The following is a 144,179-nucleotide window of genomic DNA, read 5'->3' as shown; positions in this document are numbered from 1 at the left end:
TTTGGCAGGAATGTCTTCTCGAACATGTGAACTTTCATGTGCCTTAATATCAAACATTTATGCCATCTGTAAATAATAATAAAATTGTTCAATTACAAGCCTAGTTGGTTTGACCACTGAAAAACAGAGCAACCTTCCCGCTAGCCATGATTGGATGAGATAATGAGTCGGCTGGACTTCCCGAGAGATGAATTTGGATTGGTCTACCATATACCACGCGTCTGTCCATTGGAGCTGGTTAGTATGTTTAGGTAATCGTGTCGAACGTGGCTTTAAAAAAAATGTATTGCATATTAAAACTGCATGAACCGAATGTCAAGTTAAAGTGTACTGTTAGCTAGCTAACATTGGCTGGCTCGCTGGCTAACGTTATGTGTATGGTCTCCAATTTCTGGAGGACCAAGTTTTAAAATCAGTGGAATTCGAGTATGATAGCTAAGTAGATGAAGAAAATACAAGTCTGGAGTACATTGTCGAATTAAGGCAACCATGCATGGCATCAGACAAGCGACACGTCCAACCATGATGTATACTGGTAAGATCTGGCTGGGTTGCTAGCTAATGTAATGTGTATGATCTTATTCTTCGTATCTCAGACACATTTGCTTGACTAGTTTTAGCCATAGAAACTGGTTGGTTAGCTACCTGCAGATTCATGCAGGGTTGTAACGTCATTAGTTGTGATTATGGTCCATTGTTTAGCTAGCTTTGTGTCTAAACAAAAGTATGACAAAGTATTTTCATTTCAAGTTGAAGTGTACTTTTAGATGGCTGGCTCACAAACTAACGTTACGTCATGCGTTGGGATTCATTGTTTACTTAGCTAGCTATCTAGCTACATTTCTTAACAAACTACAGTTTCGGCAAGTCGGTTAGGACATCTACCTTGTGCAATTACACAAATTACACAAGTAATTTTTCCAACAATTGTTTACAGACAGATTATTGCACTTATAATTTACTGTATCACAATTCCAGTGAGTCAGAAGTAAATTGGCTGTGCCTTTAAACAGCTTGGAAAATTCCAGAAAAATGCCATGGCTTTAGAAGCTTCTGATAGGCTTATTGACATCATTTGAGTCAATTGGAGGTGTACCTGTGGATGTATTTCAAGGCCTACCTTCAAACCCAGTGCCTCTTTGCTTGACATCATGGGGAGAAAAAAAAAAATCAGCCAAGACCCCAGAAAAAAATGTAGTCCTCCACAAGTCTGGTTCATCCTTGGGAGCAATTTCCAAACGCCTGAAGGTACCACGTTCATCTGTAAAAACAATAGTATGCAAGTTTAAACACCATGGGACCACGCTGCCGTCAAACCGTCAAAGAGATGAATCAATCCAAGAACAACAGCAAAGGACCTTGTGAAGATGACGGAGGAAACTTTTGTATATATATCCACAGTTAAACGAGTCCTATATCGACATAATCTGAAAGGCCGCTCAGCAAGTAAGAAGCCACTCCTCCAAAACCGCAATAAAAAAGATTGTACTCTTTGGGGAAATGTCCTCTGGTCTGATGAAACAAAAATAGAACTGTTTGGCCATACTACCATCGTTATGTTTGGAGGATAAAGGTAGAGGTTTGCAAGCCGAAGAACACCATCCTAACCCATAAGCGTGGGGGTGTAACGGTTTTCATGCGGTGAAAGAGAGTCGGACCAAAATGCAGCGTGTAGATTGCGATCCATGTTTAATGAACAAAACGTAACACGAATCTAAATACAAACACTACAAAACAAAGAACGTAACGAAAACCGAAACAGCCTATACTAGTGTAAACTAACACAGATACAGGAACAAGGACACTAAGGACAATCACCCACGAAACACACAAAGAATATGGCTGCCTAAATATGGTTCCCAATCAGAGACAACGATAATCACCTGACTCTGATTGAGAACCGCCTCAGGCAGCCATAGACTAACGCTAGACATCCCACAAAACCCCAAGACAAAAACACACCACAATAACCCATATCACACCCTGGCCTGACCGAATAAATTAAGAATAAACATAATATATTTCGACCAGGGCGTGACAGGGGGTGGCAGCATCATGTTGTGGGTGTGCTTTGCAAAAGGAGGGACTGGTGCACTTCACAAAATAGATGGCGTCATTATGTGTATATTTTGAAGTAACATCTCAAGACATCAGTCAGGAAGTTAAAGCTTGGTCGCAAATGGTCTTCCAAATGGACAATGACCACAATCAAACTTCCAAAGTTGTGTCAAAATGGCTTCAGGACAACAAAGTCAAGCTATTGAAGTGGCCATCACAAAGTCCTGATCTCAATCCTACAGAAAATGTGTGGGCAGAACTGAAAAACCATGTGCGAGCAAGGAGTCCTACAAACCTGACTCAGTTACACCAGCCCTGTCAGGTGGAACGGGCCAAAATTCACCCAAGTTGTTATGGGAAGCTTGTGGAAGGCTACCCAGAACGTTTGACCCAAGTTAAACAATTTAAAGTCAATGCTACCAAATATGAATTAAGTGTATGTAAACTTCTTACCCACTGGGAATGTGCTGAAAGAAACAAAAACTGAAATAAATCATTCTCTCTGCCATTATTCTGCCATTTGATCCTAACTGACCTAAGACATGGAATTTTTTACGAGGATTACATGTAAGGAATTGTGAAAAACTGAGTTTAACCTCTTGAAACTCCCCATCCCGGATCCGGGATTGTGACTAAGCCTCAGGCTCATTAGCATAACGCAACGTTAACGATTTCTGAAAATCGCAAATAAAATTAAAATAATGCGTTTGCTCTCAAGCTTAGCCTTTTCTTAACAACACTGTCATCTCAGATTTTCAAAATATGCTTTTGAACCATAGAAATTGACTAATTTGTGTAAGAGTATGCAAAGCTAGCATAGCATTTTGTGTAGCATGTAGCACGCAACATTTTCACAAAAGCCAGATAACCAAATAAATAAAATCATTTACCTTTGAAGAGCTTCTGATGTTTTCAATGAGGAGACTCCCAGCCACATACCAAATGCGCAGTGTTTCCTGAAAGCGTCTGTGTGTAGGAGAAATCGTTCCGTTTTCTACATTGCGCCTGGCTACCGAAACGAACCGAAAATGCAGTCACCTACAACGTGAAACTTTTTCCGGATTAACTACATAATATCGACCGAAACATGGCAAACGTTGTTTGGAATCAATCCTCAAGGTGTTTTTTCACATATCTCTTCATTGACATGCAGTTCATGGAAGCTTGCTTCTCTCTCTGTGCCCCATGGAAAAATACTGGCAGGTGACTTTTGCGCACCAATTTCGGCGCAGGACACCGGGCGGACACGTGGTAAATGTGGTCTCTTATGGTCAATCTTCCAACGATCTGCCTACAAATACGTCACAATGCTGCAGACACCTTGGGGAAACGACAGAAAGGGCAGACTCATTCCTCTTGCGTTCACAGCCATATAAGGAGATCATGAAAGACAGAGCCTCAAAAATCCTTGTCATTTCCTGGATGCCAAGTCATCTTGGTTTTGCCTGAAGCTCACGTTAAAGGGCACGCACAGAGAAGATATTTGTATTTCTGGACACGTCAGAGTGTTTTCTTTCGAACAGTAGCAATTATATGCATAGTCGAGCATCTTTTTGTGACAAAATATCTTGTTTAAAACGGGAACGTTTTTCTTCCAAAAATGAAATAGCGCCACCATAAGTGTAAGAGGTTAAATGTATTCGGCTAAGGTGTATGTAAACTTCCGACTTCAACTGTACAAAGAATATAGACAAAATTTATCTCGGTAGGTAATGTGGTCTGCAGCTTATCATGAGAAACTCTACCAAGTCTAACAAGTAAGCTGTATGTTAATATTGTCGTCGTTCAGCCACGAATCCGTGAAGCATAAGATGTTACAGTTTTTAATGTCCCTTTGGTAGTTTAATCTTCCCAATAACTCATCCATTTTATTGTCCGAAGATTGCATGTTTGAGAGCAGAATTGAAGGGAGTGCGTGTTTATTTGATCGCCTCCTACTCCTCAGAAGGCAGCCGCCTTCTCTTTCGCCGATCCTCCTCATACAGATCCCTGGGGTCGGGGCCTGTTCCCGAGGGAGCCACATATCCTCTGCCTCGTGCTCATCAAAGTCATGAAAGAAGAAAAAGGATTCTGCTAGTCCGTGGTGAGTATGGCCATAGAGAGGCTTTTATTCTCTATTTTGGTTAGGCCAGGGTGTGACTAGGGTGGGCATTCTAGTTTCTTTATTTCTATGTTTTCTGTTTCTATGTTTTGGCTGGGTTTGGTTCTCAATCAGGGACAGCTGTCTATCATTGTCTCTGATTGGGAGTCATACTTAGGCAGCCTGTTTTTCCACCTTAGTTGTGGGTAGTTGACTTTGTTAGTGGCTTGTATAGCCCTAGTAAGTTTCACGTTCGTTTTGTTGTTTCTTGTTTTTGTTGGCGACATTCATAATAAAAAGACATGTACGCTCACAACGCTGCACCTTGTTCTGGTCATTTCCTTGACAACGTTCGTGACAGAGTAATAGCTGTCCTGATGTCTAGAAGTTATTTTCGTAGAGACGGTAGCGGCAACATTATGTACAAAAATAGTAAAAAAATACGTTACAAACAACGCAGATAAAACTAACAAAAAAACACAATCTTTGGGGGCACGTAAAACATCTGCCTTCTGCTCCGGCACCATTTTATGCCTAAAAGGCACTAATCAAATTTTCTGATAAAGAGAAACAAACCAACACTACATCCCACTTATATTTAATTGGCAAAGGCAACAACACAATCTTTAAAGCTTGCACCTGTGCATCCTCACATTTTTTTATTTAACCTTTATTAAACTATACATTGACATCCTACCAAAAGGCAAAAGGACTCCTGCGGGGACAGGGGGCCTGGGATAAAATAAATAAATTAATACAATATAAATATAGGACAAAACACACATCACAACAAGAGCGACAACACAACACTACATAAAGGGAGACCTAAGACAACAACATAGCAAGGCAGCAACACAGACAACACAGCATGGTAACAGCACAAAACATGTTACAAACGTAATTGGGCACAGTCAACAGTCAAGAAGGTAGAAACAACAATGTATCACACAAAGCAGCCACAACTGTCAGTAAGAGTGTCCATGATTGAGTCTTTGAATGAAGAGATTGAGATAAAAGTCCAGTTTGAGTGTTAATTAGCATAAGTTATTCCATTTGAGTATTACACTGTAGATTGACCTGTGCTATTCTTCCTTTATGACCTTGGTCCAGTTTCCCGATAGTGATAGTGATGGAAGTTAGGCTTACCATTGTTTTCACAATGCATCGTTCCTAAAACGTCTGAAGATGTAACATTTGTTTCCCAAAAGAACATGCAGAGAGAACATTTGCTAAATGTGTTTTTGAGGCATGTGCAGATACTGATAGGATTGAAAGAAAAGCAGTGATGCTCTCAGATCAGCTTTCTACATTAAAATCTTACAATAATTAAGATTATAGTTACTCAACAATACTGACTGTGGAACAGCTTCTAGAGAAATATTGTCACCTATGGCTGCAAATATTGAGGCGACTTATTCTAATGCTTATAAGCATTAGCCTGCCCTGTAATTACCCTATACAAATGCACTAAATTAAGATTTGGCAGATCATTGTGCACATGTTGTTAAACATGAAATATATTGAGGCAAAAAAATGACAGTAGCCTACATTTAGCAAAATAGAACTCAATTTAATTAACCACCAAATATCTGTATGTCCAGCCCTTATATTTTGCATCACAATTACAGTAAGTGTTTTACATGTTTTATTTTCAGGACAACCAGGGCTACAAGTACAATACAAAACAATTTCACATAAACCGTTGCATTCCTGAGTTTTATTTACAAATGTCAACAACAACAAAAAGGTCCGCCAAGCAATAACCTGATAGGAATGCATTTATAAGAATGCTGTAAGTATTTCATTTGTTTGCTCAGTGGGAAATGAATATCCACCTAGTCAGTGACAGCTGTGTGGAGGTTGGAGTTTGTGACAGCAACTATGTGAGCTTATTACAGTATTATAAACACTATCCTTGGCTCTTCTATGTATGTACCTTATAGCTGCATTTGTGTGGTTTGTGAGTGCCATAGAGCAAAATAGATTAGATGTACTGTACCAGTCAAGTTTGGAAACAAATACTCATTCAGGAGTTTTTCTTTATTTTACTATTTTCTACATTGTACAATAATAGAGAAGACATCAAAACTATGAAATAAAACCCATGGAATCATGTAGTAACCAGAAAAGTGTTAAACAAATCAAATATATTTTACATTTGAGATTCTTCAAAGTAGCCACACTTTGCCTTGGTGACAGCTTTGCACACTCTTGGCGTTCTCTCAACCAGCTTCATGAGGTAGTCACTTGGAATGCATTTCAATTAACAGCTGTGCCTTGTTAAAAGTACATTTATGGAATTTCTTTCCTTAATGCATTTGATCCAATCAGTTGTGTTGTGACAAGGTATGGTGGTATACAGACGATAGCCCTATTTGGTAAAAGACCAAGCCCATATTATGGCAATAACAGTTCAAATAAGCAAAGAGAAATGACAGTCCATCATTACTTTAAGACATGAAGGTCAGTTAATACAGAACATTTCAAGAACTTTGAAACATCTTTCTATCATCGGTTTCTTACAAGTGCAAAGACATTGGCAACTTTGTATGTGTTGTCAACTTCGTTCCGAAGTTATCAGTGGTCACAGAATGATGAATAGTCTAAACTTCTTGATTCGGTGTGTAGCGAAGATCGTTTGGTTATAAAGTGATGTGGAAGGGCAAAAATGCATCTAACGACACACTTTTAATCATTTAATGTACTGAATACACATGGTATACGCCGTCCATCAAATTGCTTACTTGTAGGTTCCTTTTCAACAATGCAACAGCAATAAGAAATAAGAAAATACTAACTTAGCTGTTCAACGAGTGGTCTGACTCAGTCAGTAAATAACGAGTGTTTTCAACTGCAACTTTAGTAACAATGGTTTTTGGAAACAGCTCTGAGATTTAACGATTCTCCTGCGAAGGTTCTAACGGTTCTTAAGATGCTTTTGGGAAACTGAGCCCAGATCAGGGTTGCTGACAGCTCATTGTTTCCCTAAAATACTAGACATGGGATTTGAGAGTTTGAGCTCCTGGGCTGGTCCACTTTTTTCAAAATTCCACCTAATCAGGTCTTCAAAAATATCCAGGAGAATGTACAACAAAGAATCTACAACAACATTTCAAAAACTATAAACCCTAACTTTAATACAGAGTATTTCTGTCATCTCTCTCTAGTTTGTTCGAATTTTCAATTTAATGCCTGTCTGCATTTACAAAAAAAGATTAGATCAGACCTCCTTCTGCTACAGTGCATGTCTGGGTTTTGTAAAACACTGGTGCTTCTGAACTGAACCACCCTCAACTGACACCACTTCAAAAGCAAACCCTGGTAACGTGCTCGTCTGTAACGGTTTTCTTCTGGAGAAAGAGATGTAACCACGCTGCGTTTTGGTCCGCTTGTAAATATCTTTAATAAAGATCAACAATGAACAATCTACAAAACAAGAAATGTGAAAAAACCGAAACAGCCCTATCTGGTGCAACAAACACAGAGACAGTAACAGTCACCCACAAAACCCAACACAAAACAGGCTACCTAAATATGGTTCCCAATCAGAGACAATGACTAACACCTGCCTCTGATTGAGAACCATATCAGGCCAAACATAGAAATAGACAAACCAGACACACAACATAGAATGCCCACCCAGCTCACGTCCTGACCAACACTAAAACAAGGAAAACACACACAAACGATGGTCAGAACGTGACATAGTCCCATAGGAGGTCTTAAGCATCCCCATCCCAACAACCTCTCCCTCAATGTCAGCAAGACAAAGGTGATCGTGGACTACAGGAAACGGAGGGCCAAGCATGCCCCAATCCACATCGACCGTGGAGCGGGTCGAGAGCGTCAAATTGGTAGGTGTCCAAACCACAAAGGAATTAACATGGTTCAAACACACCCACACAGTCGTGAAAAAAGGCATGACAATGCCTCTTCCCCTTCAGAAGGCTGAAAAGAGTGTTAAATGTTATACAGCTGCACCATTGAGAGCATCTTGACTGGCTGCATCACCGCTTGGTATGGCTTGACATTCGACCGCAAGGCACTACAGAGGGTAGTGCGTATGGCCCAATACTTAACTGGGGCCGAGCTCCCTGCCATCCAGTACCTCCATACCAGACAGCATCAGAGGAAGACCCTTGAAATGGTTAAAGACTCCAGCCACCTGTCATAGACTGTTCTCTGGAACCAACAGCACCCTGAACAGCTTTTACCCAAAGACATTAGACTGCTAAATAGTTAACCAAATAGCTACCTGGACTATCTGCATTGCCTCCATTTTGTGCTAACTCTTTTGACTCATCACATACGCTGCTGCTACTGCTTATTATCTATCCTGTTGCCTAGTATCACTTTACTCCTTCCTATGTGTACATATCTACCTCAATTACCTTGTACCCCTGCACATCAACTCGGTATTGGTACCACATGTATATACAGTAGCCAAGTTATCGTTACTCATCATTCCTCATATTACTATTTTTCTATTTTCTTCTTCCTGCATTTTTGGGAACGGCCTAAAAATGTGCATTTCACTGATAGTTTACACCTGTTGTTTACGAATCATGTGACAAATAACATTTGATTTGATAAGCTAGCTACAATAGTACACCATCCCACTTGAAGAGGAGATGCTCTATTACACTACACTACTATCAAAAGCCACGGAGAATGTTAAGTGTTAGTTCTCTCCTTCTAGATGTATTCAGTTATGCCCAAATATACTTTTTTAAAGTTGTATCCTGGGTGAATACTGGTATTGTCAGATTACAACAGATCAGACTTCTCAGTTCAGCCTAAAACAACTGCCAAAGCGTCAAACCTGAACCTTCCTCCACATGCACAAATCCCCAGGTTTCTGTAAACAATGATAACCTTTGGATTTGCAAACTTATGTTTGTGGATATTGTGGCTTGAAAGCTATTGTGGTGCAAGTTTAATTAGACAACACTTTTATTGAATTTCAATCAGTCTGCTAGCATTTAATAGTTTAAATGTAACACAACATGCTACTGTGGTAGGTTGCTATTTAAAGATAAAATGCAATGCACAGCAAAGTGATATTTGAAAGATATGTTTTAACACACAAGGGAAATTAGCTATTTACAGACATCAGCGAAAGCTTGTATTTATTTTCTCATTACAAGTTTCCATGTATTCTGCCCTCTCAATAACCCTTTGATTCTGAAAGATAGAAGAATACTAGATTGGATGTCTTTAGCCGCTCCTGCAATATGCGTAACACTTTGATACGCATAAACACAATTAACCCTCTGCCATCTACACCCCACATAAACACTGTTTTCCTTCGTCTCTCTTCATTAGGCCTTAATTGACGTTGAGAACAAAAGAGCTTGGTTTTATTAGAGGTTCCGACGAAAAGCTCTCTTCTTCTCAGCTTCAATTACGGCCTAACGAAGAGAGCACAGGGAAAACAGTGAGGAAAACAGTGTTTATGTGGGGTGTGGATGGCAGATGGTTAGTTGTGTACGGCTTTTAAAGTCTAATCAACAATAGTGTCTGCGCAACGTAGTGGGAAATGGCATCAATAACATGAAGCATAAGTGCAAAAGAAGATGTTCCAAGTTTTGCCTGAGCATTAATTAACACGCACGTGACCATTACAGATTGGTGATGTACATACTTTAGCTAGAAACACTGAGCTTGAGTGATGTACTATATAATAATATACATTTATTATGAGTTTGATGTGAACTATTTAATGTTTAATGTAAGTTCAAATTTTCATCGTTGTCATAAACTGCTATGAAACATCATGTTAAGCGTTATGTTAAATTCATTATAGCCATTACCCATTAGGACAGGATGGAAGCATTGCTTTATTGGTTTACGTTATTATATCTGAATTCAAGTGTATCTGAATGTATTTACACTTCAACAGTTATAATTACTTAATTAATATTCAGCGCCTCCCGTTTTGCACACAGTTTAGTCATTGTCCTTCATGTGCAGTCATTTTGCTGTAGTCCCTAAAGACGCGTTGTTCTTGCCAGGACACAAAGATAAACAAGTTGGCAATGAGGCAGCTGTCATTACCAAACCATTTTGTATTTCAACTGATAGACTTGATTAGTTAGACTTGATATCGAAATGGAGCAACAAAGGCCCATGCATCCTGGCCAATTGAGTATGAGACAATTGACTCAAAGGTTGCAGTATCCATATCAACAATCTAGTATATGGCAGTATAGACAGCATGATGTTGATGTGATTTTAAAGAGAAAATAAAGCAGAAATAAAAGAGCTACAGATGTAGGATCTTAATTTGAGACAGTTTGCTATGGCAGGAAAATAATTTTGCAGCAAGAGGAAACGTGCATTATTGTGTGGATTAGAAGTAATGGACATTTTGTAGAGGTTGATACAATTTCCGTTAGAGCAAATCAAGTCTGCAATTTCAAAGTGGAAATTACAAACTTTAGAAAACTTTTTAAAACTTAAATACACTATAAGTTTGTATTTCCTGCTTCGCAGGAAAATTCTCAGCAACAAAAGAATGATCACTGTAAGATCCCACATCTGTATCACGAGCGCTAATCATAACATTATGAAATCTGAAGGACTCATCCACACCAGTGAGTAAGCCTCAATCCCATTCTCTCCTGCTCTTCGCTCATGTGGAAAGATATTCCGAAGAGGTGGACATCATGGGCTAGCATTGTAATAGAATACTGAGCACATAAAACATTGATTTAAACCAGTCCTAATGTAAGTATATGATAATGGCTTGGGGAATAGGCTGTTGGGTACAGGGCTGCACAACTCTGTATTTATTTTATATGTTTAACCTTTATTTAACTTGGCAAGTCAGTTAACAACAAATTCTTATTTACAATGACGGCCTACCAAAAAATTACCTCCTGCGGGGACAGGGCTGGGATAAAAACAAAAAAAAGAAAAACATAAATATAGGACAAAACACACATCACGACAAGAGAGACAACACAAAATTACATAAAAACAGACTTAAGACAACAACATAGCAAGGCAGCATCACATGACAACACAGCATGGTAGCAATACAACATAACAACAACATGGTAGCAACACAAAAAGGTAGCAGCACAAAGCATGGTGCAAACATGATTGGGCACAGACAACAGCACAAAGGGCAAGAAGGTAGAGACAACATTACATCATGCAAAGCAGCCACAACTGTCAGTAAGAGTGTCCATGATTGAGTCTTTGAATTACGAGATTGAGATAAAACTGTCCAGTTTGAGTGTTTGTTGCAGCTCATTCCGGTCGTTAGCTGCAGTGAACTGAACAGACGAGCGACCCAGGGATGTGTGTGCTTTCAGGACCTTTAACAGAATGTCACTGAGACTGGCGTGAGGCCTATGAGGATTTAATAAATAAGCATCAACCAGTGGATCTTGCGACAGGTATACAGAGATGACCAGTTTACAGAGGTGTATAGAGTGAAGTGATGTGTCCGTTAAGGAGCATTGTTGGCAAATCTGCCAGAAACGCTATGGGGCACACCCTTCTCTGTCCTTGAAAAGAAAAAGCCAATAACTTGTTTGAAAGACTGTGACAAACTTTTTGTTTTGTGGAGTGGCAGGTCTTTTGATGGGATCTGGTTGAAAATATAACAACAATATGACTACATCGAGTCAATGGGGATTTTATGACCACAAGTTTTAGTCCCAGACAAGGCCAAATATCAACCCTTGAATCAACCAATCAATTATGTACTGCAAATGCAAACATTAGAAGTTTATAACGCCAAGAATACAACTACTGGAGTAAACAATGTTGTCATGGGATTGTGCATTGACGAACAGTTTTGTATCACTCTATTTGGATAGTCAATCCGGGTTGAAATGCTCCGCGTCCGAGCCAACAGCATTGCCTCTCTTTAAAACCCCCTAGAGTCTAAATTTGGAGTGCTAATCTAAAATATGGAAATGTTTTAATGATCCATGGTATTACTATCTGATTTTGAATTGTAGGACACCTGTAGATATATATATATATATATGTGTGTATGTGTCACGACTTCTGCTGAAGTTGGTGCCTCTCCTTGTTCGGGCGATGTTCGGCGCTCATCGTCACCGGCTTTCGAGCTGCCACCGATCCATGTTTCTGTTTTCCATTTGTTATGTCTTGAGTGTACACACCTGGTTCTCATTAAGTTATTATTATTTCTCTATTTAACCCTCTGGTTCCCAGTATGTGTTGTGCGAGATTGTTCCTGTTATGTGTTAGTCTTGCGTGTTAGGGTTTGTTATCCCTACGTGGATTTATTGGATTGTTTATTTTCCCAGAGTAAAGTACGTTATTTTTTGGATGGAAACTTGACAGCTAGAGGTGATGTCCTTCCTAAGTTACAGTATTTGGTTCATACAGTTTCACAAAATGAAAAGCACCATTATTATTCTTTAGGTCCCCACTGACCATTTACCACATTATCTATGTTAGATATATTGTTCCAGTGTTCACTTTTTGGATGCTAGAGTTCTGGGCTGGCAAAACTCTCTCTAGACAAAGACATTACCATCCCAATACTAGAGAGCCAGGGAGTCCTCTGCTGCATACAATGTACGACCAGTGTGTGGAGGTGTCAAAAAACTCCACCATTCCCTCCTCCCCCCTTTGCAGGTGGGAGAGGGTTTGGTGATTGTCAGCCCTTTCCAAGCTGATCTGACCCATTGTGATCCTCATGTGTAGTCATGACAACACAATCCTGTCTCAGAGCTCTACTCCTTTGACCTCATTGCTTGGTTTTTGCTCTGACATTATATAGCCTTATATAGATAGGTGTGTGCCTTTCCAAATCATGTCCAATCAATTGAATATCCACAGGTGGACTCCATTTCAGATGTAGAAACATCTCACGGATGATTAATGGAAACAGGATGCACCTGAGCAAAACATATCGTCTCATAGAAAAGGGTCTGAATTCTTGTTTAAATAAGGAATTTCTGTTTTTAATTTTTAATACATTTACAAAAATGTCTAAATCCTGTTTTTGCTTCGTCATTATGGGGTATTGTGTGTTGTTTGCTGAGGAAAATGTTTTATTAAATCAATTTTAGAATCAGGCTGTAACTTATCAAAATGTGGACAAAGTGAAGGGGTCTGAATACTTTCTGAAGGATCTGTATTATTATCTGGTCGTACTTATGGTACCACTCGTGATTTGACTGAAGAGCAGTTGGTAATAATATCTAGTGAGGCCATTTCTTTCTTGCTGGCAAAATAAGTGAGCTATATTTTGTTTGTGTACTGCCATATGTCAATAACATACCTACGTTTGTCACTGGTATGGGCTAGTAAATATCATAAACCTAGCCAGCTAGACACTGATAGCCGCAAACTATAACCAGGGAGAGAGGGAGGAGATAATTCATTTTGTTTCATCTGCTGCTGGCTTGCTAATGTTCACTCAAATAAGTTTTCCACATGTAATTGATTAAATTAAATTGTTATTCTATAAAGGTTTACCTGTGTCAATATGTTGTGAATATTGTCGAAAAATCGCCACAGCCAGTTTCCATACTAAAAAGGAAGTGCCACCTGGTTACTAGAAGACTACAGGCAATCAGTTCCTCCACCTTGTGAGTCATAGAAATTATGATCTTGCGTTCAGGACCTTCCGACAGTCTTTGTGATTTTCAAGTTAGAAAAAATGTACTGCATATTATTTACTATACAGCACCAACTACATAAATGTCTGATAGGGTCCATCATCTGCTACCTGGACATTAATTGTCTGTTTTCTGACTAAGCCATACCATGGAATGCCTGTGTAGCTCGTCTCTCTCGCTCCCAGAAACAGATCTCCCAATCAGCCTGAAGCCCAGATAAAATTGACTAGATTTAATGATTGGAACAATGCAAAGTCAAGCAGGAGGAAAGGAGGAATATCCCTCTCTTCAACTCATTGATCTGCCAAGGGCGGGCTAGTGAGTGTATGTTTTATTCAAATGAGTTATCCTTGGAGATGACTGTCAGTTTTTAACTGTTCATGGTCAGATTCCCACGGGGACTGTTTGTGACTTGGAGGCCACTGCACATACTGAATGTACAGGGATCTCATTTAGCTGGTTACAGGGAACATGGAAAATGTATTTGCACATTATAAGGGGAAGTTAGGGAGCGAGAGGACTCTGTTGAGGTTCAGTAGCCAACGTTATTGTGTTTCTTCTACTTGTTTTGGCAGCTAATTTTCCGCTCTTCAAAGGCTCAGAGTATGCAGAGTATGCTGTCAAGTGCATCTCTCAGATGTACATCCCTAGGTGAAATAATTATAATTGAATCTAAATTATTCATTTTTCCTATGTTTTTAAAAAGATGGGGACCAGAGCAAATAAAAAGTGTATTTTTAATGAATACATTTTTTAATTCATGGTAACAGACTAGAGGCCAGTAACCGAAAGGTCGCTGGTTCGAATCCCCAATCCAACTAGGTAAACAATCTGTCTGTTCCCTTGAGCAAGGCACTTAACACTCCTGTAAAGAGTGTCTGGTAAATTATTAAAAAGGGGATGTGTATAATTTCAGGCTGTGTTTGTCGGAAACATGGAATGAAATGCAATTTTCATGAAATTGTGTTTTTAATTTAAAGGAGTTGTTCATTATTTTACAACATGATATTAGATGTTTCCTCAGCCTGAAAATAGCCTATAAGCCAGGATAAATATGAATCCATTGAGCCATTACAAAACGTAGCTAAATGTAGCCACCACTAGCTAAAAACCAATGGTAGTTATAGGGGCATGTGAACATGTTTTGTATTTGTTATGGCCAAATCACCTTTAAGTAACATCAAACCAAATAAGGAGTTGATTTGTGTTGATTCTACATTTTTTGGGGTCACAGGGGATCACATGCCCCATAATTTCCCTAGATGTTTTGCTAGCGGTGGCTAAAGTTAGCTGAAGATTGTAATGGCTGTGTAGCTTTGTAGCAAGTCAGAATGACCTTGCGGCTTCATGGGTGGAATGTTATTAATATTTGTTCATTATTTCAGAATTAATACACTTTTCTTTTTTTTGAAAATGTACTGTTTCTGTGTCAACCAGTTATTTTTATTTTTCAGTCTTCTGTGATCTGTATAAAGTGTAATATTGAGATGCAAACTCAAAATTGAATACATTTCAACTCTCTATCTGACATGGTACAGTTGCCTTCCTTTTTAAGGCCATGACTATCTGTGTGAAGTGTACTGTATACTTTTGTTTCAAAGTAGATTTGTTTGAGACTACCAAGAAACATTCTGTGTGACCCTGATTTTGCCCACTGCAGTGTTAATAAAGAACACTTTATCCTGGGCCATAGCCTACTTTCAGGGTGAGGTACCATCTAACATCATGTTGTAAAATAGTGAACAACTCCTTTAAGTTATCTCCTACACCAACCTATTCACTACATGGCTAACACTTTATTATTATTTTTTTTTAAACATATTTTATAATGTTTATTATTACATTTTGTTTAAATGTCATTTATAATGTTTAGTAAATAGTTATTCATCATTTATAAATAATTACTCCCACTTTGTTAACGTTAGTAGGCTAGTTATTCACACATTCATAAACAGCTTTTAAAGTATTTAATAATGATTCATAAGATATTTCATAATATGTGACTTGTTTCAGGAAACAAGGTGTATGTCACGCGTCACTACTTCACAGACGAGGCATTTGAACTTAGTAAACATGTTTTTTTGGAATAAATGCCTTCTGGAACATTTCATGTGCCTTAATAATAAACTTGTATCCCATCTTGAAATAAAAAATATAATTGTTAAATTATGAGCCCAGTTAGTTTAGCCATGGAAACTGCAAAAAGTATGAATTATAATACAGGTTACCGAAATTCTATGAAGAGTGAAATTGTAGGAAAGAGTAAGTGAGAGAATGTTAAAGTGAGGGAGAGAGGCAGTAGACAGACTGAGAGACTTACAAATGGTAAGTGGAGAAATATGATCATTTTACAGATACAAACATTTTGATTAAATATACAAATACACAAATGACAATTTGTGTGGTGTTGTTTTTTCCAGGTTTAACCTGAAATAGTCATCATGCAATCTGATTCTTTGCAATTCCCAGACATTTTATACATAATGAATCTTTCATTTCCCTGCCTGTCTGTGAACAGTTAACGATGCCAGGCACTGCCAACATTTATAAGTGCTTATAAGTGCTTCAAAATAGATTGCAATGGAGTTGAAATGCTCTCATTTGTTTCTCCGTGGCTATCAAAGCTCTTACCTGCTCAATCCCACAATGATTGGGATGGACCTTAAAGTCATTCACTTGGCATGGACATTAGAGTTAAAAAAGTAAGTGCTAGTCCCGACTTTGACAAAGACAATATAAAACGGGAAGTTTAATGAGAAGACTGGCAGATAGGGTAATCCATCCTGGTCTTCCAGAGGGAAAGGTTAATAGCTTAAGTGTTCGGAGCTCTTAACAGAAGAAAAAGCGACCTGCCACTTACTGTCTGGGACAGCCTAATGGCTAACTTAATTTTCCATCTGCGGATCAGGACAGGTTTGGTTCACCTCCCAGTGATGTGGGCCATGAGGACAGCAACAGACTAGAGTCAGTGGGAGGCCAGACCATGATTAGACCCGTATATAGAGGGCAGCATTTCATATCCCTCGTCTTCATACTTCTGTCATCCAATTATAATTTTTGTATGCAGAAGCAGAACATGCATTGTAAAATTTGTCCTCTGGTTTTCCATCCACACCCAAAGGGATTTCCAGGAGGGTAACCTTTTAAACCTTAGTGGTGGAAACAGACACTGAAAATGCTGATTTAAGGTCTCTGTGCACCAAGATGAATGCCCAACTGACCTCATAACCTTTAAATATGTTTACTGTCAATAGTAGTATCACTTTGGAAAATAGATTGTGTTACATAACAATTATTTGTTTGTTGGTGAGGCCAACAACCAACAATAATTGGCAGTTTTGCTCCCAATGTCTAACATGTCATTCCTGCAACTTTGAGGGAATTTTGTGTTTGTATGTTTGCATCTGTGTGTGTGTGTGTGGTGTGTGTGTGTGTGTGTGTGTGTGTGTGTGTGTGTGTGTGTGTGTGTGTGTGTGTGTGTGTGTGTGTGTGTGTGTGTGTGTGTGTGTGTGTGTGTGTGTGTGTGTGTGTGTGTGTGTGTGTGTGTGTGTGTGTGTGTGTGTGTGATAAGGGTTATCAGGCATCAGCATTCCTCTGTGTCAGAGGTTAGTCTTAGCATCCATGATGACGCAGCAAATGTCTTGTCCTGTCATGGCAGCCAGCGGCCATTTGACTCAAACCTGACAGATGTGTCGCTCTGTAAGCACAGCAAAGACACTAACAAATAGCTCTCTGTTGAATTTAGATACAGTAGATACACTCTCAGAAAAAAAAGTTGTGAATTGTACTTTAAAAGGTGCAAATAAATGTCACTGTAGTGGAACCCTGTAAGTTACCCCAGTTCGTACCTTAAAAGAGACAATAGTGTACCTTAGGGGACAAGATATTACATTTCTTACATATAGTCCACAGGTACAAATGTGTAACTTTAGAAAAAGTATACATTTGCATTTATAGGGTACCACTACAGTGAAAAAGTCATTTGTTCCTTTTAAGTGGCAAAAATGGACCTCTTCTCCATACCAACCAAGTCCCTCATGTTTACACTCCTCTCCACCATTGCACTCCTGACACCAGTGTAGCGAATTCGGGGGTAGCCCGACTGGGACTCGAGCATGGGTCCAGTGACTGTCAAGCCAACACCTTAACCACTATACCAAGAGAATTGTATCTCTTGACAGGGATCCTCAGTGTTGAGTTATAGACTCTATAATTTTAGTTATAGGTATTTATTGGCACATGCTTTTATTTAATCATTTATAAAGACTTCAGAACTGTCAGAGGACATGCTCAAACTAATTCCTATTCAATTCCAGCAGGAGTATCCAACAGTTTTTTATCACCCGCAACCTGAATGACTGTCAGGGTTAAGAACATTGATAAATGTCACGCCCTGACCTTAGAGATCCCTGTTTATTCTCTATATTTTGGTTAGGCCAGGGTGTGACTAGGGTGGGTACTCTAGTTTTTGTATATCTATGTTCTCTTTTTCTTTGTTGGCCTAGTATGGCTCCCAATCAGAGGCAGCTGTCTATCGTTGTCTCTGATTGGGGATCATACTTTGGCAACCATTTCAGTAACAGATGCCATAAATCTAACTAAATTATTGAATTAGTTTATGTTATTTATCTTTGTGTAGCATAATCAATCAATGAACATGCTAAACTAAGATATTAAAAACAATAATTTAAAAATATTGACCTGCAGTAGAGCATGCTGGGAAATATGAAATACTCCTGGATCAATATTAGAAATGTTACACTGAAAAACCAATACTAGTTAACACTGGCCCATTTGCAGTGTACAGCCTACCTTATGGTACACATTTGCCTTTTCTGGGTACCACTACAATGAGAACGCCCCTTAGTTCCCTTTAAGTGGCAAAAATGCATTGTTGTAACTATACATATGTACTGGAGCTTTCTTCATACATTTTGTAGATTTTCTGATAAGCAAAGGTACTGATCAGTAACATCAAGAATCATTAGTGCACACATGAAGGTACACAAAATACGTTTGTACCCTGGGAAACAAATATACCTTCACCATACCCTTTTGTTGAAAGTGAGAGTGTGATGTTTGTATCTTTTTTATATTCAAACTATTAGATAAAGAAAATGTACACTGGAAAAAGAAAACTGTTGTTTTCACGGAAACTGACTAGCTGTAACCCTTGTCATCTGGAGAAAGAGAGGAGGACCAATGCGCAGCGTGGTAAGTGTCCATTATTTTAATAAAACAACTGAACACTGAACAAAACAACAAAAACGACAAACGAACAGTCCTGTAAAGTGACAAAAAACACTAAACAGAAAATAATCACCCACAACTAAAATGGGGAAAACAGGCTACCTAAGTATGATTCTCAATCAGAGACAATGATCGACAGCTGCCTCTGATTGAGAACCATACCCGGCCAAACACAGAAATATAACATAGACAAAATAACATAGACTACCCACCCCAACTCACGCCCTGACCGAACTAACACAAAGACAAAATAAAGGAACTAAGGTCAGAACGTGACACTAGCTGTAAAAAAAGATACAGTATGTTACCGTTAATTCCAAATAAACTTTGGTTTAACAGAACATTACTGTAAAGTTTACCAAAAAAACTAACAATATTTTTTATACAGTGTACCATTATACTGGATTATCCACACATCAGAGGGAGTCTTGCCTTTTAAGCATATTCTATAACTGTCATTCATATTCCATTCACCCAGCTCAATGTAGCATGGACAGGTTTAGGAAATTAACTACATGATAATCACATTTTCAGTATACCCATCATGAGGTTGCTACAACCTAGCCTATGAATGAGAGTTTACAACGTATGTGCACAGGTCGAGAGAAATTAGAGTAATCAAGGTGACAGACATTGACACGTGGTTAACAGATGTTATAACGAGTGTAGCAAAATGCTTGTGCTTCTAGTTCCGACAGTGCAGTAATATCTAACAAGTAATCTAAAATTCCAAAACAGCTACCTAATACACACAAATCTAAGTACAAGGATGGAATAATAGTATAAACTGTTGAAGTCGGAAGTTTACTTACACCTTAGCCAAATACATTTAAAAACTCATTTTTTCACAATTCCTGACATTTAATCCTAGTAAAAATTGCATCTTTTAGGTCAGTTAGGATCACCACTTTATTTTAAGAATGTGAAATGTCAGAATAATACTAGAGAGAGTGATTTATTTGAGCTTTTATTTATTTCATCACATTCCCATTGGGTCAGAAGTTTACATACATTCAATTAGTATTTGGTAGCATTGCCTTTAACTTTTCTAACATGGGTCAAACATTTCGGGTAGCCTTCCAAGCTTCCAACAATAAATTGGTTGAATTTTGGCCCAATCCATCTGGCAGAGCTGGTGTAACTGAGTTAGGTTTGTAAACCACCTTGCTCACACACACTTTTTCAGTTCAGCTCACAAATTTTCTATAGGATTGTGGTCAGGACTTTGTAATGGCCAATCCAAAACCTTGACTTTGTTGTCCTTCAGCCATTTTGCCACAACTTTGGAAGTATGCTTGGGGTCATTGTCCATTTGGAAGACCCATTTGCGACCAAGCTTTAACTTCTTCGATATAGGGGGCGCTCTTTTAATTTTTGGATAAAAATATTCCAGTTTTAAACAAGATATTTTGTCACGAAAAGATGCTCGACTATGCATATAATTGACAGCTTTGAAAAGAAAACACTCTGACGTTTCCAAAACTGCAAAGATATTGTCTGTGAGTGCCACAGAACTAATGCTACATGTGAAACCAAGATGAAATTTCATACAGGAAATGCCCCAGATTTTGAATGCGCTGTGTTCCAATGTCTCCTTATATGGCTGTGAATGCGCCAGGAATGAGCATACACTTTCTGTCGTTTCCCCAAGGTGTCTGCAGCATTGTGACATATTTGTAGGCATATCATTGGAAGATTGATCATAAAAGACTACATTTACCAGGTGTCCGCTTGGTGTCCTCCGTCAAAATTATTAAACTCCAGGTGCGTGCACTTTTCCATTTGGTTCAGAGGAGAAAGGCAACTGCCACGAATGATTTATAATCGAATAGATATGTGAAAAACATCTTGAGGATTTGGTAAAAAGTTTGGCGTTGTAATGACTGAATTTTCGGGGTTTTTCTTAGCCAAACGTGATGAACAAAACGGAGCGATTTCTCCTACACAAATAATATTTTTGGAAAAACTGAACATTTGCTATCTAACTGAGAGTCTCCTTATTGAAAACATCCGAAGTTCTTCAAAGGTAAATTATTTTATTTGAATGCTTTTCTTGTTTTTGTGAAAATGTTGCCTGCTGAATGCTCGGCTTAATGCTATGCTAGCTATCAATACTCTTACACAAATGCTTGTGAAGCTATGGTTGAAAAGCATATTTTGAAAATCTGAGATGACAGTGTTGTTAACAAAAGGCTATGCTTGTGAGCCAATATGTTTATTTCATTTCATTTGCGATTTTCATGAATAGTTAACGTTGCGTTATGCTAATCAGCTTGAGGCTATGATTACGCTCCCGGATACGAGATTGCTCGACGCTAGAGGTTAACTTCCTGACTGATGTCTTGAGATGTTGCTTCAATATATCCACGTAATTTTCCTACCTCATGACACCATCTATTTTGTGAAGTGCACCAGTCCCTCCTGCAGCAAAGCACCCCCACAACATGATGCTGCCACCACCGTGCTTCCGTTCAGGATTGTGTTCTTCGGGTTCTTACCCCTTTTTCCTCCGAAGACAACGATGGTCATTATGGCCAAACAGTTCTATTTTTGTTTCATCAGACCAGAGAAGTACGATCTTTGTCCCCATGTGCATTTGCAAACCGTAGTCTGGATTTTTTTATGGCGGTTTTGGAGCAGTAGCTTCTTCCTTGCTGAGCGGCCTGTCAGGTTATGTCGATATAGGACTCGTTTTTACTGTGGATATAAATACTTTTGTACCTGTTTCCTCCAGCATCTTCCCAAGGTCCTTTGCTGTTGTTCTGTGATTGATTTGCACTTTTCGCACCGAAGTACGTTCATCTCTAGAAGACAGAATGCGTCTCCTTCCTGAGCAGTTTGACGGCTGCGTGGTCCTATGGTGTTTATACTTGCGTACTATTGTTTGCACAGATGGATGTGGTACCTTCTGGCATTTGGAATCCCAGTCTTTTGTAGGTCAACAATTTTTCTCAGTCTTGGCTGATTTCTATTGATTTCCCCATGGTGTCAAGCAAAGAGGCACTGAGTTTGAAGGTAGGCCTTGAAATACATCCACAGGTACACCACCAATTAACTCAAATTATGTAAATTAGCCTACCAGAAGCTTCTAAAGCCATGACATCATTTTCAGGAGTTTTCCAAGCTGTTTAAAAGCACAGTCAACTTAGTGTCTGTAAACTTCTTACCCAATGGAATTGTGATATAGTGAATTATAAGTGAAATAATCTGTCTGTAAACAATTGTTGGAAAAATTACTTGTGTCATGCACAAAGTAGACGTCCTAGCCGACTTGCCAAAACTATAGTTTGTTAAAAATAAATTTGTGGAGTGTATGAAAAATTTGTTTTAATGATTTCAACCTAGGTGTATGTAAACTTCCGACTTCAACTGTACACATAAATATAATGTGGCGTACAACAGGTCAGCCACCAGGGGGAGACTCGTCAATATGATGGCTCCATCTGCTTGACATGCCAGGTCTAACTACGACAGACTCAAACGGGAGATACTCAGCTGCTACGGGTATTGCCTGGCCCATCACGCTCAACTAATTCACGACTGGAGGTACGTAGCCGACGCATCACCCCAAGCCCAGATTAGCAACCTTCTGCGCATCACCAGGGGATGGCTCCTAACTGACGTATCCACCCTCTCCATCCTAGATAAAGTGGTCCTGGATCGCTTCCTACGGGCACTAACCCACGACATGAAGAGGGCAGCGAGTCTATGTGCGCCCCAGACCTTGGAGGGCCTCCTGGGAGCAGTGGAGACGCATCAGAACACTCAGGCCCTGCTTAGTGGGAGCCGGGCTGAGTCGCCGACCTGTTCGAGGAGTCGGAAGGACAGCCCCACTGCTGTGTACCCCGAACCGATAGTCGGCAAGGCCAAGGGACCGCAAACCCGTGGAGAGACGGCTGGGGTATGGCCCACCTGCCACCGAAGACCCCAGGTAGATGGAGACCAAAGAGGTGTTTTAGTGTTTCGCCCGGGGGCACACTGCCTGGAATTGCCCGGCTCGAGAGGAGTCAATGCCGTCAGCAAGCACCGGAGGCGAGGTGGGTCACGCAGTGAACTACGTTACCTCCTGTTGGGCACACCAGGAATCAACTGCACCAATGGTCCCGGTGAAGGTTGACAGACACGACACTGAAGCTCTATTAGACACCGGAAGTATGGTTACCCTCGTAACCACAAGCCTGCTGAACCAGGATACCGAATGTAGTAGGGAGATTAGAATTTCCTGTGTTCACGGGGACACAAAGCGGTATCCAACCGTATGGGCCAATGGGACAATTCGGGACTGCCCAGTGGGAGGATCCTAACTTTAAAGCCGCCGCAGCCCAAGTGATAGCGGTGGATGGACAGCTACTTCCAGGGGTGAGTGACTGGCGATACCCGCATTTCCAAATCAAGAATAACCTTTTTTATCAGGTGTCGCGCCAACAGGGGGAACTTCGAGAGGTATTGTTGCTGCGCCGACGGTGCGTGGGAACCGTTCTTCAGCCATCCCACACCCACCTGTTGGGGGCACACCGGGGAATGGAGAAGACCCGGGAATGGATCGCCGCCCGGTTCCACTGACCCAGGATGAGGTGGGCCGTGGAAAATTACTGTCACAGCTGCCCGGAGTGTCAAATGACTGCCCCAAAGGCACACTTCCAACACCCACTGGTCCCCCTACCGATCATCGGAGTGCCCTTTGAACGCATTGCAATGGACATAGTGGGACCCCTGGTAAAAACAGTATGAGGACACAAGTACATCCTGGTAATAGTGGACTATGCTACCCAATATCCCGAGGCCATTCCCCTATGGGTGGCGGTATCCAAGGGAATCGCCCGTGAGCTGTTCCACCTCTTTAGCCGGGTGGGCAACCTGAACGAGATACAGACAGACCAAGGTACAGAGTTTATGTCCCACCTAATGAAAGATTTGTGTGCTCTCCTGCAGATCAAGCAGATCCGGACCTCTGTCTACCACCCGCAGACAGATGGGCTCGTCGAGCGGTTCAATAAAATGCTCAAACAAATGCTGCGGAAAGTCATCAAGCAGGACGGGAAGAATTGGGACCAGCTACTACCCCACCTAATGTTCTCAAACCAAGAACTACCCCAGTCCTCCACTGGGTTTTCTCCTTTCAAACTCCTCTACGGGATGACAGGCATATGGCCAGTCGTGAGGGAACATATGGAGAAGGCCCAACGTGCCATAGCCCAGGTCTACAATCTGGGAGCCCAGCCACAAGAATTCCAGGTGGGAGACAGGGTGTTGATCTTGATCCCCATGGCCGAAAGTAACTTCCTGGCAACATGGCATGGGCCATACGAGGTGATCGAGAAGCTGGGACATGTCAATTACTGTGTACAACAGCCGGGGAGATGGAAACCCCAACAGATTTACCACGTGAACCTGTTGAAGAAGTGGCATGAGAGGACAGCCTTGGCCGTGTTATGGTCGGGAACCAGGACGTCAACGGTACCAATGGTGGTCCCAAGAAATGAGGACCTCGCCCCAGCCCGGAAGCAAGAGCTCAGGGAGCTCGTCATTCGAACATGGCATTGTTCTCCGAGAAGCCGGGCCGCACAACCCTCATTGAACACCACATCTGTACCCGGCCTGAGGAAACGGTACGAAAGAGGCCATATTCCGGAGAAACGAAGGAAGGCCGTGAAACAGGAAGTGAAGGCTATGCTGAGCATGGGGGTCGTTGAAGAGTCTCACAGTGCATAGTGCAGCCCCATTGTGTTGGTGCCCAAACCGGAAGGTAGCCTGCGCTTCTGTAATGATTTCCAGGGTGTGAATGACATACGCTTGTTCGACGCCTACCTCATGCCAAGGGTGGACGAGCTCATCGACCGATTGGGGAAGGCCCGGTACATCAGCACCCTTGACCTAACCAAATGATATTGGCAGGTACCATTGGCAGCCTTCTCCCAGGAGAAGATAGCGTTTTCAACGCCAGACAGATTGTATCAGTACCGGATGCTCCCGTTCTGTCTCCATGGAGCCCCGCCCATATTCCAGCGACTGATGAACAAAGTGCTTCAACCCCTCCAGCAGTACGCAGCGGCCAGTTCGCAGCGGCCAGAACGCAGCGGTTGGGAAGAGCACCTGACGCGCCTCCAGGCGGTGCTCGCTCAGGCAAGCCAGGTTGACCGTGAACCCCAAGAAATGCAAACTAGTGCTCGAGGAGGAGTACCTGGGGTATTTGATTGGACGGGGGAACGTCAAGCCACAGGAGAGGAAGGTTCACGTGGTACGTGACTGGCCCGTTCCACGCACCAAGACACAGATCAAGTCCTTCCTGGGACTGGCAGGATTCTATAGCTGGTTTATCCCCAACTTTGCGGCTATAGCTTTCCCCCTCACAGATCTAACCAGTACCCGCCTCCCGAAAACAGTGAAATGGATGGACGAGCCAGAAGCGGCGTTCAGCTGCCTGAAGGAAGCGCTGCGCTCTCATCTGATTCTCGTAACGCCCGATTTCCAGGTTCCGATGGTGGTCCAGATGGATGCATGTGATACGGGACTAGGGGCTATTCTGTCCCAGATACACAATGGGGGGAGCACCCAATCATGTACATCAGCTGAAAGCTGATACCTAGAGAAAAAAAGTACTCTATTGTTGAGAAAGAGGGTCTAGCGGGTGAAGTGGTCGCTAGACACTCTCAAGTGTTACCTGTTGGGTATCCACTTCACCCTGGTCACGGACCATGCTCCCCTGGTCTGGATGGCCAGGGGAAAGGACACAAACAATCGGGTCACCAGGTGGTTCTTGTCCCTTCAACGCTTCTCTTTTTATGTTGTGCACAGGTCAGGGGCGAAGCATGGAAACTCGCATGCCCTATCGAGAAGGGAGACATACGTCGCACTGATGACAGTCCCCTCCCCGCCAGAGCTAGGGGGGGGGGTTACAGTATATCGGCCACCAGATGGGAAATCGTTGAGACCTGGTGACAGACGGAGTATACATCTGCTGGATGTGCCAGGTCTAACTGGGGCTGATTGGGGGAGAGACTGGGGGAGGAAAGGACTCCCGTATAGTTGGGGACTGTACAAGAGGTAACAGGAGGGAGTTCAGTTTTTGATCCCCACAGGATACAGCAAGACCCGGAGTACAGAAGACGGTATCCTGGAGAGGGTCCCTTGGGGGAGACCTATCTTTTCTTTTGGACTTTTATTTTAATCAACACCTTTGAAACTGAGCTGTCCGGGTTTGATCGGTGTAAACATTTTGACCCAACCCCCTGGTTGTCACTATATGGATGAGCGATGACTGAGCAGCATAGGCAAGATGCAATAGATGGTATAAAAATACAGTATAAACATATGGGATGAGTAATGCAAGATATGTTAACCTGTTGAAACTCTAGGGGCGCAATTTCATTTTTGGATGAAAAACGTTCCCGTTTTAAACAAGATATTTTGTCACAAAAAGATGCTCGACTATGCATATAATTGCTACGATTCGAAAGAAAACACTCTGACGTGTCCAGAAATACAAAGATATTTTCTATGCGTGCCCTAGAACGTGAGCTTCAGGCAAAACCAAGATGAGACGGCATCCAGGAAATGAACAGGATTTTTGAGGCTCTGTTTTCCCTTGTCTCCTTATATGGCTGTGAATGCGAGAGGAATGAGAATGCCCTTTCTGTCGTTTCCCCAAGGTGTCTGCAGCATTGTGACGTATTTGTAGGCAGATCATTGGAAGATTGACCATAAGAGACCACATTTACCACGTGTCCGCCCGGTGTCCTGCGCCGAAATTGGTGCGCAAAAGTCACCTGCCACTATTTTTCCAAGGGATACAGAGAGTAAAGCAAGCTTCCACGAACTGCATGTCAATGAAGAGATATGTGAAAAAACACCTTGAGGACTGATTCCAAACAACGTTTGCCATGTTTCGGTCGATATTATGTAGTTAATCCGGAAAAAGTTTTACGTTGTAGGTGACTGAATTTTCGGTTCGTTTCGGTAGCCAGACGCAATGTGGAAAACGGAACGATTTCTCCTACACACAGACGCTTTCAGGAAACACTGCACATTTGCTATGTAACTGAGAGTCTCCTCATTGAAAACATCCGAAGCTCTTCAAAGTTAAATGATTTTATTTATTTGGTTATCTGGTTTTTGTGAAAATGTTGCGTGCTAAATGCTACTCAAAATGCTAAGCTAGCTTAGCATACTCTTACACAAATTAGTGAATTGCTATGGTTCAAAAGCATATTTTGAAAATCTGAGATGACAGTGTTGTTAAGAAAAGGCTAAGCTTGAGAGTAGGCGCATTATTTTCATTTTATTTGCGATTTTCAGAAATCGTTAACGTTGCGTTATGCTAATGAGCCTGAGGCTTTAGTCACGATCCCGGATCCGGGATGGGGAGTTTCAAGAAGTTAACATTATTAAAGTGGCATTATTAAAGTGACTTGTGATCAATTTATTAAAGTGGCCAATGATTTTAAGTCTGTATATAATCAGCAGCCTCTCTGTATTAGTGATGGCTGTTTACCAGTCTAATTGCCTTGAGATAGAAGCTATTTTTCAGTCCATCGGTCCCAGCTCGGTCCCATGTTTTTGACTCCAACCTAAGTGTATGTAAACCTCCTACTTCAGCTGTATATAAATAATACCTTTTTTGTTTCACTATTTTTATTTGAATGAAATTCACTGATAAGAATGGTACTCCCCTTCCTGCTCTGAGGAGCCTCCACTGCCACACATGTACCCTAAAATTAACCAAACAGTACCATGTGAGACCACTATGTGTACCTCTGAAGGTACTTTATGTGTATTTAAATCATTTTGTAACCCAGGCAGCAGGGTAGCCTATTGGTTAAAGCATTGGTCTAGTAAACGAAAGGTTGAAAGATCTAATCTCTGAGCTGACAAGGTCAGAATCTGATGTTCTTCCCATGAACAAGGCAGTTAACACACTGTTCCTAGGCTGTCATTGAAAATAAGAATTTGTTCTTATATGACTTCCCTAGTTAAATAAAGGAAAGCATACTGTACTCTAACCATAGCTCTATTTAGTGTGTACGGCACAGTCAGACCACTGCTCCCAGCACCATGAAAGTGTTATTTTCACAACAAAGTGAATTATTTAAAGTGATGTTTAACATACAGTCCTTCACAAATATATTTGTGGATGAAAGCTCATTAGCATTATCTACTGAAAAACCAAATCACAGAATATGATATGGCACATGGTAAAAGGAAAAGCTATCTATAGACCTCGGGTGTTACTCAATATACATACTACCATGCTTCACATTCTCATGCTCTGAATTCCTTCTCCGATTATGCTCTTGTGAGGACGAAAGTGTGGAGAAGGCATGAAACATTACATTTGAGAAGTACTCGCACTCCCCTTACTGTATTACCTCACATTGCAATTCACTTAACCTTCTTCCAGCCTGGACAATGGCAACAATAAACAAAACCAAGATATACAGAAAGCAAAACTTTACTTTATAATTATCAGATAGATATGTGAATTGTAATAATCTAGCTAGCCAGCTAGATGAACAGGTCAAATGACCTAAAGCTAAGAATATGCAAGGTAGATGTACATTTATGTGTGTAACTACCAATTCATCTTGACTAGTTAGCTAGCCAGTTAGCCCGATTGACTTACTATGGACTTAGCTACACATTCACTGAACCGTCTTTCTGCCAGGACAATGTCAATGGAGACTAAACAAAATATGTACAAAGCAAACATTTTACTTTATACTTAGTAGCTAGATATTTATGAATTGTAATAATGTAGCTAACCAGATAGTTTAACAAGAATTTATTTTTTTATCTAAAACTAGTATTATGAATGGTAGAAGTCACTTATTCATGGGTAGCTATCTGACAATTATTCTTGGCTATCTGACTAGCTAACTGTGGTAGCTCGCCAGATAGCCCTATTGACATACTTTGGGCTTGCAATCTATGGTATGTAGGCAGGTAAAAATGGCAAAATTAATACAGCATGTATTGATTAACGTATAAGTTGTGAACAGGCAACATTCTGAAATGTATTTTCTCTCACTTCAGCTCAAATTAGGGCCTCCATTGATTTCAAGAAGTGTTGCAAATTTTTTTACGTGGTTCCGTCATATTTCTTTGTATACTTTACATTGACGCTTGCATCGATGCATGCTTCAAAATATGTACAAATGGAGTACGCATTCGAGAAGTGCCCTCCATGCTCCCTTTCGCATACTTTGACTTGGACTCATACTGCGACCCCCCATGCTCCAATTTACATACTCGGAGCACAACAGTATGCATTTTGAAAAACATCCCTAGGTGTGGTTTAAACCACCCTGGTGATGTTCGTTTGAAAGACCTCTGTGATAACTTTTCAATTAGGATAATTGGTGGGAATTCGCTGACACATCTGACAGTGGGGGGGGGGGATTTGCCAATACACCTTGCAAGTACTCTGTGCTGTGTTCCAATGCTTCTCTCTCTAGAAGGTGCTGTTGTGTCTGATAAGATTATGCAAGATGAGAGAGCGAGATAGTGAGCAGAGAGACTAGATACAAGCCTGACAGGATCAATTAGGACTGTGCTCAGCCGGCAATTACTCAACACAGCCAACATGAAGCAGCAGAGTTGAATTTACACCAAACTAACCAACAAAGGAGAGGAGCAAGCCAGGTCTGTACTGTATGTCTGAAGGGGGGTTCTCTCAGTGGGTCTGGCACAGTGGTACTGCAGTAGTCTGATTAGGATAGTTTCAAGGTCATGTCTGTAGAAAGCTGTCATTGAGACCATGGTCTTCAAGTTGTAGGTATACCTGCATGGTGGATAGTAAAGATAGATATTAACAACTGATTCTACAACATTGATGCTGATAGCCTTTCAGTATTTTTTATATAATGATGAAGTTGGACATGGAATCTGTGGTCTAATGCAAGACCATTTAGATGGAATGATACTGCATCAGCAGCATTCTCAAATCAACGTTTGTTGGTTGTGTATACTGTTTAGCAATGTTATAGCAGGTGCAGTGAAATTCGTATGTTACCAGCTCCCAACTGTCCAGTAAAATGTCAAACAAGTACACAAATGATAAACTAGAAACAAGAAATCAAGATTGTCAGAACGTATCCTATTAACAACCCAAATAGCACTGTATTAGTAATCCAAATGCTACCTGTGTGTATATATACCAAAAATATATAGCAAGAATGATAAGTACAGAAGTCGATATGTATCTACAGTACATGGAGAAGTGTGAGAGCTAATACAGTTGGTGAACAGTGCATTGCCATCTGTTGCATGCCACTGAAATACTCTATAGGGCCATAATACATCTGGTGTCAGCCACTGATTTCCTATTCAGACTAGACAAATACCATCATAACATGGATGAATGACTGACAACATTATTGTCTATTAAATACCACAGGCTAACACTGCATAATGTCTCCTGACAGAGACATGTCTTAACTGCTTGCCTGGCTTCAGGTGCTACTTAAATTGTTGCTCACAATCTGCTTACACCTTTAAGGTCATTTGTCTTACTTTAAAGTAAAGCTTACAATATCAAACAACACTGCACACATTGTAAAAGGCCAGCAGAGCAGAACAGAAACATTGTCCCCCAAGCATCAATGAGCTACAACACAGGCTAATCATATTTACACGGTTTAGGCTTCTTAATAACAGATCTATCAACATTTATTGGTTTGCTTGAACGTTACATGGGAATATTATACGTGCAGTATGGCAAGACTTTGACATGGTTTGTGAGTGTGGGTACAAAGAGAAAAAATGTAAAGCTTTGATGGGATATTAAAATGTAGCAAATTTTTGTGCTAATCCAGTATTTCTGATACCAAGCCTCAGCACCCTGATCCTACTTGAAGGGCCAAAAGAGCCCATTCTCAACACAAATGTTTCACATCAAATATTTACCAGTGAGCCTCTATGATCAGCTCACGCAATACATCCAACAGTCTGGCCTCATTTAATTGCAGACTGTCAGCTCAAGTAAGGATCATTCCACAGATGGAGACTTCAGAAATTCATGAGGCAAACTTACTAATGTTTTTCAGTATCAGTAGATGTTGTGAACCCCCCACCCCCAAAAAATAAAATAATCTTTGCCTTATTTTCACATTAAATAGCCGGGAAAAGATTATGAACTTGATCAGCTTAATGAACTTTTTTATGACATATTTTCAATTTTAAAAAATGGGTTCACACAGCATACAGTTGAGGTCGGAAGTTTACGTACACCTTAGCCAAATACATTTAAAAACTCAGTTTTTCACAATTCCTGACATTTAATCCTAGTAAAAATTCCCTGTTTTAGGTCAGTTAGGATCACCACTTTATTTTAAGAATATGAAATGTCATAATAATTGTAGAGAGAATGATTTATTTCAGCTTTTATTTCTTTCTTCACATTGCCAGTGGGTCAGAAGTTTGCATACACACAATTAGTATTTGGTAGTATTGCCTTGAAATTGGTTTAACTTGGGTCAAACATTGAGGGTAGCCTTCCACAGGCATCCCACAATAAGTTGGGTGAATTTCGGCCCATTTCTCCTGACAGAGCTGGTGTAACCGAGTCAGGTTTGTAGGCTTCCTTGATTGCACACAATTTTTCAGTTCTGCCCACAAATCATCAATAGGATTGAGGTCAGAGCTTTGTGATGGCCACTCATATAGCTTGACTTTGTTGTCCTTAAGCCATTTTGCCACAACTTTGGAAGTATGCTTGGGGTCATTGTCCATTTGGAAGACACATTTGCGACCAAACATTAACTTCCTGACTGATGTCTTGAGATGTTGCTTCAATATATCCACATAATTTCCCTTCCTGAGATGCCATCTAGTTTGTGAAGTGCACCAGTCCCTCCTGGAACAAAGCACCCCCACAACATGATGATGCCACACCCGTACTTCACGGTTTGGATGGTGTTCTTCAGCTTGCAAGCCTCCCCTCTTTTTCCTCCGAACATATGGCGAAACAGTTCTATTTTTGTTTCATCAGACCAGAGTACATTTCTCCAAAAAGTCCGATATTTGTCCCCATGTGCAGTTGCAAACCGTTGTCTGGCTTTTTTATGGTGGTTTTGTAGCAGTGGCTTCTTCCTTACTGAGCGGCCTTTCAGGTTATGTCGATATAGAACTAATTTTACTGTGGATACAGATACTTTTGTACCTGTTTCCTCCAGCATCATCACAATGTCCTTTGCTGTTGTTCTGGGATTGATTTGCACTTTTCGCACCAAAGTGCATTCATCTCTAGGAGACATAGGGAGTCTTCTTCCTGAGCAGTATGATGGCTGCGTGGTCTCATGGTGTTTATACTTGCAATCTATTGTTTGTACAGATGAATGTGGTACCTTCAGGCATTTGGAAATTGCTCTCAAGGATGAACCAGATTTGTGTAGGTCTACAATTTATTTTCTGAGGTCTTGGCTGATTCATTTGATTTTCCTATGATGTCAAGCAAAGAGGCACTGAGTTTGAAGGTAGGCTTTGAAATACATCCACAGGTACACCTCCAATTTACTCAAATTATGTAAATTAGCCTATCAGAAGCTTCTAAAGCCATGACATCATGTTCTGGAATTTTCCAAGCTGTTTAAAGGCACAGTCAACTTAGTGTATGTAAACTTCTGACCCACTGGAATTGTGATACAGTGAATTATAAAGGAAATAATCTGTCTGTAAACAATTGTTGGAAAAGTTACTTGTGTCATGAACAAAGTAGATGTCCTAACCGACTTGCCAAAACTATAGTTTGTTAACAAGAAAGTTGTGGAGTGGTTACATTTTTTTTAATAACTCCAACTTAAGTGTATGTAAACTTCCGACTTCAACTGAATATCCTAAATGTAGCCCATTTCTATTTGGGTAACCCTGCTTGAGGTTCCATTTCCAGGAAAAGACCACAGGTTCAAGATCCAATTAGAGCCCCAGCTGCCTGGTTTCTACTGTGCAGTAATGGATCTTGTGACAAATGTGAGATCAGGGAGTGCATGCGACACATTTCTACATCAGGCACAAGTTCCCACAACTCCCAATGAATAAATTAAGCGATCTCTGTTCTGTGAGTACACAAATTATTAGTTCAGAGTAGGTGGAGGAGATGGGGGGGTGAAGAGAAGGCTTTGCCGGGGGAGAGTTGCATACTGAGAAGCAGCAGGTACCCTCTGTGGGCATTTCGCTGGATTAATTTACTCTGCATTATTAACAGATTTCCCACAGGGAAGCATGTTGTCTTAGATCAGATTAATAAAGTCATTAGAGGTAGACATATGCCTTCAATTACTTTATTTTCTCCAATTAAATAAGTAAAATGGGAGTTGTAGATGTTGTTACAGTATGGAGAGAACTGTGGGAATACAATGCAGTGCTGTCTTATTGGAGGAGTGCTTTCTCATGCACATCATGAATAAAACATAAGAATAAATCTGCACAATCAACATGGCATGCTCACGACCACCTGGGACCATACTTGGGAGAGCATGCCATGTTGATTGTGCAGATTTATTCTTATGTTTTATGCTACGGTGGAATTTACTCACCCAAGACCACACCGTAAACATGTGAAGTCATAGTTGTCTGAGCATAACTAGCAGATTATCCCACTCCACAAAGAGCTGAATTTTCAGTATAGTGAGATATGTAGAGACGCAGACGAAGACACAACCACACAGGAAAATATGAACAGAGAATGTAAAAAGCAGCAACATCATAACCACCACTTAACAACCGACAGGCCATTTATCTCAATCGAACAACTCCTTTTCATTGGTAGACCATGCTACTCTTACCAGCACTATCTATTCCAAACAAACAGTCCTTAAGATTGGAGTTATATTTCATCCAAAGAAAATGAAAGGCAGGCATTAAAGGTCAAACTTAAACTAATCAATATCCACCCTAAACAATTATCCAAAATAAAATATCATCATGGCTGCCTCTTTCCTGAATGAAGTTAGCACATGCAATATACACTCTCTAGATTTAAGATGCTATCATTTCATCAGAGATCATATATGATAATTCAGATTGATTCACACTCTAGCCCTGTTTATAGCTGCCGTTAACATGCGTCCTTTGCCCTGATCTTGACCTAATCTTGTTTGTTTACACTTGTAAGATCTGATCACAATCAGATCGATTTTTCTCTCAATCAGACACTGCCGCACTGCTTGTAACAGAAAAGCAGTCAGTGGGGGCGAGGAGATATGTCCATCATGTGAAGTGAGGGGATATGTCCATCATGTGAAGGGACATGCCCATCAGCCTAAAATCGCTCTCTCATCTTTGTAATGCAAGAGAAATATCATTAAATCACATAGCAGTTTAGGCGTGATTTAGATTTCGGCCACCAGATGGCAGCAGTGTATGTACAAAGTTTCAGACTGATCCAATGAAGCATTGCATTACTGCATCAAATTTTGAATCAAGTCTGCCCAAATGTGCCAAATTGGTCAATTGATACATTTTCGAGCACATAACTATAGAGAACATGAAAAAATGATATGGTCATAAAAAATGTAAGTTTAATTACCTCTTAAGGATCAGATCCCTTTTTTTCAAAATGTTTTCACTGTTTTTAACTGTATATGTTGTTGGGTATCTTGTTGCTATTATCAGTTGAAAATGTTACGTTAAGTTTCAAACCATAAAGTATGTAGAGTAGCAATAGTAACAACCTGACATTTTGGAAGTGAGAAATATGCTAGAAAATGAATCATACAGTAGCAGAGAAATAGTACAAAATGGTTGTTTAATTGAATATATCCACATGTTACACTGCTATTCAGTAAAGTATCAGTAAAGTAAGTTTCCCTCAACAAGGCCCCCCTTAAATTTGCCCATTTGTAAGTTAAGATTTGTTTGTATCCTTTTCTCAAAAGTCCTTAGAAATTAACAATTAAAACGTGTTTGCCCCAATGTCAGTCACGCCTACGCCCCTGGCTGTATGTGTTTTTCTTAGAAACCATTAATGGTCTATGTATATTTGTAAACAACAGCTGGTGCGCAAAATATAATGAACTCTCAAGGTTTTGCTCGCCTGAGGTAGAGTATCTCATGATAAACTGTAGACCACACTTTTTACCAAGAGAGTTTTCATCTATATTCTTCATAGCTGTCTATTTACCTCCACAAACCGATGCTGGCACTAAGACCGAACTCAGTGAACTGTGTACGGCCATAAGAAAACAGGAAAACGCTAATCCAGAGGCGGCGCTCCTAGTGGCCGGGGACTTTAATGCAGGGAAACGTAAATCCATTTTACCTCATTTCTACCTGCATGTTAAATGTGCAAACAGACAGAAAAAAACTCAGACCACCTTTACTCCACACACAGAGATGCGTACAAAGCTCTCCCTCGCCTTCCATTTGGCAAATCTGACCATAATTCTATCCTCCTGATTCCTGCTTACAAACAAAAGCAGGAAGCACCAGTGACTCGGTCTATAAAAAAGTGGTCAGATGAAGCAGATGCTAAGCTACAGGACTGTTTTGCAAGCACAGACTGGAATATGTTCTGGGATTCTTCCTATGACATTGAGGAGTACTCCACATCAGTCCCTGGCTTCATCAATAAGTGCATTAATGACGTTGTCCCCACGTTGACTGTATATACAGTGGGGCAAAAAAATATTTAGTCAGCCACCAATTGTGCAAGTTCTCCCACTTAAAAAGATGAGAGAGGCCTGTAATTTTCATCATAGGTACACTTCAACTATGACAGACAAAATGAGAAGAAAAAAATCCAGAAAATCACATTGTAGGAATTTTAATGAATTTATTTGCAAATTATGGTGGAAAATAAGTATTTGGTCACCTACAAACAAGATTTCTGGCTTTCACAAGACCTGTAACGTCTTCTTTAATAGGCTCCTCTGTCCTCCACTCGTTACCTGTATTAATGGCACCTGTTTGAACTTGTTATCAGTATAAAAGACACCTGTTCACAACCTCAAACAGTCACAAATCAACTGTGGGAGCAATTATAAGGAAATGGGAGACATACAAGACCACTGATAATCTCCCTCGATCTGGGGCTCCACGCAAGATCTCACCCCATGGGGTCAAAATGATCACAAGAACGGTGAGCAAAAATCCCAGAACCACACAGGGGGACCTAGTGAATGACCTGCAGAGAGCGGGGACCAAAGTAACAAAGCCTACCATCAGTAACACACTACGCCGCCAGGGACTCAAATCCTGCAGTGCCAGACGTGTCCCCCTGCTTAAGCCAGTACATGTCCAGGCCCGTCTGAAGTTTGTTAGAGAGCATTTGGATGATCCAGAAGAAGATTGGGAGAATGTCATATGGTCAGATGAAACGAAAATATAACTTTTTGGTAAAAACTGTGGCAGTGCTTGCAAACTATTACAGACTACAAAGGGAAGCACAGCCGCGAGCCCCCAAGCCATAAGACTCCTGAACAGCTTATCAAAGGGCTACCCAGACCCCTCTTTTACTCTGCTGCTACTCTCTGTTTATTATGTACTCTCTGATTATTATCTATGCATGGTCACTTTAACTCTACCAACATGTACATATTACCTCAATTAACTTGATTAACCGGTGCCCCCGCGCATTGATTCTGTACCCCCTGTATATAGCCTCATTATTGTTATTTTACTGCTGCTGTTTAATTGTTTGTTACTTTTATTTTATATTTTTTACCTATATATTTTTTACTTAACACGTTTTTCTTCTTAACTTCTTAAAGCATTGGTAGTTAAGGGCTTGTAAGTAAGCATTTCACTGTAAGGTCTACAGCTGTTGTATTCAGCGCATGTGACAAATCAAATTTGATTTGATTTGGTGCACAGAAATCTCAGTCTTCTCGATCTTCCAAACAAATTACTCCAGGCAAAAGCAACGGGTCTTTACACTGGAGTCAAAGTAGTCTGCATTGCAATGGAGTTCATCGAGAAGCTGAGGTGTGACAGCGAGTTCAAAGCCTTTTGGACACAGTTCAGTGCCAGTGGCACTGACGCAAACAATGATGTTATTTGAGTACAAATCTCCAGCAATACGTGATGGACACCACAGTAGGCCAGCAGGACTGAGGAGAAAAGACTGAGTGTAAAAAACTGTTATTGGATGCTGTCATCTGTGAAATATCAGAATGATTAGGCAAATGCAAAAGTAAGCCCAGAGAGCCACTAATTTGTATATGTGAAAAAGGTGAAACCACTGCTGGATCTAAGCAAAACAGATTTGGCGAAAGCTGAGTTTAGTGTCGCTTGCCAGTTTTTGCAGACTGAAATCGCCCACTCTGGTTCCAATGTGATCAAATGGACCCTACTTGATATTCTACAATGATTCTCTGGGCCTCTCTCAGCTAGGCCGACCGTGCTTACTGCACTGAGAAATGGATTGACTTTTGGGGCGTCCAGAGCTACATATGAGAACTCATTTTCCACAAAAGAAGCATGCTGCACCCGAAGAAAGCTCAACTAATCCAATTGTCATTTGAGGGGGATATTAAAATAAGATTTTGTGGAGAATGGAATGATCGATTAGTCAGGAAGTTCCACAAAGTGTCAAGCAACAATCTAGCTAGTTGGTTTTGACAAGTATCTTGGTGGTATAGCCAGTAGCATAATTTCAGCAAAAACCTAGGGTATGGACCCATACCGAAGCTTATTGGAAAGCTTATTTTATTAACAAATATTTTAAATACATATATGTATATATGCACTAACATTTGAAATCCATATCTAAATACATGTATTACTTATATATGACAATATACAGTGCCTTCAGAGGTTATTCAGACCCCTTGACTTTTTCTACATTTTGTATGTGTAAGAAAATGTAATTTATTGCATGTCAAATGCAATTTAAAAAAGGCAATCAGCAAAAGCAATTAAAACTCAAAAATGTATTGTTTCCCTTTGTGAGCTCAAAGTCACTGGAAGGTTGCATCTGTACCATCTGAATTTGAGAATAGGGTGTGTAAACAACTTACCCTGAGGATAATGTGACAGAGAGTCAGTGAAAGAAAATCCACACAAGATGAAGAATTAAGGGTTAATTGGTGACTACCCAATGAGGTTGGGCCACCTGTTTTGGTCGGGTTCCACTGTTCGAGCTGGTTATGTCTGGCTCCAGTGGCAGGTTAGGTGAATTACAGGTTAGGATAACTCAATTTACAGGTTAGGATAATTAATGTGCCAGGTTAGGTAAATTCACATGAGAGGCTAGGAGAATTAGGTAAAGGTTAGGAAAAGGGTTAGGGTAGGGTAAACTGCACAGTTTATTCGTTCCACTAAGAACATTTCCTCAAGGGGTGTCTTTCTGTTAGCTAACATTAGAGGTGAGGTATGAGGGTCTTGTTTAGTGCCAGTGCTATTTGAGCTTTACATGACGGATGGTGACAGCAAATGCAATTAGGAAGCAGAGGGCGCTTTCCTTCTCAAAGCAGAAAGCACTGCTGCAATTTCTGCAAATATGCTTGACAAGAGGTATAGGATACCAAAAAGAACAAACGGTTAGGTTCTGAACAAACAGAGTAAAAACTCAAACGAACAACTAGAAAAGCTCAGACCAAGTTTATTCACCCACTGGATCATACAACTACAAAGACAAAGCATGATTCAACAAGCACATATATTTGTGACCTCCTACTAGGAGAGGTCAACTCCTTACACACCCAATACATCTCTGTTGCTAGGCAATAACTTAATTGGTTCCTCTCACTTGTGTAGTCATGGCCTTGCCTGATGCTAAAACCTTTTTGAGGGTGTGGAAATGTATGTGTGTGAGATAGGACACTGTAGTAGGAGGGTCGTTGTGGTGGCCCCTCTGGCCCCCCTCTCAGAGGTTTCTTTTCACTTCATCTGATGACTTGACCTCAAGCCAAATTCCTTGTGCCTCCCTAATTCCTTCCTTTTCAGGAACTGAAACAATACTTTTACCCTTTGCCCCTGTCCTTAGGAACAGAATATGAACTTCTTGCACTTCCTCTTGTCTCAGTCGGTAACTTTTTATACACCACATTCCTATCCACCCTTGATTGACCCCCAATAAATACATTCCTTAAAAGTGTAAAGTAATCAATAAGTTATAGCATGGTAACATGAATTAGTATATTTCAAGTAAAATCCAACAAAAAAAGGAGAAACATGGTAAAAGTGGCCAATAATAGAAAACACTATAGTTCCTTAACCCTAAAAGTGCTTATATACAGTACAGTCTTTATTAACTTAAATGCGCAAACTGTGGAAATTTTTCTCTTAATGTCTCTTGTATCACAACTTAATCGTTTAAATTACTCAAAATAAACATTACGTTTGAGCGTTTCCACACATTCTGTGATACTCAGATGCTGAGAAATTGTCTATTGAGCTATTCTGCAGCCTGGTCTCATAGACTAGGCGTAATAGGGAAACGAAAATAAGATACACTCAAATTAGTATGATATGCTACAGTTGGTAGAGCTGCCCACTCTCACGCACTGGCCATGATGCATTCATTTGACCCTCTTCTAACGCTCTCATGGCACACCTTTTATACACTATATATACAAAGTATATGGACACCCCTTCAAATTAGCTACAATATACCCGGACCAAATCAGGAAACCCAACCTCAATTTGATACTTACGTTGCAGATTCCTTAACCTCCTAATGTCTATTTTCAGAAACAAATTGACCACTACCCTGTGGATTATGCAGAGTCAGTGCAACAGTTCAACACAATATGAAGATTAAGGGTTCATGTTCAGGAACTAGCTAGCTAAATGATACAAAAGACTAACTTACATTGTTTGGGTTCTGTTAGGCAGTTGAGGCTCCAAACCAGAAGGATCCACTGAAGGGAAAAATATGATTGTTTATCTAGACATAATATAGCTAGCTAGCCAGTTCTAGCTATATTGCTGTTAGAGAAACCAAGCCCTCACTACAAAGCTAGCTAGCTAGCAAGCAAGCAAGACATTTAACATGAACTAGCTAGTTTTGACAATCAAATTGTATGTAACACATAGATGACATATTAACTCAGAGCTTTAATATCCAAAACAATTCTTACCTTGGTCGGTCACAATGCATGCTGTGGTGATAGCTAGCTAATGAGCCATTTTCTTTTTTTTGTTGTCTTATTTTAATTATTTTTTTTACATTTATTTAAAATTTATTTTTTGCTAGCTACTAGCTGTGATAGCTAACTTGTTGAAAACACTTGCTTGCAGGAATTTGAAGAAAATATCTTCTTCCTTTGTTTTTCTCCATGTGAAAAATACATTTTAAAACCAGTTGTGACGAGCAAACCCGTATCCGGGAGCGTAATCATAGCCTCAAGCGCATTAGCATAACGCAACTTTCCCTATTCATGAGAATCGCAAATGAAATTAAATAAATATATTCAAACACAAGCTTAGCCTTTTGTTAACAACACTGTCATCTCAGATTTTCTAACAAGCGTTTGTGTAAGTTTATCATGGCATAATGCTATGCTAGGCTCTGCTGGCTGCAGGCAACATTTTCACGAAAATAAGAAAATCAACCAAATTAAATCATTTACCTTTGAAGAACTTGGATGGTTTCACTCAGGAGACTCCCAGTTAGATCGCAAATATTCCTTTTTTCCAAAAATATTATTTTTGCAGGCGAAAAAGCTCCCGTTTCTTCACCATGCTTGGCTGAGAAATCGACCGAAAAATGTTACAACTATAACGCCAAACTTTTTTCAAAATTAGCTACATAATATTGACAGAAACATGGCAAACTTTGTTTAGTATCCATCCTCAAGGTGTTTTTAACAAATATATTCGATAATATATCTGTCGAGGCAGTTGGTTTCTCATAAGAAACGATTGAAAAAATGGCTACCTCAGTATTTTACGCAAGGTTTTCTGCTGGTCCCTTACAGCCATTCTTCAAGGGAAATGCCTAAAAAGACGTCACAATGCTGTAGACACCTTGGGGAAAATGTGGAAAACGTAAGCTCATTCGTAGCTCATTCACAGCCATATAAGGAGTCATTGGCATGAGGCGGTTTCAAAAAATGCGGCACTTCCCGGTTGGATTTTTATCTGTGTTTCCCCTGTAACATCAGTTCTGTGGCACTCACAGACAATATCTTTGTAGTTTTGGAAACATCAGAGTGTCTTCCTTCCAAAGCTGTCAATTATATGCATAGTCGAGCATCTTTTCGTGACAAAATATCTTGTTTAAAACGGGAACGTTTTTCATCCAAAAATTAAAATAGCGCCCCCTAAATCCAACTGGTTTAATCAATGTTACGATTATATAAATTAAATTAAATTCCATTATCCATGAGAAATATTCTTTTGCAAAATTACAACGGCTGCTCTCTCAATTGGAGGCGGGGCTGGGGGTGAGGCTCGGGAACGTTTCAAATTGTGATTGACAGCTCAGGAGAAATATGTTCTAGGTCCACGTGTCTCTTTCTTCGAATTTAACATAGCTAATCTTAATATGTTTCATAAGTTGCAGGTAGCTTCAATAGCTGCATGATGTATTTTCAACTTTTGCATGAACACCCGACTTTGGGAACCTATTGCCAAGGTACCAAAGGTCAATAGACTCAACATGACTCAGGCTTTCTTTTGGCACAAAAATATATTTAATTAACAGAGATTTTCAATAATATGTAAATACATATTCTATGATGTGCTCAAGTAATTCATGAATAAATTATGGCCATATATGTAAATACATTTTTAATTATCCCGCATATATGTACATATATTATAACACATAATATTGACTTCCTTAGCCACCAGCCTAGGTTTTCAACTGCCTTGCTTTTGTGTGTAGGGAGCTGTCCCTGGTGATGATATAGCGCAGCGTAGACTTAGAGCCAACCTGTCACTTCTTGGTTAAAACATTCAATGGTCTTGGCATTTGAACTTTTATGTTTGTTGTGGTATAGCGTGATACAAGCAAAATTCAATATAATTCCAATGCACGAATCCAAATATAGCTATATATTGGTATGTTTCAACATAGAAATAGATACATTCTATTATGGTTTTCTGGGTAGCCTATTTGTTTTCGTTTTTGTAAATGGAACTGTATTTATTGGAAATGTGTTTATGGTAGGCTGGCATTGCTTAATTGATTACATGTGTTGAATTTGATCCACAGAAGTATATTGTGCTATATCACATGAGCAGCATGATTTCCATGTTTGAAGCAGGCCTATAGGCCTTTATATTTGGCAAGGCAGCTGTGCATAACTGCATCTCACTGTAGTAGGCTGTAGGCTTTCTTTTGGTTGTTTGAATCTCCATTTGTCTTTGTTTACTGCGTTTGTTTACTGTTAATGTAACTAGCCTAAAAATGTCATTCCTTTATTTTGTTTACTAGGCCTACTTGGTTTTGTTCTGGTTGCATTCATTCGTTCACATTCACAGTTGTGTCGGTATTCTAAACCAAACTACTTTTCAGTATTTTTTTTGCATGCATGAATAACCAGGCTACTACTTTCAGCATTTAGTTTGCATTATTTTAGTAAGACAGCTGTGTGTATGGCTGCATTCACATAGGCTGTTCGTAATGGGTGAATTACCCTATCTTGTAGTCTGTATTCATTACCCTAACAACCTTGCTTTAGTATGTAGGGTGCGGTACATTGTGCTGACAATGCAGCGCAGATATACTACAGATTATGCACGATCGCGGCATTTGAACTTGATTCTTATTGTGTTACAGCCTGATTAAAAGCAGAATTCAATATAATTCAAATACAAGAGCCCCTCAAAATTGTGCCCCTCACCTTTTTCAACTACCACCTTAGTATTTTTATCCTGGTGCCGGGATTTTATTAACTTATTATGCTTCTCTGCATATCTGCTAAAATCTGGGTAAAAGATTGAAAGGAATGTGCCTTCACAAATGGTTCCTGAGTTAATTAACTTCTTATGGCTGGGGGCAGTTTTGAGTAGCTTGGATGAATAAGGTGCCCAGAGTAAACTGCCTGCTCCTCAGTCCCAGTTGCTAATATCTGCATATTATTAGTACATTTGGATAGAAAACACTCTGGAGTTTCTAAAACTGTTTGAATGATGTCTGTGAGTATAACATAACTCATATGGCAGGCAAAAACCCGAGAAAAAATCCAAACAGGAAGTGGGAAATCTGAGGTTGGTCAATTATCAACTCAGCCCCTATCGAATACACAGTGGAATATTGGTCAAATTGCGCTTCCTAAGGCTTCTACTAGATGTCAACCGTCTTTAAAAACTTGTTTGAGGCTTCTACTGTGAAGTGGACCCATATGATAGCTGAATGAGTCAGGTGTCTGGCAGAGTGCCACAGGATGGTCACACACATTTCACATGAGAGGTAGCTGCGTTCCTTTGCTTTTCTGAAGACAAAGGAATTCTCCGGTTGGAACCTTATTGATGATTTATGTTAAAAACATCCTTAAGATTGATTCCATACATCGTTTGACATGTTTCTAAAGGATTGTAATGGAACTTTTTGACATTTCGTCTGCAACTAGTGAATGCGCTTCGTGAGTTTTGATTTGTTTACCAAATGCGATAACAAAATTAGCTATTTGGAAATAAATGATGGACATTATCTAACTAATCAAACATTTATTGTGGAACTGGGAGCCCTGGGAGTGCATTCTGATGAAGATCATCTAAGGTAAGTGAATATTTATAATGTTATTTCTGTTGACTCCAACATGGCGGATATATGTAAATGTTTTCTTAGCGCCGTTCTCAGATTGCATGGTTTGCTTTTTCCGTAAAGCTTTTTTGAAATCTGACACAGCGGTTGCATTAAGGAGCAGTATATCTATAATTCCACGTATGACACTTGTTTTTTCATTAACATTTATGATGAGTATTTCTGTAAATTTATGTGGCTATGCAAAATCACTGGATGTTTTTGGAACTCCTGAACATAACACGCCAATGTATACTCAGATTTTTTTTATATAAATATGAACTTCATCAAACAAAACATCCATGTATTGTGTAACATGAAGTCATATGAGTGTCATGTGATGAAGATCATCAAATATTAGTGATTCATTTCATCTCTATTTGTGCTTTTTGTGACTCCTCTCTTTTGCTGGAAAAATGGCTGGGTTTTTCTGTGGCTTGGTGGTGACCTAACATAATTGTTTGTGGTGCTTTTGCTCTAAAGCCTTTTTGAAATCAGACACGGTGGCTGGATTAATGAGAATTTTATCTTTTAAATTGTGTAAAATACTTATATGCTTGAGGAATTTTAATTATGAGATTTTGTTGTTTTGTATTTGGCGCCATGCACTTTCACTTGCCGTTAATCCCGTTAACGGGATTTCAGCCCTAAATTTTTAAGCAAGCAACATCCCATCGTGCTCAGGGTCATGTATTAAAATTCTGGGCAGGCCATTATTTTGTCTACCATAGCTATGCCCCATAGGATGAACATGCACCAATTCACAGGGCATGAGTGGTCACTGAATGGTTTGATGAGCATGAACATGATGTAAGCCATATGCAATGGTGGTCTCAGTCACCAGATCTCAACCCAATTGAACACTTATGGAAAATTTTGGAGCGATGCCCGAGACAGCATTTTCCACCACTATCAACAGAACACCAAATTATGGAATTTCTTGTGGAAGAATGGTGTTGCACCCCTCCCTCCGCACCTCTCTGATTCAGAGGGGTTGGGTTAAATGTGGAAGAAGGCATTCAGTTATACAATTAGCTAGGTATCCCCCTTTCCCAAACTACTTTTTGGTAGATAGTTATGCGGTTGAGGGATTGGGAAGTGCTTGGTGGTTAGTAGTATTACAGAGAAACAACAATGTTCTTTTAAAAACAATGTACAGGACAAATCACGTGCCCCTGTGACCCCTATGGGTATCACGCCTCTGTTTTGTCTGAGTACCATTTAACATAGCAATGCTCTTTCAAGAGGATTCCCCAAAGAGCTACATTTGAATGAATGTGGTTTATAACTCATAGAATTTCACTATAGGAAAAGGTATTCTGGTATTTGCATTGAAAGGCAATTTTCAAAACATCTGAGTGTTCCTAGGCAACTAGGACACCAAGATCAAAGGATGATTTTTCTGATAGAGATTAGTTGGCTAAATATGATAGCTTTGCTTGGTGTGCATAATATTCATTAAAACTCATTAGAAGCATATTTCTCAAAATAAACTGCAATTTTTTTAAAGAAATGGCCTGAAGGGCCTCTGTGGTTCAAAATGAATTTTCCAGATTATTATTCTTTATTCATTGTATTATCCTCATTCTTTTTAATGATGGACCATTTGAGAATGTGTGCCCTGAACAAGTTATTGCCAATGGACACACATTGCAATTTGGTGCTATGCAAATCTCTGACATCATCGTACATACCAACGTGTCTTTGATTGCAGATTTCTATGATGCAACATCATCTGGTCCACTGAATGCAACTTTAACAATCGGTTTTAAATCAAATACACTGTGATTGCACAACTTCAAGCTGGCCACTGAATATAACATAATTTTAGAGTTTTTCATATACATGCATCACTGCTGGACAGAAAAGTGACAAAATCACATAGAACCATGCAGTCGCCATCACTTTGGTTACCATTTTGTTGCACACTGAATAATGACAATGATGTCTGAAGCCCTGAAAACATATCCCACTAGCTTGTAACATATTAAGAAAGTGCTCCCTGCCAGTGAGTGTTTGGAGAAAAATTCTGGATACTGATGTAAAAGATTGTTGGAGCTGTCCATGGTGCTAATTTGGTCAACTGATATGTGTGTATGCTGCTTGCAGAGTTATACTTTGTGTGCATGGTGCTTGTATAGAATGTGAGGTGCTGTTTATGGTGCTGATTTTCTTAGACGAGCTAAAGAGGAATTTAGTAAAGGCAAAAGGCAAAACAATGGTCTTATGGATTGTTTGTCTCAACACGGATATATGTCTTATGGTTCAGGTATAAATATAGATAAGAGTCAGGAAAAGCCAAATAATGATAATGATAATTGCATATGAATCAATCCTATTTGTGGACTGCTCAGCTGTATGCATAATTCTCCTCCGATGGCACATAAAATGTGTTCTTTTTATTTTTAAAACCTACCGATTTCAGCACCTAAAGAATAGCCAGCAATTTCCCACAATATTGTTCATTGTAATTGCGGGCTATTCTTTGGGTGCTGACATCAGTAGTTTTTAACAAAATGTAATTTTACGTGACTTCCCAGGCTGCACACATTCGTCGCCACTCTACTCCATCATAAATCATGGAGTTGAGTTGAATCGGCTAGGTGCAAGATTGGCTATTCGCCAATGATGATACATAATATTCTCTTGCAACTCTACCCCTTGTGTGTGATGAACTCCGTCTAATTGCTGAGCTAGGAGAACAAAGAAGCATCATCCAGCACTAATTAACTTTCATACGCAGAGTACCAGAGGAAATTACTACCAGGAAAACAGTCAGACTGCCATAACACTACTCCACTACTTTGTTGTTTCTTCTTCTGCACGGTATACATTGAGACAGATATTTGGAGAATGAGTGGAAACTCTCATCAAGGATTCTTTAGTACAATCTGTTGTTCTCAGCTGAGCTGCGCTAAGCAGATCCTCAGTGACAGGTCTTAGAACCCGTTCTACTGGATTTTGCACACATATTCCTCACAGCAGTTGTATCTTTGAGCAGATAATCAATGTTCCACAATCATTCATCTTCTACAGGAGAAGAGAGAGAGAGAGTGAGTGCAAGAGAGGGACCGAGACTGGCAGAATGACGCAAAATCTTACTCTTCAAACAGAACCGTGATGTTTATGTGCAGTTAAGTTCATAAAGTATCTTGTGTAATGACCATTTATATTATACTACTCCAGACACAACAGTACTGTCTAATATGCATGTCTAAGACGTATCTCATTCTCGCATCATGCTCTGATGATGAAGCTGCGAGGGTCAGCTCACAACAATCATCACAAATATAACATTTGGCCCAACCAGCTGTATAGTGTAAACAGGAGTATGTTATACTGTAGATGACGATACATGCATTACAAAAAACAATGATCTGCACTCTACTTCTGCTCTTGTTTTGTTGAGATCTCTAAGCTGTAACATAAATCTTCAGACTTTAGACAGAGAGTAAATTGGTTTGTTGGAGCTCCGCCATTATATCAACTTCACTGTGGATCACTCCAGAAGGCCAAAAGGTTGTCAGCGAGGTGGTATAGTGAGCTCACATGGATGTGCCAGATTAAGTAACAATAACTTCATTTGGATTATAGATAACATCTCTACACATGAGAAAACTACAATTCAATGATGGAGCATTGTGTGTTTGTGTGTGTCTGCCTGCCTGTGTGTGTGAGATGTGCACTAGTTTGTAAAATGTCTTAAAATACAAAGATATTGTGTGTGAAGATGATACAGCATCTTCTCTTGCAACACTACCCCTGGTGTGTGATGAACTTTGTCTAATTGCTGAGCTAGGAGAACAAAGAGGTGTCATCCAGCACTAATTAACTTTCATATGCAGAGTACCAGAGGAAATGATTACCAGGAAAACAGTCAGACTTCCATACCACCACTCTAGCACACAAACTTTTCTGACAACTTTAGTTTAATTAGTTATATTTTTATGCTGAACTACATGGATTCCCTTATAATTGGAATAGTCTGAAGTGTGATCATGATCATAAATAATGGTTTGAAGGAGATTTAAAGTAGGAGCAACAGAGCAGCATCAAGTCGTGATAAATAAAAAGTGCCTTGTTGTATACAAATAACCACATACACCTTTCCTTTCTGATCTAATGTAGTCTGCAATGAGGAGAGTGGACAGATCTAATTTAGTCTGCAATGAGGAGAGGGGACTGGTCTAATGTGGTCTGCAATGAGGAGAGTGGGCTGATCTAATGTAGTCTGCTATGAGAAGAGTGGACTGGTCTAATGTGGTCTGCAATGAGGAGAGGACTGATCTAATGTGGTCTACAATGAGGAGAGTGGACTGATCTAATGTGGTCTGCAATGAAGAGAGTGGACTGACCGAATGTAGTCCTCAATGAGGAGAGTGGACTGATTTAATCTAGTCTGCAATGAGGAGAGTGGCCTGATCTAATGTAGTCCGCAATGAGGAGAGCGGACTGATCTAATGTAGTCCTCAATGAGGAGAGTGGACTGATCTAATGTAGTCCTCAATGAGGAGAGTGGACTGATCTAATCTAGTCTGCAATGAGGAGAGTGGACTGATCTAATCTAGTCTGCAATGCGGAGAGTGGACTTGTATCTGACATAGAGTACCACCGTCTCACCAGTCTCCATCAATCCAATGATGCATTCATATTCTGAGAAGCAGTGGGGATGAAAGCTATTCTCCTCAACCTGTGCAGCTCTGCTATGACATTATCTCTCATAGACTCTGAAGGTAAAGTTACTCGTAACCAGATTAGAGAAAGACGCAGGCACTCAAGTGAAGGAACATCCTGTGTTGAGAGCTTCACCTGAGAAAATTGTACAAAGCACTTAATTTCATTCAGGAAAGGTTGTGATGCTCATTCAGGCAAAAATACCTACTATATAATTCAATTAGACTGAGTTAGTAAGTTTCAGGCATACAGTGCGTTCAAAAAGTACTCAGACCTCGTCCCTTTTTCCATGTTTTGTTTCATTACAGCCTTATTCTTTAATAGATTTAATCGATTTGTTTTTACTCATCAATCTTTTTTCAGACATTTTAAGACATTTCTTAAAAATAAACGACAGAAATACATAAGTATTCAGACCCTTTGCTATGAGAATCGAAATTGAGTTCAGGTGCATCCGGTTTCCATTGATCATTCATGAGATGTTTCAACAACTTGATTGGAATCCACCTTTCGTAAACTCAATTGATTGGACATGATTTGGAAAGGCACACACCTGTCTATATAAGGTCCCACAGTTGACACTGAATGTCAGAGCAAAAACCAAGCCATGCGGTCGAATAAATTGTCCGTAGAGCTCCAGGACAGGATTGGGTCGAGGTACTGATCTGGGGAAGGGTACCAAAATATATGTGCAGCATTGAAGAACCCCAAGAACACAGCGGCCCCCATCATTCTTAAATGGATGAAGTTTGGAACCTTCCTGGAGCTGGCCGCCCGGCCAAACTGAGCAATCGGGGGAGAAGGGCCTTGGTCAGGGAGGTGACCAAGAACCCAATGGCCACTCTGACAAAGCTCCAGAGTTCCTCTGTGGAGATCTGAGAACCTTCCAGAAGGACAATAATCCCTGCAGTACTCCACCAATCAGGCCTTTATGGTAGAGTGGCCAGAAGGAAGCCACTCCTTAGTAAAAGACACATGACACCCCGCTTGGAGTTTGCCAAAAGGCACCTAAAGGACTCTCAGACCATGAGAAACAAGATTCTCTGGTCTGATGAAACCAAGATTGAACTCTTTGGCCTGAATGCCAAGCGTCACCTCTGGAGGAAACCTGGCACCATCCCTACGGTGAAGTATGGGGGTGGCAGCATCATTCTGTGGGGATGTTTTTCAGCGGCAGGGACTGGGAGACTAGTCAGGATAGAGGGAAAGATGAACGGAGTCAAGTACAGAGAGATCCTTGATGAAAACCTGCTCCAGAGCACTCAGGACCTAAGGCTGGGGCGAAGGACAACAGGTTGTTCCAACAGGACAAAGACCCTAAGCACACAGCTAAGACAACGCAGGAGTGTCTTTGGGACAAGTATGTGAATGTCCTTGAGTGGCCCAGCAAGAGCCCGGGCTTGAACCCGATCAAATATCTCTGGAGAGACCTGAAAATAGCTTTGCAACGACCCTCCCCATCCAACCTGACAGAGCTTGGGAGTATCTGCAGAGAAGAATGGATGAAAGTCGCCAAATACAAGTGTGACTCGCTGCCAAAGGTGCTTCAATAATGTACTAAGTAAAGGGTCTGAATAAGGTATTGATGTTCTTTATTTTTAATACTGTTTTGTCATTATAGGGTATTGTGTGTAGATTGAAGAAGAATCTTTTTTGATACATTTTAGAATAAGGCTGTAACATAACAAAATGTGGAAGAAGGGAAGGGGTCTGAATAGATTTTCCGATTGCACTGTAATTCTTCCTGTTCTGCGAGAATTGGATTTAACAAATGAATGTTTTCTCTGCTAAACAAAAATGTACTCAGCTGCAACGCAAACATGCTCTATTTTAAATGTGTATTCATTTATAAACACAGGTTCAGATTCACTCTCAAACAAACCAAAATGTAACTTCAGTGGAAAAGTACCAAAACACCTCTGCATTCTTTATTGTGAACAACAAAAGAATCAAACAAAAATTGTCTTTAAAAGCAGAGCACATTGCGATAGCTTTTTCAAAGGGAAACTATACACCGTCCCATGCCACAGAGGTTCAGATCATCTGTCTCATTTTTTAAGTGTAGAGCTAGCCAGAGACAGGAATGGCTGTTGACACAGCTGAGGTAGTAAACAACGCCGTGGTTGTAAGACTATAATGAGTCCATCTGAGGCAAAGTCTCTCACCTGAGACCATTACAGTGCTTCCCCACACCCCAAGGACACCAACGCTGTCATCACTGTTGTAAGTGCAGAAGAATGACTATAACATCAACAGTGATATCAGCTCCATGGCCAGGGCTATGGAGACGCGTGTCTATATGGAGGAACAGGAATTTTACCTGACCAGGAAAAGGCTTCAACTAGGGTTCAGAGATTTTCTTATTCAGGTCCCATAGTCAGGTAAACCTCTGACTGGTTTGTATCACTGCATAAATCACCATGGCAAAAAGCCATTGCTATCAGATCTGAGCTTTTAATCACCAAAATGAATATTGGCCGGTAGTTTTACAGTTTCTGATGTGCCGCAGTTTCCACAAACGAGTTACTGTCTAAGTGTTTCTTCTTGTTTGTTTAAGCAGATAATTATTCCTCAAATGTTTACTCCATAAACCTAAACACTAAGTCTGTGTTCATATTCTAATCAGCTCTTCTTGTTCTGCACTAGTGGAATCCTTTAAATGAGTCTAATAACAAAGTCCAAAAGCATACCGCGCTGGCAAAACTGAGCCTTGATCCTTACTCCTTGATGAGGAACATGACACTAACATGATGAATAGGCAGGCTGACTCCTCTGTGTGTACATTAACAGTGCATTCAGAAAGTATTCAACCCTCCGCCTGAATTTAAAATGTATTCAATTGAGATAATTTGGCACTGGCCTACACATAATACCCCACAATGTCATTTTTCAAAATGTTTACTAATTTATTTCAAATGAAAAGCTGAAATGCCTTGAGTCTGTTAGTATTGAACTCCTTTGTTATGGTATCAATACACCCAGTCACTACAAAGATACAGGCGTCCTTCCTAACTCAGCTTTATTTTTTACCCATCTTCTAATAAGTGCCCTTCTTTGTGAGGTATTGGTAAACCTCCCTGGTCTTTGTGGTTGAATCTGTATTTGAAATTAACTGCTCAAGTGAGGCACCATACAGATAATTGTACGTGTGGGGTACAGAGATAAGGTAGTCATTCAGAAATCACGTTAAAAAATATAATTTCATACAGAGTGAGTCAATTCAATTTATGTGACATGTTATGGTTTGTTTTACTCCTGAACTAATTTAGACTTACCATAATAAAGGTGTTGAAGACTTATTGACTCAACATACGTATATTGTGAACAACTGCAAAAGTGTTGCTAACGCTCTGCGCTTTCTGGAGGACGGAGTTTTTAAATCAAATCAAATCCAGTCAAATGTTATTTGTTTCACATGCGCCAAATACAACCTTACAGTGAAATGCTTACTTACAAGCCCTAAACCAACAATGCAGTTAAGAAAATACCCCCCAAAAAGGTAAGAGATAAGAATAACAAATAATTAAAGAGCAGCAGTGAATAACAATAACGGAATATATACAGGGGGTATCGGTACAGAGTCAATGTGTCAATGTGTGTGGGCACCGGTGTCGAGATAATTGAGGTAATTATGTACATGTAGGTAGAGTTATTAGAGTGACTGTGTATAGATAATAACAGAGAGTAGCGGCGTGGGGGGGTGCAAATAGTCTGGGTAGCCATTAGAGTCTTATGGCTTGGGGGTGGAAGCTGTGTAGAAGCCTCTTGGACCTAGACTTGGCGCTCCGGTACCACTTGCCATGCGGTTGCAGAGAGAACAGTCTATGACAAGGGTGGCTGGAGTCTTTGACAATTTTTAGGGCCTTCCTCTGACACTACCTGGTATACAGGTCCTGGATAGCAGGAAGCTTGTCCCTGGTGGTGTACTGGGCAGTACGCACTACCCTCTGTTTGTGCCTTGCGGTGGGAGGCCGAGCAGTTGCCATACCAGGCAGTGATGCAACCCATCAGCAAGCCTCCAAAATGTCATTCACCTGTTTTCAGATATAGGTTTCTACATTTTTCATGAAGTTGTTTTCATTACAAGTTAAAGCATACTGTTAGCTAGCTAGCTATCGCTAGCTGGCTGGCTGGCTCACTTACTAACATTACGTGTATGATCTGTGTAGTAATATTATTAGAATCTCAGTATCAAGGCTTAGGAGAAGACCCAGATGGAGACAGTTTTATAGTAACAAAAGTTTATTACAGAAACAGGGGGCAGGCAAATGACAGGTCAAGGGCAGGCAGAGAACAGTAGTCCAGAGCAGTCTGGAAGGTACAGAACGGCACGCAGGCTCAGGGTCAGGGCAGGCAGAATGGTCAAAAACTTGGAAAGCTAGAAAACAGGAACTAGAGAAAGACAGAAGCACAGGAAAAACGCTGGTAGGCTTGACAAAACAAACAAACTGGCAACAGACAAACAGAGAACACAGATATAAGTACACTGTGGATAATGGGGAAGATGGGCAACACCTGGAGGGAGGTGGAGACAAGCACAAAGACAAGTCAAACAGATCAGGGTGTGACACTCAGAGCCATTGCTAGTTATAGCCTAATGTTAGCTAGCTAACATTGAATCTAGTCGGTTAGATTTAGCCTCCTGCAGATTCATGCAGGGAGGTAATGTTATAAATTGAGATTATGGTTAATTGTTTAGCTTGCTACCTAGCTACATGCCTAAACAAAAGACTCCAGTATGCAAGTCACCATTTCACTGTACCGTTTACACTTTCTGTATCCTGTACATCCTGCTAGGTAATGTCCCCCCTTATCTCAGCTCACTGGTCATCATAGCAGCACCCACATGTAGCACATGCTCCAGCAGGTATATCTCTCTGGTCACCCCCAAAACCAATTCTTCCTTTGGCCGCCTCTCCTTCCAGATCTCTGCTGCCAATGATTGGAACGAACTACAAACATCTCTGAAACTGGAAACACTTATCTCCCTCACTAGCTTTAAATAAAAGTGAAATACATTTTTCAAAAAATACATGTGACAAATAAACCATGATTTTATTTTATATAGTGTGTGTTTACCAGAGACAGTAATGTGAAGAAACATGACCTGCACCAAAGTCAAATTAGAATATAATGTTAGGCCAACGAGAGGGTGTCCAAGTTCTAAAATTCTTCAGTAGAATGCCCTACTTTAATTTCATCACACTCACAACTGTAAGCTATTTTCTGTAATTAGTGCTGCAATTAGTGCCCCAGATTTTTCTGCCATCTCCTTAGTTATCAGACTCTGCTTCCACGGGGCATTCCACTGATTTCAAAACTCTGTCCTCCATCAACTAGAGAGAAACACTTATTCGTGATATCTTTCAAAAAAGCCATACACATACTGAGCAGCTCTTAGTTATAGACTGAAGCTAGTATTCCCAACTCATCTCTCGGGATGTCCAGCCTATCCGTTATCTCAGCCAATCATGGCTAGCGAGAACGTTCCTGAATTTTCCATGGCTAAACCAACTAAGCTCATAATTTAACAATTTTATTCGTATTTACAGACGGGATACAAGTTTGCTATTAAGGCACATGAAAGTTCACATGTTCCAGAAGGCATTTCTACCAAAAAAAAACAACACCTTTTGATAAGTTCAAATGCCTCGCCTGTGAAGCAGTGATGCGTGACATACACCTTGTTTCCTGAAACAAGTCGCATATTATGAAAGGTCTTATGAATCCGAATTACATACTTTAAGAGTTGTTTATAAATGTGTGAATAACTAGCCTACTAACGTTAACAAAGTGGGAGTAATGATTTTTAAATGATTAATAAACTATTTACTAAACCATTAAATGATTTATTACATTGAAAAAAAATACATAATAAAGTGTACCCCCCATGGAGTGAATAGGTTGGTGTAGAAGATAACTTAAAGGAGTAGTTGACTATTTTACAACATGATGTTAGATGGTACCTCACCCTGAAAGTAGGCTATGGCCCAGGATAAAGTGTTCTTTATTAACACTGCAGTGGGCTAAATCAGGGTCACACAAATCTACTTTGAAAGAAAAGTATACACCTAACACAGATGGTTATGGCCTTACAAAAGAAGGCACCTGTACCATGTCAGATAGAGAGTTGAATGTATTACATTTTGAGTTTGCGTCCCAATATTACACAATTTAAATAGATCACAGAAGACTGAAAAATAACTAAACTGTTAGACACAGAAACACTAGATTAAAAAAAAGATCATGAAAAATATTAATTACATTCCACCCATGAGGCCACTAGGTCATTTTGACTGCACGAAATGACTACACAGCCACTACAATCTTCAGCTAACTTTAGCCACCGCTAGCAAAACATCTATGAAAATTATGGGGCATGTGATCCCCTGTGACCCCAAAAATGTAGAATCAACTCAAATCAACTCCTTATTTGGTTTGATGTTACTTAAAGGTGATTTGGCGATTTAAAAAAAATACAAAACATGTTCACATGCTTCAAAACTTCAATTGTTTTTTAGCTAGTGGTGGCTATATTTAATTACGTTTTGTCGTGGCTGTAAACTGAACAATGGATTCATATTTATCCTGGCTCATAGTCTATATTCAGGCTGAGGAAACAGCTAATATCATGTTGTAAAATAATGAACAACTCCTTTAAATTAAAAACACAATTGTTGACCTCAAATTATACACATCTACATTTTACATTTTAATAATTTACCAGACGCTCTTAACAGGAGGGTAACGTGCCATGCCTCAAGGGCACTGAAAGATTTTTCACCTAGTCGGCTTGGGGATTCGAACCAGCGATCTTTCGGTTACTGGCCACTAGTCTGTTACCATAAATAAAAATAATAATGAATTAAAAATACACTTCATTTGCTCTGCTCCCCTTTTTTTTACCTTTTAATGATCTGACATACCCACGACATACCCAAATCTAACTGCCTGTAGCTCAGGCATTGAAGCAAGGATATGCATATTCTTAATATCATTTGAAAGGTGTCACGCCCTGGTCATAGTATTTTGTGTTTTCTTTATCTATTTGGTCAGGCCAGGGTGTGACATGGGTTTTGTATTGTGGTGTGTTTTGTCTTGGGGTTTTTTCACAGGTATTGGGATTGTAGCTTAGTGGGGTTTTCTAGGTTAGTCTATGGCTGTCTGAAGTGGTTCTCAATCAGAGGCAGGTGTTTATCCTTGTCTCTGATTGGGAACCATATTTAGGCAGCCATATTCTTTGAGTGTTTGTCCTTGTTCCTGTTCTGTGTTACTTTGCACCAGTATAGGCTGGTTTCAGTTTTCGTGTTACGTTTATTGTTTTTTTGTATTTGATTCGTTGTCAGGCACAGGTGTATAGGTGGCAGGGAAGTCAGCCGCAGGAGAGTCAAACGGAGTGTAAAATGGAGTCTTTTAATAAAGTCCACGTAACATGCTCCATAACACTAAAATGTACATACATCAACAAACATGGGTACGAGGACCCGACGCGCAACTATACAACATAAAACTACACTGACAATAAAACAATCTCTGACAAAGACATGAGGGGAAACAGAGGGTTAAATACACAACAGGTAATGAATGGGATTGAAAACAGGTGTGTGGGAAGACAAGACAAAACCAATGGAAAATGAAAAATGGATCAATGATGGCTAGAAGACCGGTGACGTCGAACGCCGAGCACCGCCCGAGCACTTCGGTAGAAGTCGTGACATTCGTGTTTACTTTGTTTCATTAAAACATGAATCGCAATAGCCACGTTGCATTTTGGTCCGACTCTCCTTCACCTATAGAAAACCCTTACAAAAGGAAACACTTTGAAGTTTGTGGAAATGTGAAAGGAATGTAGGAGAATATAACACATTAGATCTGGTAAAAGACAATACAAAAGAAAAACATTTTTTTTAATTGTTTTTGTACAACCATCTTTGAAATGCAAGAGAAAGGCCATAATGTGTTATTCCAGCCCCGGCACAATTTAGATTTTGGACACTAGATGGCAGCAGTGTATGTGCAAAGTTTTAGACTGATCCAATGAACCATTGCATTTCTGTTCAATATGTTGTACCATGACTGACCAAATGTGCCTAATGTGTATATCAATACATTTTCGAGGTCATAACTGTGCACTCTCCTAAAACAATAGTATGGTATTATTTAAATTGTACAGTGCAGTTAGAGTAACAAGAATTGTAGCTTTCTGCCAATATCAGATATTTTTATGTCCTGGGAAATGTTCTTGTTACTTAGAAATTCATGCTAATCGCATTAGCCTACATTAGCTCAATCGTCCCGTGGGGGACCCACCGATCATTAAGAAGTTTTTTAACAACATAGGAAAAATGAATAATTTAGATAGAATTATAATTATTTCACCTAGGGATGTACATCTGAGAGATGCACTTGACAGCATACTTCCTCTCCTCTGAGCCTTTGAAGAGCGGAAAATTAAGTGCCAAAACAAGTAGAAGAAACACAATAACGTTGGCTACTGAACCTCAACAGAGTCCCCTCGCTCCCTAACTTCCCCTTATAATGTGCAAATACATTTTCCCTATTCTCTGTAACCAGAGCTAAATTAGATCACTTTACAGTCAGTGTTTGCAATGGCCTCCAAAGTGCAAACAGTCTCTGTGGGAAACCGACCATGAACAGTTAAAAACTGACAGTAATCTCCAAGGATAACTCATTTGAATAAAACATACACTCACTAGCCAGCCCTTGGCAGATCAATTAGTAGAGTGGAAGAGAGAAGAAGAGAGGGATATTCCTCATTTCCTCCCGCTTGTCTTTACATTGTTCCAATCATTACATCTAGTCAATTTTATCTGGGCTTCAGGCTGATTGGGAGATCTGTTTCTGGGAGCGAGAGAGCAGAGCTTAACAAGCATTCCATGGTGTGGCGTAGTCAGGAAACAGACAATTAAAGTCCAGGTAGCAGATAATGGACCCTATCAGATATTTATGTAGTTAGTGCTGTATAGTAACTAATATACATGGGTTCTAACTTGAAAACCACAAAGACTGATGGAAGGCCCTGAATGCAAGATCATCATTTCTTTGACAAGGTGGAAGAACAGATTGCATGTAGTCTTCTGTACAAGGTAAACTGGTGCGCACCAGGTGGCACTTCCTTTTTAGTATGGAAACTGGCTGTGGCGATTTTTCGACAATATTCACAACATATTGACACAGATACAACCTTTATAGAATTAAAAAAAAAAAAATTCATCAATTACATGTGGAAGACGTATTTGAGTGAACATTAGCAAGCCAGCAGCAGATGAAACATAAAATGAATTATCTCCTCCCTCTCTCCCTGGTTTTAGTTTGTGGCTATCAGTGTCTAGCTGGCTAGGCTTAGGATATTAAATAGCCCATACCAGTGACAATTGTAGGTATGTTATTGACATATGGCAGTACACATACAAAATCTAGCTCACTTATTTTGCCAGCAAGAAAGAAATAGCCTCACTAGCTATTATTACCAACTGCTTTTCAGTCAAATCACGAGTGGTACCATTAGATGATAATACAGATCCTTCAGAAAATATTCAACCCCTTCACTTTGTCCACATTTTGATACGTTACATCCTGATTCTAAAATTGATTTCATAAAACCTTTTCCTCAGCAATCTACACACAATAGCCCATAATGACAAAGCAAAAACAGGATTTAGGCATTTTTGCAAATATATTAAAAATAAAAAATATAAATAACTTATTTACACAAGTATTCAGACCCTTTACTATGAGCCAAAAAATGTTGCTCAGGTGTATCCTGTTTCAATTGATCATCCGTGAGATGTTTCTACAACTGAATTGAAGTCCAGCTGTGGTATATTCTATTGATTGGACATGATTTGGAAAGGTACACACCTGTCTATATAAGGCCACACAGTTGAAAGTGTATGTCAGAGCAAAAACCAAGCAATGAGGTCGAAGGAGTAGAGCTCTGAGACAGGATTGTTTTCTCATGACTACACGTGAGGATTACATTGGGTCAGAGCAGCTTGGCAAGGGCTGACAATCACCAGACGCTCTGCCAGACCCTTTACCACCTCCACACACTGGTCAAACATTTTATGCAGCAGAGGACTCCATGGCTCTCTAGTATTGGGATGGGAATGTCTTTGTCTAGAGAGAGGTTTACCAGCCCAAAACTCTAGCATCCAAAAAGTGAACACCGGAACAATATTTCTAACATAAAGAATATGGGAAATGGTCAGTGGGGAACTAAAGAATAATAATGTTGCTTTTAATATTGTGATATAATTAAAAACTGTATGAACCAAATACTGTAACTTAGGAAGGGCACCCCCTCCAGCTGTCAAGTTTCCATCCAATACGTTTTCTATGTGATATGACAATTCATGAAACCATTTTTTGTAAGATAGGAATGTGATTTTAGGAGTCATAAGAGATAACTTCTAATCATATCCTTTGCACATTAAGTACCCACGCCCCGAATGAGGTCAGAGAGCTTGTCAGCGTGATGGAACTGTCCTTTTTGACCATAGTGCCTGACTAAGAATTAGCAAATCATACCAGAAGATGTGAGACTGTGGTCCACATGTTGAAATGGTTAGAAACTCTGAAACTCTGAACCTCAACACTAGATGAGAAGATAACCTCACCTACCATACCAGGAAACAAGGAGTGTTAACCACATGTGGGAAACGGTTGAAACAACAAAAGGTGAAAAAGATAAACTCACCAGACTATACCTGCACATGAACAGATTGCAGCTGTCCATGTAAAGGGGTTAAAACTCTGACTATCCACACAGGCTAAGAACAAGTTCTGAACAAAAACAGCCCATTGGATACTGGATAACTAAGAAGAAGGACATTGTGACATCTGATGGAACCTCAGAGCATGTACAAGTGGCATGTACAACGGCATTCAAACACGTAAATACATTCATTGCTTCTTACTCCAAAATGGGTGGCGGTTCGAGTGCAAAGTATATGATTCATGTGACGAAAGTCATAGAATGTATCCACGATAAATATTCCTTTTTCTCCATCTCTCTATTTTTCTCACCCCCTTTTACATCTCTGTGTAAAAAGCTATCATATCTTGGTAGTCCACTAGGGACTTTTGTCTCAGACATGTCGACATTTGGTTAGTTTTATCTGTCTTACTTAGATGGAAGACATGAGCTAAATGCGGTAGCTTTACAGCTAGTTAACATTAGCATCAAGGTACCAAGCTAGTTCTTTCACTTCTTTAACCTTAACACTTCCATGCTCACTGAAGCCTGTGATAATTCTCGGTTTCTGCTGGTGCAGATGGCTGTTTGAGATGCTTTAGAAGCCCCATTGATGGTAGGGACAACATCTACTTTGAGAAGCAACTTCTTGATGAAGCCGTCCTTCCATTGTTGATGACTCTGAAAGTTCTCAGGGATGAAATGTGCCCCTCAGATTGACGAGTAGATGTTCAATTTGCCCGCCTCATTCTCACACATTTTAAAGAATCTTTTCATTCACTGTGTGACGTTCAGTACGGGGTATTGTGGGATTGTTTCCAGAAGTTAGTGCTGATTTGGAGAAAACCTCAAACCCAACTTTTAGAACAAGATTACAATATTATAACAATTGATTGAAGAGTTTTATAATTTGTGAATGTTATCTTTGGGTGCTCTAAGTTACCATTATATGCATTTCTGGCATTGAGAAATAGGTGCTACACTTCCTTTAAATCAATAAGACAGCAGTCAGCAGGTTACCATTCCGCCTCCCCCTCATCTCTTTGCACGACAAACGTTATTTGGAAAGCTTTTCTGCAGGTTGCTTACTCAAGCAAAGCACAGGCAAACTTTTAGTCACACTGGCTGAGAGCTCTCACAGCAGCCACTTGTGGTGCCTTAGTGTCTCATTTCTGCTGTATTTCAACCTTGTTATGCAGTAGCTTACCCAGCAGAGGAAAAGAAAACATACAATGGTGGAAGATTTTATTGTTTTGAAGATCCTTTCCAATCACATATCACCATCTTGATATATCACATATCACCCTCATGATATGCACACCACATTTCACTGCACAATATCTAGCGTGTATCACAGCCAACTGAGTAAAGTATTTCACAACCCACAGACAGAATGGAAGTATTGCCTGTGCACTGACCTTGAATGCAGAGAAAAATAATAGAACACTTTGCACCAATCAAGAACTCAAAGGGAGATGGGCTTTGATATACTGTAGGCATTGTTTTTCTTGCTAGTATATGCAAATCCCAGTAACATGGTAAAACGGCTGCAAGTCAAGTTCTCTTTGTGAGGTCAGTGATCTGCGGTAGACATGCAGAGTTGGATACAGTTTATTAATTCTTCTTTGGTGTCCACATCTCTTCCTCTCGTTCTCTCCTTCCAGACTACATAATAATACTCTCTCAATTCCTCTCTCTCCTCCAACATTTCATCTCCCTCTTTTTCTTCCTTCCCCCTCTGTCTCTTCTCTTCTCCTTTCACAAACAGGGTGTCAGATATCTAAAAGTAACAAGGGAAGGAGACATCCAATTAAAAACACAATGCATTATTATTTCAGAGCCTTCCCCACAGGCAATCTGGGAAGCCGTTCAGATGATATAACAGCTCACCAGACCCTATGCCACTACGCCAGCTCAGAGGACACGATAAGGAGGTTTTTACTGTTAATGCATGAGCTCACCAGCTGTGGCAACTATGGACTTTCCCCAGCAGCTTGCGCTTTCCCCCTCTCTCACCCTCCCTAGCTCTCATCCTTCCTCTTCCCCTCTCCCTTGCTCTCTCTCTCTCTTTCTCTCTCTCACTCACAAACACGCACACTCCCAAATGCACAGGGATTGCAGCAGCATGTACTGTACGAGTGCCTATTGCCGGTGAGTGCAGGAGCTGCAGCGGACGAGTGTCAGTGATGCTTGAATGAGGTGAAAGAGAGAGAGAGAGTCAGACAGAGAGAGAGAGAGAAGTAGGGAGGACTTCATTGTGGACCTTACGGGGTTGGAGGCCGTTTTTTTCTATCCTGAACCTTTGCCGATGTGCCACAACTATCCAGCTGTCACTGCAGTGGCTGTTTCTTTGGTACCCTATCCTCTCTCTGGACGGAGCTCTCTATGCCACTACATGAATGGATATGCACCAGCTCAGTGGGAGATCTCTGCTTTCTCATCCTTTGCTCCACTGATTTGTTTCTCAAGGTAAGTGTTTAACACATAAGTCTGTATAGTAATAGCGATAGGAAGTTAATATAGAACATAGGAGAATCTGCACTTAGTGTCAGTTTATCAGCTTTGATTTGTCAAGATACAGCAGGTGCCCGAGTGGTTTGAATGTCTTTACTGTATTTGCTCTGATATACTGTATGTCCGGTTGCTTTATTGTCTAGACGCTGATATGTGGAGGATTCAAAGGGGGCATTCTAGCCAACCAGTAAAAGGCTCACAATTTATCTGGAGAAAGCAATGATGTTGTCTTTATGTTATCTGTTTCACTTTTGGCTGATACTATCTGATTTCCTGTTTAGAAAGTGTAATGAACAGATTACTGAACAAGGAAATGTTCAGGTGAATGTTCAGTTAAATTTTACATATTGATTTAGTCTTGTAGCATTGATCGATTGCACTTAAGGGTTGACCATTATTGCTCTTTTCAATGGGCTAACACGTGATCATTGCATTGTATAATTTTTAGGGATATCAATGATAGTGCTCAAGTGCTTGTGACAGTGAGATGTAGTTGGTGTTCAGTGTTGAACACATACCATAGCTACAGTAGTGCTGCTGAAAGTACAGTGATTATTATGAGCGATATATGTGTTCCTCAAGGCTTCATGTGACGAGGAGATGAGGATCCCACCTGGGACTCGTAACTTATCATGAGTAATGACGTGTGATCTTGACGCTCCCGGCAGAGCACTGCATCACATAGAGGGCAGATCAGATTTTCTCTCTCTCCTCTCTCTGTCTATTAAATACTGTTTCATAGTCATCCCACCCTTCTTTCTCTATAGCCCCGTTTATACCTGGTGCTAACATGCATCATTTGTCCTGATCTTGTCCACATTCTGATTGTGCCAAAATTTTGGGGCAGGTGTAGATGATTAAAAGACGCATTGTGATCTGATTGTGATGAGATCTTCCTGACCACCTCCGGAGGTAATCAGGGATCTAATGTATCTGGATATCGATCAAGTGTAAACAAAGCTGGATGGTCAAGCTGATTAAATCATTATGCAAGCCTCTAAAATAATTGACAGGTAGCACCACTGATGTATTGCATCAATAATTGTCAATAATTCATATTTTTTTCAAAATAATTACAGGGAGACAACAGGAAATCTGGTCACAATGCAGACATAGTGGACGGATAAGAAACACATTTAAATACCATGTGTTGATGTGACACTGATTGGATCATATTGATCAGATCACAAAATCCACATTAGCGCAAGGTGCAAACGAGGCTTCTGAAACCAGTTCAGAGGGTTTGTTCTCCCCCTGCCTCATTTCAAACCAATCTCTGTCTCTACAGAAACCTCTATCTTAGAAACCAGCTTATGGTGTGCCCAAACCATCTTCTATCCTAGGCCCCCACCTCTGTCTCTATCAGTCTAATCAAATATTGGATTCTCTCTTGGCTCTGTTTATGAGAAACCAACCACTTAGTTCCTTCATCCTTTACTGTTGTTGGAGCAATTCAAATTATCTTACTCTTTCTTTGAAACATCAGCAGCCATACCCTCGTCAGTGAGTGAGTAAAAAGGGTGGCTCACAGTAACCTGTAAATATGGTACAATTGGGCAAGGAACAGCTACTGTAAGGCATGGGAACATTAACCAATCTGCCATCTCACTCTCTCCTGCTTCCGGGAAACACCCCTCAGCTCCTCACAGCTCTCTCTCCCTCGTAACCATGTCAATGCGTCAGGTGTAATGTACTTCTCCTTGTCATGGCGATGCTAAACGTACTCTTCAGAAAGATCCATTTCATAGCACTGGCTTTCAGTGAGCAGATGAGCAAATTGAGGCCTTTTTAAAAGCTCCCCTACTCCTCTGTAAAAGAAAGTGCAGTGCAGTGATGAATCTTTTAAGCCAATGCCATAAAGCACACTGTCTCAGGTGTATCCTGCAGCCCAGCAAGTTACTAAGAATTCACCAGACAGACAGAACCGAGATATGAGGATGTGCATTACTGCGGGATACCTAGCCTATAACTTGGTGGGAATGTCAAAAAATATATAGTAAGTACCACACATATACTACAGTGTGTAGTATAGTATTCTACAGTATACAAAAAAATTATATAGTAAGTACTGAACATGATCGAGGGATACTGCAGTGTGGAGTATAGTATTCTACAGTATGCTACAATTTGCTACAGAATTCTATAGTAAGTACTATAATATTCTATAGTAAACTGTAGTATTTTTTCATGTGGGGAAGGCCAGTATGATAATGATAAGAAAACCAATTCTTACAGATGTCCCCACATCACGCACATTATTCTCAAATCACATATTGTGCAATGGATGGCGAAGTACTTCTGATTAGGTCAACTTGCATGATCAAACAGTAGATACAAAGTACCCAACAAAGAGTTATGGCCCCTCCTCTTTTGGCATCCTAGTATTAAAACAGGGTGCCAATATGCTATGCAACACACACATCTGGCGTGTGTCCTCAGATATTCCCAATTATAAACTGGGTGGTACGAGCCCTGAATGCTGATTGGCTGAAAGCTGTGGTACTGTATATCAGACCGTATACCAAGGGTTGACAAAACATTTATTTTTACTGCTCTAATTACATTGGTAACCAGTTTATAATAGCAATAAGGACTTCTGAGGTTTGTGGTATATGGCCAATATACCTCAACTAAGTGCTATATCCAGGCACTCTGCGATGTGTCATGCATAAGAACAGCCATTAGCCATGGTATATTGGCCTTATACCACACCATGTCAGGCCTTTTATCTTAATTATCTCTCTCTGTATAATGGGTTTTTCCAAGATGGTGTAATGGGGGAATTGGTGCATTGGGGCAGTCGATGCTCCTCAGATGAGCAAGGGGAGGACCATCCTCCTCAGTGAATCAAATAAATAAATAGTGAAACATTAAAAAAGTTATATTTTTTTGATAATATTGAGAAACAACCTCGTTTTACAAGTAGCTTTTCCTTTTACCATGTAATTACCTATGCCATATCATATTCTATGATTAGCTTCTTCAGTAGATAATGCTAATGATCTTTACTCCACAAATAGAGTTGTGAAGTACTGTATGTTATATCAATTAATTTTGTTGTGTAAATAACACTTTCATGGTGCTGTGAGCAGTGCTCGGACTGTGCCATACACACTCAGTAAAAAGGGTATGGTTAGAGTACAGTATTCTTCCCTGGGTACAAAAGGTTTAAATACACATAATGTGCCTTCAGAGGTACACATAATGATCTCACATGGTACTGTTTGGTTTGTTTAAGGGTACATGTGTGGCAGTGGAGGCTCCTCAGAGCAGGAAGGGGAGGACCATCCTCCTCAGTGAATTTCATAAAAAAATGAAAATAGCAAAACATTAGAAGTTGTATTTTTGAGATACAAATGTACTAAATATATTCACGTTACCAAAACAATGATTTTAAACACACTGTTTTTCAATGAAGGTCTACAGCAGCCTCAACAGCACTCTGTAGGGAAGAACCATGGTGTAGCCGTAGGACAGCTAGCTTCCTTCCTACTGTGGGTACATTGAATTCAATACAAAAACCTAGGAGGCTCAGGCTCACCCCCTTCCATAGACTCAAATCAAATCAAATTTTATTTGTCACATACACATGGTTAGCAGATGTTAATGCGAGTGTAGCGAAATGCTTGTGCTTCTAGTTCCGACAATGCAGTAATAACCAACAAGTAATCTAACTAACAATTCCAGAACTACTGTCTTATACACAAGTGTAAGGGGATAAAGAATATGTACATAAAGATATATGAATGAGTGATGGTACAAGGCAGCATAGGCAAGATACAGTAGATGGTATCGAGTACAGTATATACATATGAGATGAGTATGTAAACAAAGTGGCATAGTTAAAGTGGCTAGTGATACATGTATTACATAAGGATGCAGTAAATGATATAGAGTACAGTATATACGTATACATATGAGATGAATAATCTAGGGTATGTAAACATTATATTGGGTAGCATTGTTTAACATGGCTAGTGATATATTTTACATCATTTCCCATCAATTCCCATTATAAAGTGGCTGGAGTTGAGTCAGTGTGTTGGCAGCAGCCACTCAATGTTAACTGTTTAACAGTCTGATGGCCTTAAGATAGAAGCTGTTTTTCAGTCTCTCAGTCCCAGCTTTGATGCACCTGTACTGACCTCGCCTTCTGGATGATAGCAGGGTGAACAGGCAGTGGCTCGGGTGGTTGTTGTCCTTGATGATCTTTATGGCCTTCCTGTAACACTGGGTGGTGTAGGTGTCCTGGAGGGCAGGTAGTTTGCCCCCGGTGATGCGTTGTGCAGACCTCACTACCCTCTGGAGAGCCTTACGGTTGTGGGCGGAGCAGTTGTCGTACCAGGCGGTGATACAGCCCGCCAGGATGCTCTCGATTGTGCATCTGTAGAAGTTTGTGAGTGCTTTTGGTGACAAGCCAAATTTCTTCAGCCTCCTGAGGTTGAAGAGGCGCTGCTGCGCCTTCTTCACGATGCTGTCTGTGTAAGTGGACCAATTCAGTTTGTCTGTGATGTGTATGCCGAGGAACTTAAAACGTTCTACCCTCTCCACTACTGTTCCATCGATGTGGATAGGGGGGTGTTCCCTCTGCTGTTTCCTGAAGTCCACAATCATCTCCTTAGTTTTGTTGACGTTGAGTGTGAGGTTATTTTCCTGACACCACACTCCGAGGGCCCTCACCTCCTCCCTGTAGGCCGTCTCGTCGTTGTTGGTAATCAAGCCTACCACTGTTGTGTCGTCCGCAAACTTGATGATTGAGTTGGAGGCGTGCGTGGCCACGCAGTCGTGGGTGAACAGGGAGTACAGGAGAGGGCTCAGAACGCACCCTTGTGGGGCCCCAGTGTTGAGGATCAGCAGGGTGGAGATGTTGTTGCCCACCCTCACCACCTGGGGGTGGCCCGTCAGGAAGTCCAGTACCCAATTGCACAGGGCGGGGTCGAGACCCAGGGTCTCGAGCTTGATGACGAGCTTGGAGGGTACTATGGTGTTAAATGCCGAGCTGTAGTCGATGAACAGCATTCTCACATAGATATTCCTCTTGTCCAGATGGGTTAGGACAGTGTGCAGTGTGGTTACATTTACATTTACATTTAAGTCATTTAGCAGACGCTCTTATCCAGAGCGACTTACAAATTGGTGAATTCACCTTCTGACATCCAGTGGAACAGCCACTTTACAATAGTGTATTTAAATCATTAAGGGGGGGGTGAGAAGGATTACTTATCTTATCCTAGGTATTCCTTGAAGAGGTGGGGTTTCAGGTGTCTCCGGAAGGTGGTGATTGACTCCGCTGTCCTGGCGTCGTGAGGGAGTTTGTTCCACCATTGGGGGGCCAGAGCAGCGAACAGTTTTGACTGGGCTGAGCGGGAACTGTACTTCCTCAATGGTAGGGAGGCGAGCAGGCCAGAGGTGGATGAACGCAGTGCCCTTGCTTGGGTGTAGGGCCTGATCAGAGCCTGGAGGTACTGCGGTGCCGTTCCCCTCACAGCTCCGTAGGCAAGCACCATGGTCTTGTAGCGGATGCGAGCTTCAACTGGAAGCCAGTGGAGAGAGCGGAGGAGCGGGGTGACGTGAGAGAACTTGGGAAGGTTGAACACCAGACGGGCTGCGGCGTTCTGGATGAGTTGTAGGGGTTTAATGGCACAGGCAGGGAGCCCAGCCAACAGCGAGTTGCAGTAATCCAGACGGGAGATGACAAGTGCCTGGATTAGGACCTGCGCCGCTTCCTGTGTGAGGCAGGGTCGTACTCTGCGGATGTTGTAGAGCATGAACCTACAGGAACGGGCCACCGCCATGATGTTGGTTGAGAACGACAGGGTGTTGTCCAGGATCACGCCAAGGTTCTTAGCGCTCTGGGAGGAGGACACAATGGAGTTGTCAACCGTGATGGCGAGATCATGGAACGGGCAGTCCTTCCCCGGGAGGAAGAGCAGCTCCGTCTTGCCGAGGTTCAGCTTGAGGTGGTGATCCGTCATCCACACTGATATGTCTGCCAGACATGCAGAGATGCGATTCGCCACCTGGTCATCAGAAGGGGGAAAGGAGAAGATTAATTGTGTGTCGTCTGCATAGCAATGATAGGAGAGACCATGTGAGGTTATGACAGAGCCAAGTGACTTGGTGTATAGCGAGAATAGGAGAGGGCCTAGAACAGAGCCCTGGGGGACACCAGTGGTGAGAGCGCGTGGCGAGGAGACAGATTCTCGCCACGCCACCTGGTAGGAGCGACCTGTCAGGTAGGACGCAATCCAAGCGTGGGCCGCGCCGGAGATGCCCAACTCGGAGAGGGTGGAGAGGAGGATCTGATGGTTCACAGTATCGAAGGCAGCCGATAGGTCTAGAAGGATGAGAGCAGAGGAGAGAGAGTTAGCTTTAGCAGTGCGGAGCGCCTCCGTGATACAGAGAAGAGCAGTCTCAGTTGAATGACTAGTCTTGAAACCTGACTGATTTGGATCAAGAAGGTCATTCTGAGAGAGATAGTGGGAGAGCTGGCCAAGGACGGCACGTTCAAGAGTTTTGGAGAGAAAAGAAAGAAGGGATACTGGTCTGTAGTTGTTGACATCGGAGGGATCGAGTGTAGGTTTTTTCAGAAGGGGTGCAACTCTCGCTCTCTTGAAGACGGAAGGGACGTAGCCAGCGGTCAGGGATGAGTTGATGAGCGAGGTGAGGTAAGGGAGAAGGTCCCCGGAAATGGTCTGGAGAAGAGAGGAGGGGATAGGGTCAAGCGGGCAGGTTGTTGGGCGGCCAGCCGTCACAAGAAGCGAGATTTCATCTGGAGAGAGAGGGGAGAAAGAGGTCAGAGCACAGGGTAGGGCAGTGTGAGCAGAACCAGCGGTGTCGTTTGACTTAGCAAACGAGGATCGGATGTCGTCGACCTTCTTTTCAAAATGGTTGACGAAGTCATCTGCAGAGAGGGAGGAGGGGGGGGGGGGAGGAGGATTCAGGAGGGAGGAGAAGGTGGCAAAGAGCTTCCTAGGGTTAGAGGCAGATGCTTGGAATTTAGAGTGGTAGAAAGTGGCTTTAGCAGCAGAGACAGAGGAGGAAAATGTAGAGAGGAGGGAGTGAAAGGATGCCAGGTCCGCAGGGGAGGCGAGTTTTCCTCCATTTCCGCTCGGCTGCCCGGAGCTCTGTTCTGTGAGCTCGCAATGAGTCATCGAGCCACGGAGCGGGAGGGGGAGGACCGAGCCGGCCTGGAGGATAGGGGACATAGAGAGTCAAAGGATGCAGAAAGGGAAGAGAGGAGGGTTGAGGAGGCAGACTCAGGAGAAAGGTTGGAGAAGGTATGAGCAGAGGGAAGAGATGATAGGATGGAAGAGGAGAGAGTAGCGGGGGAGAGAGAGCGAAGGTTGGGACGGCGCGATACCATCCGAGTAGGGGCAGTGTGGGAAGTGTTGGATGAGAGCGAGAGGGAAAAGGATACAAGGTAGTGGTCGGAGACTTGGAGGGGAGTTGCAATGAGGTTAGTGGAAGAACAGCATCTAGTAAAGATGAGGTCGAGCGTATTGCCTGCCTTGTGAGTAGGGGGGAAGGTGAGAGGGTGAGGTCAAAAGAGGAGAGGAGTGGAAAGAAGGAGGCAGAGAGGAATGAGTCAAAGGTAGACGTGGGGAGGTTAAAGTCGCCCAGGACTGTGAGAGGTGAGCCGTCCTCAGGAAAGGAGCTTATCAAGGCATCAAGCTCATTGATGAACTCTCCGAGGGAACCTGGAGGGCGATAAATGATAAGGATGTTAAGCTTGAAAGGGCTGGTAACTGTGACAGCATGGAATTCAAAGGAGGCGATAGATAGATGGGTAAGGGGAGAGAGAGAGAATGACCACTTGGGAGAGATGAGGATCCCGGTGCCACCACCCCGCTGACCAGAAGCTCTCGGGGTGTGCGAGAACACGTGGGCGGACGAAGAGAGAGCAGTAGGAGTAGCAGTGTTATCTGTGGTGATCCATGTTTCCGTCAGTGCCAGGAAGTCGAGGGACTGGAGGGAGGCATAGGCTGAGATGAACTCTGCCTTGTTGGCCGCAGATCGGCAGTTCCAGAGGCTACCGGAGACCAGGAACTCCACGTGGGTCGTGCGCGCTGGGACCACCAGATTAGGGTGGCCGCGGCCACGCGGTGTGGAGCGTTTGTATGGTCTGTGCAGAGAGGAGAGAACAGGGATAGATAGACACATAGTTGACAGGGTACAGAAGAGGCTACGCTAATGCAAAGGAGATTGGAATGACAAGTGGACTACACGTCTCGAATGTTCAGAAAGTTAAGCTTACGTAGCAAGAATCTTATAGACTAAAATGATTGAAATGATACAGTACTGCTGGAGTAGGCTAGCTGGTAGTGGCTGCGATGTAGCTAACCTAGAAAATCGCTCTAGGCTAAACAATTGACTTAGATACAAAGACGGCTATGTAGCTAGCTAGCTACGATCAAACAAAACAAACCGTTGTACTGTAATAGTTACTACAGTGCTGCTATTCGGGGGCTAGCTGGCTAGCTACGTTAAGAGAACGACAATAGCTGGCCAGCTAACCTAGAAAATCGCTCTAGGCTACACAATTGTCTTAGATACAAAGACGGCTATGTAGCTAGCTAGCTACGATCAAACAAAACAAACCGTTGTACTGTAATAGTTACTACAGTGCTGCTATTCGGGGGCTAGCTGGCTAGCTACGTTGAAAGACCGACAATAGGTGGCCAGCTAACCTAGAAAATCGCTCTAGACTACACAATTGTCTTAGATACAAAGACGGCTATGTAGCTGGCTAGCTACGATCAAACAAATCAAACCGTTGTACTGTAATGAAGTGAAATGAAAAATGTGATACTGGTTGAGATTGCATCGTCTGTGGACCTATTTGGGCGGTAAGCAAATTGGAGTGGGTCTAGGGTGTCAGGTAGGGTGGAGGTGATATGGTCCTTGACTAGTCTCTCAAAGTACTTCATGATGACGGAAGTGAGTGCTACGGGGCGGTAGTCGTTTAGCTCAGTTACCTTAGCTTTCTTGGGAACAGGAACAATGGTGGCTCTCTTGAAGCATGTGGGAACAGCAGACTGGTATAGGGATTGATTGAATATGTCCGTAAACACACCAGCCAGCTGGTCTACGCATGCTCTGAGGGCGCGGCTGGGGATGTCGTCTGGGCCTGCAGCCTTGCGAGGGTTAACACGTTTAAATGTTTTACTCACCTCGGCTGCAGTGAAGGAGAGTCCGCATGTTTTCGTTGCAGGCCGTGTCAGTGGCACTGTATTGTCCTCAAAGCTGGCAAAAAAGTTATTTTGTCTGCCTGGGAGCAAGACATCCTGGTCCGTGACTGGGCTGGTTTTCTTTTTGTAGTCCGTGATTGACTGTAGACGCTGCCACATACCTCTTGTGTCTGAGCCGTTGAATTGAGATCCTACTTTGTCTCTATACTGACGCTTAGCTTGTTTGATAGCCTTGCGGAGGGAATAGCTGCACTGTTTGTATTCGGTCATGTTACCAGTCACCTTGCCCTGATTAAAAGCAGTGGTTCGCACTTTCAGCTTCACGCGAATGCTGCCATCAATTCACGGTTTCTGGTCTGGGAATGTTTTAATCGTTGCTATGGGAACGACATCTTCAACTCGCACACCGAATCAGCGTATTTGTCAATATTGCTGTCTGACGCAATACAAAACATATCCCAGTCCATGTGATGGAAGCAGTCTTGGAGTGTGGAATCAGCTTGGTCGGACCAGCGTTGGACAGACCTCAGCGTGGGAGCTTCTTGTTTTAGTTTCTGTCTGTAGGCAGGGATCAGCAAAATGGAGTCGTGGTCAGCTTTTCCGAAAGGAGGGCGGGGCAGGACCTTATATGCGTTGCAGAAGTTAGAATAACAATGATCCAATGTTTTGCCAGCCCTGGTTGCGCAATCGATATGCTGATACAATTTAGGGAGTCTTGTTTTCAGATTAGCCTTGTTAAAATCCCCAGCTACAATGAATGCAGCCTCAGGATGTATGGATTCCAGTTTGCAAAGAGTCAAATAAAGTTCGTTCAGAGCCATCGATGTGTCTGCTTGGGGGGGAATATATACGGCTGTGATTATAATCGAAGAGAATTCTCTTGGTAGATAATGCGGTCGACATTTGGTTGTGGGGAATTCTAAATCAGGTGAACGGAAGGATTTGAGTTCCTGTATGTTTCTGTGATCACACCACGTCTCGTTAGCCATAAGGCATACGCCCCCGCCCTCTTCTTACCAGAAAGATGTTTGTTTCTGTCGGCGCGATGCGTGGAGAAACCCGCTGGCTGCACCGACTCCGATAGCGTCTCTCCAGTGAGCCATGTTTCCGTGAAGCAAATAACGTTACAGTCTCTGATGTCCCTCTGGAATGCTACCCTTGCTCGGATTTCATCAACCTTGTTGTCAAGAGACTGGACAGTGGCGAGAAGAATGCGAGGGAGTGGTGCACGATGTGCCCGTCTCCGGAGTCTGACCAGAAGACTGCCTCGTTTCCCTCTTTTACGGAGTCGGTTTTTTGGGTCGCCGGCTGGGATCCATTCCGTTGTCCTGAGTGAAAGGCAGAACACAGGATCCGCTTCGCGAAAGTCATATTCTTGGTCGTACTGATGGTGAGTTGACGCTGATCTTATATTCAGTAGTTCTTCTCAACTGTATGTAATGAAACCTCAGATGACCTGGGGTACTAATGTAAGAAATAACACGTAAAAAAAAAAACGGCATAGTTTCCTAGGAACGCGAAGCGAGGCGGCCATCTCTGTCGGCGCCAGAAGTGTAGTAATTATGACAACTTCTGGAGGATGTCCTCCAACGTATCAGAGCCTCTGCAGCATGAACTGACATGTTGTCCACCTATTCAGAGAATGAATATAGGGCTGAAAGCATAAGCTACAGCTAGCTAGCACTGCAGTGCATAAAATGTGGTGAGAGTTGACTGGGGCGGCATGGTAGCCTAGTGGTTTTGGACTAGTAACCGAAAGGTTGCAAGTTCAAATCCCAGAGCTGACAAGGTACTAAATATGTCGTTCTGCCCCTGAACAGGCAGTTAACCCACTGTTCCTAGGCTGTCATTGAAAATAAGAATTTGTTCTTAACTGACTTGCCTAGTAAAAAAAAGAGAGAGAAAGACAATAGATTTCTACAAAATGAAAGAGAAGCTAGAGAGAGGGCAATAAAGAGAGAGCTGTCTATATTTTTACTTTAAATTTCACTTAGCTGGTGGCTGCAGCTAGCTTGTTTAGCCTACTCAAACACCTGGCACAAACAGAGAGGGATGCTATGTTAGCTAGCTGGCAATGACTATCCAACACTGGCACACTTCCAAGTCAAAGTACATTTTTGGTTTAATTTATTTATTGCCACCTGGGCCCGCCTGTGTAGCTGCTAAGCTATTTTATCACAACGATGTAGGCTGTGTGTAGTGGTTAATGGTTATGATACGAAGGTTTGGTTTGGAAAGGTTTTTTCGACTGGCCACAGACAACTGAGAGTATACAGATCATACGGTTTGTATGTGGTTGCTATGAAAGTGAACTGTGTTTGTGTGTATTCATTCCACCGATTCTATTGAAAAACGTTTCTTATAATGAAGCAAGTGGAATATACCGGGGATAAACTTACCTGAATTTGTCCAATAAAAACACTTCTTTGCAACTATTGGACTAATGATTACACTCTAGATCAGCTACATGTAGGCAAGAGTGTGCAAGACAGTATTGAATGTGTCACTGCTTGTCACCTTGACTGCAAAAAAAAACCCATCTCGACCAATCATGGGCTAGGTTGTAGCAACGATGGGTATAGGGAGTATAATGTACCAGCCGAAACCTATCAATGTTACATTGAGCTGGGTGAATAGAATATGAATGACAGCCATCCAATATGCTTAAACAGCACCAACCACCACTGTGTTGGGGAATTAGTATGTGGTGTCAGAACATAAATAGTACGGATTTCTATGATTTGATGCACTGAGAAAACATGCCTTGGCAGCAGATAGACAGCAAACTGCAAGTGAGTTATGGTTTTCCATTCACTGATGATATGCATCACGTGTCAAGGTCAATGCCATTGATAGTGCTGCTATCAATGCCTCTGTAATACCATTACTATACCATTTATGAGAGTGGATAGGCTGCATTTTAATCCTACAAACACGCCTTATCAGGAGAGCATGTCAATCACTACACCTCAAGAGAATCTCTCTAGAAGCATGTTCACATGCTGGAGCTGGAGGCAGAGCTGAATATCATAAGTCAGTAATGTTATAGATTTGCTAGCAGGGATAGTGATACATTCATATATATATATATATATATATATATATATATATATATATATATATATATATATATATATATATATATATATATATATATATATAACCAGACAGCTCAGTCCTATGTCCAAATAACTGACAGAAAACACTAGATAATTATGGCGATGACCACTCAATCATAGCATCTGATGTGGAGTTTTCTATCTAACATTTCTGTGTGAAGAACTGAAGGGCAATTGTAACAGACAGCATGGTCTGCCAGAGTTCATAAGGAGATTTAAGAGGATTGCTTTTGCAATTTTAGAGCCAATGCATTATTCATAATCCCCTGGATGGTTGGGGCCAAACCAGGGAAGAACCTCTGGTCATTAGCAGTGATAGGTAGCCCTGGGAAGTAGGGAGTGAGTATGAAGAGGAAAAGTAACTGGTTATTCAGAGGAGCTGTGGCGGTGACACATACTCAGTTGTCTCTAAAATGATCATATGACACTCCAGGTTTGCTCAAGAACCTTGAGGGAATGAGTATTTTTTAAATATACAGTATATATTCTCTATGTGTGAAATAGCATTTAGCTTCTTTACATGCTTTGTCTTGTGTTTGAATATAAAGTAAGGACGACTCGAGGGGACTTTGTATGGATCTAGATACAATTCAATGGTTTGAGATGGCAAGAGGAATATATCTAAAAAGGCTTCCCTTTCATCTGTAGTCTGAGATACAAAAAAAGGTCATAATGTCTACAAGGCTACAAAGTAAAACACCTGGCACGATTCCCAATGCATTCAGTTAGCCCTTTTATCAGCCCTTGTCCAATGCTATCTTAATATTGTGTGAGTGAGAGAACCTGAAGTACTGACAGACTCTCTTTAAAACGTTGATAATGGGGCTTCCTTTCTTCCTTTTATTCAGGTGACATTAGGGGTAGTGTGGTAGAATCATTGCTCATATATTGCCCACATGGACAGAAGGCAATGCTAAGACTAATACAGGCTCTTGGATAACTCCAAAATATCAATGACAAACATATGAATTTTCTACATAACTTCATAACCTCATTACAGTCTGTTTCATTATAAGCAAATTGTGTGGGGTAATGCTTTGGACTTTGGACTTATAAGGAGTTTGAGATGAAAAAACAGTATGTCACCAAGCATACTGATGGATTGACTACGTCTCAAAATGATTGAACGTGATTGCTTTCAGAGAAGTGACTATGCCATGAAGGGCCTGCATTTGTGTAGTAACAAATGATGCGTTCAGGTTTATTTATCACATAGTGTCTCATCGTATAAAGATGATGAACTAGCTCAGCTCTGATATTTCCTTTTAACACAATTCCATTCCCTAAAACTGCTTTCCATGTTAGTCCGTTGGTAATCAAATCTATTATAAATCTTGTACACTATTCCAATGACACAAAGTCAAACATTATTCAATGCAATACAGCCCCTTAAATACAACAGCCCAGAATGTGGAATATCTATAGAAATATTTATTTGGCATAACAATAATAACATAAAATAGGTCTGTGTCTGTGTGTGTCTCATCTGTGACAGAAATCGTGATCTCATATAAATTCATCTCTGGGCCCGGTTGGATAAAACATTTAAAGTTATCTTTTCCCTTAAAGTTTCATTAACTTTAAGTCAGTTGCACAAAACATTTTAAGGTGAATACCCCCCCCTTAAATTGAGTGGCAAAGTTAAGGATCCACATGATGTACCTTAACTGCTTCATTCAGTATCAATTTCAATGTAAACGTAATTTGTGGAGTTGAATGTCGCTTTCGTCTGCCCTGGTTACAAAAGGAAAACATTAACCAGCTAGCTACTTACCTAAACAATGGAAGGTGCACAAACCATGGCTACAAAGCTAGCTGGCTAGTTAGCTATCTACTCTTTCAGCCGTACATGCTTTCAAACTACAGTAAAACCCCTTAAGTATGCTCTACTTAAGGGGTTTTAGGGGATCGTTGAGGGGATCTATTTAACACCCTTAAACAATTATCTTAGATAGGGGACAATTATTCCTTAAGGTGGACCCTTAAGGAAAACACTTAAGATGTTTTATGCAACCGGGCCCTGACAGTCTAGATGTTAGTTGCTCAGTAACAGAACAAAGAAAATAAAAACGATCTGCTGCCTAAAGTAAATGTACTGTGATTAAACCCCAGCATATTATGACATACACTGTATATTTCTCTCCCTTCTCCCAGAAACCATGGTGAGCAAGGAGAGCAGCAGGGTCGTGCTCTCCAACTCAGAGTCAGATTCAGAGACAGGCCCGTCACATAGCTTGGAGGCACAATACGGTCCTGACGGCAAACAGCAGGTGAAGAAGAGGAACAAAGCCTTACAAGTCCGCTTCAAGGATATCTGTGACGCCCAGAACGAGCAGCGGGCAGGGGGGCGAGGAGCAAGGTCCATTTCCTGTAAAGTGGCATACAGGAAGTACATGGCGATGCCTGCGCGGCGCTCCATCCCCAATGTGACTAAGAGCACGGGTGTTCAGACGTCACCAGACCTTACGAAACACTACCAGACTTTCCCCTTCGAGCGAAAGAAAGGCCACACCATCAAACACACGGCCTTGGTGGAGGACTACAAGGGTCAAAACAATGGGTTTTTGAGTGACTTGAAAGGTCAGGACGAGGCAGTGAGTTTAGAGCAGTGCTCATCATCTCAGGGTGCAGGGAAGCATGTGCGGCAGACGCAGGCACTGCTCCACCACAGGGACGACAGCAGTGGCACAGAGGATCTGTTATCCGGTGCCAACTGCGTAGACGGGCGTGCATGCCCGGACCCCTCTCTCCTCACAAAGGGCACAGAGTGCTTTGCAAATGACCCAACTCCCATGGGAGAGCCGGAGAACCAGGCTTCTGGCGTGAGGACCAAACACAAAGTATTATCCAAAGTGGACACGACGGGTGCCAACCCTTCCGCCAAACGCCAGTTGGCAAACTGCGAGGAACTCTTACAGGACACAAGATTAAAGGTCACAAGTCCTGTTGCCTGGAACTCCCTGACGCAAGTGGAAAGTCTAGGCCTAGGGAGTCCGTCGGTGCACCACAAACGCAAGAAGGCCATGCAGCCCAATGGACAACAGTCTCAGACACTGCCCCACCCCCACAGTGCTGGCTGCTCTGTGGTCAAGGTAAAGGCACATCAGTACCAATCAGGGACTTTACCAGCCCCAAGGAAAACACAGTCGGGCCTGGAGGATCAGGCTTGCCCTCCAGGGCGGCAGGGTGCCTGTCAGCAGATAGTGCCCTTACCTGGGAATGGGGATATTAAGGGAAAGCTCCAGGCCATGGAAAACCTCATCAGCTCCAGTCAGGAGACCATCAAGGTTTTACTGGGGGTCATCCAAGAGCTGGAGAAGGGCGAGGCTCAAAGAGAAGGGTGAGTTGAACCATCCACCATGCATTACTTCATAGGAGGGTGGTGTCAAAATAAAATATATAGATTTTTAAAGATTTATTTTGCGGAATTGCCTTCTTGAACATATTAACTTTCATGTGCCTTGATTACAAACTAGTATGTGATCTGTAAATATGGATAAAACATTTAAATTACGAGCCTAGTTTAGCCAAGGAGAAAGCACTGAGCTATATAGGGAGAAAGACAGTATCCTTCCTGGTCAGCCATGATTGGCTGAGATAATGGAGGGACTGAAGATGCCAAGAGATGAGTCCTGATTGGTCTGTCATGTCACAGGCATCTGTCTATAACAGAATGGGGGCTTACATGGTCAGTTTATAGATAATCTTGGCTATCACAGATTTTTGGAAAGATATACAGTTGAAGTCGGAAGTTTACATTCCCCTTAGCCAAATACATTTAAACTCAGTTTTTCACAATTCCTGATATTTAATCCGAGTAAAAAATCCCTTTCTTAGGTCAGTTGGGATCACCACTTTATTTTTAAGAATGTGAAATGTCAGAATAATAGTCGAGAGAATGATTTATTTCAGCTTTCATTTCTTTCATCACATTCCCAGTGGGTCAGAAGTTTACATACCCTCAATTAGTACTTGGTAGCATTTCCTTTAATTAAATTGTTTAACTTGGGGCAAACGTTTCGGGTAGCCTTCCACTTGCTTCCAACAATAACTTGGGTGAATTTTGGACCATTCCTTCTGACAGGACTGATGTAACTGAGTCAGGTTTGTAGGCCTCCCTGCTCGCACACGCTTTTTCAGTTCTGCCCACAATTTCTATAGGATTGAAGTCAGGGCTTTCTAATGGCCACTCCAATACCTTGCCTCTGTTGTCCTTAAGCCATTTTGCCACAACTTTGTAAGTATGCTTGGGGTTATTGTCCACTTGGAAAACCCATTTGTGACCAAGCTTTAACTTCCTGACTGATGTCTTGAGATGTTGCTTTTAATATATCCACATAATTTTCCTACCTCACGATGCCTTCTATTTTGTGAAGTGCACCAGTCCCACCTGCAGCAAAACACCCCCACCACATGATGCTGCCATCCCCGTGATTGACGGTTGGGATGGTATTCTTCGGCTTGCAAGCCCCCCCCTTTTTCCATCAAAAAATAACGATGATCATTATGGCCAAACAAGTCTATTTTTATTTCATCAGACCAGAGGACATTTCTCCAAAAACGTATGATCTTTGTCCCCATGTGCAGCTGCAAACCGTAGTCTAGCATTTCTATGTCGGTTTTGGAGCAGTGGCATCTTCCTTGCTGAGCGGCCTTTCAGGTCATGTAGAGATAGGACTCGTTTTACTGTGCATATAGATACTTTTGCACCTATTTCCTCCAGAATCTTCACAAGGTCCTTTGTTGTTGTTTTGGGATTGATTTGTACTTTTCGCACCAAAGTACAGTCATCTCTAGGAGACAGAACACGTCTCCTTCCTGAGCGGTATGATGCCTGTGTGGTCCCATGGTGTTTATACTTGTATACTATTGTTTGTACAGATGAACGTGGTACCTTCAGGCATTTGGAAATTGCTCTCAAACAGGATCCAGACTTGAGTTGGTCTACAATTTTTTTCTGAGGTCTTGGCTGATTTCTTTAGATTTTCCCATGATGTCAAGCAAAGAGGCACTGTGTTTGAAGGTAGGCCTTGAAATACATCCACAGGTACACCTTCAATTGACTAAAATGGAGTCAATTAACCTATCAGAAGCTTCTAAAGCCATTGCATAATTTTCTGGAATTTCCCAAGCTGTTAAAGGCACAGTCAACTGAGGGTATGTAAACTTCTGGCCCACTGGAATTGTGATCCAGTGAATTATTAGTGAAATAATCTGTCTATAAACAATTGTTGGAAAAACTACTTGTGTCATGCACAAAGTAGATGTCCTAACCGACTTGCCAAAACTATAGTTTGTTCACAAGAAATTTGTGAAGTGGTTGAAAAACGAGTTTTAATAATGACTCCAACCTAAGTGTATGTAAACTTCCGACTTCAACTGTAGCTATGGAAAAATTGTTGCTACATCTCTCAACAACATTGCTGCCCTGATTTTAGCTGGTGTTATAGACAAAGCTCAGTTGTGAGAGATTACTTTCTGTAGTACAATTCCATGCTGACTCGTGTGTTTACATGTCAATTGTTGAAGGGATGGGTGGCGCTAAGAGAACAATGCTGAATGGCCGTATACAAGGAAGAGCTCTCTAGCCATTGTGATAATTGCAGCAAAATTTAAAAGGGCTTTTTCTCAAAGTGGGTATCCACGTTTATCAACTTTAAAAGCTGCATTACTTTCCCATTACTTTCTCCAATTGCATTGTATGACAAACCATTTTGTACTTTTCAGGTTCAGACATTAACGGGGCCAGTAAAAACATGTTGGCAAATGGATCTCGTCGTGCCAGTAACTTTTCAGAGCATTTTTGCATTCCAGTTCAACATTAACCTGCTCTGTTGCAGTCTACCATTGAAAACCATTAAAGACTACACAGAAAAGTTATGCAATTGGTTTTGAGGTATATGATTGGACACTCATTCAAGCACCACCATGTTCCCGCGAGTCTCAACTTCTCGAGGGCTCGAGCTGTACGTGAGTTGATGTCTTCACACAGCACACGCAAGCTGTCCAGAGCAAAAAGACGACACGAAGAGACACGAAGAGCTTGTTTATTTTAGGGAAAGTTATTTTAAAAAGTAAACTTTCAATAGTGAACATACGGTACTAGCAATATGCTGGCTACTGTTGATAGTGTGCTAAAAGAAAGATACAAAAAGACACCTAGCATTCGTCTTGGCTAGGCTACTGTAGCCATGTTGATATCTGTTTTGACTTAAAGGGTCAGCATCCTATTTTCTTATGTAAAAAAAATCTCTAAATTACAGACACTAGTGTACGTTAGAAATAAAAATGAATGAATTAATACAATTAATTAAACAATGCAATTCAAAAATATAGAGTAATGGGCTCCAATGCGTTTTAAAACTACACTATGACAAGAATTTCTCTTTGTAACCAATACAATTTGATTTGATGTCCCAAAAAGTCAAAATTCTGTCTGGGCCAGTAGATTTTTGGCCAACGGAGAAAAAAAGTAAATACTGGACCCTGGTTTTATAAACTGTAAAGAACAGTTTGTCAAAGAAATTCAATAATCCTAGGATCCTGTAACCAGTCACATATGGAATTGACATAACTGACATACTCAAGTGAGTACATACATTGTGTGTGTGGTTCAGTCATCACTGAGATTTGATGTTCTTGGTAGTCCTGCAGCCCTTCAAACTGCTGTGGTATGAGTAAGCTAAATTGAGCTTGTGAATACATACATCAAGGCGATCTGTGTCATCTCATTCCAATAGCAAGGAAGTAAGTGGTCTCTGATTGAACTGTAGCTATCATTAAGTATATTTGCTCAGTTGTACAGAGGTACTAACAAGTGCATAAAGTTTAAGTGCCAACTCCAAAAGGCCGAACCTCTTCATCATTAGACAGAATGCAGAAGGCTGTCTGCTCTGCTCCATCACTACAATCCAGAGTGGCACAAAGCAAATTGCATTAAGCCTTCGCCACAGCCACCAGAGAACACGGTACCCCTGATGTCGCTCCTTGAAGCCTAGTTTAAAAGGACCAATTATCAACGCATCATAAAGCACTGGCTTTCATCTCCTCTGAAGTATGGGCTCATATGGCCCTTTAGTATGTTTGACCACTATTATTAGAGCCTGCTCGTCACCACAAGGCCCCAGTATCTCAGCTCCCTGCCAAGCCATTCTAAAGCTGTCTGTCTTCAAAGTGATGGTCACAGATTTCCGGTGGAACGGAATAGTGTCTGAAAGCCAGTCTTATTCTCACTGGGATAAAGGCATTACAGTATGTGGATGGATTTCTCAGGTGAAAGCTCTGCTTTTAGAGCACACAGTGATGTGGAAGTCAGCGCTATAGGGACAGTGAGGATTTCTTATTTGCACAGTGAGGACGAGCAAATAACACCGGAGTGAGCCTGTGCCAGCAAACAGTGGCACAGCTTAGAGATGACTTATAGTGTCAGAGCTTAGAGAATTACTTTCCGACACTGTGTCCTCACATAAAGTCATCTGGCCTAACACAACTTTGGTACATTGCTAGATTAACTGTAAATACAGTTCAGTAAATACAATTGTAGTTTAGATTTACAGTAGACGATGTTGTGCTAGAAATGTGATGACCTTGATTATGATGGTAACACTCAAATATATCAACAAAAAACCTCCCTTCTTTTTGTGTGACTCAAAGAGTTATTGTGTATTCAGGCGCTCAACTCCACATTCAAGAGCAACCTCTAAGGTGACATGGACAGATGAACTTGGTGACCTTGCATTCCCATCTGCCATTTTGATCCATCCAAGACAGATAAGGTCATCCTTATGACATGGTGAGCAGCAGAGTTCAACCCCTCTAGTTCTCATCCATCATCCCCCAGTGACAATAAGCAATTACATGTCCTGGTGGACCCAGTTGCCCCTTCTGCTTTTCAGTTGACCCCTCCCTACCAGTGGAGGCTGGTGGGATGAGCTATAGGAGGATAGGCTCATTGTAATGGTTGGAATGGAATAAATGGAACGGTATCTAACACATCAAACATATGGGAACCACATGTTTGACTCCTTTCCTTTCATTCAATTCAAGCCAATACAATGAGCCTCTCCTCCTATAGCTGCTCCCACCAGCCTCCACTGATCCCTACACATCATGAATGAGAAATCCCAACACTGCCACCAACGTATGTGACATCCCAACGTATGTGACATGAAGGACGGGACTGTTGACACTATGAGACTACTGGAGAGATTTATATAGATGCCATCAAATCTCCATGCATGCTCAGTTCACACTTATGTCTGATTACTGTAAGTATGCCTCAGGAGCAGAATGTACATACAATTGTGCCGAAGATGGAGGAAGCTTAGCAATCTAAGTAATGACAAGACAATACAGGGTGGAGACTGGGCTTTAGGGCTCTTTGGAATGCCATAAAGAAGACAGACAGCATTTGTCATGTTGATTGTCTTTTGCCTCCCTAAATCTCATTATTTTCTGAATACATTCAGTTGGATGGAGCACAGAGAGATCACATATATTGATTTTTCTTTAGTATTCATAAACATGGTTAATAATGCATTAGTTCTGTTTGAAAGTCTGGTGAAAACAATATTATGAAAACCACTTGTACACTGTGTCATAAGTATAGAGATGAGCATATTACATCTAGTGAGTATGTCTATTACCTGGCCAACTCAATCTCACAAAAGACTAAAGACATTATTAACACAAATCCATGTCAGTTTGGAAAGTAGATAAATGAAAATGAAATAAATACATCATCCATTCTTTCACCTCTCCCCAGGCTTTCCTACCGAACGGGACAGGACACAGCCAACTGTGACACGTGTCGAAACAGTGCCTGCATCATTTATAGGTGAGTACTTGTTTACATCTTGTTTACAGCTTGAAAGGTCACTTACACCTGCAATGGAACAACATGGCATGAGAGATGCTTATATGTACTGTATGTGTGAGGTGATATACTGTAATGTGGCAAACCAAGTGCTAAGAGTCAATTAAGTAGAATGTGTTTTCTGGTAATGAGTAGAATAGAATAGTTTACTGAACTCAGAGGATATCATTATTATCACTGCATGGTGTTAATGGTATTACATGAAGTATTAATGGGCGTAGCTCGATTGTGAAACAATAATGACAATTGATAGAATACTTCTGTCAGAGTGAGATCAATTTATTGAGCACCATCCACGTGAATCTGAGGTGGAAATAGATACTAGGAAATGGTGTGACTGAGATCAATGATAAGTTCACTGAAGGAGAAGAGAACACTCCTATCTGGGTCAGAAAATTATGAAAATAAACTATTGATATCCTATTACAATTATGTATAGACATCCTCAACTCTTATTTCAGAATCTGATGAGCATTTAAATAGAGGAATGTAGTGAATGTAGAAAGGAATTAACACATAAACCGAATTAGAAGCAGCAAATTGAGTTTAATTTCTAGATGCAGGTTCTGCACATATAACATTGTCATGGTTGAAAATAATAAAATAAAGAAAGAAAACTATAGATGTTCTGACTTCTCCACTCGTCTGAGAGATCTAAATGATCCTCGGGCAGGTTGCAAATGTGTTCACAATGTGACTCCATTTTTCCCAAGAGTCTAATTCCTTCACTTTGCCTTCAGAGACAAGAATAAAAACATCCATCTCAGAGATCGACTCCAACTTAAACAATATACAATATTACAGAATATACGGAAGCATACCATCTGAATCATGGTACTGAGCCTCCAAAGTTTGTCACCATCAAGAGGTTAGTTGTTTTTGTACCCTAGTGTGCCAGCAAGCACCTTCCATTCAGCAAGCTGCTTCTTCAGCTGCACGGCTTGTTCTAGCCTTACAGGCAGGGAAAGACTCACAGGGGAAAACATAAGATAGCAGGGTTTGTGATGTCGCAAATAAACACCGTAACAGAGACTGCTATAGCAGAGATCTAAATTTAAAAAGTGAACCAATTCCAACAAATACTTTCATGTCAATTTTTTGCACTCATTATCGTCATCTTAGTAAACGACTCATGCTTAAGTACATACACTATATCCGTGAAAAAAACAGCATGCATTTCAAAAAAAAACTTTGGCTAAGGGAACTTCTAAATAATTTGACTCGACTCTAGTCTAGTCCCCAATTACTAGAGTTGATATTAGATGTTAGATAAGGTCTCTAATGCTAACAGTGACCTAAACATTGACTGGTTATAATCCAGTTGTCCTCTCAAGAGGAAGCTTCTTACCGTGACTAATGACTGGAACATGACCCAAGTTTTCACTCGACCAACTTGAATGTATATCAATAGTAATGGATCTGTGACATCCACTTACAGTTGAAATCGGCAGTTCACACACACTCAAGTTGGAGTCATTAAAACCCGTTTTTCAACAACTCCACATATTTCTTGTTAACAAACTATAGTTTTGGCAAGTCGGTTAGGACATCTACTTTCTGCATGACACAAGTAGTTTTTCCAACGATTGTTTTACAGACAGATTATAATTCACTGTAACACAATAACAGTGGGTCAGAAGTTTACATACACTAAGTTACCTGTGCCTTGTAGCTTTGAAAAATCCAGAAGATTATGTCATGGCTTTAGAAGCTTCTGATAGGCTAATTTACATAATTTGAGTCAATTGGAGGTGCACCTGTGGATGTATTTCAAGGCCTACCTTCAAACTCAGTGCCTCTTTGCTTAACATCAAGGGAAAATCTAAAGAAATCAGCCAAGACCTCAGAAAATAAATTGTAGACCTCCCCAAGTCTGGTTCATCCTTGGGATTAATTTCCAAATGGCTGAATGCACCACATTCATCTGTACAAACACTAGTACACAAGGAAACACATCATGGGACCACACAGCCATCATACCACTCAGGAAGGAGACACGTTCTGTCTCCTAGAGATGAACATACTTTGGTGCGAAAAGTGCAAATCAATCCCAGAACAACCGCAAAGTACCTTGTGAAGATGCTGGAGAAAACAGGTACAAAAGTATCTATATCCACAGTAAAAACGAGTCCTATATTGACATAACCTGAAAAGCCGCTCAGCAAGGAAGAAGTCACTGCTCCAAAACTGCCATAAAAAAGCCAGACTGCGGTTTGCAACTGCACATGGGGACAAAGATCGTACTTTTTGGAGAAATGTCCTCTGATCTGATGAAACAAAAATAGAACTGCTTGGCCATAATGACCATCGTTATGTTTGGAGGAAAAAGGGGGAGGCTTGCAAGCCGAAGAACGCCATGGCAACCGTGAAGCACGGGGGTGGCAGCATCATGTTGTGGGGGTGCTTTGCTGCAGGAGGGACTGGTGCACTTCACAAAATAGATGGCATCATGAGGTAGGAAAATGATGTGGATATATTGAAGCAATATCTCAAGACATCAGTCAGGAAGTTAAAGCTTGGTGAAAATGGATCTTCCAGGTGGACAATGACCCCAAGCATACTTACAAAGCTGTGGCAAAATGGCTTAAGGACAACAAAGTCAAGGTATTGGATTGGCCATCACAAGCCCTGACCTCAGTCCTATAGAACATTTGTGGGGAGAACTGAAAAGTTGTGTGCAAGCAAGGAGGCCTACAAACCTGACTCAGTTACACCAGCTCTGTCAGGAGGCATGGGCCAACATTCACCCAACTTATTGTGGGAAGCTTGTGGAAGGCTTCCTGAAACGTTTGACCCAAGTTAAACAATTTAAAGGCAATGCTACTAAATACTAATTGAGTGTAAGTAAACCTTTGACCCACTGGGAATTTTATGAAAGAAATAAAAGCTGAAATAAATTATTCTCTCTACTATTATTGTGACATTTCACACTTCTTTGGGATCAGTGTCCCTTCCATGGGACGGTTGAGCTAACGTAGGCTAATGTGATTAGCATGAGGTTATAAGTAACAAGAACATTTCCCAGGACATAGACATATCTGATATTGGCAGAACAGCATACTGTACAATTTACAGTAGCTATTACAGTGAATGAACACATGCTATTGTTTGAGGAGAGTGCACAATTTTGAACATGAAAAGTTTTTAATAAACTAATTAGGCACATTTGGGCAGCCTTGGTACAACACTTTTGAACAGAAATGCAAAGGTTTATTGTATCAGTCTAAAACTTTGCACATACACTGCCGCCACGTAGTGGACAAAATCGAAATTGCAATTGGCTGGAATAATACATTATGGCCTTTCTCTTGCGTTTCAAAGATGATGGTACAAAAGAAATACAAAACAATGTTTTTTTTTCTTTGTATTATCTTTTACCAGATCTATTGTGTTATATTCTTCTACATTCCTTTTCCATTTCCATAAGGTCAAAGTGTTTCCTTTCAAAAGGTACCAAGAAGATCCATATCCTTGCTTCAGGGCCTGAGCGAGATTTGGGTATGTCATTTTAGGCGAAAATTGAAAAAAGAGGGTAATCCTTAAAGAGAATGATTGCTGTTTTGAATTTTGTGTGGAAGGGGTGGAAAATGATTGTTAAACATCATTAATGATCAGCTACCAGGTATTGACTACCTAGATGAGAAACTACTGAGAATGGTAGCAGACCTTATAGCCACCACTATTTGCCATGTCTTTAAACAAAAGGAGTGTGTGTTTCAATAGGCTTGGAAAGAAGCTAATGTAATTCCACTGCCTAAAATAGTAAAGCCCCTTTTACTGGGCTCTAACAGCCCACCAGTCAGTTTGCTGCATGTTTTCAGTACACTGATGGAGAACAAATACAATTCTGTTTTCAAAGAACACGTTCACTAGTGACTTTCAGCATGTATATAGTGAAGCTCACTCAACTTGTACTGCACTGACTCAAATGACTCAAAAATTAACAATAAGATGATATTTGGATGTGTATTGTTAGATTTCAGTGCAACATTTCAGTGCAGCCTTAGATGTTCTTGACCATAATTTGTTACTGAAAAAAACAAACTTTTTATAGTTTTACATCACCTGTCATCACATGGTTGGAAAGTTACTTATCCGTTAGAACTCAGATAGTATTCTTCAATGGAAGCTTCTCTAACATCAGATATGTACAGTATAGAGTACAGTATCCCTCAGGGCAGTTGCCTTGGGCCGTTACACTTCTCTTTTTTGTTTTACAAATGATTTGCCACTTGTCATACAAGAAACTATAATGACAATGTATGCTAATGAATGCACACTCTACACAGCTTCATTAAATAGTACCCAGAAAACACCAGTCTCAACAGCAACACTGAAGAGGTGACTCCAGGATGCAGGCCTTCAAGGCAGAGAAAAAGCCATATTTCAGACTGGCCAATAAAAATAAAAGATTAAGATGGGCAAAAGAACACAGACGCTGGACAGAGGAACTCTGCCTAGAAGGCCAGCATCCCAGAGTCGCCTCTTCACTGTTGATGATGAGACTGGTATTTTGCGGGTACTATTTAATGAAGCTGCCAGTTGAGGACTCGTATTTCTCAAACTAGACACTAATGTACTTGTCCTCTTGCTCAGTTTTGCACCGGGGCCTCCCATTTTTCTTTCTATTCTGTTTAGTGTCAGTTTGCCCTGTTCTGTAAAGGGAGTGGGACACAGAGTTGTACGAGATCTTCAGTTTCTTGGCATTTTCTCGCATGGAACAGCCTTAATTTCTCAGAACAGGAATAGACTGATGAGTTTCAGAAGAAAGTTTTTTGTTTCAGGACATTTTGAGCCTGTAATCGAACCCACATGCTCCAGATACTCAAATAAGAATCTGATGCTCCATATTTATTGCTTATTTAATCAGGACAATAGTTTTCAGCTGTGCTAACATAATTGAAAAAGGGTTTTCTAATGATCAATTAGCTAATCCAAGTTTACAATTTTAAAAGGCTAACACAACGTGCCATTGTAACACATGAGTGATGGTTGCTGATAATGGGCCTCTGTACGCCAATGTAGATATTCCATTTAAAGAATCTGGTGTTTCCAGCAGCAATAGTCATTTAGAACATGAACAATGTCTGCACTGTATTTCTGATCAATTTGATGTTATTTTAATGGACAAAAAAATAGCTTTTCTTTAAAAAACAAGGACATTTCTAAGTGTCCCCAAACTTTTGAATGGTAGTGTATACTAAATAATAGGTGTGAAATTTGTTTTGAATTAAAATGGACCATTATCATGCACCTGTATCGAAACAGGGGCATCAACGCACTTAAACAGCGAATGGAGGATGCTTTTCCCGTGGTTCATTTTCATGTCAGCCAGGTAGGCTATACTCCTGTTTTAAATATAAGCAATTTGCTTAATATTAGGAAAGTTGAGAAGTAAATATTGTAAGCCTATAGAAAGCTGATGGGATCCTTCTCTCTTTAGTAGATGCCATCACTCTGTTTTCTCGCACAATTGCATAGCCTATAGAAATGTTGCTCAACATGAGGTCATGGGCTCTCAGGAAGTGTTTGATTAGATTTTTGATTACATTTGTATTGATGTCAGAATGATTAGAGGGACAATTGAGTGCTGAGGACCAGGCATTTAGCAAGTTTGGTAGGCTACTAATGACCAGCATCAGCATCAGACCTTGGAGAAGCCTAATTACTGTGACTAAACGGTCACCTGGAATTTGTAGGCCTTCATGACTCATGACTGCTGGTGTGGGGTCCCGAGCGCTCTGGAGCAGGTTTTCATCAAGGATCTATCTGTGCTTTGCTCCGTTCATCTTTCCCTCCATCCCGACTAGTCTCCCAGTGCCTGACACTAAAAAACATCACCACAGCACGATGCTACCACCACCATGCTTCACTGTAGGGATGGTGCCATGCTTACTCTAGACGTGATACTTGGAATTCAGGCCAAATGGTTTAATCTTGGTTTCATCAGACCAGAGAATCTTGTTTAAGTCCTTTAGGTGCCTTTTGGACAACTCCAAGCGGGCTGTCATGTGCCTTTTACTGAGGTAAGGCTTACATCTGGCCGCTCTACTGAAAAGGTGTGATTGGTGGAGTGCTGCAGAGAGGGTTATCCTTCTGGAAGGTTCTCCCATCTCCACAGAGGAACTGGAGCTCTTTTAGAGTGACCTTCGCGTTCATGGTCACCTCCCTAATCAAGACCCTTCTCCCTCGATTGCACAGTTTGGCCGGGCGGCCAGCTCTACGAAGAATCTTGGCGGTTCCAAACTTCTTCCACTTAAGAATGATGGAGGCCACTGTGTTCTTGGGGACCTTCAATGCTGCAGAATTGTTTTGGTACTAGATCTGTGCCTCGGCACAATCCTGTCTTGGAGCTCTGCGGACAATTCCTTCGACCTCATGGCTTGGTTTTTGCTCTGACATGCACTGTCAACTGTGGGACCGTATATAGACAGCTGTGTGCCTTTCCAAATGTGTGCCTTTCCTTTCCATGTCCAATCAATTGAATTTACCACATGTGGACTCCAATCAAGTTGTAGAAACATCTCAAGGATGATGAATGGAAACAGGATGCACCTAAATTTAATTTGGAGTCTTATAGCAAAGGGTCTGAATACTTATGGAAATAAGGAATAGTTTTTTTTAATATAAATTAGCAAACATGTCTAAAAATCTGGTTTTGCGCTGTCATTATGAGCTATTCTGTGCAGATTGGTGAGGGTAAAAAATGCATTTAATACATTTTAGAATAAGGCTGTAATGGTCAAAAGTCAAGGCTTCTGAAAACTTTCCGAATGCACTGTATATGGACCCCAGGAAGAGTAGCTGCTGCATGTGCAGTAGCTCATGGGGATCCTAATAAACTAAACTAGAAGTTAATCTCCATTTTAACCTGAGTTAACGTAATCAGCACCTAATCAATGAATGTTCTCATCCAGACAAAGCCTCTCATTTTGTTCAGCCCTGTTCTCTTGTTGCGTGCGGAAATAATGCTTCAAGTAACAGCCAGAGTAAGGAAATTGACATGCAGGAATGATTAATGAAATGATGTGCTTTTTCTTGTACCTTAGTCTCATGAGCAATATGTTCCCTCATGAGCAATATGTTCCCTTAGTGGTTAGAGCGTTGGACTAGTAAGCGGAAGGTTGCAAGTTCAAACCCCCGAGCTGACAAGGTACAAATCTGTCGTTCTGCCCCTGAACAGGCAGTTAACCCACTGTTCCTAGGCCGTCATTGAAAATAATAATTTGTTCTCAACTGACTTGCCTAGTAAAATAAAGATTTAAAAAAATAATAATAATAATTTCTTAAGCGATGATCTATAATCTGAGATTACTAATGTGACAAATCACATTTGCTAGTACAGTATCTAACTGAAGACTAGTATGGCACGAAAGAGGATTTGAAATGATTCAATTCCTACCATAAATGCTGCTATGCATTGCTTCGTGTAGTCTTCCTGATTTACAAACTACATAATCTAATTAGTTAATGTATGAGCTGTTGTATGCTAACAAAGTGATTACAGCCATTGATGTCTCACAATGATTCAACAAGAATGCTCCTTCTTATTTGTGATGCTATGCATTTGGTGTGATATCATTATGGGATTACTTCAAATAAACACAGTTTCCACACTAAAACAAGAATGCATGTCATAACAGGAAGAAACAGAACAGATACAGAACAGATACAGGATGTAGGCTTTTACGTGGGTAATACTGTAGGCAGCCTAATGTCCTTTGGGTATGTGGAGTATATGTACTAACTAAAAGAACAAATGATGTGTTGAAAAACACTTGTAATTCTGGGAATATAAGAGGGGATAAACATATCTACACACTTTGCTCCTTTATTCATGAACCTTGGTTGGAGATATGTAAAGATGTTACATGAATTATGAATAGCTTTGCTTCAGTAGAGGTTGATTGTAAGTGAAATCCTGAAGTGGTGTTTGATTTAATTCACAAGGTCACATAGAAGGAAGCAAATAATATACTGTTTACCAACAATGCAGATGACTTTCAGTACATCACACCATAAACACTATTGGGACAGAGATACATAAATCAAACAAACAAGGACTAACTAAACAATATACAGCAAGGAAGGATAAAGGGCAGAGAAGGAGCCAGGAAGGATAAAGGGCAGAGAAGGAGCCAGGAAGGATAAAGGGCAGAGAAGGAGCCAGGAAGGATAAAGGGCAGAGAAGGAGCCAGGAAGGATAAAGGGCAGAGAAGGAGCCAGGAATGATAAAGGGCAGAGAAGGAGCCAGGAATGATAAAGGGCAGAGAAGGAGCCAGGAATGATAAAGGGCAGAGAAGGAGCCAGGAAGGATAAAGGGCAGAGAAGGAGCCAGGAAGGATAAAGGGCAGAGAAGGAGCCAGGAAGGATAAAGGGCAGAGAAGGAGCCAGGAAGGATAAAAGGGCAGAGAAGGAGCCAGGAAGGATAAAGGGCAGAGAAGGAGCCAGGAAGGATAAAGGGCAGAGAAGGAGCCAGGAAGGATAAAGGGCAGAGAAGGAGCCAGGAAGGATAAAGGGCAGAGAAGGAGCCAGGAAGGATAAAGGGCAGAGAAGGAGCCAGGAAGGATAAAGGGCAGAGAAGGAGCCAGGAAGGATAAAAGGGCAGAGAAGGAGCCAGGAAGGATAAAGGGCAGAGAAGGAGCCAGGAAGGATAAAGGGCAGAGAAGGAGCCAGGAAGGATAAAGAGCAGAGAAGGAGCCAGGAAGGATAAAGGGCAGAGAAGGAGCCAGGAAGGATAAAGGGCAGAGAAGGAGCCAAGAAGGATAAAGAGCAGAGAAGGAAAACTGCTTTGATAGAGGCAAAAATATTTTTTATCTTTATCAATGCACTGATCACAGAGAGACAACAGCTTTACGCTGACCCAGGTCTAGAATGCATGATAATTATTCTCAAAACTTGAGATTATCCATAGATAGCTCTGAATCCTTAAAAAGGAAAATACATTTTCCACTGGAAGTGCCAGGATGTAACCTAAACACAGCCGTTCCATGAAAAGTCTATGCGAATGATTCATTTTGTTATTAGAAAAAGGCCTGTGGAATATATACAAAGGAAATGATTATCATTCCATCTGTGTTCAATAGGTTTTTCAGCTCCTAAATTGTGTGCCTCTGCGGGTTTTTTTGACTGTCCTTGAATAGGACTTGGGAAATGAAAGCAAGACGACCATCTATCAAGTGCTATCTGTCTCTGCCAGCGCAATGGGCAGTAAATATATCAAAAAACTTTGCAAATGGTCTAGTTCGTTTTTTTCTCTGCAGTATCCCCTTACTCCATCTTGCTGATTTACACACTGGATTGAGTGTCACACCCAATCCCCCAATATATATTTTTAGAGTCTACAAGGCGAATGATGATTCTTTCCATGAGTGTTTACCATTTTCTTATATCATTAATGTTATCTACTTCACATGTTACAGTGTATACTTTGTTTAGCCATTTGTTTTTTACTATTCTTTATTTTTGTTTGTTTGTTTATTTTTGATTTTTGTTGATTTCTTGAACTGTTACGTTAGGACTGTGGCTTTCAGCACTAGCTATGTGAATAAAAATAGATATCCAACCTAAAATGGACAAACAGTAGAGGTTTGAGTAGACCATTCTTTGTTATGACAGGCCTATTCCTGCCAGGGCCTGTGGTGGTGACTCATTGTGCTGATAGGGCAGCCAGCAATAATCACCTTGCTGGGCAAACCATTCTTTGCTTCCACTTAATGAGCTGGCCTGGATACAGTGAGCAGAATTAAAAAGAGCCAAACTAAAAAAAAAGTCTGAACCAAACGACCAATTATTCCTCAAACTTGGACAGTAACTGCTCATTGCCAAGATTATCAGCAGCAGAGATGTGGCCTCTAATTCCGAAAAGCAAGTCAGTTCCAATATGGCTAATCAATCCATGGCTTGGGCTCCTGCAGGTGCCCAGTTGAGCTGAGGTAGTCAATCTACAAGCCCTACCCAGAATTCAACTCCCGCCCGACACTCCCAGCCCCTCCCTCTTGTATACTGCACCATCCAGTGCATCACTGCTACTGACACCAACAGAGCAGAGAGAGGGACAGGGGGGATGGAGAGGGAGAGGGAGGGAGATGAGAGAGAGAGCATAAAGGCCTCACTGCTGTAGTCACATCACATCCCATTGAAAATCAGGCTGGGGAAACAAATGCAAAAAAAAACCTGAGAAAACAGTGGACGTAGAGATTATGGCCCAGAGTGCCTAACCTCTGCTCCATACAGTTCCCAGCCATGCTAATGTCCTTCTGGAGCTTAGGGCTCTATTCAGTCTGTATCGCTGAAGTGTTACTGATTGCGCAATAGAAATGTAAAAGTAATTTCTGATTGAGCCGACATATGCAGTGTTTACCATGAATGCAGTCACCACCAATTCGGCAACATTGCCTTTAAATTTCAATCATGCTGTAACACTGAAATTCTTCGATACGAATTGAATAGATTCCTTAGACTACTTTGTATGGCTCTGCAGTAACATCAACAGTAAACAGTCTAGGGTCTTTGCCCATATTCCATACCAGGGAGCACAGATGAAAAGCCTGATTTCTGATGCACATCCACACGGATTGGGTTACTAGTTCTAGTTCATAATGCATAACATAGGTACAATAATCAGAATTCAAAAAGAAGGTGAGGGTTGAATCTTGTTTGCAGAGATTTTTTATAAGGCTAATTTGAGGCTAATAACGACTTCACAAATCAGTGCTAATACAGTTCCTGGTTGTATGAGTTGGGTTTAATGAAGATGTTATATAATTACTCTTATGAGCAAGTAGCTAATTGGGTTAGCGTGTATGCGCCCTGCTTTCAGCAAAGATGCAGTCGTTTCATTGGTGTTGAGAGGGCTTGTAGTATCGATGTGTTCAATAAAGTATGTGTCTGTCATTCTGTGGGCACATGACTGTGTTACTGTAAGGCAGTCAACCATTAAATAGAGCTGGACCTTAGCTGACATTTTAACAAAGAGGGTACTATCAAAATGGCACCTTGTCAGTCAAAGATATATATGTTCAGTGGTTCCAAGTGAGTCATTTGTACTCTGGTGATATAAATAAATAAAAGTAGGCAATTGAAGTATATTAGTTGGATAATTTTATTTTTTATTTTTTTGGGGGGGTGCCGGCACCATTCATGTCGGTAGCCCAGAAGGAAAGACAAATAAGGAGCATTGTATAGTATACTGTATTTTGGAGGTGATATGGGAAGGGGAGAAAATATTGAGAACATTTACATCTTCATTTAGCAGATTATCAGAATAAAACCTACAGTAATAGTAAAGTAATGTGCTACCACACCATCAACATTATAGAATTAGAAACCAACCAGAGAAGGAAGACAGTGAGAGCATGTAGGAGGCAACATCTGCCATCACCACCCTCCAAGGAAGAACAATCATTAAACAATGTTCACTCCACCGGGATCACAGCTAAACAATCAGGCACCAGTGATCACACAAACAGCTATTCACAGACCGTGGCTAAACAGATGATTCATCTGCTTGTGAATGATTGAAAATGCTATACCCCATCTCTAGCTGTCCCAATCTGTTGAGAATGAGATGATCTGAGATCCGTGGTCTTTGTTTACTCAGTCACCTGCTCCCCAGGGCCACCCGCACAGTACAGTGTGCCTCGGGCTCCCTGATGAGCCAATTGTCCACAGCATACAGTAATTGCAGCTCTCTGCCAAGTGATTCATTGCTTAATAAGTGCCAAGACCATTCCATAGTGTGCTGCGCTGTTGTGCTTTGTGCTGTTTTCTAGCGAAAGCTTGGCATCAACAAGAGCCCTGAAATGCTGAGCTTTCAGAATGGCTCTAGAAATACTGGGTAATAAGAGGATGTCTTCTGTACATATACAAAGCGTGCAACTCATTTCAAAGTTGTGGCAATTCAATCTTGATGGGAGTAAGAAGCAACTGACCGATGTAAAATCTCAACAACCCAAAACAGAGGTACAGTATGTGCTGGCACATACTACATCATTGAAGTGCTCATCATTTCACAATCCTGTTTTGGGGGAAAAGTTCAAGCATTAACTAGCTGTATATATTCAAGATTGTATTTATAGTCACATGTATGTTCCTGTAATCAGACCTTTATTGATTGATTCAATCTTCTGCACCACCAAATGCCTGTCTGGCACCATGAATCATTGTCTCTGAAGGTTGTCATAGAGTTGAATAACTGACACTTATCTTAAGGGTATGGGCACTTCCTAAGATTAATTCTGTCATTTTTGAGCAGAGCATCTCCTTCAGAAAACTAATTGGACTGCCTGTCATGCCGGTGATTGTGAAAAGGGCTGAACAGGGCATTGTACATCTATCTGTCTGCCTACACTGTGTTTACTTATGTATGACCTTGGAGGGTTTCATGTCATTTCAGAAGGTTTGACTCCTCTTTAACCTCCATCTTGTTTGACTGGCAAAAATATGCCGCTTCAAATTGTTCTACACTTTCAATAAAACAATTGATCAACGATAAATAAGATCAGTCTTAGACAACATTGTGTGATAAGGTTAATGTTACTTGCCTGTTGGAAAATTACACATTCTGCTACTGCTACTATTTCTACTGTTGCTTCTAGTACTGTACAACCACACATTGCAATCTTCAGAGAATGGATGTTTTTGATTAAATTGCAGAGGCCTAGAAAATATAATGACTCCGGGGGAAATATTTTTTGTCAACATGTATTAAATTGGCAGTCAGGTATGACAGTATGAATCCTACTTTACTCATTCCAAAATAGTATTTTCCATATTTATTCCACATGCCAATGGTAATAGGTAAATAAATAGATTAACTTAATCAATAGCTATAGATGTAGTACGTCTGAGTCTGCTCGGGTTGTGAATGATTTCATTTGTTTGGGATAAAGCTCTGTTCTTCTCCCAGCAGTGAGAGATTTAGTCTCAGTGCCCGAATGGAATCCGATGATGGCAGCCAGGGATTACAGCAGAGGATGAGGAAATCAGACATCAGAAACGACTCACATCCCGACGACTAGATGGACATACTGTATCATGTTAGGGAATACCCTTCACTATGCACTCAAACATACAGATGCTCATGCTTTTTATATACATTAGTCTGATGTCACATCCAGTACATTTCAGTGTTAGAGGAAATGATTTGTGGTGCTATGAGAATTATTAGACTGTACTGTGCGCTTCCCAAACAATCCATCTGGAGTCTACGGCTAGCGACTGCCCTGGATTATCAACGGACAAATTGAATGCCGGCGAATTGGCAGTACTCCTGAATCATATTATTAACTTAAAATCACTTTTATGGGATCAAAATCCAATGTACCAGATTGTGCAGAGTCATGGTTCATATTTGAGCTCCTTCATTCATGTTCAATTTGTGATACCCACAATTAAGACTGGTTTGAATGTTATTCAATCTCTTAAATCCTGGTACTCTAAAAGCTAAACCGAAATAGGATTGAACCATCTTTCCACAGTAGCTTCAAATTCTCGAAGAGAAGGAAAATATCACAGAACATTTGTGGCACCTTAATTGGGGAGTATGTGGACACCTGCTCGTCGAACATCTCATTCCAAAATAATGGGTATTAATATAGAGTTGGTCCCCCCTTTAATGTTATAAGAGCCTACACTCTTCTGGGAAGGCTTTCCATTAGATGTTGGAACATTGCTGCGGAGACTTGCTTCCGTTCAGCCACAAGAGCATTAGTGAGGTCGGACACTGATGTTGGGTTGGTCAGGGTTCTGTGCAGGCCAATCAAGTTCTTCCCCACCTATCTCAACAAACCATTTCTGTGTGGATTTTGCTTTGTGCACAGGGCCATTGTCATGCTGAAACAGGAAAGGATCTGCTGCCAAACTGTTGCCACAAAGTTGGAAGCACAGAATTGTCCAGAACACCAATTGTATGCTATAATTTAAGATTGTGTTTTATTATATATTATTGTGTTAACTAAATGTTATTGTGTTGTTTGTGTTGCAGTGTGGAGCTGGACTTCAAGCAGCAGGAGGACAAGTTACAGCCCCTGATTAAGAGACTGTGCCCCTTGGACAACTCTCAATACCCTGCTCTGCCTTACCCCCACGAGGTGTTCACTTCAACCCCCAAACGCAAGTCCAAGACAGAGTCCAAAAAGCATGGTCGCTGGAAACTCTGGTTCCTTTAACTTAGGGAAGACCTTGGCTTTTGAAATGGACTTTTGGATCTGTTTTTACACATCAATCTTCCCTCAAAGGGATCTATCATAACAGTAGATGTTCTGCTCCAGGGAACGGATAATCTGATAACAGTAAATCATCTAAATCAGGATTCTAAGTTTGAACTGCACTAGAAATCAATGGGGGATTTTTTTTAAACAATCTTAGCTCTGCCAAGCCTCCAGTTTTTGGTTCAAAACCGGAGAAGGTCAACTTATACCCTGGCTAAAGGTTAGCAGAACTACATGGTGAGACTGGATATATTTTTGTCATCATGAAATGTAGCCCACAAATATGAAGATGGATATTATTTATTTACCGGGCAAATGTTTCTCTCACTTTTTAAAAATTATTTCCAATGGCACACCTTTTTGGTCTCTGCTTGACCAGAAGAGGAATCACCATGTGGAAGGCCTGCTTCTCTAAAAATAGACTTTAATCGTACATCAGCCTGTTGGAAAAGCACAAACATTTGGAGACTGAGAACATCATGGAAGAAGAAGTTATATACAGTACATTACACTATATTAGTGAACCGACTCTACATAAACCCTTCTTGCCTCTTCTCTCCAGTCTTGAGAGAGCCCAGTTACTCTCTCTCCCCTTTCTTTCCCTATCTCTCTTTCTCTTTCTCTGCACACAGACATGCACTTCAGGAGTATGTAAAGGAAGATTGCGATATATGGGATCCTCGACTGCTTTGTTTTTTTAGAAACAGGATAAAGTCAAGGTTATAGTTCTGTTCTAATAGCTGTTCTAATCCATTAATGTGCAGAAATAGGGGTTGAATCCAAGATTTGACTATTGCATATAGAAAAAAATATAGACTTATTTTAACATATTAAAGTTGGTTGATTATATTATATAACATATTAAAGTTTCTTATTACTGTGTTATTCAACATGCAGCAGACTATTTTATGAAAATATGATTGAATTTCAGTTGAAAAAGTAAGCATGGTTTTGACACTTCTTTATCAATTCACATGCACAAAGCTGTCATTGCCTTTCACTTACACACAGGTTAACATCTCACTAACTTACTCGAAACCACAGAAAGGAAATGTACTGTAAGGACAGGACGAAATGCATCATTATTCTCTCTGGAATATGCATTTCACATTATAAAACTGGGTGGTTCGAGCCCTGAATGCTGATTGGCTGACAGCCGTGGTATATCAGACCGTATACCACGGTTATGACAAAGCATTTATTTTTACTGCTCTTATTAGGTTGGTAACCAGTTTATAATAGCAATAAGGCACCTCGGGGCTTCGTGGTTTATGGCCAATGTACCACGGCTAAGGGCTGTATCCAGGCACTCCGCTTTGTGTTGTGTGTAAAGAACAGCCCTTAGCCGTGGTATAATGGCCTTATTGCTTAATTCTAACTCACTTGGCTCAACTGATCATCATCTCCTGACCATATGGTCCTTCACGTAATGCCATAATTCTGCAACTCACCAATAATTTTGATTAACATTGATCAGCACCAAACACCTTTGCTTACTATCTCCTATATGATTACATTAGAGGTGGAATCAACTCACGACCCAGAAGTAGCAATCCATGCACTGAACTTACAACAATAAAGAAGGGCTATTTACAGTATACATAAGCATGTAGGGTATTCAATCTTTATATTTCTAGGCCTTTGACGAAGAGTGACTTTGGATCAGATGGATTCATTTGATGTAGCAACTTAAACCATCCACTTATTGCACCTAATATTTATAGATAATAATTTAAATCTCACATAAAAAATGTCACAATGACAGCAAGTGATTCAATCACACATTTGATCTTCTTGACTGGGTTACCAGGTCCTTCAATATTACTGTACAGATGAAGGAACTTAATTTGAGCCAGTTTGCTACTGAAAGAAAATACACCTGCAGAAATAGGCAATGTGAATGTGGATTATAATTAATTACATATTTTGAGGGGTTGATAGATTTTTCATTAGGGCAAATCAAGTATGACATTTTAAAGTGGAAATTACAAACTTTAGAAGCCATTTTAAACATCAAATACACAAGTGTACATTTCTTGCTGTGCAGGAAAGTTCTCCGCAACAAAACAGTGATCAAATGAAGATCCTACATCTGTAGCATATTGAAGGACAGACACATAGCTATACCTTAAGGAAGTGCAATTCATTGATTTGCAATATTATGCATTTTGTACTGTTTTTACCTTAAAACAAATGCATTTTCAATAAAACCAATATAATTGTAAGAGGTGTGCTGACATTATTCTAAGGTATACTATGTGAATTGCAAAGCAGTGACAATATGATGCAACACAATGTTGACGGAACATACACTTGAAGTCGGAAGTTTACATATACTTAGGTTGGAGTCATTAAAACTCGTTTTTCAACCACTCCACATATTTATAGTTAACAAACTATAGTTTTGGTAAGTCGGTTAGGACATCTACTTTGTGCATGACACAAGTAATTTTACAGACAGATTAATTCACTTATAATTTAGGGTATCACAATTCCAGTGGGTCAGAAGTTTACATACACCAAGTTGACTGTGCCTTTGAACAGATTGGCTAATTGACATAATTTGAGTAAATTGGAGGTGTACCTGTGAATGTATTTCAAGGCCTACCTTCAAACTCAGTGCTTCTTTGCTTGACATCATGGGAAAATCAAAACAAATCAGCCAAGACCTCAGAAAAGAAATTGCAGACCTCCACAAGTCTGGTTAATCCTTTGGAGCAATTTCCAAACGCCTGAAGGTACCACATTCATCTGTACAAACAATTGTGCGCAAGTATAAACACCATGGGACCACACAGCCATCATACCGCTCAGGAAGGAGATGAGTTTTGTCTCCTAGAGATGAACGTACTTTGGTGCGAAAAGTGCAAATCAGTCACAGAACAACAGCAAAGGACCTTATGAAGATGCTGGACAAAAGAGGTACAAAAGTATTTATATCCACAGTAAAATTAGTCCTCTATCGACAAAACCTGAAAGGCCGCTCAGGAAGGAAGAAGCCACTGCTCCAATACCGCCATACAAATCCAGACTACGATTTGCAACTGCACATGGGGACAAAGATTGTACTTTTTGGAGAAATGTCCTCTGGTATGATGAAACAAAAATAGAACTGTTTGGCCATACAGACCATCGTTATGTTTGGAGGAAAAAGGTGGAGGCATGCAAGTGAAAGAACACCATCCCAACTGTGAAGCACCGGGGTGGCAGCATCATGTTGTGGGGTGCTTTGCTGCAGGAGGTACTGGTGCACTTCACAAAATAGATGGCATCATGAGGTAGAAAAATAATATGGATATATTGAAGCAACATCTCAAGACATCAGTCAGGAAGATACAGCTTGGTCGCAAACGAGTCTTCCAACTGGACAATGACCTCAAGCATAATTCCAAAGTTGTGGCACAATGGCTTAAGGATAATAAAGTCAAGGTATTCGAGTGGCCATCACAAAGCCCTGACCTCAAACCTATTGACAATTTTTGTGCAGGACGGAAAAGCATGTGCGATCAAGGAGGCCTACAAACCTGACTCAGTTACACCAGCTCTGTCACGCTCAACTTATTGTGGGAAGGTTGTGGAAGGCTACCCGAAATATTTGACTCAAGTTAAACAATTTAAAGGCTATGCTGCCAAATACTGAGTGCATGTAAACTTCTGACCTACTGGGAATGTGATGAAAGAAATAAAAGCTGAAAATCATACTATCTACTATTATTCTGACATTTCACAATCTTAAAATAAAGTAGTGGTCCTAACTGACCTAAGGCAGGGACTACATACAGTATTTAGACCATCTGAAAACCAATTGGTACATCAACATGCTACTATACAGATCCTAATCCATGCTCCCTTCCTTGTCTTGTTGATAAAGACTCCTAGCACGAACAGGGCTCAGCTGCAGTGTTGGATTGCTTTGAGGTCTGCCTAGTCACTCTCAGAAGTCTCTCTCTCTCTTCCTCTAAATGTGATTGGCTCACTCTCTGGCAGGGCCACAACTGGCATGCCCTGAGGCTGGCCAGTTTCCAGCCTGCCACTTGCTGCCCAGATGCCGTCAGCTTGGACGACTAAACTCAAGGGTGTAATTTCCCTCTCTCTTCCTCTCTACCTTCCTATATCGCTCCATTCCTCACTTCCCCCAGCTACAGTACAGTGAAACCATGGTTACCATGGTGAAACAGGTTGGATCATTGACACAAGCTCAGTGGCTCAGGTCCCTAAGAACCATTATAGTGTCTGAGTTAAGCTGGGCTTTTTTACGTGTCACCTTTCCATGCAAAATAAAATGGAATAGAATATCGCCCTTCATCATCCACATCCCCCAACTGGAGGTTAAAGTCGGGCAATGATGACATGTCTGCCCATCCTCGCTCTATCCATTACCGGGATATCTTGGGCTCTATTCAATCAGATCTGCTTTAGCCGACATCCGCATAGCGCTTGTTTTGACAGTGTCAGAGGTAGAATTACATTAGTGCTGTCCAATCCACAATTGGTTCCTGGCATTATACCTAAAGCAGACATTGCCATTGGCTGCACAGAGTCGCAATGAGAGGAATCCCATAGAGCCATTACAAGTTTGAACAGCGTAATGTGAAATGTAATTTGGGGAAGAGTGAGGTAAATTTTTTAATTTTTTACAGTCAACATCACTCCATCAAGGGAAATATAGCATTCTTTCTACCAAGGACATCTACATATATTTCAGGATGTTGTGTAACCCTGGAAATAATCAGAATTAATGTATATGTAACCGATGTGAAATGGCTAGCTAGTTAGTGGTGGTGAGCGCTAATAGCGTTTCAATCGGTGACGTCACTTGCTCTGAGACCTTTAAGTAGTTGTTCCCCTTGCTCTGCAAGGGCAGTGTCTTTTGTGGTGCGATGGGTAACGATGTTTCGGGGGTGGTTGTTGTTGATGTGTACAGAGGGTCCCTGGTTCGAGCCCAGGTTGGGGCGAGGAGAGGGACGGAAGCTATACTGTTACATATACATTACAGTTCTGAAAATATAGCTTTTTGGGGAGGATAAATCCGCGGGACAGGGTAAATTAATCCGCCGACAAATTTCTGTACTGACTAAAATATGACCACTAACTTTTTTACAACTTTATTGCCCCAAAACAATTAAACACTATCCCTTTTTGGTCTTTTACATTTTTTAAGCATCTTTTAACACAGGCAAAACTTTTAACATAACCCATGCACATTCATTTGCTCAACTTGCCATTGACTCAACTTACCTGAAGGCAAACATTTTGACTATATTAACCCACACAGCTACAAGGATGCACTTTCATGCTAGGTTTAGGACCTCATATCGAAGCATATAGAGACCCAAGCTGATGAAAAGAACACACTTAATGTTATCTACTTTGGTTTAGATACAAGCATCATGAAATCCTCAACACAATAAATTAATTTATTTGACTTGGTGAAATCAGTTATTGGGACCTAACTTCCTTGTCACTTTTTCCATGTGGTTTCTTCCTTCACAGACTCCATTAAATTATGACCGCTTACTAATTATTCGGTCAAATTATGAATTTTGTGTATGGTTTCAAATTTAGCGTAATTATTTCTATAGCTTACCCTTTCTTGTTCTGAACTTCTGACGCGAGTAGGACGGGTGTGGTTTTGTGACAATGATCAAGAGCAGCGGCTCACCAATTTGACAGCTCCAATGCAGTTACACCTCAAACACCTCCAAAACATCAGCTATGAGGGTGTCGTCTATCGCCGGCTAACGCATGATCTGATTGAATCTAGTCATAAAGGCTACTGGATAAGGGAAGACCTCTCAAACTGCGTACTGATGTTTAGAGTTGAAATGGGACGCAATGCTGAGGCATGTTGCCAACTGCAGTTTATCACATTAGTGAAGGATTTGTATTGGCATCAGCCAGGTCTCCTATCCTGTTAGTGTCCTGTGTACATCACATTACCATTCACTTTCAATCTCTTTTACCAAGCTGACCCAGTACCGTGACCACTACTGCTACTAACCATAACACACATCAGTGAATAAACATTATTTTGGGGGGGCCATTTGAGACCCCATACGAAAGCATGGCTGGTAAATCCATTTGTTCTATCTACTGTAAGACAGCCTACATCACACCGAAGGGTTTCTACTCAAGCATAGAATTCCTTAATCCCATAACTACTGGCAGGTTAAGATGCACTTTGAGTAGAGTTGGAGCCCCACAATGGAGGTAACAAGACAAAGTGGTTTACAATTCAATACCTATGACAGAAACCACCACTATAATGTCACACAACAAAGCATCAATGTTTTCCCATTTCTGTCTGGTATGCTTTTTTTCATTTGATTTGAACCATTATTTAACTAAGCAAGTCAGTTAAGAACACATTCTTATTTACAATGACAGCCTACCAGGGAACAGTGGGTTAACTGAATTGTTCAGGTGCAGAATGACAGAGTTTTACCTTGTCTGCTCAGGGATTCGATCCAGCAACCTTTTGGTTACAGGTCCAACACTGTAACTACTAGGCTACCTGCCGCCACCCATATTTTAGTGTGGAGATTAATGTCTTAGGTTGTCATTTTTCCACAACCATAAAGTTGTGTTGTTAGGTCATAAAAACTGTCATATAAAGCATTTAACTGTGTTGGCTTAGTTGATGGCGCCAAATCGTTTGCTTGGTTATTCCTAGTAAAGTAGATCATCTTACACAAAGGCCCCAGGCAGTGTTGGAAGTGGGTCAGCCCTTGCCAGAACTTGATTTCCAACTAGTTTGAGTAATAATATTTAGAAGAACTATGTGGTGTTTACCTAAGCAAGAAAACTGAAGTTATAGTCAAGCATTGGATGACACTGGCACCGGCAGCTCCAGGCCACTGCCCTTCCCAAAGAGTATACGTGTTGCCACCCAGAGAGCACTGATCTCAAAGACATGACTCACACAGTCAACACTGATATGGATACATCACTATATTTTGGTTACATATATAGTATATACATATATACAGTACCAGTCAAAAGTTTGGACACCTGCTCATTCAAAGGTTTTTCTATATATTTACTAATTTCTACATTGTAGAATAATAGTGAAGACATCAAAACTATGAAATAACACATATGAAATCATGTAATAACCAAAAAAGTGTTAAACCAAACAAAATATATTTAATTTTTGAGATTATTCAAAGTAGCCACCCTTTGTCTTGATGACAGCTTTGCACACTCTAAACATCCCTTAAAACAGCTTGGAAAATTCCCGAAAATTATGTCATGGCTTTAGAAGCTTCTGATAGGCTAATTGACATCATTTGAGTCAATTGGAGGTGTACCTGTGGATGTATTACTCAGTGCCTCTTTGCTTGACATCATGGGAAAATCAAAACAAATCAGACCTCCACATGTCTGGTTCATCCTTGTGCGCAATTTCCAAACGCCTGAAGGTACCAAGTTCACCTGTACAAATGCAAGTATAAACACCATGGGACCACGCAGCCATCATACCGCTCAGGAAGGAGATGAGTTAAGTCTCCTAGAGATGAATGTACTTTGTTATGAAAAGTGCAAATCAATCACAGAACAACAGCAAAGGACCTTGTGATGATGCTGGAGGAAACAGGTACAAAAGTGTTTCTATCCACAGTAAAATGAGTCCTATATCGACATAACCTGAAAGGCCGCTCAGCAAGGAAGAAACCACTGCTCCAAAACCACCATAGAAATGCCAGACTACGGTTTGCAACTGCACTTGGGGACAAAGATTGTACTTTTGGAGAAATATCCTCTGGTCTGATGAAACAAAAATAGAACTGTTTGGCCATACTGACCATCGTTATGTTTGGAGGAAAATGGCGGAGGCTTGCAAGCGAAAGAACACCATTCAGCACCAGCATCATGTTGTGGGGGTGCTTTGCTTCAGGAAGGACTGGTGCACATCACAAAATAAAAGGCATCATGAGGTAGGAAAATGATGTGGATATATTGAAGCAACATCAAGACATCATTCCGGAAGTTAAAAATTGGTCGCAAATGGGTCTTCCAAATGGACAATGACCCCAAGCATACTTCCAAAGTTTTGGCACAATGGCTTAAGGTCAACAAAGTCAAGGTATTGGAGTGGCCATCACAATGCCCTGACCTCAATCCCATAGAAAATGTGTGGGCAGAACTGAAAAAGCGTGTTCGAGCAAGGAGGCCTACAAACCTGACTCAGTTACATCAGCTCTGTCAGGAGGAATGGGCCAAAATTCACCCAACTTATTGTGGGAAGGTTGTGGAAGGCTACCCGAAATGTTTGAACCAAGTTAAACAATTTAAAGGCAATGCTACCAAATACTTATTGAGTGTATGCAAACTTCTGAGCCACTGGGAATGTGATGAAAGAAATAAAAGCTGAAATAAATAATTATCGCGACCATTATTTTGACATTTCACATTTTTAAAATAAAGCGGTGATCCTACCAGACCTAAGACAGGGAATTTTTATGGTCGTCATGACAGATGCCCAGGATTAAATGTCAAGAATTGTGAAAAACTAAGTTTAAATGTATTTGGCTAAGGTGCATGTAAACTGTATGTTTCGGGCCATGTTAGAGAGATGGTAACTCTGCAGATCCACCAAGACAGACCAAAAGCAGTCATAGGACAAAGTCACCGAGAGGGGTACAGCCAGTCGGAGTCTCTATCAGCTGGCAGTGGGAAAGATGCTGTACATGCAGAGATGCAGAGGAGGAACGACCAAGGAGAAATTAGGAGAGCAAAGAGGTGAGATCAGAGGGGAGATACGCTTTGGTTAGAACCCAAATTGAAATATCACTGAAAATTCACTTGACTTTTTATATACAGTGCCTTGCGAAAGTATTCGGCCCCCTTGAACTTTGCGACCTTTTGCCACATTTCAGGCTTCAAACATAAAGATATAAAACTGTATTTTTTGTGAAGAATCAACAACAAGTGGGACACAATCATTTATTGGATATTTCAAAACTTTTTAACAAATCCAAAACTGAAAAATTGGGCATGCAAAATTATTCAGCCCCTTTACTTTCAGTGCAGCAAACTCTCTCCAGAAGTTCAGTGATGATCTCTGAATGATCCAATGTTGACCTAAATGACTAATGATGATAAATACAATCCACCTGTGTGTAATCAAGTCTCCGTATAAATGCACCTGCACTGTGATAGTCTCAGAGGTCCGTTAAAAGCGCAGAGAGCATCATGAAGAACAAGGAACACATCAGGCAGGTCCGAGATACTGTTGTGAAGAGGTTTAAAGCCGGATTTGGATACAAAAAGATTTCCCAAGCTTTAAACATCCCAAGGAGCACTGTGCAAGCGATAATATTGAAATGGAAGGAGTATCAGACCACTGCAAATCTACCAAGACCTGGCCATCCCTCTAAACTTTCAGCTCATACAAGGAGAAGACTGATCAGAGATGCAGCCAAGAGGCCCATGATCACTCTGGATGAACTGCAGAGATCTACAGCTGAGGTGGGAGACTCTGTCCATAGGACAACAATCAGTCGTATATTGCACAAATCTGGCCTTTATGGAAGAGTGGCAAGAAGAAAGCCATTTCTTAAAGATATCCATAAAAAGTGTCATTTAAAGTTTGCCACAAGCCACCTGGGAGACACACCAAACATGTGGAAGAAGGTGCTCTGGTCAGATGAAACCAAAATGGAAATTTTTGGCAACAATGCAAAACGTTATGTTTGGCGTAAAAGCAACACAGCTCATCACCATGAACACACCATCCCCACTGTCAAACATGGTGGTGGCAGCATCATGGTTTGGGCCTGCTTTTCTTCAGCAGGGACAGGGAAGATGGTTAAAATCGATGGGAAGATGGATGGAGCCAAATACAGGACCATTCTGGAAGAAAACCTGATGGAGTATGCAAAAGACCTGAGACTGGGATGGAGATGTGTCTTCCAACAAGACAATGATCCAAAACATAAAGCAAAATATACAATGGAATGGTTCAAAAATAAACATATCCAGGTGTTAGAATGGCCAAGTCAAAGTCCAGACCTGAATCCAATTGAGAATCTGTGGAAAGAACTGAAAACTGCTGTTCACAAATGCTCCTCATCCAACCTCACTGAGCTCGAGCTGTTTTGCAAGGAGGAATGGGAAAAAATGTCAGTCTCTCGATGTGCAAAACTGATAGAGACATACCCCAAGCGACTTACAGCTGTAATCACAGCAAAAGGTGGCGCTACAAAGTATTAACTTAAGGGGGCTGAATAATTTTGCACCCCCAATTATTCAGTTTTTGATTTGTTAAAAAAGTTTGAAATATCCAATAAATGTCGTTCCACTTCATGATTGTGTCCCACTTGTTGTTGATTCTTCACAAAAAATACAGTTTTATATCTTTATGTTTGAAGCCTGAAATGTGGCAAAAGGTCGCAAAGTTCAAGGGGGCCGAATACTTTCGCAAGGCACTGTATAAAGAGAGGCTTATCTGGTCAGAATGGGGCCATACCTGCATGGTCGTCATGACAGATGCCCAGTAGAGCATCAAAGCATTGAATGGTGGAACTCTGTGCAGCACTTCCCCCTGACATAATCATTGGTTCATCCCCCACACCCTCATACAGCAGCCCTCCTGAAGCATGGGGTTATCACTCCATGTACGACAGCACTATACAGAGTTACACTAGATATACAAAAGTATGTGGACACCCCTTCAAATTAGTGGATTCGTCTATATCAGCCACACCCGTTGCTGTCAGGTGTATAAAACCCACAGCCATGACATCTCCATAGACAAACATTGGCAGTAGAATGACCTGACTGAAGTGCTCAGTGACTAGCAACGTGGCACAGTCATAGGATGCCACCTGTCTAGAAGCAACAATGGCTCAGCCACGAAGTGGTCGGCCACACAAGCTCACAGAATGGGGCCGCTGGGTCCTGAAGCACGTAGCGCATAAAAATCATCTGTCCATTGTTGCAACATTCCCTACCAAGTTCCAAACTGCCTCTGGAAGCAACGTCAGCACAAGAACTGTTAGTCAAGAGCTTCATGAAATGGGTTTCCATGTTAGGTATACAAGCCTAAGATCACCATGTGCAATGCCAAGCGCCAGCTGGAGTGGTGTAAAGCTCACCACCATTGGACTCTGGAGCAGTGAAGTGATGAATCACTCTTCACCATCTGGCAGTCCTACAGACATATCTGGGTTTGGCAGATGCCAAGAATACGCTACCTGCCCGAATGCATAGTGCCAACTGTAAAGTTTGGTGGAGGAGGAATAATGGTCTGGGGCTGTTTTTCATGGTTCGGCTATCCTCATTAGTTCCAGTGAAAATAAATAAATGATATAGCATATAATGCCATTCTAGACAGTTGTTTTTCCAACTTTGTGGCAACAGTTTGGGGAAGGCCCTTTCCTGTTTCAGCGTGATAAAGCCCCCATGCACAAAGCGAGGTCCTTACAGAAAGTGTTTGTTGAGATCCGTGTTGAAGAACTCGACTGGCCTGCACAAAGCCCTGATTTCAACTCCTGTGGGATGAATCTGGTGGAAAGCCTTCCCAGAAGAGTGGAGGCTGTTATAGCAGAAAAGGGGGAACCAAGAACCCGAAAAATGATGTCCCTCCCACCTCTAAAACCAAAGTTGCGCCCTTCCTGAAGAGATCACAAAGACAGAAAGAGACAGAAGGAGAATCAGGGTTACAATGAGGATGTCAGAGAGATACAAAGTCTGTGAGAGATACATAGATAGAGCAAGATAAAGAGAATGAAAGACACATATACTTTCCTGTATTACTGAGCTAGAAACCCTCTCCATCAAGAGAGAGACCAGGAAGAAGCCTCTACAGCTTTCTCCCCCAGTGAAAGAGAATAGTGTATCCGAGTTCCTATATTCAAAACCACATGAATATTGCATGGAAACCACATAAAAACAGAACCGAAAACAGGAATTTACAGGAAATAAATTCAAATGTACTTGTATCTGTCATATTCACCTAATCTTCATGTCCCTGAAATGACAAGTTTAAGAAAGAATGTCAATCAGTGGAGGCTCCTCAGCGGAGGAAGGGGAGGACAATCCTCAGTGAAATATCATAAAAATAAAAATTGTGAAACATTAAAAAGTTATCATATTTAAATAAAACTACATTAAATATATTCATATGTCACCAAATAATTGATTAGATCATTTTTTTTTGCAATGAAGGTCTACAGTAACTTCAACAACACTGTCTGGGGTAGCGCCATAGTACATTGACATCAATACAAAACCAAGGAGGAATTTGGATACATTGTTGGATAGAGATAATATGAAAGGTGATAGTTGAGCATTTTTTGGTTATTATTCAATTCAAATTAGTTTTTTCAAATTACAGTAGACTGAATAGGTATATTATAAATTGTTTTATTGGTTCTAAAACTTTATTCTTGTGTCCAGTTAGTGCAATTGTCTTGCTAATTTCAGTAGCAAGCTAGCTACTGTACCAGCGCGAGTGTGAAGTTTTCTACACCAGAATGGTAGAATGACCAATGCTGCCGAAAATGTTGTGGACTTTTTGTTGAAGAACCCCTTTCATTCTCTGGCGTACACGGAAAAGGTGCGAATTAAAAGCGAGGGTCGACCGCTGCCTGAGATCAGTTTCATGAAGAAAGATGAAAAGGTGAGCTCGTTCAATATCACCTGGTATCAAAAGTATAGCTGGTTAACAGGGAGCCTGTATTACTGGGCTTGCCTGCGTTTTTGGCCATGCAATAATTTGCTTTTAGAGGAAAGTTCCGCCGACAAGGAGTTTTGCCGAGGTAATTGAACGTTACGATGCTTTACTTGCTGAACATATCAAACTTTCGACTGTCATTTCTGAGATGTCGAAAACAATCCCGAATGATTTGAAAGCTTCCATCGCATCATCCATTAAAAGATTAAAGAGAGTTTGACGCAGCACATTTTTTTTCGTGTGTGCTCAAGTAGACTTTCCACTTTCCTCCGGTATTTATTTCCCAAAGATGATAACACAATCACCCCTGACAGACACAAGCAAAAACTAATGATATATATGTTGCAGCAACCTAGACTACACCTAAACATTAGAAATGGTGTATGGGATGAAAACAATAATATTTTTCAGTCTAATCAACTGTAGCTTACTAATTAGAGCAGCTGCATACAGCCTATGCGCCCTGTCCATCTGGTCAGTGCAAACTAATTGGTAACGTTATGTATTTATAGTCCATTTGTGTGCCAAGAGAACATGTGAATGTAGTCAAATGGGCTGGCTAGGCTGCCTATACGTTTTTAATCCAAAATGATTAACTGGAATGAATGAATCAACATAATAGTGATGAAGGATGTGAGTAAATCATGTGATCTAATTGTGATCAACTGGTCCCATGATATCCCATATAAAACCTTTTTACAACTGATTATTCACTGTCATACCTTATAGGGTCCAGAGTTTTCCTAGTTATGTTAACATTTAAGGAAAAACTGGATGATCAGGGCTTTATTCAGGAAAGTTTCTTGGGCTACTTTGCTGTGTCAAGTGGGCGAGGTGCTGTGTTTGACTTTATGAATTTTGAGATGTCTGAATTTAAGTTTATAGAGAAAGTCATTGTCCAAACCTACGATGGCGCAGCTGTAATGGAATGTATCTGCTTTTGTCTGCTATATGTCCCCTCCTGTTCCCTGATTAAGAAGTGATGACTACTCCACTCTACTACCTTTGTCAAATTTCTCCTGACATGAACTGAAGCCATGTCTCATGTGCCCGCACATCCACTGGCACATTGAATGTTTCCCCTCCCAAGTACTGTGAGTACCCCTATACATTTTCACTCATTTCTTTATGTAGAGTCAATCACATACGCATACACAATCACATTATTACACACAAATGATTTTACTCCTTGCTTGGACTAACTCATTCGTAGCACTTTTGTCTAACTGTGTAGTGTGTTGTGTTATGTTTTTGTCTTCCCAGTCAAATCCTGTCCTGCGCTGGTCAAGCCTTTGAACACCTCAACTCAGGCCCTCATTCAATCACTGCTGTGATCCCTTTCCAACACTAAGTAGCCCTCGCATTCCTATTCCCCATAATATGGTACTATAAATATCTTTATTAAATGCTTTAGGTTAAAATAATTAGTCTTTGATGATTTTTGAAACACACTTTGTCGTCTCTGTGCGTTACGCTCCTATACTGTGGGTCACCCATCCTCCTCAATGTTTCAAGTCACCAGCCTCCACAGATGTCAATACATTTGTTTCCTAAACAGTACATGGTCCTGTGGTGTTAATAGAATTGATGGTACAGGATAAGGGTGTAGTGGCATTTTGGGTATGGGTTGAAAGGAAAGTGTTCAAGGGGGAAGAGCTATGGGGTAGTGACAGACCAGGGGGTAAGGTTCTATGGCCCAGCTCACCCTGTAGGTCATTTAGTCTCCATTTGGCCAGAACAGAATCTGCATAGGTCAGGATGGGGGGCAGGCCGGGTCTCTGGGAGACCAGCCAGTAGGGCAGAGCCAGCAATTTGGGGAGAGTTTAATCAACACAAACAATGCCAACAATCAATGGGACATAGTTCAAGTCTGAGGTTAAAGTTAATGCTGCAATGTTTTTTTTACCTTGGCCGGCAGGTATTGCCCCTCCTGCCAGACATAGACCAAGGTGAGCCAGCCTCAGCTTCCGATGGCCCTTCAGGTGATGGGGACTCAGCACGGGCATCTGTTTCTAACAATGTGTCTGTTAGTATGGGGTCTATCAGCAACACGGGTACAATCACAGACATCAGCATGGCCATCACAAGCCCAGACACATACAAAGTCACATCACTGCTGAAGCCAAAATCAACTGTATTTGATTGTTGACTAAGATACATGTGGTTTCTCACCTCTTTTACCAGGTGTCGTAGCTGATGTGTTTGGATGAGGGGTGTGAGGTTGGTGGCCAAGTCCATCCATACCCGGTAGTACTGTGAAATGTCTGTCTAAAATGGGCCATACAACTAGATATGACAGTACGCTGATTTATCTGTGCACTATACACCAAATAAGAAGGTTTTGTGCTCTAGAAGTTCAAAAGTTCAAGCAAAATATATGTTTTTGGCTCTACAATCGGAATGTACTGTAAGTTAATAAGGTGTGATGGGATAAAAATATCTAAATTTGAGAGTAGAACTTGATGTAGTGTTGACATTGAGCACACTCTTTCCCATGTAAGTCAGTAGAGACCAGAACATACCAACTGTCATGTGCTCACAGCTCAGTGTGTGCTGGAGGGAGAAAGATTGATAGGTGTCCATATAACATTAATCAAAGCAAACCTATATAGCAGTTTAAAACCCTGGTAGCACATGGTATTTGTGGATCAAGAGTCACTGGAGGAAATACCATGGGTCACTGAGACTGAAAATAATTCCAACCGTCTCATATTATTGGTGCGGAATCTACAGACTGACGTTACATGTGGGAGGAAGTAGGTCGTCTATGTTGCTTTTCATATCTCAAAACCAAAACCAGGCATTTATTTGAAAGATTAGCTTAGCTGATCTAATTTGTAGAGAGCAGAGAAGCAGAGAAATCAAGCTTGCTTCATCAGCAAAACAAAACAGCCCTTAAAGGAAAATGTACCGATATGGTAATAAATAAAATGCCAACAGATAAACCTGAAGTCTCACCATTAATACAATTCTGTTAACAGTAATTGCAGTCATTTTGAGACATTTTCTGACAACATGCTGAACTCAAATGACATGTATAAAGTTAGAAAAAGATGCCTTACTGCTGGCTGCTTGAGGAGGAATCCAAACTCCTAAAACACAAATAAACAGTCCAGGCCAACCTGCAGTGATGTGCTGGTGTAGCTTTACTGTATCTATCACTCACTTACACTTTATGTATTTACTATTGAACGCATCCCTTTAATCATGATTTCTGACATTTTTAAGTCCAATCCTAGAATGCTGTGTACAATATCATGTGATACAAAGCAGTTCCTCAAATCTGGGATAGGATCTGTGTGCGTTTCCCGGAATTAGGAACCTTATGATTGTCATATTGGATTTAGATTCAAAATAAAAAGAGACAACTTGTCAAGACGAGACTGAATTTTAAACCTGACCCAAACGACTTAAAAAGTCAAAGCCATCCTTAGAGCTCCTGAAATAATAATGGACTGCTTCAGGAACAGCAAGCTTTAAAAGCCAGCAGTCGCCCTGCCCCGCCCCCTTTGGTTAATGTTGCAACCTCGGACAACAATTTCCCGGAAAGCCCAATCCCCCCTTCTAACCACTTGTGAAATCCCCTCACAATGATCTCAAACTGTGTTTCTAATACACAATTAAATAAAAAACAGACGACCCCTTGCTTATCTGGAAACTTGGGTATGTTGTGGTGGACTGTCATTACGATTGCTTCATGGAAACCTGGTAAAAGTATGTTTAGTGTGGCTAGCCACGGAACGGTTCTGAATTCACTGTCAGCTTGCAGTCAACGCTATAACTAAGCACGGCAAACCTGCGTATTGGTGATTTCTCGAGTATCATCAAAATAAATCAATCACGGCACATTTTTAGACTCATTCAGCAGTTTTTGCCTGGTTAAGTACAATACATTGGAAATTAATGTTGAAAGTTACATTTATTTTCCAAAAACTTTGAAAATGATGATGTCGCTGCTTCCTGTTGACAAGACATTTTGATAAATACCTCCCAAACACAGTTTTAAAGTGACCTAATCAATATGCAAAAACAGATTGATGTATTGAAAACATAAACATAAAATGTTCTCTCTACATATAATGTCAAGCAAAAAAAAGAAACGTCCTCTCACTGTCAACTGCATTTATTTTCAGCAAACTTTACGTGTAAATATTTGTATGACCATAACAAGATTCAACAAGTGAGACATAAACTGAACAAGTTCCAGAGACTTGTGACTAACAGAAATGTAATAATGTGTCCCTGAACAAAGGGGGAGGGGGGTCAAAATCAAAGTAACAGTCAGTATCTGGTGTGGCCACCAGCTGCATTAGGTACTGCAGTGAATCTCCTCCTCATGGACTGTACCAGACTTACCAGTTCTTGCTGTGAGATGTTACCCCACTCTTCCACTAAGGCACCTGCAAGTTCCCGGACATTTTTGGGGTGAATGGTCCTTGCCCACACCCTCCGATCCAACAGGTCCCAGACATGCTCAATGGGATTGAGATCCGGGCTCTTCGCTGGCCATGGCAGAGCACTGACATTCGTGTTTTGCTAGAAATCACTCACAGAACGAGCAGTATGGCTGTTGGCATTGTCATGCTGGAGGATCATGTCGGGATGAGCCTGCAGGAAGGGTAACACATGAGGGAGGAGGATGTCTTCCCTGTAACGCGCAGCATTGAGATTGCAGGCAATGACAACAAGCTCAGTCCAATGATGCTGTAACACACCGCCCCAGACCATGACGGGCCATCCACCTCCAAATCCATCCCGCTCCAGAGTACAGGCCTCGGTGTAACGCTCATTCCTTTGACGATAAACGCGAATCCGACCATCGCCGCTGGTGAGACAAAACCGTGACTCGTCAGTGAAGAGCATTTATTACCAGTCCTGTCTGGTCCAGCGACAGTGGGTTTGTGCCCATAGGCGACAATGTTGCCTGTGATGTCTGGTGAGGACCTGCCTTACAACAGGCTTACAAGCACTCAATCCAGCCTCTCTCAGCCTATTGTGGACAGTCTGAGCACTGATGGAGGGATTGTGCATTCCTGGTGTAACTTGGGCAGTTGTTGTTGCCATCCTGTACCTGTCTCGCAGGTGTGATATTTGGCTGTACCGATCCTGTACCGATCTAGGTGTTGTTACACGTGGTCTGCCACTGCGAGGAAGATCAGCTGTCCGTCCTGTCTCCGTGTAGCTCTGTTTTAGGTGTCTCACAGTACGGACATTGCAATTTATTGCCCTGGCCACATCTGCAGTTCTCATGCCTCCTTGCAGCATGCCTAATTTATGTTCACGCAGATGAGCAGGGACCCTGGGCAACTTTCTTTTGGTGTTTCAGTAGAAAGGCCTCTTTAGTGTCCTAAGTTTTCATAACCGTGACCTTAATTTCCTATCAACTGTAAGCTGTTAGTGTCTTAACGACTGTTCCACAGGTGCATATTTATTAATTGTTTATGGTTCATTGAACAAGCATGGGAAACAGTGTTTAAACCCTTTACAATGAAGAGCTGTGAAGTTATTTGGATTATGAATTATCTTTGAAAGACAGGGTCCTGAAAAAGGGATGTTTCTTTTTGCTGAGTATACATGTGCAGCAATAGTATTCATAATACTTGTATTTTTATTTCACCGAAAACCCTGTTGTTTTGACAAGTGACAATAAATCACTCATCTAGTAGGGGAGAGATAAGGTTGCACATCCTGTTATTACTAACACAGCTCCAACTGGGAATCATGTGTACAGCACCGGTTAGAGGACAACATGAAGGAGACAGCTTGCTACATTATGAAGTGTTGCATTTAGATTCAAGTGGGACACCAAGTGTAACGCAACACTTTTTTGTTGAAAACTTCCATCAATATCATAGTGAAATTAAGTAATTTTAAGATTATAGTGTACAGTTTAGATTATAGTATACAGTATGTTTCCCACTCAAACTATTGCAACAATGACATCAATTTATCAGTTGAACCATTCCCATACAAAAAAGTAATATATGGCCTTATACAGTTGAAGTCTGAAGTTTACATACACCTTAGCCAAATATTTTTTAACTCAGTTTTTCACAATTCCTAACATTTAATCCTCGTAAAAAATTCCCTGTCTTAGGTCAGTTAGGATCACTACTTTTAATTTAAGAATGTGAAATGTCAGAAAAATAGAGAATTATTTATTTCAGCTTTTATTTCTTTTATCACATTCCCAGTGGGTCAGAAGTTAACATACACTCAATTAGTGTTTGGTAGCATTGCCTTGAAATTGTTTAATTTGGGACACCTGTTTTGGGTAGCCTTCTGCAAGCTTCCCACAATAAATTGGGTGAATTTTGGCCAATTCCTCCTGTCAGAGCTGGTGTAACTGAATCAGGTTTGTCGGCCTCCTTGTTCACACACGCTTTTTCAGTTCTGCCCACAAATTTTCTATAGGATTGAGGTCAGGGCTTAGTGATAGCCACTCCAATACCTTGACTTTGTTGTCCTTAAGCCATTTTGCCAAAACTTTGGAAGTATGCTTGGGCTCATTGTCCATTTGGAAGACCCATTTGCGACCAAGCATTAACTGATGTCTTGAGATGTTGCTTCAATATATCCACATCATTTTCCTACCTCATGATGCCGTTTATTTTGTGAAGTGCACCAGTTCCTCCTGCAACAAAGCACCCCAACAACATGATGCTGCCACCCCCATGCTTCACGGTTGGGATTGTGTTCTTCAGCTTGCAAGCGTCCCCCTCAGACCAAAGCCTCAGACCAGAGGACATTTCTCCAAAAAGTACAATCTATGTCCCCTTGTGCAGTTGCAATCCGAAGTCTTTTTTTTAATGGCGGTTTTGGAGCAGTGGCTTCTTCCTTGCTGAGCGGCATTTCAGGTTATGTCGATGAAGGACTCGTTTTACTGTGGATATTGATACTTTTGTACCTGTTTCCTCCAGTATCTTCACAAGGTCCTTTGCTATTGTTCTGGGATATATTTGTACTTTTCGCAAAGTGCGTTTATCTCTAGGAGCCAGACTGCGTCTCCTTCCTGAGCAGTATGACGGCTGCCTGTACCCATGGTGTTTATACGTGCATACTATTGTTTGTACAGATAAACGTACCTTCAAGCGTTTGGAAATTGCTCCCAAGGATGAACCAGACTTGTGGAGGTCTACAATTTTCTTTTCTGAGGTCAAGTAAAGATGATGATGTCAAGTAAAGAGGCACCGAGTTTGAAGGTAGGCCTTGAAATACATCCACAGGTGCATCTCCACTTGACTCAAATTATGTAAATTAGAAGCTTCTAAATCTATGACATCATCTTCTGGAATTTTCCAAGCTGTTCAAAGTCACCGTCAACTTAGTGTATGTAAACTTCTGACCCACTGGAATTGTAATACGTGAAATAATCTGTCTGTAAACAATTGTTGGATAAATTACTTGTGTCATGCACAAAGTAGATGTCCTAACCGACTCGCCAAAACCTATAGTTTGTTCACATGAAATTTGTGGAGTGGTTGAAAAACAAGTTTTAATGACTCTAACCTAAGTGTATGTGAACTCAACATATATTTTAAAATATAATATCATATATTTTTATTTATTTATTTCACCTTTTATTTAACCAGGTAGGCTAGTTGAGAACCCATTTATAAACGTGTCATACATTTGAAAACATATGTTCATATATTTTAGTAAAATATATAAATCTCACACCTACCATAGAAAAAATACTGTTATGGGTATGTATTTTCATCATGAAAAATGTACTTGGATCGTTTATTTTTTTATGCATTTATTGCTTTGAAATGTGTTCCAGAATAAAAATATTTTACATGGCATATATTATACAACAATATCAATCTCACGTGTAGGGATCAATTATTTTCTAATTGCATTTAGTGATAGGCAGCCTTGACTACTTTTTCATATCTTTGTGTTTACTGTAGATGTTGCCATTTATTTTGAGATTAGATTGAGATGGTTGTAGACTATTGCCAACAGCAGGGGTGAGGGAGCACAGCCATCTCCTGAGGGATCTCCTCCCAGACCTGGACTAAAGCATACGCCAACTTCTGGACGTTCCCCAGACCTGAATCATGGACAGTTGGTGGATGGAGCGAGACATGATGTCCCAGATGTACTCAATTGGATTCAGGTCTCGGGAACGGGCGGGCCAGTCCATAGCATCATTGCCTTCCTCTTGCATGAACTGCTGACACACTCCAGCCACATGAGGTCTAGTATTGTCTTGCTTTAGGAGGAACCCAGGGCCAACTGCACAAGCACATGGTCTCACAAGGGGTCTGAGGATCTCATCTCGGTACCTAATGGTAGTCAGGCTACCTCTGGCGAGCACATGGAGGGCTGTGCGGCCCCCCCAAAGAAATGTCACCCCACACCATGACTGACCCACCGCCAAACCGGTCATGCTGGATGATTTTGCAGGCAGGAGAACGTTCTCCACGCCGTCTCCAGACTGTCACGTCTGTCACATGTGCTCAGTGTGAACCTGCTTTCATCTGTGAAGAGCACAGGGCGCAAGTGGCGAATTTTCCAATCTTGCTGTTCTCTGGCAAATGCCAAACGTCCCGCACGGTGTTGGGCTGTAAGCACAACCCCCACCTGTGGACATCGGGCCCTCATACCACCCTCATGGAGTCCGTTTCTGACCGTTTGAACAGACACATGCACATTTGTGGCCTGCTGGAGGTCATTTTGCAGGGCTCTGGCAGAGCTCCTCCTGCTCCTCCTTGCACAAAGGCGGAGGTAGCGGTCCTGCTGCTGGGTTGTTGCCCTCCTACGGCCTCCTCCACCTCTCCTGATGTACTGGCCTGTCTCCTGGTAGCGCCTCCATGCTCTGGACACTACGCTGACAGACACAGCAAACCTTCTTGCCACAGCTCGCATTGATGTTCCATCCTGGATGAGCTGCTCTACCTGAGCCACTTGTGTGAGTTGTAGACTCCGTCTCATGCTACCACTAGAGTGAAAGCACCGCCAGCATTCAAAAGTGACCAGAACATCAGCCAGGAAGCATAGGAACTGAGAAGTTGTCTGTGGTTATAACCTGCAGAACCACTCCTTTATTGGGGTGTCTTGCTAATTGCCTATAATTTCCACCTGTTGTCTATTCCATTTGCACAACAGCATTTGAAATTTATTGTCAATCAGTGTTGCTTCCTAAGTGGACAGTTTGATTTCACAGAAGTGTGATTGACTTGGAGTTACATTGTGTTGTTTAAGTGTTCCCTTTATTTTTTTGAGCTATAAAAAATAAATGTATACGCTAATGCTAGCCTGTCAAGCCTATAGGGTTGCTATTAGCTTAGGAGCTACCATTAGTTGGCTCGGTATTTAAATGGCTGAGTTGGTTTATGGTTAATTTAAAGGCATTTTTATTGAAACATAGTACATGGCTTTAATGCGATTTAAATGTGAACTTTGTCTGAGGTGTCAGACTCGACGACAGTTGCTGTCCATTGAAACACTGCCATTGCTTAATATTTTTGTCCTGGGCTTAGCGAAGGGTGATTTGGTGTTGGGAATTCTATTGTAGGATCTGTTACTCTGAGACATGCATATCGTAAAACCACACCATATATCATCAAAACTGATCTTGAACGCAAACGTTCCATTGTTGATTACTAACCTGTTTAGAAGGTTTGAATCCCAGGACAACTGCCCTCTGGTGAGTACATGTTGGAAGAACAGTAGACTGATATAGCTGCATTAATGTAACATGTGCCAAAGCTCTGTGCTGGAAAGTATTGGTAGTGCATGGGTGAAGTTATGCTTGTAATACTTATTTGAGCTTTGTGTTTAAAACGTCTTGATACTACCCATCCCGCATGTGGGAGCGTAATCATAGCCTCAAACTAATTAGAATAACGCAGCGGACATAAATCTTCCTAGAAAATGTTCCTATTCATGAAAATCACAAATGGAATATATTGAGACACAGCATAGCCTTTTGTTAATCACACTGTCATTTCAGATTTTCAAAATATGCTTTACAGCCAACGCTAGACAAGCATTTGTGTAAGTTCATCATGGCATAATGCTATGCTAGGCTCTGCTACCAGCAGGCAACATTTTCACGGAAATAAGAAAAGCAATCGAATTAAATCATTTACCTTTGAAGAACTTCGGATGATTTCACTCAGGAGACTCCCAGTTAGATAGCAAATGTTCCAAAAATATTATTTTTGTAGGCGAGATAGCTCCATTTGTTCTTCACGTTTGGCTGAGAAATCGACACTACAACACCGAACTTTTTTCCAAATTAGCACCATAATATCGACAGAAACATTGCAAACGTTGTTTAGAATCAATCCTCAAGGTGTTTTTCACATATCTATTCGATAAAATATCCACCAGGACAACTGGTTTCTCATAAGAAGCGATTGGAAAAATGGCTACTTGTGAACTTTACGCAAGATTTTCTGCGGGAGCCATCGTGACCACTTGCTCAATGTGGTCCCTTACGGCTATTCTTCAACATAAATGCGTAAAAAGACGTCACAATGATGTAGACACCTTGGGGAATACGTAGAAAGCGTAAGCTCATTCGTAGCCCATTCACAGCCATATAAGGAGTCATTGGCATGCAGGGCTTTCAAAAAATGGGGCACTTCCTGGTTGGATTTTTATCTGGGTTTCGCCTGTAACATCTTATGTTGCACTCACAGACAATATCTTTGCAGTTTTGGAAATATGCATAGTCGAGCATCTTGTCGTGACAAAATATCCCATTTAACAGGAACTTTTTTTATCCAAAAATGAAAATACTGCCCCCTAGTTATAAAAGGTTATTTAGGTTTTTGGAACCACATACTCTTCAAAAAATACCTACTCAAAACACAACTCATGGAGACATCTGACACAGTAGTGCTTTGACAGCTCACGTGTGGAAGAATGATTGAGGAAGATGGAGGGAGATGATCATGGACTATAGTATATGGAGGGGTGAGCACGCCTCCATTTACATACAGTGGGGCTTACAGAAAACGTTTGACCTCTGTCATTGCCAACAAAGGGTATATAACAAAGTATTGAGAAACTTTTGTTATTGACCAAATACTTATTTTCCACCATAATTTGCAAATAAGTTCTTTAAAAATTCTACAATGTGATTTTCTGGATTTTTTTTCTCATTTTGTCTGTCATAGTTGAAGTGTACCTATGATGAAAATTACAGGCCTCATCTTTTTAAGTGGGAGAACTTACACAATTGGTGGCTGACTAAATACTTTTTCCCCCACTGTAGCAGAGCAGGTCGAGAGCTTCAATTTCCTCGGTGTCCACATCACAAAGGAATTAACATGGTCCACACACAGAGGGCATGATAGTGCCTCTTCTCCCTCAGGAGGCTGAAAAGATTTGGCATGGGCCCTCAGATCTTCAAAGTTATACAGCTACACCATTGAGAGCATCTTGACTGGCTGCATCATCACTTAGTACGGCAAGTGCAATGCACCCGACCGCAAGGCGCTACAGAGGGTGGTGAGTAGGGCACAGTACATCACTGTGGCCGAGCTTCCCACTATCCAGGACTATACCAGGTCATTTCAGGGGAAGGCCCAAAACATTTTCAAAGACTCCAGCCACACAGTCCGCCATTATCGCACGGCACAGTGTCAGTGCACCAAGTCTTGAACAGCTTCTACCACTAAGCCATTAGATTGCCAAATGGCTACCCACTGCTGCCTATCATCTATTGTGTTGCCTAGTCACTTTAATCCTACCTGTATTTTTTTATTTAACCTTTATTTAACTAGGCAAGTCAGTCTTATTAACAATAACGACCTAGGAACAGTGGGTTCCTAGGCCTTGTTCAGGGCAGAACAACAGATTTTTACCTTGTCAGCTCGGGGATTCGATCTAGAAACCTTTCGGTTACTGGCCCAAAGCTCTAACCACTAGGCCACATGCCACCCCATAGTACATAGCTACCTCAGTTACCTTGTACCCCTGCACATCGACTCGGTGCTGTGTATAACAATGTTGTTTTTAATTGTTATTCAATGTAGTTATTCCTCGTGTCACTATATTTTTAATATAATATTTTTAAATCATTGAAAAATGACACGTACGTAAGCATTTCACTGTTCATCTACACCTGTTTACAAAGCATGTGACAAATACAATTTGATTTGAAAGAAATCACCTAATATATGGCCATTTGTTGAATTTCAACAACAATTGTGCTAGGTTTATCTGAGAGACATCGTTAGCTGTCAGGGAGACTTTGAACAAGCTGCCTCATGTTCTGTGCACTTTGCGCAGCAGTGTATTTGGGGAGAACACTGTGTCATTACATGCATTGTCAGGCAGTGTGATTACTCAGAGACATATCTGTCACAGCAGTGCTTTGACAGCTCACATTGTGTGGAAGAACGAGGGAGGAAGATGGAGGGAGAGAGCTTAGGGCAATGCTTCAGTGTCAGCTCAGCTATACAGTTCATTAAGAGCACCCACCCTGTCATATAACCTGCCAGTTCAAGTCTACCTCTTCTGTGTCCCTTATTCTCCTCGCAGTAACATTTATGGTAGCATTTTGTCCCAAGCTCGCAGGAAAAACTTCAGTAGGGTGAGTTATACTACACTTATCCATGATGTCTCTCCGTCATCACACAACATCTTGTGATGCATTCATTTTAATAGCAGGTGGCCTTGTCTAAATAACTATCTTTGTACACCCTGTACCTGACATGTTTTAGACTCACATATGCGGAGTTTGACAAGAGTTTGATATGAAGAGTACCCATTGATTCTGGATGAAAGCGCATGTGGGTGTGAAAGAAATAGATATGAGAGTAAAGTACACCGCCAGACAAACAGGATATAGTTCCTCTTTAATACACAGCATACAGTAAATGGAACTGACAATGATACACAACGAGAGGAGTTTTTTCACCTGTCAACCTATCAGAGAGTGAACATAGCTCAGACTGAGAAGAGGAGAACCTTTATAACCAATTATATCAGCTCCATCAACCTTTGTGCCAGGTGTTGCCTTTGCACCAGTGAGAAATAGGCGAAGGAGCACAATGGGTGAGACCGAGAGCAGGAAAGAGAGCTAGACAGCGAGAGAATGTTGTTTAGTGCAGTAAAAATGTTCTGCTCCCCTGAACTTCGGTGTGTTTATTTTGCAGTAACGCTCTGAAAGCCCATTGCATATTTACTAAAAGCATGGGCCTCTAAGAAATGCTCCCCTCTAAAAATCCAGTGAGTTGCTTTGGATGCTAACCAAAATAGTTTATGATTGGCTTGTAAGCTACGTGAGGTGGATACATTTTGAGTTTAAAAGAATAGTGTCCTTCTCGACAGTGGGATGAGTCGTCACCAATATGTTTTCTTAGACAAGACATCACTAGTGTTATAAATACTACATTATATATTGTGGTAGGTAGGAGTGCATGAGATTACCCTTCACTGTGCTGCAGATGTGACACTGTGCATGACAGTCTTATAGCCTTCCTTGCAAACTGACATCTGCCACTGTGCCAGCTAACCCTATCTACCTGACACACTTCAAATTGCTTTTGGGCTCCATTTCCATAGCAACCAGGTGTGTCATATCACATATTCTATGCTCAACCTGTCAGTCTATCTCTGTGCCTCAGGGATAAATGGATCCAATCAGAGAGAGGAAGGAAAACAAGCTGAAATAAGGGCAGACAGTCAGTACAATGAGTTGCCTTGAGGTTGTTTGTGGGGTTCAGATAGTAAACTTTGATCTCTTCCTAGAGAAGCCCACACCCTACATTTATTAATCAACACACTAATTGATATTTCTCACATAAACAAAGCTTTTGACGTAAGATAAGAAAAGTTACCAACGAGACACTGAGCCAAATAGGAAAGTCTCTTCTACAGTCGATGAGCTGCTTAAGTAATATATAGCATTTTTTAAGTGATAGTGTTCACAGACCACATGACTTGACATGAAGTTGATATTTCTCATCAGGCTTATGAGCTATGGGTAGGTGTTCATGATGCTGATCATGACTAGATAAATTCTATACTGTAGACCAGGGTTTCCCAACTGGTGGCCCGGGGGGCGAATTTGCCCCTCAGGTGATTTTATTTGGGTTACTGAGCCCCTCCCCCCAAAAAAGTATATACAGTATACACTACTGTTCCAAAGTTTGGGGTCACTAGGAAATGTCCTTGTTTTTCAAAGAAGAGCAACTTTTTTGTCCATTAAAATAACATCAAATTGATCAGAAATACAGTGTAGACATTGTTAATGTTGTAAATGACTATTGTAGCTGGAAATGAAAAAAGAATGTATTTTTATGGAATATATATATATATTTATGTAATATCTACATAGGCGTACAGAGGCCCATTTTCAACAACCATCACTCCTGTGTTCTAATGGCACATTGTGCTAGCTAATCCAAGTTCATCATTTTAAAAGGCTAATTGAACATTAGAAAACCCTTTTTCAATTATGTTAGCACAGCTGAAAACTGTTGTCCTGATTTAAACAAGCAATAAACGGGCCTTATTTAGACTTGTTAAGTATCTGGAGCATCAGCATTTGTGAGTTTGATTACAGGCTCAAATGGCCAAGAACAAAGGACTTTCTTCTGAAGGTCACGTACGCTACGGTCACAAGACACAGGCCTCCTAATTGTCCCTAGAATGTCTAAGCAAACAGCTGGAGGCAGGGCTTTCTCCTATAGAGATCCATTTTTATGGAATGGTCTGCCTACCCATGTGAGAGACGCAAACTCGGTCTCAATCTTTAAGTCTTTACTGAAGACTCATCTCTTCAGTGGGTCATATGATTGAGTGTAGTCTGGCCCAGGAGTGTGAAGGTGAATGGAAAGGCTCTGGAGCAACGAACCGCCCTTGCTGTCTCTGCCTGGCCAGTTCCCCTCCTTCCACTGGGATTCTCTGCCTCTAACCCTATTACAGGGGCTGAGTCACTGGCTTACTAGGGCTCTTTCATACCGTCCCTATGAGGGGTGCGTCACTTGAGTGGGTTGAGTCACTGATGTGATCTTCCTGTCTGGGTTGGCGCACCCCCTTGGGTTGTGCCGTGGCGGAGATCTTTGTGGGCTATACTCGGCCTTGTCTCAGGATGGTAAGTTGGTGGTTGAAGATATCCCTCTAGTGGTGTGGGGGCTGTGCTTTGGCAAAGTGGGTGGGGTTATATCCTTCCTGTTTGGCCCTGTCCTATGCTCTCTCTAATTCTCTAATTATCTCTTTCTTTCTCTCTCTCGGAGGACCTGAGCCCGAGGACCATGCCTCAGGACTACCGGGCATGATGACTCCTTGCTGTCCCCAGTCCACCTGGCTGTGTTGCTGCTCCAGTTTCAACTGTTCTGCCTGTGATTATTATTATTTGACCATTCTGGTCATTTATGAACATTTGAACATCTTGGCCATGTTCTGTTATAATCTCCACCCGGCACAGCCAGAAGAGGACTGGTCACCCCACTTAGCCTGGTTCCTCTAGGTTTCTTCCTAGGTTTTGGCCTTTCTAGGGAGTTTTTTCTAGCCACCGTGCTTCTACACCTGCATTGCATGCTGTTTGGGGTTTTAGGCTGGGTTTCTGTACAGCACTTTGAGATATCAGCTGATGTACGAAGGGCTATATAAATACATTTAATTTGATTTTGATTTGATTTGAAACTGGCCAGTCTATTCTTGTTCTGAGAAATGAAGGCTATTCCATGGGAGAAATTGCCAAGAAACTGAAGATCTTGTGCAACGCTCACAGAACAGCGCAAACTGGCTATAACCAGAAGAGGAGTGGGAGGCCCCGGTGCACAACTGAGCAAAAGGACAAGTAGTGTCTAGTTTGAGAAAAAGACGCCTCACAAGTCCTCAACTGGCAGCTTCATTAAATAGTACCCGCAAAACACCAGTCTCAACGTCAACAGTAAAGAGGCAACTACGGGAGTAGCAAAGAAAAAGCCATACCTCAGACTGGCCAATAAAAAGAAAAGATTAAGATGGGAAAAAGAACACAGACACTGGACAGAGGAAGATTGGAATAACGTTTCATGGGCAGATGAATCTAAGTTTGAGGTGTTCATATCACAAAGAAGAACGTTCATGAGATACAGAAAAAATGAAAATATGCAGGAGGAGTCATTGACGCCATCTGTTAAGCATGGTGGAGGCAATGTGATTGACTGGGGGTGCTTTGGTGCTGGTAAAGTGGGATATTTGTACAGGGTAAATGGGATCTTGAAGAAGGAAGGAAATCACCTAATTTTGCAACACCACGCCATACCCCGTGGACGGCGCTTGATTGGATCCAATTTCCTTGAGACAGCTGGGATGCTTTGGTGGACATGCACACTGGTCTCAGTTAAAATCATCCAAAATCACAATAGAAAACATTACACTTGAAAATTGCAATATGAATATTTATTTTCAACCTTCTGACCTACTACTGGGTCAGGCGGCGCCCCTCTGTCTGATTCATATCTCTTGATTTCTGATGATTGTTCTTGATTGTATCGACTGATTGGTTATGTTTGGGGTGAACCAACGTAAAAAAAAACTGGATAATAACTTAGTTAGGTTGAGTTAAACAATGTGTATTAAGATGAAAAAGTAATTGTGTTTTAAGGTGAACTTGAAAGAGAATGTAATGAGCTGGCTGCAAAGTAAGCTTTATAATTCAGAATTCCTGCTGTAGCTAGCAAGCTTGTAGCTAGCTATCTACCTAGCTATGCATTGGTGGGGCTGCTCGTGCTCATGTAGTGTCACTACGGGTGTGAATAGCTAGCTAGCAAGTGGCAAGACTTTGCCTCTCTAACCAATAATGTTAAAGTTACTGCCTGTCCATGGGGAGAGGTTTAATACAATAGACCTGTGAGCTGGCTAGCAGCAGTAGGAATCTACAGACTTGTGTGCAGGGAAGTGGAGGGGAATGCAATGCGCTGCCTGCAACTACCTTGGCAAAGTAATGTTAATGTCTTAACTGTGAATTTTATCCTTGTGTATTGAAATAATGAACAGCTTTGCTTAAAAATCTCCATATTAACTGACAATGTCAAATTAAATGTTACCAGGGTAAGCTAACTGTCGTGTGTTTTTCTTTCTATTGTGGAAAATTCACACTTTACTTCAAGCCTACAAATACCTAGCCTATTATGGTGTTTTTGAATTAAGTTAAGAACTTTATTTACAGCAAACAAAAAATACATGAAAAGTGCTTTAAAAAGCTTTAGTATGAGTTTGTTACATTGTATCACAGGGCCCTTGTGTAAGAAGTATCTTGTTTGTTTTCAAACCAGTATGGCTATACTATTTAGTTAACTATAATCTCATAATTCATTATAGTTAATTATCTATAAAACATCATACTGAGTTTTATAAATACTTATAGTCAGTGTTATATCACATTATAAAGTGTTATATGTACTTCATAGAAAGTGTTACCTACTGTAAATGTATTTTAGGTGGATTAATTCTGTATCAAATCTCTCCTCTTTCTGGTAGGATTAAGAAACTCATAACACAGGCTATACAGTATAACCTCACTTGACCGCAATCATTTCCATACTGTCAGCCTATCACCCCTGTTTAGAAACCGATTGACTAAGTACAATGTGAGAGAGTGAGTAAGGAGGCAGGGGGAGGAGAGGAACAAAGGTTAGCTCACAGTATCATAAAGAATATCTGCAGCATGCCTTGACTTTTTAAACATGGGAGGGCAGACGGAAGGCAAAAGTTTATTTTTCCCTCAAGAGAGCAACTGCCACAGTGTTCTAACAGGGAGGTGTGGGTGTTTTGCTAATGATTATTGCTCTCATCCAACCTCTAAATCTGCCCTCAGACAGTCTTCTGACTCAGTAAATGAGTATGTATGGGCACAACCCTGACATTTCCCTTACACCAAGCCACTCAAATCAAATCAAATTTCATTGGTCACATACACATATTTAGCAGATGTTATTGCGGGTGTAGCGAAATACTTGTGTTCCTAGCTCCAACAGTCAGTAATATATAAAAATACACACGTCTAAAAGTAAAATAATGGAATTAAGAATAATATAAATATTAGGAAAAACAATGACGGAGTGACATTGACTAAAATACAGTAGAATAGAATACATTATACACATTTGAAATTAGTAAAGCAGTATATAAACATTATTAAAGTGGCCAGTGATTCTATGTATATAGGGCAGCAGCTTCCCAAGGTTCAGAGATGAGTAACCGGGTGGTACCCGGCTAGTGATGGCTGAGATAGAAGCTGTTTTTCAGTCTCTCGGTCCTAGCTTTGATGCACTTGTACTGACCTTGTCTTCTGGAAGGTAGAAGGGTGAACAGGCCGGGGCTCGGGTGGTTGATGTCCTTGATGATCTTTTTGGCCTTCCTGTGACGTCGGGTGCTATAGGTGTCTTGAAGGGAAGGCAGTCTGCCACTCTGTGGCTAATTGGCTCTGTAGAGGCTCCCTGAAAGCTTATGACTGCTGATGACTTATATTAGTGTTGCCCAGCTGGCAGTGATTTTATTTGGCCCACCTAGTTTTCTGAGCAAAAATATATACGTAACATAAATATAAATGCAGCAGGTAAAGTGTTGTTCCCGTGTTTCATGAGCTGAAATAAAACATCCCAGTAATGTTCCATACGCACAAAAAGAGTGTTTCTCTCATGTTGTGCACAAATTTGTTAACATCCCTGTTCGTGAGCATTTCTCTTTTGCCAAGATAATCCATCTGACAGGTGTGGCATATCAAGAAGCTGACTAAATGGCATGGTCATTACACAGGTGCACCTTGTGCTGGGGACAATGAAAGGCCACTCTAAAATGTGCAGTTTTGTCACCCAACACAATGCCACAGATGTCTCAAGTTTTGAAGGAGCGTGTAATTAGCATGCTGACTGTAGGAATGACATGACAGCATCCCTGAGTCGCTTCTTCTCTGTTGATGTTGAGACTGGTGTTTTGCGGGTACTATTTAATGAAGCTGCCAGTTGAGAACTCGTGAGGCGTCTGTTTCTCAAACTAGACACTAATATACTTGTCCTCTTGCTCAGTTGTGCACCGGGGGCTCCCGCTCCTCTTTCTATTCTAGTTTGAGCCAGTTTGCGCTGTTCTGTGAAGAAAGGTCTTTGTTTCAGGCCATGTTGAGCCTGCCAACAAACCCACAAATGTGGTGCACCAGATACTCAACTAGTCTAAAGAAAGGCCAGTTGTATTGCTTTATTAATCAGAACAACAGTTTTCTGCTGTGCTAGCATAATTGCAAAAGGGTTTTCTAATGATCAATTAACCTATTTAAAATTATACACTTGGATTAGCTAACACTATGTGCCATTGGAACACAGGCGTGATGGTTGCTAATAATGGGCTTCTTTATGCCTATGTAGATGTTACATAAACTCAGCTTTCCAGCTACAATAGTAATTTACAACATTAACATTGTCTACACTTTATTTCTGATCAATTTGATGTTATTTTAATGGACAAAATATTACATTTTCTTTCAAAAACAAGAACATTTGAAAGGTAGTGTCTATCTTTCTTTTTTTTCAGATTGCAAAAACACTAGCAAATGATTTTAATTTGGTAAATCTGTTCCAATGTAATCCCATGCATAATAGATACAGTACCAGTCAAAACGTTGGACTCCCCACCTCATTCAAGGGTTTTTCTTTATTTTTACCATTTTCTACACTGTAGAATAATAGTAAATACATTAAAACTATGAAATAACACAGGGAATCATGTAGTAACCGAAAAGTGTTAAACAAATCAAAACATATTTTATATTTCAGATTCTTCAAAGTAGCCACCCTTTGCCTTGATTACAGCTTTGCAAACTCTTGGCATTCTCTCAACCAGCTTCAGCTTGAATGCTTTTCCAACAGTCTTCAAGGAGTTCCTGTGACGTCTACTACCTCTCTCCGGCGCTCTACATCGCCAGTTTATTAATTATTACGCACTCCTGCCACCATCGAAACGTGCACCTGCGCCTCATGAGACTCCCCTGGACTCCATCACCTACCTGTTTACCTCCCCTGTGTCTGTCACTCCGTTTGGTTCTTTCCCCAGGCGTTATTTACTCTGTTTCACTGTTTTATTTATTTACGCTACTCATGTTTCTTGTTATGTTTCTTTATTTATTACATTCACTCCCTGTACTTGCTTCCCGATTCTTAGCATATATGCAACAGTTCCCACATATCCTGGGCACTTGTTGGCTGCTTTTCCTTCACACTGCGGTCCAACTCATCCCAAACCATCTCAATTGGGTTAAGTGATTGTGGAGGCCATGTCTTCTGATGCACTCCATCCCTCTTCTTCTTGGACAAATAGCCCTTACACAGCCTGGAGGTGTGTTGGGTCATTGTCCTGTTGAAAAACAAATGGTAGTCCCACTAAGCGCAAATCAGATGGGATGGTGTATCGCTGCAGAATGCTGTAGTCATGACTTTACTTTCATTAATCTGATGACTTATTCATCTAATCAACTAACCATGTTAATTGTTACCTTATTTAAATTAAACAAGAGCAGATGTTTAAAGAGTTACCATCTCCTGAATTAAACTCCAAAGGTATTTACCTATCACATCCATAAAAGTCAACGTATTAATCATAACCTCGTATCATATCATTCTGAACAGTCGTAACCTGCATCTGCAAAAAACCCAGCCTTACTTATGATTCAGTACTACACAAATTGGTTCAATTATTTATTTACTAGCTAACTAAATGATAACACAGAAGAAACATACACACGTAATGCATTAAAACAGGTCCCTAGCTGACTGACAGAATATGGCAGCTTTTTACAAAGGAGATAGGAGGGAGAGAAAGAGACACTTCTCGTTGATACATTTTAGGAACGACTCTCACAGTAATCATATACTTTGCACATGAACTGCCGCCCATTTGGAGTAAGAAATCATACCTTTATTTACCTGGGAATGCCTTCATTCACCGTTTAACCCTGTCGGAACATGGCCTTCTTAGGGGAGGGTGTTGGCCTTTCCACGGCACGCTTGTAAGTCTCTGATTGTCCAAAAGCCCCCCCCCTCCCCCCATCCCCGATCTTCTACTGTTGTTCATTTTGGAAGATAGGCTAGCCAGCCATGACGATGGTTCCCGTTGCTGATAAGAGTAGTAGAATACGTGATTTGAGGAGTAGTTGAATAGCATGGTATGAAGAGTAGTAGAATGGTCCCACTTATATTCGCATTTCTGGATACCTTGCTTATGACGGCTAATCAGCCGTACCAGTGATTGTCTGCGAGGTGAGCTTCTCGCCTCTACCATGTGTTAATATTCAGAGTTCGAACCACTTCCGACGTGAGCTGCAGCTCAATGCCTTTCTGGTCTAAATGTTAATTTCTTACCAATCCTTTGATGCACTCTGGTCAGAAGGGACGGAACTGTCAGGTTGACACACTCTCTGACCTAACTCGGGGCATGGCTACATACTGTGCAATGTTTATAAGACACAAATGATATCTTATGGCTCCTAAAATCACATTCCTATCTTAAAAGTATTTATGTTTCCTATTTCATATACAACGTTAACGATGGAGACTTCATACATGTAGTGTATATACTTTAAGTTACAATATTTCCTTTTAACCTTTGTAGTGACATCACAAAATAACAACACATGTCCTTTCCTTTAATTTCCAGCTCCCCCCCTTCTGTGGGTGAAAGAGGGTCTGGTTACTGTAATCCATTGCCAAGCTGATCAGACCCATTTGGATCCACACAGGGCAGTCATGACACTGTGGTAGCCATGCTGCTTAAGTGTGCCTTGAATTCTAAATTAAAAAAGCATCCCCACACCATAACACCTCCTCCATGCTTCATGGTGGGAACCACACATGTGGAGACCCATTCACCTACTCTGTGTCTCACAAAGACACAGTGGTTGGATCCAAAAATCTTACATTTGGACTCAGACCAAAGGACAGATTTCGCCGGTCTAATGTCCATTGCTCGTGTTTCTTGGCCCAAGCAAGTGTCTTCTTCTTATTGGCGTCCTTTAGTAGTGGTTTCTTTGCGGCAATTCGACCATGAAGTCTGAGCTGCAATCTGAGGTGCAGTTAACTCTGCTGCAAAGGATAAGTTCATTAGAGGTAACTCTGGGTCTTCCTTTCCTGTGGCAGTCCTCATGAGACCCAGTTTCATCATAGCGCTTGGTTTTTGCGACTGCACTTGAAGAAACGTTAAAAGTTCTTGAACTTTTCCGTATTGAATGACTTTCATGTCTTAAAGTAATGATGGACTGTCGTTTCTCTTTGCTAATTTGATCGTTCTTGCCATAATATGGATTTGGTCTTTTACCAAACAGGGCTATCTTCTGTATATCATCCCTACCTTGTCACAACACAACTGATTGGCTCAAATGCAATTAAGCAAAGAAATTCCACAAATTAACTTTTAACAAGGCACACCTGTTAATTGAAATGCATTCCAGGTGACTAACTCAAGAAGCTGGTTGAGAGAACGCGAAGAGTGTGCAAAGCTGTCATCAAGGCAATGGGTGGCTACTTTGAAGAATCTCAAATAAAATATATTTTGATTTTGTTTAACACTTTTTAGGAATACTCATCAAAATTACAAAATAAAGTAATATGTGATAGCTAAACTACGTTGCATTGACTTTGCTGTACTTACTATAACTGTGAAATGTTGTTGTCTTAACTGCAAGTTGCTTTGGATAAGAGTGTCTGCTAAATGTCTAAAATATACATTTTAAAAAGCATATCAGTATACAGATCAAATCCTCCATCCAGATGAGACATCAGACACTTGGAGATTTGTTTTGACTGCTTGCTCTTATCCCAAGTTTGTTCATTTGTTGATAAAGTTACTGTGTAGAGCTACTCTTCAGTAAACCTTACTATTATTCTACTCCTGTTTAGTCTGTGAGAGTCCTGACAGACTAAAGGAAACAGACTGGAACTATCGCACCAGACCACCACCGCTCCCAGACTGTATGGCACAAACACTAAAATATACACAGACCACAAGAGCACTCGACACATTCGTTTCGGTCCAGTGGTCCTGATGCTGGCACATCAGCAGCAGCCATTCATGTAAATAGAATACTGATTGTGTTTGTAAAAGGTTTGGCTTCCATCTGGACTGTTCATATTTGTATCATTTTCTGAGGGGATGACTTTTGCTACCCTCTGGTTCATTGTCTCTAGCACAGCCTGAAACATAAAGAATATACAGTATGTCTAATAATCATTATGATTATTTGTGTTGTACAACATGTTTAAACTGTGTGGTATATGACGGTTCACAGAGGGGATTCATGAATTTTATTTAAAACTGTTAAATGAAAGTTAACAGGCAAAACAAATTACTGCATGCAGCTCAGTAAGGTATCCTGTTGCCTTCCATATGTTCGGATACAGCACACATGGCACCATGAACTAGGCAAACCAAATTCAGACAAATCTCAGGCTAAAATGAGAAGAACAAAAATCCAGAAAATCACATTGTAGGATTTTTTATGAATTTATTTGTAAATTATGGTGGAAAATAAGTATTTGGTCACCGACAAACAAGCAAGATTTATGGCTCTCTCAGACCTGTTACTTCTTCTTTAAGAGGCTCCTCTGTCCTCTACTCGTTACCTGTATTAATGGCACCTGTTTGAACTTATCAGTATAAAAGACACCTGTCCACAACCTCAAACAGTCACACTCCAAACTCCACTATGGTCAAGACCAAAGAGCTGTCAAAGGACACCAGAAACAAAATAGTAGACCTGCACCAGGCTGGGAAGACTGAATCTGCAATAGGTAAGCAACTTGGTTTGAAGAAATCAACTGTGGGAGCAATTATTAGGAAATGGAAGATATATAAGACCACTGATAATCTCCCTCGATCTGGGGCTCCACGCAAGATATCACCCCATGGGGTCAAAATGATCACAAGAACGGTGAGCAAAAATCCCAGAACCACACGGGGGGGAACTAGTGAATGACCTGCAGAGAGCTGGGACCAAAGTAACAAAGCCTACCATCAGTAACACACTACGCTGCAAGGGACTCAAATCCTGCAGTGCCAGACGTGTCCCCCTGCTTAAGCCAGTACATGTTCAGGCCCGTCTGAAGTTTGCTAGAGAGCATTTGGATGATCCAGAAGAAGATTGGGAGAATGTCATATGGTCAGATGAAACCAAAATATAACTTTTTGGTAAAACCTCAACTCGTCGTGTTTGGAGAACAAAGAATGCTGAGTTGCATCAAAAGAACACCATACCTACTGTGAAGCATGGGGGTGGAAACATCATGCTTTGGGGCTGTTTTTCTGCAAAGAGACCAGGACGACTGATCCGTGTAAAGGAAAGAATGAATGGGGCCATGTATCTTGAGATTTTGAGTGAAAACCTCCTTCCATCAGCAAGGGCATTGAAGATGAAACGTGGCTGGGTCTTTCAGCATGACAATGATCCAAAACACACCGCCCTAGGCAATGAAGAAGTGGCTTCGTAAGAAGCATTTCAAGGTCCTGGAGTGTCCTAGCCAGTCTCCAGATCTCAACCCCATATAAAATCTTTGGAGGGAGTTGAAAGTCTGTGTTGCCCAGCAACAGCCCCAAAACATCACTGCTCTAGAGGAGATCTGCATGGAGAAATGGGCCAAAATACCAGCCACAGTGTGTGAAAACCTTGTGAAGACTTACAGAAATAATTTAACCTCTGTCATTGCCAACAAATGGTATATTTTTATAAAGTATTGAGATAAACTTTTGTTATTGACCAAATACTTATTTTCCACCGTAATTTCCAAATAAATTCATTAAAAATCCTAGAATGTTATTTTCTGGATTTTTTTTCTCATTTTGTCTGTCATAGTTGAAGTGTACCTATGATGAAAATTACAGGCCTCTCTCATCTTTTTAAGTGGGAGAACTTGCACAATTGGTGGCTGACTAAATACTTTTTAGCCCCATTGTATATCTGGAGTACTTCTTCTGTCTTATCCGGTGTCCTGTGTGAATTTAAGTATGCTCTCTCTAATTCTCTCTTTCTCTCTCTCGGAGGACCTGAGCCCTAGGACCATGACTCAGGACTACCTGGCATGATGATTCCTTGCTGTCTCCAGTCCACCTGGCCGTGCTGCTGCTCCAGTTTCAACTGTTCTGCCTGCGGCTATGGAACCCTGACCTGTTCACCGAATGTGCCATCTGTCCCAGACCTGCTGCTTTCAACTTTCTAGAGACAGCAGGAGTGGTAGAGATACTCTTAATCATTGGCTATGAAAAGCCAACTGACATTTACTCCTGAGGTGCTGACTTGCTGCACCGTCGACAACTACTGTGATTATTATTATTTGACCATGCTGGTCATTTATGAACATTTGAACATCTTGGCCATGTTCTGTTATAATCTCCACTCGGCACAGCCAGAAGTGGACTGGCCACCCCTCATAGCCTGGTTCCTCTCTAGGTTTTTGCCTTTCTAGGGAGTTTTTCCTAGCCACCGTGCTTCTACAGCTGCATTGCTAGCTGTTAGGGGTTTTAGGCTGGGTTTCTGTACAGCACTTTGAGATATCAGCTGATGTAAGAAGGGCTATATAAATAAATTTGATCACTTTAAAAAGCTTTTTTTGTACCAAGCTAAATTATCATTGGCAGTTCATTTTGTTAAATTTAACCTAAAAACTGCTTAATACAAGTAGTTTCTTCAAGATATTTTAAACGGCTATTATGACGATAAATTACATTTTGCAGTGTATTAGTTTGGATGCTTCATAAACCACACTTTATTTGGCAAGGCAGATACCGCCCTTGCTAAGATTCTGCTCATTCCTATTTGGGATGCATGCTTTAATGCAGGACCTCCAGCATGTCCTCTCATCATCTCCCATTGGGTACAGTGAGATGCTAAATAAATGTTGTGCTGTAGAACGAGACTGTACACAGAGCTCAAGCTCAGCCTGTGGGAAACAAATGCCAGTGTCCTGCAAAACACGTCAGTATGAATTCTGTCCACACCAGTAGTGGTATTGCAAAAAGCACCCTACCAAGCTATCCAGCGGAGGATGGTTTTTTAAATGGACCTCATCAACAAATCACTCTGTCTGTTTGAATCACAGTTCGATATTTTTGTTGAATAGATAGCCAGCAATGATGAGTGGAGAGTGGAGTAGAGGACTTTTGAAAAAGGAGAGATGAAGTATTACAAAATCTTGTGTGCCCGAGTGATTATAGGCCTGTGTGTGAGCTTGCAAGTAAGTGTGCATGTGTGAGTGCACAGGGAAGACTGTAATACATGGCACTTATGGTATTATAGCCCATTCATTTGTCATGGAACCAGACTTCTTTATAGCCACTGTCTCGCCCTCTGTTCATGGGAGATGGGTTTTTCTCTGGGATTTCATCAGGTCAGGAGTTTAGCCCCATATCTGAACCACATTAGTCGAGAAATAAGTGCTCCCCCTCTCGCCTTGTGTGTGTGTGGCCCTCCATACCTCCAATTGTCAGCATGCTTTACTGCCACTGCCAGCAATCTCTCAAACACTCTCTTCCCACAGAGCTGCAGAGAACCCAGGGGGATAAGAAAAGGAGGGGAAGAAAACCCAGGTGTTCAGATCAAGACCACTTACCAAGTCAGACATATGGGGCTCTACCTAACGCAATGATAAATCTTAGTGCTGACGGTAGGGCTTCAGGTCCGGGGGGTGTCAGAAGTATTTTAGCTATTTTCACTGTGGGAATTATGCTCGCAATAGATTATTGCACAAAAAGGCTGGGTTTTGAGGTATAAGTCTCAGCCTCCAGTAATTATGCTGCAGTAGTTTGTGTCAGAGGGCTAGGGTCAGTCTGTTATCTGCAGTATTTCTCCTGTCTTTTCCAGTGTCCTGTGTGAATTTCAGTATGCTCGCTCTAATTGTCTCTCTTTCTTTCTCTCGGAGGACCTGTGCACTAGGACCATGCCTCAGGACTATCTGGCCTGATGACTCCTTGCTGTCCCCAGTCCACCTGGCCATGCTGCTGCTCCAGTTTCAACTGTTCTGCCTGCGGCTATGGAAACCTGACCTGCTCACCGGACGTGCTACCTGTCCCAGACCTGCTGTTTTCAACTCTCTAGAGACAGCAGGAGCAGTACTCTGTACTCTGAGATACTCTGAATGATCAGCTATGAAAAGCCAACTGACATTTACTCCTGACCTGTTGCACCCTCAACAACCACTGTGATTATTATTATTTGACCCTGCTGGTCATCTATGAACATTTGGCCATATTCTGTTATAATCTCCACCCAGCACAACCAGAAGAGGACTGGCCACCCCTCATAGCCTGGTTCCTCTCTACGTTTTGGCCTTTCTAGGGAGTTTTTCCCTAGCCACCGTGCTTCTACACCTGCATTACTTGCTGTTTGGAGTTTTAGGCTGGATTTCTGTTCAGCAATTTGACATCAGCTGATGTCATTAGGGCTTTATAAATACATTTGATTGAAGTAAATTGTAGGTGTGACGAGGGCTTGCCCACTCACACGTTTGTCTCAAGTTTTGTATCTTTGGCTGGGGGCACGAAATATACTCTTCCTAGTCCATTGTAGATTGATACAGCTTACTAAGCATATAGGCTACAGCAATAGCAACTGTCAACACTGCAAACACAGGATGCTATCCTGTGTTTGCAGTGTTGACAGTCATCATTGTTGTAATTGGCTTCAACAAGCCTTTACACATTGCAGTTCTCAAATATAAAATACAAAGCTCACTTCATCAATAAGTAAGATATAACCTAGGCCTACTGTTATTGCGTTATAGGACTGAATCATTTTTATATATTTGGTGGAGTGCATCTTTGGTAACCGGAAAAGAGGCGCTCTTTGGAAATGGGGATGGATACACACAGAATGGAGTAGCATGTGCACTGCAAGTAGGCCTATGTGATTTGTGAATAATGCAAAAGCATGATGGCAAAACCCTCACAAGTAGACAGCAGGGGTTTAAACGGTAGAACCGAGTTCCTATGTGTGGAATATAAAAATGTATTTTATCAAACAAAACTAAGCTACATTTTATCTCTGGGACCCTCAGGATGACAAATCACAGCAATATTACTGAATGTAAGAACATTATTTACCTTCAGAGGTGAATGTATCAAATCAGTTGCTGTGATAAAAGTATTTTGTTGTGCACTCTCCTCAAACAATAGCATGGTATCTATTCACTGTAGTAGCTACTGTAAATTAGACACTGCAGTTAGATTAACAATCATTTAAGCTTTCTACCCATATAAGACATGTCTATTTCCTGGGAAAGTTGGCTGTTGTTTACAATAGCGCACATTAGCAACAACCGTCCTGGTTTAGGGACACCGATCCCGTAGAGGGATTTTCCAAGCTGTTTAAAGGCACAGTCAACTTAGTGTATGTAAACTTCTGACCCACTGGAATTGTGATACAGTGATATATAAGTGAAATAGTCTCTGTAAGCAATTGTTTGAAAATGACTTAAGTCATGCACAAAGTAGATGTCCTAACTGACCTGCCAAAACTATAGTTTGTTAACAAGACATTTGTGGAGTGGTTGAAAAACGAGTTAATGACTCCAACATAAGTGTTTGCAAACTTCCGCCTTTACCTGTAGCTTACTTAGAGTTGTTTTTTTACAGACGTCGCAAATAATAGCAGGAACTGGCTAAACAGCCTGCTCTCATAGATTGGATGTAAAATATTAAACGCAAAACCTTTGATAGTCTTGACTACTTGTCAAATGCATTTGGCAGGACAAAAAAAAAACTGCCTTCATTGAGAGGGGAGGCTATTTCTTGGTTTTTAATTCTAAATTTGAAGTTTATGGTCACAACAACCACATCTCAGTTATAGCATGTGCATATGGGCACTGTGCATCATGGCTGGATAGGCTGCACTTCCACTGTCAAAATCCATGACATAACCAACTGTCAGCTAAGACCAGGTTTTGGTTGGTCTAAATATCCCCTACAGCACTGCCAGATGTTGATACTTTGGTGCACGTTTTTTAAGGACACACCTCAGATATGGTCAACTTCCCATCTTAGCGCAAGTGAGCTCATTTAAGACAGGTAAATTACAAATCCTGTCACTTGGGTATGAAAAGAGAAGAATGACTGCTTTTACAGCTCAAAATTACAAACGAGTGTGCTTTTGACAATTGTGCTGCTTTAACGCCAGCTGAAAATAGAGCCCGTGAAGTACAAATGGACAGTAAATTCAGTCTGAGGAAGTGGAGACTTGGTGAAATTGTCAAGACCTGGGGCCTCATTTATCAATCATGTGTAGACACAAATCTGTACGTAAACCATGTGTGGGATCATTTCCATGAAAAAAAGAGATTTATCAATATGAACGTTTGCTTGAGAATGTGCATAAATTGAGGAATAAAGGAACTGCTTGTCAAGCATAGAATAGGTAAAATATATGTTAAATGTGTGAAATTGGGAGGGTAATATTTAAATCATCGTGAATTCATGCAAGCTATGTAAGGATTTTACCATGTCAGTGCATTTGTTACAATAATAATCCATATAAAGTACAGTAATTTGTTAAATTAGAGATACAAGTAAAAGTGACACCATTGTTGAAATACAGAGAGTACATTTTTAGAGACAGATGGGACATTCTTGCAGAAAGTACAGATCAGATATCGCTTCCCAAAACCAATCGTATAGGATCTTTGTGGGGATTTAAAAAGGCAAGCACAAGCCATTCTGGTGCACATCCAAGTGCTATCCACCCTCTGGTTTTTGGGAACAGGCACTTTTCAACAGGGGTTTGCTGATTGGCATCTCACAGCCCTCAATGAGCCAATGTTTTCGGATGCAATCATCAGCAAAACAGTAACAAATACAATTTCCATACACCACCGCACAACAGGTTGAAGTCAATCGTTTTGTTGCCATGATACCATCAATGGGTTCCCAAATATGATCAGAGCAATAGACGGCAAACATTCCAAAACAATTTAAACGAGGCAAACAGAAAAGGTTTCCACTCTTAATCTGCAGGTGATAGGTTATGTGCAAAATATGCTGCTGAATATGCTGCTGAATGTGGTGGCCTAGTGGAGTTAATGCCTTTAGATAACCCTAACCTTAAAAATATGGAGTTAATGCCTTTAGTTAACCCTAACCTTAAAAATATGGAGTTCATGCCTTTAGTTAACCCTAACCTTAAAAATATGGAGTTCATGCCTTTAGTTAACCCTAACCTTAAAAATATGGAGTTCATGCCCAGACTAAACACTTCGAAATTTGAAGTTTAGAACTTCAAAATGTAATGTTTGTGAGACATGGATGAATGTCTCATTCTGACATGAGACTGTGCGAGCTTGTTGCCCTGTAAACTTTAGACGAATGGTCACCAACATTTAAATCAAGATCACTTTCAGTCAAAATGCAAGCCAAGATCTACTGCTCAGATTTGTTTGTAAACATGACGTATAAGCCTTTACAACAAGCTATTTATTAAAAACAGTTCTGTAGGAGTTTGTAGTAGGCTATATGCCAAAAACATTATCTCTGCATATTGGCTATGCTTCAATTGACTGCCAATGTTGTTCTTCTCAGACCATTTTGAAATTATATTTAAAAACTGTATGTATATAATCACACTTGTAATAGATAATTTGTTGAATTACTTTTGAGGCACAGCTGAGGAAGCATAATAACTAGCGCTTTTATTTATTTTACTGGACTTATGGCCTGCATTTGATAGTCAGTTTTAAGGGAGAATGCTTCAGTTCAGCTGGCAGCTAGCCGAAGTCGAATGAGGACCAAACGAGTGTGCTTGCATACCCCCTTAAAGGACATTCGCTTGAAAAACAAGAAAAGAATATACGTACACTTCCTCAAAATAGTCTGAATTAATCTAAGATAACTCAAGATATGTCGTTCATTTTGACGTTTTGACGAGGAGTACTTAGATGTAAAATGGCGCGACTAAGATGTTTGGTGCAGTATTTCTCAATGTAAAGATGTACATGAAAACTAATTGTCTCATTGAATGACAAAGACTTCATTGAAGAATCCCTACTGTTGACCAATCACTGACAAAGGGGCGTAGACCTCTGCTACCGACTTCAGCTTGCCTTCAGAAAAATATAATGTGCCTGAAAAAAAATCTGTAAAAACTTCAACATTTCAGCATAATATATGCACAAACTCTTCCGAACTGTTTCGGCTAGGAAGTATGTGGACGCTTTTAAGACTGCCTCTCACGCAACTCACCATCCCTCTGCTCTCCCTCCCTCCACTGAGAAAAGGGGACACTGTCTTCCAGCTGATGGCAAAACTCAAGTGGCACTCCATTATTTCTGCCTCATGCACCAATTCATGTTGTTAAGCCGGTGTCCAGATAAAGTGAAATGTTACTCCATATTTTAAAAATAGAGACAAGCCACTAATAACACAAGCTTATTGAAATACTTTCCTATACTCATTCATTGCCGCTGCACTGCAGTGCTATTTGTAGTGTATTTTATGGCTTGTAAAAGATGTTGAACAACGTGTTGACAGTGCTGCATAACAACTTAAACATTAACTTACTCGTAAAAACCACAGTGCTTTGCTGTATTTGTTGAGTAACTCTCTAGTTGTAACGACTGTCTGTTGAAGAAGGTGTGGACCAAAGCGCAGCGTGGTACATGTTCATACTTTTATTTCAACTGAAAACTAAATAACAAACATCACAAAGAGAATGAACGAAAACCAAAACAGTCCTGTCAGGTGGAGAAATACAAAACAGAATATAACTACCCACAAAAACCCTGTGGGAAAATGCTACCTAATATGGTTCCCAATCAGAGACAACGATAGACAGCTGTCCCTGATTGAGAACCATACCCAGCCAAAACAAAGTAATACAAAAACATAGAAAAAGGAACATAGAATGCCCACCCAAATCACACCCTGACCAAACCAAAATAGAGACATAAAAAGCTCTAAGGTCAGGGCGTGACACTAGTCATGGTTAACATTTTTTTGTTAAACTTTGCTGTGCAATGAAGAATTATTTTTACAGTCTATGGCTCGTGGAAACTGTGGTGATCTGAGCTATCTGTTTGGCCAGCAGTAGGCCTATAGGTGCACTTGATTTGCTCTCTGGGCCTGCCGGGTAGCTGAAGTTCTACCTTCAGACACATGAAATGTTTCAAAATGGGAACACTTTGCCTTCCCGGAACAAGAAGACCTACCGCCAACAGCACGAACGGAATAAAGAAAATAGGAACGCAAGGCTTCATCGTTAGATTTTTTACAAACATGTTTGGTGACCAACTAGGAATGTCGTGGAGATTTATAGTTTATAGTAATCAATTAATTATTTCAGCACTCAAAATAATGCCCTAGCACATTCTGTAGGATTGGTTCATGTGAATTAAAAATAATTTGACATGATTTATATGAATCGGGTCATGAACATATGGACTTTGAATTGAACAAGGGAGAGGTTAAACGTAGGCTAAGTCTGGCATAAGCTTTCCCCCACATTTTACAATAACTCTGTTGCAGCGATCTTAGGCAGTCTCCGTATAAGCTATTCCCTCCATCGCAACACTGCTGCCCAGTTGAAGAGCTTGTGGTCTCCATGCAGCACCACAGCACAATGGGCATTCAGAAAAGCAGCCCTCAGCCACAGAAGATGCCCTTCTGGAGGCATGCAGCCTAGTCATTATACCCCAAATGTAGGCCTATTTTGCCTACTAGCCAAATAAAGTGCAGAGCATGCATGTTGCGTGCAACTCATCATTCCAATATAGTTGAACATTTAATTAATCCTTCATTAAGTCAGTCATGTCATCAATTATGTAATATGTCTGAGTTGCTCTAGGAACTAAATCAAAGTGAATAGAACAGTCTTGTTAATTTGTTTATTGAAACCCATGTGTGTATTCAAAATGATCTAAATTCTCCAAAGTTCTTTAGCCTATCACTTTAATAATTCAATGTTTAATTTAGGCATATCCAAATAAAAAATAGGCCTTCAACTTGTTAGGCTATGATTTTGGGTACTGGTGTCTTGCGGTGATATTTTAGAACTCTATTTTTGAGTTTTATAACGGTTTCTATTATAGGCCCCTTAAAAAGAGGCCCTATGTCACGCCTTGGTCTTAGTATTTTGTGTTTTAGATAATTAGTTGGTCAGGCCAGGGTGTGACATGGGTTTATGTTATTGTGTTGTCGTATTGGGGTTTTTGTAGGCATTGGGATTGTGGTTGATTAGGGGTGTGTTTAGTTTAGGTTTGGCTGCCTGAGGCGGTTCTCAATCAGAGTCAGGTGATTCTTGTTGTCTCTGATAGGGAACCATATTTAGGTAGCCTGGGTTTCACTGTGTATTTCGTGGGTGATTGTTCCTGTCTCTGTGTAGTTTCACCAGATAGGCTGTAATTAGGTTTTACGTTCTGTTTTGTTGTTTTGTATTTTTGTAATCGTCATTTGATTCATTCATTTAAAAACAGGAGTAACCACCACACTGCATTTCGGTCCGACTTTCTTGCGACAAACGAAGAACGCCGTTACACCCTAACTCACAGGCCTCTATATATACAGCCTCTAAATAAATGTTAAACATAATATTTGAAGAAGCACAGGCAGTGGCTGATAGGGAAAAACAGATCTAGCCTACAGACTAGACTATAGATAGTCTTGACTCTTTGGTAGCCATCGGCTATTTTGCTCAGGACAGATTATAGCCAAGACTTAATCAATATTTAGTTTTGTCTCATTTATTGATATGGATATAGCCTCTGCATTGTGGGGTTGTGCAACGCAAATGGCTATAACAAGTCTACATACATACAACAGTCAAAATGCCTATATAAGACCTACAGTCCATGCTCCCAAATACTGGAAAAAGTGTGATTTCATTACGTTACATGATCACCACAGTAGCCATACGCGGCTATAAAAATAAATTATGCAATTATATGGCAATTAAATAACACACGACAGCATGGCATATTTAGATAGTGGAATAGGCCTGGCCTAAATCATATTTACTTTCTAATTTGAAGCTCAGGCAGTTATTCTAGACAAGGCTCTTCTGTGTCTTTATAATTTACTGAAGAGCCAAGCATATACTTCGCCATCTACTGGAATAGGGTCGTTATCGAATGCCGTTCTAAAACAAGCTCTGGACTTGTATTTTGGAAATGAAACCGGAAGCTGCAAAGCAACTAACGTCTGGGCGAGAGTTGCTTGATTGACTAGCTACGTTCAGTTCATGTCCTTTGCAGATGCCACAGTACTGACAAAAGTTTGTACATTCTAAAAAGATCTGTAACAGAGTAAAGGGAGATGTAAAGTAACATGTAAATGTTCGTTCATAGTCGTAACATAGAGTTTGTACATTTACAGATCTAATTTAAAGGTTACGTTTCAGGTTTAACGCATGGCTTTTTTTTACAATCCTAACCATTTCTGTGTGAATTTTCTTACAATCCTAATGATACGTACGTTCAACCTTTTGGCAGCTATCTCGCTCCATGGGAGGGGTTTGACTTTTCATCAAAAACAACTGACTCGAGCGCGTTGGAAACAAATCAGCGACTTTGTCCCCACAGTTAAGGGTCGCTGCTTTCCCAATCAAAAGCCATGTATCAACACTGAGGTTGGCCCTAAACTAAAGGATAGGGCTATC

At 41.0% G+C, this 144,179-nt stretch overlaps 1 protein-coding gene and 1 long non-coding RNA gene across 2 annotated transcripts; both read left to right on the top strand.

Annotated features, from left to right (window-relative positions):
• The first annotated feature begins 61,184 nt into the window (after positions 1–61,184).
• On the top strand, positions 61,185–97,818 carry LOC135511629 (inhibitory synaptic factor 2A-like). Its single transcript, XM_064933114.1, has 4 exons — positions 61,185–61,490; positions 76,000–77,185; positions 82,610–82,681; positions 96,708–97,818. The coding sequence occupies exons 2-4, from the start codon at positions 76,005–76,007 to the stop codon at positions 96,889–96,891; spliced, it is 1,437 nt and encodes a 478-aa protein (XP_064789186.1). The 5' UTR covers positions 61,185–61,490; positions 76,000–76,004; the 3' UTR covers positions 96,892–97,818.
• An 11,618-nt stretch (positions 97,819–109,436) lies between these two features.
• On the top strand, positions 109,437–111,018 carry LOC135511628 (uncharacterized). The gene is made up of 3 exons (XR_010451281.1): positions 109,437–109,558; positions 110,590–110,706; positions 110,876–111,018. It is a non-coding gene; the product is annotated as an uncharacterized LOC135511628 (long non-coding RNA).
• The last annotated feature ends 33,161 nt before the right edge of the window (positions 111,019–144,179 follow it).

Source organism: Oncorhynchus masou, chromosome 24, assembly GCF_036934945.1.
Source record: "Oncorhynchus masou masou isolate Uvic2021 chromosome 24, UVic_Omas_1.1, whole genome shotgun sequence".
NCBI classification, from domain to species: Eukaryota; Metazoa; Chordata; class Actinopteri; order Salmoniformes; family Salmonidae; genus Oncorhynchus; species Oncorhynchus masou.
The sequence above is the reverse complement of the archived record's forward strand: the minus strand, read 5'-3'. Positions and strand labels throughout refer to the sequence as shown.

Coding starts and splice junctions, on each gene's coding strand:
- LOC135511629 (XM_064933114.1), top strand. CDS start 76,005: ATGGTGAGCAAGGAGAGCAGCAGGGTCGTGCTCTCCAACTCAGAGTCA. Junction 77,186..82,609: donor GGCGAGGCTCAAAGAGAAGG/GTGAGTTGAACC, acceptor ACCTCTCCCCAG/GCTTTCCTACCGAACGGGAC. Junction 82,682..96,707: donor AGTGCCTGCATCATTTATAG/GTGAGTACTTGT, acceptor TTTGTGTTGCAG/TGTGGAGCTGGACTTCAAGC.